Source organism: Peromyscus leucopus, chromosome 1, assembly GCF_004664715.2.
Source record: "Peromyscus leucopus breed LL Stock chromosome 1, UCI_PerLeu_2.1, whole genome shotgun sequence".
Taxonomy (NCBI): domain Eukaryota; kingdom Metazoa; phylum Chordata; class Mammalia; order Rodentia; family Cricetidae; genus Peromyscus; species Peromyscus leucopus.
The window spans coordinates 92,994,678-93,138,856 of record NC_051063.1 but is presented as its reverse complement, the minus strand read 5'-3'; the positions used below and the strand labels follow the sequence as shown (position 1 = coordinate 93,138,856).

The 144,179-nt window shown below is 40.4% G+C and overlaps 1 protein-coding gene across 2 annotated transcripts; it reads left to right on the top strand.

Annotated features, from left to right (window-relative positions):
• Positions 1 to 48,594: 48,594 nt before the first annotated feature.
• On the top strand, positions 48,595 to 139,471 carry Usp47 (ubiquitin specific peptidase 47). Of its 2 annotated transcripts, XM_028875841.2 has the most exons (29): positions 48,606 to 48,853; positions 70,350 to 70,409; positions 76,851 to 77,054; positions 79,041 to 79,154; positions 80,846 to 80,984; positions 88,877 to 88,973; positions 93,493 to 93,638; positions 95,050 to 95,129; positions 97,392 to 97,541; positions 105,583 to 105,678; positions 105,770 to 105,922; positions 109,043 to 109,210; positions 112,758 to 112,889; positions 113,433 to 113,509; positions 114,006 to 114,061; positions 116,042 to 116,154; positions 116,938 to 117,042; positions 117,970 to 118,177; positions 119,370 to 119,485; positions 121,272 to 121,391; positions 122,695 to 123,472; positions 130,244 to 130,419; positions 130,746 to 130,826; positions 132,235 to 132,350; positions 132,632 to 132,750; positions 135,097 to 135,227; positions 136,732 to 136,779; positions 136,870 to 137,000; positions 138,041 to 139,471. In XM_028875841.2, the coding sequence occupies exons 1-29, from the start codon at positions 48,815 to 48,817 to the stop codon at positions 138,213 to 138,215; spliced, it is 4,128 nt and encodes a 1,375-aa protein (XP_028731674.1). In that variant the 5' UTR covers positions 48,606 to 48,814; the 3' UTR covers positions 138,216 to 139,471. The 2 variants fall into 2 exon arrangements, with proteins under 2 accessions (XP_028731675.1, XP_028731674.1); XM_028875842.2 differs by lacking the exon at positions 70,350 to 70,409 and having other exon boundaries at positions 48,595 to 48,853.
• The last annotated feature ends 4,708 nt before the right edge of the window (positions 139,472 to 144,179 follow it).

The following is a 144,179-nucleotide window of genomic DNA, read 5'->3' as shown; positions in this document are numbered from 1 at the left end:
GAATGACCCCTTAGGTTGTCCTCTGACCTCCATACACATGTGCACACACTACCAAATATGCACAAATACACGTAGAAAACTTAACTGAATCATGTACAGCTCCTGGCATCTTGTCTTCCTCACAGATCACTTTTCTAGAATCTCTGGGAAGGAATGGGTTCATTTCTATACCAGAAAGTACATGAGAGGGATTGTTGGCTTGAAGTAATCTTTCCTTATTACCATGCACTTTTATAAAATCTGGGAGCATGGGCTCCCAGATTATCTTAGAGTTTTATATTTAGTTTTGTATTTTTTAATGAAGCCTTTTCCCACTGAACTATCAATTTTCTAATCTCCAATCTGATACTTAGCTAGAGTAATTCTGATATCTTCTAACATTAGTCTTTCTATCATATTTTTTTCCAGACTATCATTTGGGTGCTTATTAAGTTCATTTTGTCAAGTCTCAAAGCCAGTGAGATTCTAGTGAGAGTTGTATGAAATTTATATATTCATTTTCAAATGACTGTCATTTTTAATGTTGCACTCCCACCTGTATGAACTAAGATTCCCATTGCTGTAACCAAACACCTAACAGAAATAACCTGAGGAAAACAGGGTGGAGTCTGAGTTATGGTGTTGAGAGGGTACAGTCCCTCGATGACAGGGAAGCCATGGCAGAGTTCGTGGTAGTCGTATATGTAGCTGGGACTTGTTCCACGGTGTGGACCAGCAGACAGAAAACCTTGGTCGGAATGAGGGCCTCTGAGGCCCACTCTCCTGAAACCTGAGTCCTGCTTCCTCCAGCTTGGTCCCATTCCCTAAAGGTTTCATAGCCTTCCAAAGTAGCACCAGTGGGGACTACATTTTCAAACACATAAGTAAAGAAATATCTCGCATTTGTTAGTGTCCCGGGTTTTGGGCACCAAATGTAAGTAAACTGATGGCTGAAACTGCAAGGGCACAGTTCAGCCCTAGAGGGTGAGGTATCCCGGACACCTCAAGCTACTTAGAACAAGAGCTCTACCCTGAAGGTGTCCCGGACACCTGGAGCTGTTTAACACAGCTCTGATGGCTGGGACTGAAAAGAAGCAGCCCGACTTTGGAAAGGAAGGTTTTCTGATTTCTCGGGAGAGTCAGGCCTGGAACTGCTTCAGCAAGGAAGGGTATCCTGACTCTGGGAAAGTCAGGGTATCCTGACTCTTCGGGAAGGTCAAGATATACCTGGTATGATGGTATGATGGGGGATGGTTTCCCCGCAGGACACAGCAATCCTGCTCCTCTCCTGGAGAGCCACAATCTCTGGCTCAGTGTTACCAGCTCTCTCTTGCTCAGTCCACTATGGGACGTCCCAGCAAGGTTCTTCTGTTCACCAGTCAATGAAGGTCTTCAACCAATACTCTTTTGAGAAAGAGGTTTATTTGGGAAGGAGGAGTCCAGGAGAGTAGCTGCCTCTACCACGGTGGAGAGAACAGCTCACAACTGACCGGGCAGGACAGTTTATATAGGATGTCTAGGGGGCAGAGTCAACTGTGATTTTCTGCTCAGAGATTGGCCAGTTTTGTGGGCAAGGGGCAGAGAGCCCTGATTTCAGGGCCAAACTGTTTCTTTCACTGGCCTTTATTGGCTTTTTGACACTACCTCTAAAGCCAGGGCACATTTCTTTCACTGACTCTGATTCTAGGGTCCAAGAGTGTCATTTTGGTACTAGTTTCAGAGTCAGGGCATATTTCCTGGGTTCTGGGTTTGGGGATAAAGTGTTCATTTCTCTGGCCCAGGTCCCAAACACAGGCTGTGTTTTCTTTCCCTGGTCCTGGGCCCTAGGGCCAGGATTCTACTGTCCTGCTCTGTGATTGGTTGATTTCACAACTCAGTTGGGCAGGGTCAGAGATGGCTCTGACCTGAGCTAAACTGTGTTTCTTTCACTGGCCTTACTTAACTTTTTGACACTACCTCTAAGGCCAGGGCACATTTCTTTCACTGACTCTGATTCTAGGGTCCAAGAGTGTTTCTTTGGTACTAGTTTCAGAGTCAGGGCATATTTCCTGGGTTCTGGGTTTGGGGATAAAGTGTTCATTTCTCTGGCCCAGGTCCCAAACACAGGCTGTGTTTCTTTCCCTGGTCCTGGGCCCTAGGGCCAGGATTCTACTGTCCTGCTCTGTGATTGGTTGATTTCACAAGGCAGTTGGATAGGGGCAGAGATGGCTCTGATCTGAGCTAAACTGTGTTTCTCTCACTGGCCTTATCTAAGCCATCCTTCCCCAATTCTGGGCTCCAGGGTCAGGGTGGGTTTCTCTAGCCAGCCCCTTTTCCCTACAACATTCAAGCCATAAAACAACCCCAAAATATGGCATTGCAATTTGTTCATATCTTGTTTTTATGTCCTTTTAAAAGACATGTAGGGCTAGAGAGATGGTGTGGTGCTTAAGTGCTCAGTGCCTGAGTGTGCTTGCAGAGAAGCCAAAGTTGATTCCCAGAACCATATGGCAGCTCACAACCGTCCATAGGTTCAATTCTCCTCAGGCTCCAGATATATAGAGACATACATGTGAGCAAAGCATTCATACACATAAAATAAAATACGTATTTTAAAAAAAAATAATGACTTTGTTTTGAAAAATACATGAACTTTTAATGCATTATTTGTAGTTATTTACTTTGTGTAAGTCCTTGTCTCTGTTGTCAAATTTCTTCTGATTTTGTTTGGTGCTGCTAAATGAATACTCATTAATATCTCCTTTTTCAGCAATTTGCTTTTCTAATAGATTTTTTAATTGCTAATTTTCATCCATTTACCCTCCATCTAGACACCCAACTAAATTCTCTTGCAACTCTAAAAGTTTCAGACACTCTCTCCCTCACTCCCTTGCTTCCTCCCTCCCTCCAACCTTGAATTCATGATCTTCCTGACAGCCCCCCCCCCCCAGTGTGGGGACTGATTACAGGTATGTACCACCATACCCAGCTAGGAAGTATTGACCATAGCTTCCTGGATTCTCTCTCTCTCTCTCTTTGTGTGTGTGTGTGTGTGTGTGTGTGTGTGTGTGTGTGTGTGTGTGTGACTAAATGGTTAGAAGTGATTATTTTTTTCTCTTTTTTGGAATTTCTTATCAGTTTATTTCTTTTATTTGCAAGATAATATAAATAGAAATGGCAAGAGTCAGCATTCCTGTCTAGACTTGGTTTAAACTGAAGTAGGTTTACTGCATTACCATTTGAGATAACATGTGCTGTTCACTTTGTGTTGCTGTTTTATTAGGAATAGTTGATAAGTTTAATCAAATGTCTTTGTGATTGCTATGCTTTCTCCTTCAGTGTGTAGATTAATGATAGATCCTCTACTAGATACTATTGCCTATATTAACCTATATGTGCATTCACAGAAAGACTACCCTTATTTGCCTACTCCCACGATGTACTGCTAGAATCATGTTAGCACTGTGTTTAGAGAGTTTGCATCTGTGTTCACATCTACTGTCTATGGCTAGACTATTTTATGAACATTGGAATTGCTATTCTTAAACACAAATCTGCCTGGCCCTCTTTGTCTCTTTAATCACAGCTTTGCAATCACATTTTAACACCCAAAGTGCAAGTGGTCCATTCACAGCTTCTACTTCAGCTTATCCTTTTGAGAGGGTTACAGTTTGCTAGGAAGCCAACTGTTCTCCAGTGTTTTTCCATAGAAGTGTACACAGAATGTTCCTTAAAATTGCTCTAACCTCTATCGTTTCTAGTGTCACAGACTCTATTCTCCTTTATCGTGTAACCACTGAGCAGAATTTGAACTTCAGCATCTCCAGGTCCCAACCCATCTCTCTTGCTGCCCCCATACCGTGACCCCTCAGTGATTAAAGCTAAATTTGTAAATTATTTAGCTTGTGAACTTGGCTTGATTTCAAAGATAGGTCAATGGAGGAAAATTAATTTTCATGTAATTAAAACTATTCTTTTATTTTAAAAATAGCTGTCTTGCCATAAGTAGGATCTGCAATAATATATCTTGAGGGAATTTGGACTGTCTTCATTTAACAGACAGATCCATTGCTTCCCTCATTCTAAAACTGGTTTTTGACCAGCACCAATAACTTCTTAGAGAAAGAAAGAAAATCCTCTTTATTTGAGACTCTGGGCGTTATTTAATTCTTGAAAATGGTATTCGAACTAGCATGAGATTTCACTGAGTTTAATAAAATACTACCTAATTAGGAAGAAGCGTTCCTACTATCTCTAGAGATGTATTAATATCATTAAAAAGAACATATGCTTGAAAGTTGCATGTGCATTTATAATTTTGGTCCCTTCTGAATGTGAAAGACTGTTTAATTAAGATTATTACTATCTTTAAAGCGTTTTCTCAAAGGAAATGTTCTTCATTCTAAGCTACATATCTCCTCTGGAAAAAATATTTTAAAAGAAATCTTGAGACTGTACAAGTATATAGGTTCTGATTGTGTCCTAAGGAAGACTTCCTTCACTTCTTGTTACACCTCTGTGTTATGCTATAACCATGGCAGATTGCACATATTCCTTTTTCTTTGTGACAATTCTTTAACACTACATTTCACAAGTGACTGGGTAAACATATGAAGTTCCCAATAATTCAGACAAATTTAAAAAAAAATAAAAAGGTGCTGGGGAGATGGCCCATCTGGTATAGTGCTTGCTGTGAGGGCCTGCGGACCCCAGCACCCACATAAAAGCATGGTAGATAACACGTTCCTGTGACCCCAGCACTGGGGTGAGAGAGGTTAGCGGAAGGACAGAGACGGGGGATTGCTGGAATTCACTGGCAAAGAAGCCAAGCCCAACTGATGACTGCCAGGTTCAATGAGAAACTGTCTCATTTTTTGTTTCCTTGGTTCTGATCTGAGCTAAACTGTGAAGGTAGAAAGCAATTGAGGAAGATACTCAGTGTTGACCTGTGACCTTTGGCATGTGACCTCATTTAGAAATAGGCCAGTTTCGGTTATAATTACTGAAGATGAAGTCATAGCGGAATAGGACTGGTGACCTTGAGAAAATGAGAATTTGTACTGACACGTACATGGGGGAAATGCCAAATGACTGGAGTCACATACCAAGATGATGCAGCTGGAAGCCAAAGATTGCCAGAGATGAGCAGCAGGCTCTCATAAGCAAAGAGAATGGCATGGAGCAGATGCTGCCCCTTTCCCTTTGAGGGACACCTTAAGCCTGGATTTCTAGCTCCCAAAACTTCAGGGCAATCAATTTTCATTAAATTCATCCAGCTTGTGGTACCCTGCTATCAGCCTAGCCAGCTGGTATACACCCCTTACTAAGGTATCTCCTCCAACCTTGGCCACACCGGCTTCTTAGGGCAGAAGACAACAGGAGCTACCTGGACTCCACTGCTGCGACACCACATTCTAGAAACCTCTTCCACTGCTTCCTCCTGCCAACCCTCACTCCTCTTCTTCCACTTCCTGAAAAGGTCAGTGCCTCAAAGTTTACATCCAACGTTTTTCCATTACTAGTGGTAACGTTTTGACTAGTTTAACTAGTTTTTATGAAGCATTTATAGACGTGACATCCTTTAAATAGCATCTGATTTAACATTCACAATCTCCTTGGAACAAAATGTTATTTTCTACCCCATCTAACAGATGATAAAACTGAGGCTGAGCAGGGTTAAGGAACCTGTGCAAGGTCACACACAAAGGGTAAATGACAAGACCAGGAATCAAACTGGTCTATCGGGTTCCAAGCACCAACTCACTTTTGCATTGTCTCTGACTGCTCCTCTGTAACATGAGTTGCTAAACGGTCTTACTAACAGAAAACCTGGAGCCAGATATTGGGGTGAATGCTGAAAGATCAGAGAAACAGAACAAGCCACAGCCAACCTCACCTTACCAACTCCTCAGCCTCCAGAGCAAGACTTCCTGCTTATTCATGCCTTTATACTTTTCTGTGCCCTTCCATCTTACTTCCTTCCTAGTGCTGGGATTAAAGGCATTCGTGCTTCTCAAATACTTGGTAGCAAAGGTATAAGATCTCAAGTGTTGGAATTAAAGGCGTGTGCCACCACATCTGGCTCTGTTTCCAGTGTGGTCTTGAACTCACAGAGATCCAGACGGATCTCTGCCTCCCAAGTGATAGGATTAAGGGTGTGTGCCACCACTGTCTTGCCTCTATGTCTAATCTAGTGGCTGGTTCTGTCCTCTGATCCCCAGATAAGTTTAAGGTACACAATATATTGGGGTACATAATATATCACCACACTTCTCCACAGACAACACACTGCCCTTCTCCCTTTGAAGTCTTACCAAATTCCATTACTTTTTCTCCTCAGTATAAATGATCCTGCCAACTCTGCCTCACAACCATTTCCTCCCATAGCCTAACTCTGAACTTCTACCTAAACATGGTGTGGGGACTTCTAAGGTCTGTCTAAAGCAGAACTTCTCCTTCCAAATACGCTTTGCCTCTGTGCTCCCAAGTGATTCCTTAGTCTATCTAGCCACCCATGCTTGGAAACTTCACACATGTTTATTCATTTCTGCCCTTTGTCCCTTTTATAATCAGCTGTATTAATTCTACTCCAAGACATTTCTCTAGGTTTCCTTCCCACCAATCTTCCTGGCTAAACAGTACTAAGAGATACTGAGCATCCTGTCCTCTCTCTCATCCATCCTACAACTAGCCCTCCCTAGAACTGCTTACCTAGAATCTGCTTAGGTTGCTGAGCTCAGGTCCAGGGCCTAGGGAGAGAGCTATCATGAAGACCTGAGTTTGATCCCCAGAACCTATGTGAAAAAGCAAGGCCCATGCCATGTGCTTGTAATCCTAATGCTGGAGAGAAAGAGACAGGCAGATCCCTGGGCCTTGCTGGCCAACTAGCTTAGCCTATTTGGTGAGCTCCAGACCAGTGGGAGATCCTTTCTCAATCTCCAAAGTGGATGGCACTTGAGAAATGACATCTGAGGTTATTCTCCAGCCTCCCCCACACACATGTGCATGCACACCCACCACAGACATGAAGAATCCAGTTCAAACTCCTTACCCAGGCAAAGATCTACCCCAGTCCATCTATTAAAGAAAACTTCTCGGGCTGGAGAGATGACTCAAAGGTTAAGAGCACTGCTTGCTCTTCCAAAGGTCCTGAGTTCAATTCCCAGGCTCACAACCATCTGTAATGAGATCTGGTGCCCTCTTCTGGCCTGCAGGGATACATGCAGACAGAACACTGTATACATAATAAATAAATAAATCTAAAAAGAAAATAGAAAACTTCCAGAAGTTCTGCATACACCAAGGCTTTCTCACTGACCATACTGACCAGGCCATACTTCCAGTATCTCTAATCCTTTCAAACTTTGTTCAAATGTTTCTCTCTAAAACTTTACCTCAGGCGTTGAGTAAGTCACAGGTCTCTCCTCTGAACTTACTGCACATGATGGTCAGGTGAGTCAGTGTGGTTCTCTGCACTGATCCAGTTGTTTGTCTGTATGTGTTAATCCCCATTAGTCGGCGAGTTCCTGCCAGACCATGATTCACCTGGGCATTGCCCAAAGCACTTAACACAGAATCTAGTGTGAGACAGCTACTTCTTAGCTTAATTTTTAAAGGCTCTATTCATGTACTAGCCAATCTGACTGCCAAACTACTCAAAATTCACAGAGGTCAGAGTAACTAAACCTTTAAAGTACATTCAAATAACCAAACCCACCAGTTGACCTGGCTCACCCAGGTCCCTTGATGGTCTAGGCAAAGGTTGTCATTATACACTGCAGTCCTGTGGGGAGCACTCTAGGCTAAGCCTTCCCACTGGCACCAAACCCCATTTCTCATCTTTCCCACCACACCCTGGAAGGTAAGGACGTGCGTGCCATTATCCTTCTTCATAGTCCAGGCTACAGGATGCCAGGTGGAGGCCTGAACCTCCCTAGCGTGATAAAAAGATAACTGGCACCAAATTACTCTAAACTTATCAGATTACATTTGCCTGTGTTGCGTGGGCCACTCCTGTGCCCAGAGGCCACCATCAGGAGGCTCCAGTGTGTCCCTGAAATCTTGGTTCAGGGAAAGTTCAGGATCCTGTGGAAGATTTGGGGAAAACTGCAAAATCTTAAATCCTGAGAATGCTGGGCAATCCCCACTAATCCTGCATCCAGAGCACAGCAGAGGGGGTCTGGGAACAAGCTGCTATCTTATCCCTGTGTATTTGAGAGTCCTGGGATAGGGACAATGCCATTCTCAAGGCTTCTAGATAGCACAGAGAATAAACTAAAACAGAATGATCAACTTTTTAACCAGATCTCCTTACTTCCCACCAAAGAAAGTAGTCTGGAAACAAGCAGAAATCCATTATCTCCACCATCAACTACCCAATGAGAGTGTTATAGGTATTGACATTGCCAATAAAGTAGGTAGAATTTGTTAGGCATATATATATATATGCATATATGTGTGTGTGTGTGTGTGTGTGTATGTGTGTATATATATATGAAGCATTTGACTTTCATGCTTCCCAGTGATGATTATGATTATTAGGAAACAAGGTTCAGAAAAAATAGTAATATCCCAAGGTCATGCAGCTTCTAAATGCCAGTCTAAGACAACAGGGAAAGTAAGAGAAGAGCCAGTTTCAAGGGAAATGAGGTATTCAGAGAGGCCCACAGGCAGCTGTGCATTCCTGGATAATGAGACAAGAAGCCAGTGGAGAAGCAAGCTGCCCTGGGAGCCTATCAGGTGACCGACTTTATCTTGTAAATGACTGGGAACTTTTTTTAAAAACATTTTAAGCAGGAGGTGTCATACCACACTTGTGTTTTAGAAATGGGAATGTGATCTGGAGGGGACAGGATCAAAGGTAAAGAGAAGAGTCAGAAAATCACAGAAGTTATTGTGGAAGTGATGATGACAACCCTGTGCCATCTCCATCTCTCTGATGAAAGAGAAAGTCTTGGAATACAGAGATACTCAGGAAATACTGAGCAGATAAAATCACCAGGTGCTACACTGCATCAGGCCTTTGCTGACCACATCTCCAGTCTCTTGTCCCATGCATGCCTCAGGCTCCCATATACAATTGTCATGTGGGTGACACATGGGTGTTATTTCAAATAGTGCAGAAAATACAAGAATGAACAGAGGCCTTCTAGTTTGGAAAGATGATATCAAATCAATAAGAAAATGGAAAGATAAATGTCACTGACAATTAAGAGAAGGTGATGTAACCAGAGTTTGGGATCCTGTAGAACTGAGTGATCTGGGAAACTCTCTAGGGAGATGCTGTTTGGACTTGGCTGAAGCCACATGAAAAACAGAGACAGAAGTAGCTTGTTGAATTAGAAGAATCCAAAGCTGGCCAGGGCAGCCAGAACAAAAGAGCAAAGGAGAAATGTACGGTCAGAAAGAATGATGGACAGCTCATTTGTAATTTGTAAAGGTTAGGAATCTAGATTTTATGGGAAGCTGGTAGAAGAAGGAAGTGACTTCATCTAATTGAAGTTACTAAGCAGTCACTTGGCTGCTTCGTGGGAAATACAGGCAGAACACCTGTGAAAGCCAGGAATTGTTTGTAGGCGGTTCATCAAGAAAAGGTAGTGGGGGTCGGGAGAGATGGCTCGGAGGCTCCGAGCACTTGTTGCTCTTCCAGAGGACCTAAATGTAGTTCCCAACACCCACATCAGGCAGCTCACAACTGCTTGTAATTCTAGCTCCTGCAGATCCAACACCATCTTCTGGCCTCTGCAGGTACCAGCATACACATGGCACACAATCACATAGGCACACACATATAAATAAAAAATGTGTATTAAAAAATGTAAGTAGTAGCTTTGAGAAAAGGAACAGATTGGGGACCATTTTGCTAGAGTAAATGCAGAGGGCAAGCCAGAAAGAATCAAGGGGTGACTACACTTGGAACTTGGATAATGAGGATGGGGAAGACATAGACACGGGGAAGTTTATTACAATGTCTCTTTTCACACAAACCCAAGGCCTCCAAAGCTTCACAGCACTGTGTCCCTATACCAAAGAAAGAACTCAGTGAATTCTATAGGAGTTTGGATATTATATTACTCATGCCATCCTTGGTAGTATTTGTCCAAAAGACTAGGTACCAGCTAGTGCCTACAAGCAGCAGCTCCAGCAGTGTGTATGCATATGAAGAACAAAGAGAAACAGGCCCAGTGTTCAGGACTGCTAACTGACTTCTAATGGGCATATGTCACTCGTCTGCCAGACCTTATCATCTTTGTCTCACTGTCTTCAAAGGAGGAACCCCATCCCACATCAGCATTTACTCTCCCAACTGAAGATTCCTGCAAGGACAAGGTTGCTGTGACCACCTCAGGCACTGGAATATTTCCCTTGCTCCAGTTTCTGGTGCATGTTCCTTGAGATGAAACACCAAACACACATTGCACCTAGATGTTATAGGAACCATATGACCCACGGCACAAGTAAAGCAAGGCTAAGAGGTTATCAGAAGGGGCTGGGGAGCTCGCTCCATCAGGAGAGTACTTACTGCTTTGAGTTTGATACTCAGCATTCACATAAAAAGCCAGGTATGGTGGCACATATTTGTAAATCCAGGGGAAGCAAAGACAGAAGGATTCTTAGGACTCACCAGTCAGCTACCCTACCTGAACCAGAGAGCTCTCAGTCCCATTGAGAGACCTATCTAAAAATTAAATAAATAACTATAAACACAAGGTGGAGCCAGTGGCACATGCCTTTAATCCCAGCCTTTGGGGAGCTGAGGCAACTGGATTTCTATGAATTTGAGGCCAGCTTGGCCTACATAGTGAGTTCTAGGCTAGCCAGGGCTACATAGTGAGATCTATTTTAAAAATGAATAAATAAAAACCCGGGGGGGGGGGGACATTCTGAAGAAGAATGCCATTTCATCATATTGGCTGGATAAGTCACCATGGCAGCCCTTACAATCCCGTTGTGAAATTCCCAGTCTGGCAATCACCGACACTGTTGTAGTGGGACATTAGCCAACCATCCGCCCACCAAGGAAAAGCAACACAGGTATTTAGTGGGTACCAAAGGGAAAGATCTGTACTGTGTGGCAAGACACATACCAAGGTGCAGCACTGTGCAAGAAGTTACACTGGAAGGGTCGGCTTTCTGAGATGGGAACACCAGGCCCCTCATCAGGCAGGGACTCGGGGAAAGAGAGGCTCAAGACGCTGCAGCAAGATGAAACTACCATGGGTTTTCCCAAACATCCCTTTGGAAAGAATCCCCTCTAAGAGTCCTACTTTGGCATTGTTAGACTGTTTTCTCAACATGGTAGAAGACATAACAGTTACGTTTAGTATGTCTTCCCTCTCCCACCCTCATATTGGATAGCAATAGCTAGAAAGCTGGTGTGATGTCAGTTGATTCTGGGAGCAACAAATTACTGTCATGCCCCATGCTGGCTTGAGTATCCCATTCACTTAACAGTCTTAATGCTGGAGCCAGTTTTGAAAACCAGGGCCACTACCACAGATCAGTTGTTTTTAGTTTTCTCACTGAAACTTCTCAAAGCTTTAAGAAGATGTGTGGTCCACTCTCAGAGAGTGGGAGAGTCCATCCTTAAGATCTACCCAATAGTGAGTGAGTTTGCATGTGGCTTGTCTAACCTCCAGGTAGCCAACACCTTAATAGCAGCTTCTCGTCCACAGTGACCTGCAGCACTTTCCACAGTGAACACTAGAAACCTGTGGGTTATGTGGGACCATGTGTTCTTTGCCAGAGTCTTGATCAACACCCAGTTCATTCTACAGGATGAGTCCTATCAATTGCTACATGTCTGTATCTGTTTCATTGGATGCAAGCTTCTGCTCCCTTCCTACCCAAACTGTTGATGGAGATTCAGCATCCTACCAGTATCCCAACAGCCCCACAAAATCCTGTATTTTCTTCATTATGTAAGGAAGTAGAGGATCTTACACCTTGTCTATTACCACCTATGGCAGTATTTTCATGCTATTTAATGTCTTAGGGTTACTATTGCTGTACCATGACCTGCTGGCACAGTGGTGGCAGACACCTTTAATCCCAGCACTCAGAGGCAGGTGAATCTCTATGAGTTTGAGGCCAACCTAGTTTACAGAGTGAGTTCCAGGACAGCCAGGATGCTTCACAGAGAAAACCTGTCTTGAAAAAACAAAAAAAGAAAAGAAAAAAGAAAGGAAGGAAGGAAGGAAGGAAGGAAGGAAGGAAGGAAGAAAGAAAGAAAGAAAGAAAGAAAGAAAGAAAGAAAGAAAGAAAGAAAGAAAGAAAGAAAGAAAGAAAGAAAGAAAGACCATGACTAAAAGCAACTTGGAGAGGAAAGGGTTAATTTTACATATAACAGTTCTTCATCAAAAGCAGGAACTCAAGCAGGGCAGGATTATGGAGGCAAGAGACGATGCAGAGGCCATGGAGGAGTGTTGCTTACTGGCTTGCTCCTCATGATTTGCTCACCCTGTTTCTTGTAGAACCCAGGACTACCAGCCCAGGGGCAGCCCCACCCACAATCAATCACTAATTAAGAAAATACACTACAGGCTTGCCTACAGCTAGATCTTATGGAGGCATTTTCTCAAGTGAGGTTCCCTCCTTTTTGATGACTCTAGCTTGTGTCAAGTTGACATAAAACTAGCCAGCACACCTAACCAGAGAACCCAAGAATGCTGTCCACAAGACAGAGCCTTGGACCTTGTTTAGATTTATGGTAGGTCCCCTCTCCTTTAGGTGAGCTAGCAGTCTTTCTGAGCTAGACTATGTCTGGAAGATAGAGGTTAGCAGAATATCATTAATGTAATGGAGTATCTGAACAATTGTGGGTTTCATCCATTGTGTTAGTTTAGATAACACTATAGTAGGGCTGTTCAAACACCCCTGAGTTAACAGTGTAACAGCCCCCTGGGGACTTCTCAGGTGGAGGTTTTTTTTGCTGTTGTTTTGTTTTGTATTGTTTTGGGGGGTTATTTTACTTTTTAGCTGTTCTATCAATGCTGAATAAAGCATGGATCAAATCCAATACACAAAGGTAATGGCCCAGCTGTGTTCCTAAGCCTCTCAACATCACAGCAATGTTATACACAGCTAGCTCAGAAGGCGCTACCATATTTATTTCCCTATGATCTGCTGTTGTACATCAGGCCCCATCAGGTTGGTGGGCAGGCCATATAGTGAGTTAAGAGGACTCTACACCAGCCTGATGAAGTTTACCTTGCCTATCTCATGGACTGTTTCGGTAATTTCTGGATGACTTTGCCTCAAGATGGGCTGTGGCCACACATCTACCTTGGGAGTGATAGTGCTAGCATTTAGCTGGCTGGCTTTGAGGTATCTGCTCCTGTCTTTACCAATCAGTCCACATCTGCTTTGGGGGCCTTTCAACTGACCACTTTTTATTGAATTTTGAGTTAATGTACCTTGCCTTTGTCTCATTCTTTCAGTCTCCCCCAAATCTGCTACCATTTGACCTATTCTTTGTATTGTTGTCCCCCAACAGGGGACACTGTAAAAGCCAGCCCTCCATACTGGGGGAGCTCTGGAGGAGCTGTAGACAAGACTGTGTCTCTCATACCCACCCCAAAGTCACCATCAGGGCCAGGAAAAGGCTGAGTGAACAAGCATGTTTCATACCAAATTCCCTCAAATATGTCAGCAACTCCTCCATGATGTCCACACTCCCCTGGTTATGAGAATATCTCCAGACCTGAACCAAGCAATCAACCATACTAACAATGACAACTTACTTTTATCTGCAGTGGCCAAGTACAGCTGCTGCCATAGTACAGGATAAATTATGATTGATAGCTTTGCTTATTCTATCCCACTAAAACAGAATGCCATTGGCCCTGCATCCACAGTATCAGTAGCCAGGCAGGCACACTCTCTGCTTCCGCCAGAACTTGGCACTCTGTGGAGATGGAGGCACTCAGAAGTGTGTCTGGTGCTGCCGTATTGTTCTGATCCAGCCCTGGATCTTCAGCTTTCACACCATAATTTCTTCTCGCCCCTTACCTCAATTTCAGACTCACTCCAGCTCCCCAACAGGGTCCCACACCTGGAGAATCCCACTTCCCACTAGAAACCACAGTGCAGAGCCTCACATTAGGTGCTCTGTGGCCCTGTGGTCTGGTGTCGTAACCAGTCTCAACCTTCAGGTGTGAATCTACTAGATGTAGTTCTACGTGAGCATCCTTGTTGTCAGCCTGGGACAACCTGGCACCCGCTCCTGACTTCAGCTCTTGATGTTATCTGTTGGCTGGTGAGTGAGAAGCTACTTCCTTGTCTGCACCCTCTCTGAGGCAGCACAGCAGGGCCTCGCAAGAGTGGCAGCTCAGTTTATAACCTGCCACCCCTGATTTGCTGGCTATCTTCAATACACGTCATAGGTTAGTCCAGGATTTGCCCTGCAGAACCCACTCACTCCAATCCTCTCTAGTACCCTGCTCATTACACTAATTATTACACAAACCCAATGCCTCAAAAATCTCAGTGTATTCTTTTGAGATAAGAACTCAATGGATAAGAAATTAAGAAAAACTTAGAGGACCGCCAGCAGCAGCAGTTTATACTGATGCGGAACAAAGAGACACACAGGTCTCAGTGCTCCAGGGTGTGCTAACTGCATGCTAATGGGAACACTCTGCTAATGGGTACACACTACCTTATCTTCTGTCTCTGTTTCACTATCTCCAAAGGAGGGAAATGAACAGGAACCTCCTCCCACACCAGCACTCCCTCTTCCAATCTGCAGACCCCCTGCAAGAACAAGGTCACTCTGGAATGTTCCCCATGCCTGTACAAGGGACTATAGCAACCAAATGATGAGAATACAATTGTGGTGTTCGGGAGTGACGCTAAGGATAGAGATGAGCATTTCACAATGTCCAGCCTATAGGTGGGATTCACAGCCAAAGGAGCAGATGAGATGCTTTGTGAATAAGCCAGAGCTAAGGACAGAGTTCTGAGACACACATTTGGAAGTCAGGAAGAAAAAGAAACAAAATAGGAAACGCTAGGGAAGGACTTTGACTTAGAGCTGCGACTTGGCAGAAGATGCAAGCCTGTTCAGTAAAGAAAGTAGCAGGGAAGGTTCAGAGACCAGTTGTGACAGCTACATCTGACAGCTAACATCATAGAGGACAGATAATTGGCCACTGGGTTTCACAACATGAAGGCCATTGACCCATTTGATCTCCGGGCAACCAAGCAGACAAAGTTCGGTTACAATAAGTTGAAGAGAGAAGTGAGATAAGGAAATGGCCAGTGTTAGACTTCCACTGCTGACAAAATACAACTAACACAGCTGAAAGGGAGAGAAAAGACTTATTTTGCTCCATGTTTCAAAGCTTGTTATCCATGGTCACTTGGTCCTGTTGCTGCTGAACCCGTAGTAAAGCAGAACACCCTGGAAAAGGCATATAGCAGAAGAGAGCTGCTCACATCACACTCACGTCACCAGGGAAACAGAGCACGGGAAGTCCCTATGCACTCTGCAAGGACATGCCCTCCCTCCCAATGACCCAACTTCCCTCTACTAAGCCCCACCCCCTTATACTTCCACCACTCCCCAGCAGCACCAAGGGATTGTGAGCAAACTCCAGATTCAACGATAGCAAGGTCTAAATATCCACAGGAAGAAAGTTCACAGGCCCAAGATAAGCAGTGGGGGAGTGCGCAGGGCCTGAGGAGAGTGGTGATACTTGGGGTAGGTGGTGAGCTCTTGAAAGAAGAGCCATGCAGGAGGAGAAAGCACAGGCACTTCCCCAGCCAAACCAAGTCACCAGAGCAGTGGCTCAGTCTGGGCTTTCGTGAGTTGGCCCGGCTGCACTGACACCTCAGGGCGGGGGGCACAGAGGGCAGAAGCCACAGTGAGTGCCGGAGGGTGGTCCTGAGTCCAGCAAAAAGAAGACTGGTGTAATCTAAAGTTCTGACTAGGAAGCTGCTCGGGCAATCAAACCAAACGATGCAGGTCCTAAGAGAGAACTCCTGTGGCACTGTGTGTGTAGACTGGGACACAAAGACCGACCGTGTGAAAGGACAGGCAGAGGAGCAACAAGGTCATGGGGAGCCAATAAGAAGCTGGTCAGAAAGGAAGACTGGAGACCATGAGCTGACTGGGAAAATCAGTCCTACAACCACACTAGTCACATTCCATCCTTGTCAAAGGCATGTGGACGGCGAGACTAGTCACCAGAAAGCTGTCCTGGCCACTGCATGTGGAAGCCTGGGAAGATGCTTCAATGTGTGCTAGAGAAATTGCTTGCTGTGCAAGCACTGGCTTCTCGACACACACATTTAAAAATAAATAAATAAAGGGCGGTGGCGCACGCCTTTACGGGAGGCAGAGTCAGGCAGATCGCTGTGAGTTCGAGGCCAGCCTGGTCTACAGAGCAAGATTCAGGACAGGCACCAAAACTACACAGAGAAACCCTGTCTCAATATATATATATATATATTATATATTATATATATATATATATATATATATAGAGAGAGAGAGAGAGAGAGAGAGAAGAGAGAGAGAGAGAGAAACCCTGTCTCAATATATATGCTGTTACCATTGTGTCTATAAATCCAGAACTGGGAGTGATAAGACAAGCAAGTCCAGAGCTCACCAACCAATGACTCTAGCTGAAACAATGAGATCCAGGTTCAGTGAAAGACCCTTTCTCAAAAAATAAGGTAGAGAGCGATAGAGGAAGACACCAGACAGAGTTCTGGCCTCTATACACACAGGCAGATACACACACACACACACACAGAGGCAAGGGGAGGGAAAGTGAGAGAGATAAAGAGAGAAAGACAGAGACAGACAGAAAGACTAGCTTTGGAGAGTGAGCTGAGTTTACTGGGTCTTATGCTAGCTTCACAACAGCCTTAATGTGTGTTCATTCAAGGTAAAACTCTGCCTACTAAGGCACAGGTGATCAGTCTTCAGAAAACCATCTTGTGACACTCATCCAAAGCAGTGTCACCTTGTGTTTCCAGTGTTCTCCAGACATTCAAGCTTGGGTTGACAAATAATCCAAGAAAATTCTGAGCTCAGGAATCCTCTTTCCTTCTACAGATGTAGTTGGGATTTTTACCCAAATCCTCCCTGTTCAGAAAAGCAGCTTCTCCAATTCCTTAGTATAAATCAACAAACCATACACAGGCCTGTACCTCCATATATGGCCAGACACAACAAGTCCCTAAATGGGAAGGAAGCACCATCTCAAGGTGGGACTCTTCCACACCAGTGAACTGTGGGCTTGGGGGAGAAATATAGATAAGAGGTGTGCTATGTCCTTGGTGCAGTGAGCTCTTGGTTTGCATGTGCCCTGCAGACCCATATGCTAAGCACTCAGTACTCAGGATGGATTTGCTGGGAGGTGGTAGCACATTAGAGTCAAGCAGTTGGTAACAGCTGTGCCTTATAAGCCTGAGGACCTGAGTTTGGCCATAATTCCTGTGTAAAGGCTAAGGTTGTATTGCACTCTTGGACTCTTAATACTGGAAAGGCAGAGATAGTGTAGTCTACTTAGCTGTGCTACAGCCCAGGAAGAGAGCCTGTCTCAAAAAAAAAATGTATGCATAGCATGAGGAATACCCAAAATTGACCTCTGGCCTATATACATGCACATACATATACATTCACATACATACATGTGCACCTGCATGGAAGTATGCATACACACACACACACACACACACCGCGCATGCACAAGATGATCCTAGAGAGATTTCTGTCATTGGTGAAGTATATTTATGTGTGTGTGTGGGGGGGGGGTTATTCTTTGAATTCTCCTTTAAGAGATACTTCTTGTAAAACTCTACTGCTTCTTTTCCACAAACTAGTAGTTGTATGCAAGTTCCCACTATGAGGTACTGGTCTGTCCAGTCTCAAAAGCAACTAGCCAACTGACTATGAATTCCCCCAAACATAAGCCAAAATTAACCTTTCCTCTTTTTAAATTAAGCTTCTTGGGTATTTTATTACAGTAATGGAAAGATGGCCAGCATAATAATAAGTACTCAGTATGTAGTTTGTATTGGGATAAATAAATCAATGAGTGCACCTAAGGAAAAAAATCACAAAAGAGAAGGAAGGAAGAGACATCAAGGTCTGCGAAAGGGGCTGGAGGGATTGTTTAGCAACAAGAGCACTTGCTGTTCCTCCACAGGACCTGGGCTCAGTTCCCAGTACCCAAATCAGCAGCTCGTAAGTGTCTATAATTCCAGTTCCAGGGGATCCAATGCCCTATTCTGAACTCTGTAGGCACCTGCACACATGTGATGCACATGGACTCAGGCACACACATACACATAAAACAAAATAATTTAAAAAAAAAAACTTGGGTGGTGATAGCATGTGCCTTTAATTCTAGCACTTAGGAGGCAGAGGTAAGTGGATCTCTGAGTTCAAGACCACCTTGGTCTACAGAGCAAGTTCCAGGACAGCTAGGTCTACACAAAGAAACCTTGTCTCAGGGGTTGGGGATTTAGCTCAGTGGTAGAGCGCTTTCCTAGCAAGCCCAAGGCCCTGGGTTCAGTTCTCAGTTCCAAAAGGAAAAACAAATTTAAAAAAAAAAAGAATTAAAAACAAAAACAAAAATATTTGTCTCAAACAACAACAACAACAACAACAAAACTTAAAAAATTAAAACATGGCCACTTTTCTATCTTCCCCCAAGTCTTTTTGTGAGCCATCAATAAGCACCCAACTGTTTTCTCACCCACTTTACTCTTTCCCAGAAATACACACATACTGAGGGTGTTTCATTTTTAAAACTTTTTTTTTCAAAAACGTGGGCAGCAAGCATATCTGCTTTCTTTTTTTTTTATTTCATTCATTTGTTTTTTATTTATTAGAGAGAGTAGGAGAGAAACATCCTATTTACCTATAGGTATTGTTTATTTGAAATTAAAAGTACTTCCGTCCCGTTTCAGTGTTGGAGGCTGAACCTAGGGCATGATGGTACAGTGACCTCTTCACCCCTGAACCACATTCCAGCCTTCTTTTTAGTCCTTGCATTTTGAGGTCAGGTCTCACTAAGTTGCCCAGGCTGCTTTTGGCCTCACTGGGTAGCCCACCATGGTCCTGAACTAGCAGTCCACCAGAGGGCCTAGCACAGCAGACTCGTGCCATGAGGCCTGGCTTCCGTTTTCTACTCTGACTCAAAATAGAGTGCAGATAACCTTATCTTATCCATGTCTTCTGATAATCCAACGCTAACTCTCAAGAAGGGGCTGCTTCCTGTTTGATGATAGCTAATGTACAAAAATCTAAATATTCCATTTAAATGAATGGAAGGAGAAAACGTGGTGTGTGTACACACTGGGATACTATTTGGTCTTAAAATTGAGGGAAACTTGCCAATTGCACCAATGTGAAATAAGTGAGACAGGAAGATAAATATTGTATGATTCCACTTACAGGTAGAATCTGAAATAATCAATCTTGAATCAGATACAGTGGACATGGACCTGCAGTCTTTAGCTACTTGGGAGGCTGAGGCAGGAGAATTATTCGAGCCTGATGTCTAAAGATAGCCTGGGCAGCACAGCAAGACCACATCTCAAAAAATAAAAAGGGAAAGAAAGAAAGAAAGAAAGAAAGAAAGAAAGAAAGAAAGAAGGAAGGAAGGAAGGAAGGAAGGAAGGAAGGAAGGAAGGAAGGAAGGAAGGAAGGAGAAGGGAAGGGGAAGGGAAGGGGAAGGGAAGGGAAGGGAAGGAAGGGAAGGGAGGGGAGGGAAGGGAGGGGAGGGAGGGGAGGGGAGGGAGGGGAGGGGAGGGAGAGGAGAGGAGAGGAGAAGAGAAGAGAAGAGAAGAGAAGAGAAGAGAAGAGAAGAGAAGAGAAGAGAAGAGAAGAGAAGAGAAGAGAAGAGAAGAGAAGAGAGCTAACCTGATAGAAGCAGACAGTACAATGGTGACTGCCAGGGCTGGAGGAAGGTAGCAAACAGAGATGATGGTCACAAGGTTTCAGCTCTGAGGATGGGAAGTTCTATTCCACACAGCATGTGCTTGTAGCTAACAGTAGCACACTGCAACTGAACCCCTGAGTGCTTATATTAAACATAGTTACATTGCCATGAGAATAAAATATAACCACAACACAAGGAGGAGAGCAAGCTTGGAAAGTGATTGACATGTCTATGACCTTAATGGTGTTGTCGATTCAGTGTGGGCACTTAGTTCCAACTCATTAAGTTGTATATATTAAACATGTATAGTATTTTTTTCATGTCAATCACACTTTAACAAAGTGATTGAAAGAAAGAAACTGGTGTTGCCTCACCCAATTTCTTCCAATTTCTATCTCAAAAATACACTCTACAATTCAAAATTATTTGGGGTGTGTGTGTGTGTGTGTGTGTGTGTGTGTGTGTGTGTGTACATATCATGCTAAGACTTCTTCCTTTCCTAATACACAATGGCATTTGAACATAAAAATTGACAAAATCTGCTTTGAAATTTGGATTTACTGCTATTCCTGAGTAATGTCTATTCTTAAGCACTTTTCTTTGTGACATTTTTTTCACTAAAGACTCTTTAGGGACATTGTCTTTTTTTTTTTTAAGTTTAGGATTAATCTTGTTTGATTAATACACAAGTTTCCCTCTAGCTGGTATCATGAAGGAATGAAAATCATCATGTAAGGTCTCCATTATTGTCCTCTGTAAGACTCACAGTCTCCAAAATACTTTCAGGAGTGACACGAGTTCCATCGCCAGCATCCAGCATGTTTCAAAATACATGCTCAGTCCCTTTTAGCCGTGACCTGGTTTTTCCAGGCGGCTATTAATCCAGGTTTTCACAGGCTCTACGCATGCTCTCTGTCTCTGTCTTGCTGACAGCTGTGTGTATGTGTGTGTGTGTGTGTGTGTGTGTGTGTGTGTGTGTGTGTGTGTGTGTGTGTGTAGGAGGTAACAGCAGTAGCTGGAGAACCAGAAAAATCTTGTCTAGCTTCTTGGCTGCCTGGATGCCTGCATGCCTTCAGACTTTGTTGGAGGATCTAAAGTAGCTCTGAAGGGGATAGTTATATTCTTGAACCATTTGAGGATCTCTTTCCAACTTCTGCAAACTTGCAAAAACAGGGCTTCTCCACTTTCGACTGTAGCAGAATCTTAAAAGTTCTTATTAATAAAATCAAACCCGAGGCAAGTTATTGGGGTCCATGCTGGTAGATCAGAGAGACAGAACAAGCCACAGCTATCTCACCTCGCCGGATCCTCATCTGGTCTTGTCTCCTCAGACTGGAGGCCTCTGAGTCCTCATCCGGAATGGGTCTCAGCTGAATTACTGCTCAAAAGCCTGAATGCTTAACCAGCCAAATGCTTAACCAGTCAAAAGCCTCTAGTTTCTGGTCCTCACGCCTTATATATCTTTCTTCTTTCTACCACCACTCCCTGGGATTAAAGGCTGGCTTTCTGGGATTAAAGGCGTGTGTCACCATGCTTGGCTATTTCCAATGTGGCCTTGAACTCATAGAGATCCAGAGGGATTTCTATCTCTGGAATGCTAGGATTAAAGGTGTGAGTACCACCATTTTCTAGCCTTTGTATTTAGTGGCTGTCTGTTCTCTGACCCCAGATAAATTTATTAGAGTACACAATATTTTGGGGAACACAATACCACCACATTCGACCCTGATGTGTTTGGAAGTAGCTAGAGACAAAAAAATTATAGTGACTTCTAAGATGAATGATGGCAGGCCCCAACTCTTTTTTTTAGGCACCCGAGTCAGGAAAATCTCTTGATTATACTCAAACCCACTGCCTACTTTTTCAGGCACTCACCATTCCTGCCTAAGAAGCCTTCCCCTCTTTAAGGCTCAGCACCCAAACCTCATCTTGTGAGTTACATGTTTTCAATCTGAGCACAGATGGATAGGACAACAAAGACTGCTCTATCTATGAGGACAGCTGTTTGTTCCCGGGATGGAAACTCCTAATACAAGGCCGACAATGGTCTCCTTGTGTGTCCTTTCCTGATTCGGCAAGCTGCTGGGATCCCACCACCAGAGCTGGCGGTGGCAGTTTCCAGATCTCTGTTGCAGTTATCTCTGGAGACTGGCTACCTGGGGTGCCCTGTCTTCATGCACACAGATAAGCATCTATAAACACTCACATAGCTCCTTTGGCTTTATTTGGGATTTATTTTTCTTGAGAAATGGGAAATGGGATTCCTGTAAAACTTTGTGTGTGTCAGGGGTGGGAGTAGGTGGTTACTCAGGACCAAAGCCAGGGTCTCCTACATGCCAGGCAAGTGCTCTAACCAATGAACTACATCTTCAGTGCCGAATCTTTTATAATTTCATCTGACAATGAATCTTGATGAAGACTGACTGTGCTTCTCTCTTCTTTCCTTTCTTCTCATAATGGAGAAGAACAAAGATAAAAGAAAAAATGGACCCAAATAAATAAAATCTTTGGGGGTTTTGTTTTTTTCTACATCCTTTCTGTGGTGTTTAGTATGTTTGATTTTAGAAATTTTATTGTATTAATAAGACAAGAGGTAGAATAAAAACTTGAGATATCTTATAGAAATGTGGGGTTCCCTAAATATATCATGTCCTCATGTTTTCCTATGTAACTACGGGCTATTTATTGATCCACATGGTTTTCTGGCTTTAGTCTTCCTATTGTTGATGGCTTGCTCACGATTTTCTTTTGTGGCCATCAAGGTTCTCACAGTAGTACTCCTCTAACTGTAAGTCATAATACTTAAAATAAGACAGACAAAAGCTCTCTCCATCCATTCATATGATAAGTAAGGGACCACTGCATTCATTACCATATTAATTGTTACCTATGGTCAGATCTTAAGGAATTCAATTGAAAAAATAGTTACATAGATCCTTGGGAAAAAATAAAGCTTTTACCCACTGAACCATCTTGCTGGCCCAAATATTCTTTTCAGTAGGATTACACAGAGGAAAACAATTTGGTTGCAACACAAGCATGTTCTCCACAACCCTATGTGAGAGTTCAGCTGTAACAGCATGGCCTGAGGTGCTTTAGAAATGGCTACTCTCTTAAGCTCCTGCTCCTCAAAGCACAGTGAGGTTTTTAATCTTTAAACAGAACACCACAAAATAGTTCGTTTCCAACCTGTCAACTTAGTAACACTTTAAGAAAAAAGATTATTTCTGCTATATAGAGTTGATTAAGGCGGCATGTCATGTCTTAAGCTGGAAAACAGAAAAATCAAGGATGGCTCTTCATCTGGGACCATGTACTAAAGAAGAACCATATTAAAACTACAGATGCATCAAACCACCAAAAATTTTACAATGACAGCTGTAGCCATCTAATTGCGCACCACACACACACACACACACACACACACACACACACACACACACACAAACAAAACAAACAAACAAAAACCAGATCTGCTGGTAACTTACCAGCAAATAGCTACATAAACTTTCCCTAAGAACTATGCATTACCTATAGTAACAATTTACATTTGTATAGTTTTGTTTCTGCTTTCAAAATGCTTTCACATCCCCCATTGCAATAAGCAAAATGGGATGTTATACAGTCTGCCAGATGTGACTACAATGTAAATTGAGGCGAAGGAGGGAATATCTGGCCCATTAGGCAGTGGATGTAGTCAGGATAACTCCATCTTTGGCACATTGCATTATATGAAAAGAAAGCCCAGACTATGCAGCAGGACTCCAATCAAAACAAAATCAAATGAAGCCGACAAAACCAATTAAAGGCAAGGCAGGAGAAACACATCAGGCATTTGAATCAAACTTTCTACCACCAGCCTCAACAGGGAAGGAATAAAAATAGAACTCCAGACTGGATTCCACTGGCTAATTTCAACTGCTTTTCATTTTCTCTTCAAATCTGGCACTCAGACTCATCACAGCTGGCACTAGACACACTGAGCAGAAAGGACCTAGGAGAAAGAAGACAGAGAGAAAAGCCTTACCAGCACAGCCACTGAGACATCTGGAACCTCTCCTTGCAAAGGTAAACAGAACTATCCCAGAAAACAAACAGACTGACCAATGGACCAGCAGATCTGGGAAGTGAAGGAGCCAAGCCAACCTTCTTTTAGGGTCTTCCCTACTGCTGCAACTTCCTGCATTAGGTGATCGCTTTTGGCACTGGGAAAAGATGCCCAGAGGAAACAACCTAAGGGAGGAGGGGTTTCTTTGGGCTTGCAGCTACAGAGCTGTCAATCCATCGTGCTGGGGAGGGCGTGTTGGAGCAGACAGGAAACAGAGAAAGAGACAGGGCCATGTGGCCAAAGGGAACAGGCTGTAAAATTCACAAGCCCTCCTCTAGGTAAGTCTTACTTCTTAAAATTCCCACAGGCTCTTTAAAGAACATGGTCAGCTGATGACAAGGCGTGCAGACAAATGAACCTATGACGGGGAGGCTTCACATCCTAATCACACTGGCTCTAGCCACCTTCATCCATTCACACTCCAAACCCCTCATTCATAGGCCTTAGAAATGCATAAGATCTTCAGTGTGAGTCAGTTGAGGTCAGATGTTCTTAACCAGAATTTAATGCATAGAATTAGATGTCTGGAAGTGACCTTAGAATTTTCCCCCTAATTTTCCACTTTCTGCATCAATTATACTATGATAAAGTCCCCCGCCCACCTCATATGTATCCACAGGAAATATGAACTTTGACTCAACATCTCTGCTGATTATAAATCAAGGGCCCCTGGGGCAGCTTCCTCCATTTCTGGATTGTTCTAATCAATAAAATGTTCTGTCATGCTAGCCAAAATTAGCCCCCTGTAGCTTCTCCTCGTGTGAGAAATATCAAGCAAGCCTTTCTCCTGGCAGCCTTTCACTTTGTTTGAAGCCAGCTGTCACCCCCCTACAGGGTACTATGTCCATGCACTAATATGCCCAACTGCTCAGATGACATGATTTATAGGCTCCTTGGTCATCCCCTCTTGGACACATTGCAGTCCCTCTTCAAAAGTGTCATCTAGACAAATGGACTGAAATGCTGTAAGGAGAAGCCTAATCATGGAGCAGAAGACTCTGTCTACTGCCAGAAGAACCAAGGCACCAAGAGCCACATCCACAAGAAACACAGCCTTGTTATCAGAGCAATATTTTCCCCTGAAGAGGGAGAGAGAAGAGAGGTTGCCCATGCTTTAATTCTCTTATTCTAGAATTAAATTTCAAACACAATTGTGAATGTGTGTGCACGTGGGGGGGGGGGGTTTGGCTAAGTGCAGGTCTCTCTGCTAAGGAAATTGTTGTGGGGAGGGGAGTTTTGGGACAGGGTTTCTTTGTGTAGCCTTGGCTGTCCTGGAACTCAATCTGTAGACCAGGCTGGCCTCAAATTCACAGAGATCCACCTGCCTCTGCCTCCCACAGGAAGCAGAGAGCAAACTGGAAGTGAGGTGAGCCTATAAACCCTTGAAGCCCATCCTACAAGTGAGTACTTCCTCCAGCAAGGCTGCGTCTCCTAAAAGTTCTACAGTGTCCCCAAATAATTCTGCCAACTGGGGACCAAGTGTTCAACTATCCGAGCCTGTGGGGGACATTGCTCATTCAAACTACTTTAGAAAGTGAGCTTAATGTAGCCCCCACAGATCAGCAAGTGCATTCCCTGGGGCCACAGGAATATTTCATACTCCAGCACTTCTATGTCTAGTGACCCCCATACTTCTCACCATAGTTCTCAAATCCTCACCCTATCTCCCTAGTCTGAAAGTTCTTCCAATTTCTCAGAACTACTGCTAATTCCTTTTATGCCCAGGTATCTACTTTTACGCACTCAGAATTCCTTCTTTTGATTTCTTCTTTCCAGCTCCCTAACAGGTCCTAGGCACAGAGACGTTCTGGTCCACCAGAAAAATCTCCAACACCTTTTATTCATTCACCTTGCCCCCATAACTCTCCTTCTAGAGAACCAACAAATCTGGAGCCACAAACCTATGAATGAAGATATACACACCATGGCTGAGGATGTAGCTCAGAACACTTGTTTAGCATACACAAGGCCCTGTGCTCAATCCCTATCACAAATAGGGATAAGGGGATGCACAAACAGAGGCTGTCCATCTCCACTAGTAAGCCGTTTTTTTTTTTCAGTCTCAGAATCCAAGTTTCAGAAATTATTGCCTTTTAGGTGACTGAGTGAGGGACTTCAGGAAGCAAACTGACCCTGAGGTTATAGAAGAAATGTAGTGCCAGAAGTAGACCATGTGGATTTTTGGATCAGTGTCTCTAATGCCCAAACTGTCTGTGCATAGTTGTATTTATTAATTTTCTCATCACTGTGACAAACACCTGACAGAAAACACTTAAGAAGGAAGGATTCACTTTGTCTCAGAGCTTCAGAGGGTTTGGTCCATGGTATCTTAGCCCCATTTTACTTGAACAGAGCAGCATGGTGATCAAAGAATTTTTTACTCTATGTCATATTGAAGCTGAAAAAAGAGATACAGAAAGGGACCAGGGCAAGATATAGCCTTCAAGGATATACCTCTAATTACCTACTGTTGTGGGATATTTGTTTACACTGTGAAGATGTGTCACTGTGATTGGTTTAATAGAGAGTTGAATGGTCAATAGCTAGGCAGAAGAGAATAGGTGTGACTTCCAGGGAAAGAGAGGAACTCAGGAAGAATCTATACATGCAGGAGACACCAGCAAGATGTGGAACAAGTTGGAGGTACAGAATGGGAGCAAGGTAAAAGCCATGTGGCAGATTATAGATTAATACAAACAGGTTAATTCAAGTTATAAGAGCTAGTTGGGAACAAGCCTAAGTTAAAGGCCAAGTTTTCATAATTAATAATAAATCCCTGTTTCATTATTTGTGGGCTAGTGGTCCAAAGAAAGTCCAATGAGAAAGCCTACTATATTTGGTGTCCAATGTGGGACACATAACTCCACATAGGGTCTGAGAGAACTGGCAAAAAAAGTGTTCTAAACATGGAGTAGAACACAGCTTCCTGGAGACAGCAGTCTCTCTGGTTGGTACCCTGTTCGTGGCATACAGAGTCATAGTTCCTTTAAAGGCCCTGATGTGCAAGCAGAGCACCAGTAGCCAACGCCATGTACTAAGCAGCAGGTGGTCTAGCTGTTTAAGGCTTGGCTCACACGGTCAGAGAACACTGCAGGCACTTAGTAAAGCCAGGTCCAAACCAAAAGACCTCTATACACATACAATATGCTTAAAAATATGCTTAGGTGAGTATAGGCAGTCATATAAATAAATAAATAAATAAATAAATAAATAAATAAATAAATAAATAAATAAATAAAGTCTTTAAAGAAAGAGTAAAGTAATATAAAAAGAATAAGCCATGAAAGGACAGGAAATACACAGGGTGTCAGGATCCTGTATGTTGCCTTGTTAACTTTGAATTTTTTAAATGCTGATGAGTTAAGGGCAAGCACTGCTAAGAGACATTTTGGATTTAAAAAAAAACTACTAAATTAAACAAGCCTATATATTTTAAGGATGTCTTAACTTTAACATGAAAGTCAAAAAATATGTTGTGTTGCAGGAGAGGTTATGCTTTTGCTTCCATAGGTAACAAAAAGGCATGGGTTCCTTAAAAATTAATAAAGACCAGATTTGATCAGGGGAGACCTCCTGAAAATCTTGGCTACAGCCATGAAGGAAGAAGCCAAGAAAAGCTACAAGAAAGGTGATATATATGCTGATCCCTCTACTATGGGAACATCTCTGAGACTGGATGAGACATGATGAATATTGTTAGTTACAGAGTCCTAATGACTTATTACATGCTATCCTTTCATATGACATGGATGGAGATTTATATTAGAGTTTGGCTATGCAATCCAAATGGACTTAGAAAGTTGACAGATGTCTTTTATCTACTCAAATATAAAACAGAAAATTATCATTAGCTGACTTGTGCACACTGCACATTCCATACTTGTGTTAATACAGATATGTATGTTACCTTTAAAAGCTTGTGTGTTTTCAGAGAAAAAAAAAAAAGGACCAGACATCAATGAGTAAGACAAGTAGCCCAGGTAATACAGCCTCACGGATGCCTCTGTTACAGTTTCCTCAAAAATCTACATCCAGGAAAACTTCAAAGCTACTAACTAAGATGGTCCAGCCTCAAAGACTACTCTTGCCAGGACTTCGGATAAACCCTGCACTTTCCCATCACACAGAGACTGAACAATAAATGATACAGCTAGCTCTCCCAGGACTTGACCATTATCTCAATTTTCTCAGAGTCCCTTAAAAATACCATTAACCCTACACTGCAGGAAATAAATTGAAGAATATGATGCCCATATTCTCAAGAGGTGGGGTAGGTGGTTTTTGGTCAGTTGGTGAGTTACAGATATTTATAATCATTTAGAGGGGTTGGTTGCAAGTTGTTATTGGTCATGGTCAGGGAGGAAACTAAGGAAAGGAGATTAGATTAAGGCTCTCATTCTGAAAAGAAAAAAGGGAGGAATATAGGAATGATAGAAAAAAAGTGTAGATTATTGAATCTATTTTTAAATGAAAAAAGTAACTACTGGTCTCGAATATTTGAAATTGGTATGATTTTTGTATACTGATACAAATTTAAGGTTATTTTGTTAGAACATACTATAGATGTATGTGTGTGTTTCTACTCTTGTTTAAGGTATTGTACATATGTAGCTCATTTAAAAATATAATGTAAAGTTCTAGTCTTTCAAAGCTATTTAGAATAATAAAGAAATGCAGGTTAGTAGTCAGTCATCTGTGACAATCAAACTTAGGTATATTTTCAAGGTCACATAGAGATATACTTTAGATAGATAGATGGTCTTCAAACACTTCAGAGATCTACAGACTATGGCATTTAAGATGTTTTAATAACATAAGGCTTTTCATGGCAGTAAGACATGTCTGCTTCTGGAAACACCAATCTAATTAAGAGAAGATGATGTGCACGGAAGAACCTCCATATTGAATTTGCTTTCATTGTGACAAATTTAGCCACTGGACAAGAAACTGTCTTTGCCTCAACTGCTGACAGTATGCTGTCCAAATTGGACAAGCAGGACACAACAAGAGATGATTGCCAAACTTTGCCAAGACAAGGTAAGATAGTTCTTCAAAAATTCCTATTTCACAAAAAAAGTCTGCCAGATATTCTAGACCTGTAGGTCAAAGATGGATTTTCTACCTCCTAAAGGCTCCATAACCTCAAACAGTTCGACCAGCTGGGAACCGAGTGTTCAAATACAGGAGCCTATAGAAGACATGTCATATTAGGACCAGAGGTAGTTATCAACAAGATGAAACAAAAAAAAGGGAGTATTTTGCTCATTTCTGATTCTATAATTTGTACCTTTCAAATTATCCAAAATTCCTTCGATAGGGTTGGTTTAAATGAAAATACTTTAAGATATTTGTTATAAGCTGGGTGGTGGTTGTGCACGACTTTAATCCCAGCACTCAGGAGGCAGAGCCAGGAGGATCTCTGTGAGTTTGAGGCCAGCCTGATCTACAGAGTGAGATCCAGGACAGGCACCAAAACTGCATAGAGAAACTCTGTCTCGAAAAAAAAAAAAAGATACTTGTTATTATAGTAAGTAATAGCTCACAGAAGAGTTTATGATACTCTGTTCCATACATGGATCATTTGAGATAAAGGCTTAAGGCCATAGGACAATCACTCTTTGCAGGGTAGAGTATCTGGAGCTAGTTTGCGCTTAGATGATGAAGTGTGCTGTGTTATTTGGGGAAGCTGACGTGCCATGCACACATTCCAGATTTCATGCTCTGGCCTAGTGGACCTGAGTCATGGTGACTGATGGAAGAGAATGCTGGCCTCAAGTTAAGGGCTAGTAGGTTGATTAATAGCTGCTGTGTGAGCTTTGAGTATCTAACAGATACATCATTAGCTCCCAGCAAACATCCAACCTTTGGAGGTCATGGTTATGATTATAGACCACTAAATACACAAACACCATAAAACAGATCAAATGGACTTTTATGTGCTGGGGATATTTAAAAATTGAGCTGTGTGGTCCATGAATACAGATTCTGTTAAGTAGTCTAAGATTTTGCTGAGCTTTCAGAAGCAAGTGCAGAAACCGTTAGCTGCGGTGTCTTAGTTATAGTTCTATTGCTGCAACCATGACCATAAAGCAAGTTTATTTGGCTTACACTTCCACATTGCTGCTCACATTGAAGGAACTCAGGACAGGAACTCAAGCAGGGCAGGATCTTGGAGGCAGGAGATGAAGCAGAGGCTATGGAAGGGTACTTGCTTCCCCTGGCTTGCTCAACCTGCTTCCTTAAAGAACTCAGGACCACCAGCCAAGGAATGGCACCACTCACCATGGGCTGAGCTCTCCTCTATTGATCACTAATTGAGAAAACACCTTATGGCTGGATCTCATGAAGGCATTTCCTCAACTGAGGCTCCTTCCTAGCTGATGACTCTAGCTAATGTCAAGTTGGCACACTAAACCAGCCAGTACATGCAGCATACCTCACCATCAATGTTGCATTAAAATTTAACCATTCAGTCATGTCTAGGAGAAATCTTTATTATAATCCAGTATTTTCAGGACTTCACAATTTAATTTGGTTCAACATTATCTTTTGGCAAATTAATTATTTTCATTTCAATCTCTTATTCAAGGAATATTTTTAAAACTCAGTCTTTAAAATTATTTAAATGTTCGAAAAGATAAAGCCATCACTCACATGGTACTCTTTCTTATGTGGAGAATATATCCAGTCCCTTATAGGAAGGCAACAATTTTGTTTCTTGGTTACTAAGTACCATGAGGTCCAGTGAAAATCATTCTAAACTTACAATATGTGAGAATGCCCCTGAAGTGGATAACTACCAGGATTATTTAAAAAAAAATTTTTTAATTTCTACTTTAGCTCTTCTCCAGGCTGAGGGGAAAGGAGGAAGAGAAGAGAGAAATGACAGACAGAGAAGAGTTGACTGACAAATCAGGCAAGTACAGTAATAACAACTGAGGGGGAAGGAGCAGGTTACAGTTCTTCCCAAGCTCGTTAGAAACTGGACCTGGGATGGTTTGAGCTGTGAGGACATAAGTCTGTGTTGTTTAAACCACTCAGGCTGGGGTATTTGGCCAGCAGCAAATACAACAAACCAATACACTTGAACAAAACCCGTGGAGTCACTTTTAACACACGAGGGCTTAGAGTATGATTAAGTATCAGGAAAACTGTGAGGACACCAGCTTTACATTTCCTTCCAGGTCTTGTCAACACAGAAGACAGTAGAATCTAATTATTTGTATATATTTTTTGCTTTGTTTTAGTTAGGTTTTTTGTTACTGTTGTTTGGGGACAGAGTCTCACTATGTAGCTTTGGTTGGCTTGAACCTATTATATAGTAGACCAAGCTGGCCTCGAACTCACAGTAATCCACCTGCCTGTGACAAATATTGGAATTAAAGGTATGCACCACCATGTCTGGCTTGTACATCTCTTATAAGCCACAAAATAATAAAAAATAAATAAGACTTTCAATATCATGCAATAAAGTCAAGTTTTCTTTAATAAACTGTATTTGAATCTAAATGTAAAACAATAGGAGTCTGATAAACGTTGATGCTTTGTCTACATAACCATGGATTGTTGCTTTGGGAAACTGCAAAAAGTATTTGTTTTCTTAAATAACAAATTAAAGTGACAAAAATTTAAAGAGTAATGTAAATTGAAAGCAATTATAATAGATGGCTGGAATATGAATCACTTTCCTGGCATTTTTATTTTCTGAATGTTGTAAGATATTCTTCTTATAAATTTTTAAAATGAATTCAAAGCACCTTTGGATCTCTTTCGTAGAGAGCTGTCTTTCACCAGTTAACAGTGTCTTTTATTTGTTATTAAAGATTCCAATTTGGAATTGTTTCATTTAACTGCTAGTACTGTTGTTTTAAATATTCAGAGTCAAAGATGACTAAATAAAACCAATAAAATGTTTCAACTTTGATGAAATTTGAAAGCTCTAATTTAACACATAACCACATACTATTCAAGAAGAGTACTGTGGCACCTGGATATACTCACCTGTCTATAAACATCAAGGTTTGTATCAGGGGCTACAGATGCTTGCTGCTGTAGCAGAGGACCCTTCTTCAGATCCCAGCACCCATGTCAGGGGCTCACAATCCACCTGTAGCTCCATGCCCAGAAAGATCTAATGCTTCTGGTCTCCATTGGTAACTTCACTCACCCATGTGTACATACCCATACATAGACACACATATACATAATTAAGAATAATATTATAGGCCGGGCGGTGGTGGCGCACGCCTTTAATCCCAGCACTCGGGAGGCAGAGGCAGGCGGATCTTTGTGAGTTCAAGGCCAGCTTGGGCTACCAAGTGAGTTCCAGGAAAGGCACAAATCTACACAGAGAACCCCTGTCTTGAAAAACCAAAAAAAAAAAAAAAAAAGAATAATATTATAATACATCTTTTTAAAAGTTAAGACTATCAATGCTTCAGGTGAGAATGAAATGATATTCTTAGAAACAGAAATATATTTGCCCCTCACCAGAGCTGGGTCTAGATGATTAAGTATGAGTTGGCACATGGGCCTCAGCTGTTTATCATTCCCATAAACTCTCAACATTGACAAATCATTTCTAAGGTAGAGTTAAGGCATTGGCTTTTCATCCAAACTGTCTGAATTTGAATATTTATACCATCCCACTAGCTTTCTGACCCTGTGTGAGTTAGGAAGTGTTAGATGAGTTAGGATGGCTATGGCAATGCCGAAGCATGCAGGTTTACTTCTTATTCATGCTCATTTCCATCATGATGGAAGATGGAATTTTACTCCACATAGTTATTCAGGAATCCAGGGTGAGGAAGACTCGAGCATGTGGTGGCCATAGATACACTTCATCTGTTTTAAGCACCAGAGAAGCACATAGTAGCAATTAAATGCTCCAGCAGAGAGGTGACCCACCACACAGAAATGACCATCCCATACCTACTCACACCTCACTGTCCATCACTAGTCACAAGACCACCTAACTGTGAGAGGGTAGGAAAGTGAATCCCCCAGCATACCTATGAAGAAAAGACCCAGGGGAAGATGAACACCTTGAAGACATCGCAGAATCATCACTTGATCCTTGTGGCTCCATCTCTCTATCTGTAGGATAAAGAAAATGATCATGACTGTCTGCTGAAGTTACTGTAGGCACTATGTTATTATGCACAGAATATTTTGAACTGTACCAAACAGAGGGTACAGATGAGATGAGATGGCTCTCTCCACCCCAAAAGTCCACACATTAGTATAGAACAGGGTTATGTACGTGATAATTCATCAGGAAATCCGATTAACCTAACTTTGGGAAATGGTGCTCATTCTGTCTACTCAGTTACTTAAAGGGGTGGCAGCATGGGAGCATGGAATTGGCTATGGGGGTGGCGGTTGCCGGTTTGGCTCTTGGCTCTACCATGTATTTGCTGTGACTTAGTGACTTAAGCGCTCCTAAGCCTTAGGTTATCATTTGCTGTAAGACACTGAACTTAAAAACACCCACCTGGGATTAGTTCAACGAAAAACAGCATAACATGTAATGTTCAGTTCAATTAGTTGGAGCTATTATTCTAAATACATTCTTAAACATTTTAGACAGAAAGGTCACACTGACAAATATGCATAGAGATCTTGTAAGCCTTCCCATGATTAGTGAGAAGTAGAATTTAGCTAGCTTATCCCTATGGGGTTATTTCAGTTTAAAATGGAAAATAAATAATAAAAACATGGCTGGAGAGATGATTCAGTCTTTAAGAGCATTGCCTGCTCTTCCAGAGGACCTGTGTGCCGATTTCAGCACCCACACTGGGTGGCTCACAACTGCCTGTAACTCTACCTCCAAGGAACCCAATGCTTCTATATTCAAAAAGACACATATATGCAAACAAATAAAAAGTAAATTATTCAATAGAAAAAAGAAAACGAAACCTGCATAGCCCAGAAGGATATAGGTCTTGATCTAGTCTTCTTCTTTTGTACTAGCTGTGTCAGCAAAATCCTTACAAGTTTGCAACATCCCAAAGGTCATCTCCTTTTGACTTCTCCTTCCTCTAGTCCACTTCCATCTTCTTCTACCTTCCGGTACTGAGCCCCTAGGGAGGGCCTAGCAGGTCCCTGCTCCCAGCAGCTCCACACTTTGCTGCCTCCATGCGTGAACTCTATAAAATGGTCAGGAGAGGAGAATAAAGCATGCTCAGGGTAAATCAACTGAGAGGAACGTCTTTGGGTGGTCTTTTAATTCACACTCAATGAGTTTTCAAGCCACTTTGAATACTTGTCTTTGGCCAAGCATCTTTTCTGTCGTCCATCTTTTCCGGTATGTGATTGTTCAGACAGCGCAGCAGCATCAGGATGAGTATTCACTGTCAACCAAAGCTCATTTCTGAATAAGACCATCATATGGCTCCCATTTCTACTAGGTTTGAAAGAAATGGCTTTAAGCCCACAATATAATAGAGAGTTGGTATTTTGTTAAATGTGAATTTGTAATAGTTGTCCATATGCTTTTGTACTGTGTAATTTGTAATATCTCTAGGCAATCAATTTCAATATATAATGAAAGCTTACAACACAGCAATAAATTAACAGATTAACCTTTCATGAAATCATTTGTACTCCCCTAGAATCAGAATAAGCTTCACAATGCACCACCCTGGGTGTGGCACTGTAAACATCAGGAATCTAAGAGTATGAGAAGGGTTTGATCCTAGGCCTTTCCCATTCAACCATCTACTTGGTGAACTACAGAGAACTCAAGAAGCAGGGCTCATTCCCTCCCTTGCTCTATCCCCAGACACCAAACACCGGAGCATCCTATGTGCTGTTCTCATCTGCAGTCCGTGGACTCCTTCCTCCATGGCACAGTGCTGCCAACCTTGCCTCCAGACGCTCATCTTTCTTCTTCCAGCCCTGCCCCGTGCATGCCCACAGCCTCTCTTACTCCTCTCTCCCTGCCAGGCAATGGAGAGGACCCCACAAGGGAGAAGCCAGTGTTCCTGACTGGGATGAGACTGTGTCTCCTTCAGTTGATAGCTAGGCTCCTCAAGTGCCCCAATTACCTTTTCTAAAGCTTCCTTTCTTCCTATCATTGCAGCTGCACATTTCTTCTACCTTTTTGTGAGAAGTCCAAACTAAATGATGTGTGTATGCTTCATTTGGGAGCAATGTTTAGTCCTGTTTCACAGTATATATTATGTTCCTTTGTATGTTCAAGTATTCCTTTTCATGAATTAATACTTTTTTGTAACATAACTTTTTATTTTAAAATTATTCTTTTTAAATATTTATTTTACTTAAAATTTAATGTATAAATGTTTGTATCTATCTCTGTGTGGTTATGTAGATGTGAGTGTAGTGCTCCTGGAGGCCAGAGGAAGGCGTCAGATCCCCTGGAGTTACAGATAGTTGTGAGTCACCCAAAATGGATGCTAGGATCTGAACCACAAAGTCATCTCTTCAGCCCCTAAAAATTATCCTTTGGACCTAGTGAGATGGCTCAGTAAGTAAAGGAGCTTGGTGCAAGCCAGATGACCTAAGTTAGATTTCCCAGTGCCTATATGGTAGAAGCAGAAAAGCAGCTCTCACAAACTGTCCCAGTCTGACCTCTACATGTGCACCATAGCACTCATGAACGCACACGAGTGTGGAAATACACACACATACACACGTGTACACATTAAATAAATAAATCTTGTTTTAAATTTAAAAAAACTTACTTTCTTATTTATTCACTGAACAAGTATTTTTTCCTGCTACTGCAGCAATGGGGATGAATAAGACCTTTCTCATAGCACTCTCATTCTGTTGGGGCAAACAGACATTGAACAATAAATAACATAGGTATTTAATTACAGTCATGTTACGTGTTTAGAAGGAGAAAAACAGGTTCATAAGAGAGTATGCAACAAGGCCTTTGACCTCATCTAAAGTGGGAGAAAGGCCTTCTTGAGGACACGTAGACTGAGCCGAGAAGGAATTTGCTGGGAAGAAGATGAGGGCCAACAGGTGGGAAGGAACAGGGACCAGAGATGATAATGGGGGGTGGAAGTGGTGGCGGTGGTGAATACAATCAAACTACAAGTTAGGTGTTTCTGAAAATGCCCTCATGGAACCATTATAATATAGTTCCTATATACTATTTTTTTTTTTTTTTTTTGGTTTTTCGAGACAGGGTTTCTCTGTGTAGCTTTGCGCCTTTCCTGGAACTCACTTGGTAGCCCAGGCTGACCTCGAACTCACAGAGATCCACCTGGCTCTGCCTCCCGAGTGCTGGGATTAAAGGCGTGTGCCACCACCGCCGGGCCATACTATTTTAAAATAAAGAAAATTGTGGAAAGGAGATGGGTGGAGCAGGGGCAAGTGCCACAGAAGAAACGTCCCAGAAAGAGAAACACGTGCAGAAGCCCTGGTGAAGGCAGAAGGCAGCTTCTCTGGAGAACTAAAGAATAGAGCTGAAATGTAACTATGAAAGTGGTGGGTACCCTTGAGGAAACTGAAAAGCACGGAGGGAACAGGGCATGCAGAGACTTGCTGGCCATGCTAGAGGCTTTGGTCTTTACCAGATGAGGCATAGAAAAATTTGAAAGATGGTAATAGGATGTGACTTGGTAGAATATAAAATGCCCCCACGGGTGCAAGTGTTCCAACATTTGGTCCCCAGGCGGTGGCACTGTTTTGGGAGGTTGTGTAACCTTTGTAAGAGAGGTTGATGGAGGAAGTGGGTTGTTAGGTGCAAGCCTTGGGGTTATAGGTCAGCCCTGCTTCCTGTGCTCTAGCCACTTCCTGACTGTAGCTGTGACAGCTGCCTCATTCTCTGTTGCCATGGCTTCTCCACCACGACCGATTGTATTCCTTCAAAGTGTAATCCCAAAGAAGCCCTCCCCCTGCTTAAGTATTTATTATGAGAAAGGTAACTAATACATGGTTTTTCTTTCTTTCTTTCCTTGGTTCTTTTTTTTTATAGTTAAAAAAAGTCTGTGTGTGTGTCTTTATGAGGTTATTGCATGTGAGTGCAAGTGCCTGAAGAGACCAGAGGTGTTGGGTTCCCCAGGAGCTGGAGTGACAAGTGGTTGTGAACCACCCATTGTGGGTACTGGGCTCCAAAATTTGGTTCTCATAGTAGTATACAGTCCTGCCCAAAATATTTTCTTTAAAAAAAAAAAAAGCATTCTAACTGCCATGTAGATAGTTCTTAGAGGACAGGAAACTGCTTCTTAGTTTTAATGAGAGATGGCAGAAGGCTGGCAGATAAAACTGAAAAAGTGGGCTTTTCTAAGGTAAGTTTAGTAGGTCAGATTGCCAAACTACGGCTTGAAAATTCAGTGTTAAATATGAATTTAAGTCTAAAAGGTGGAAATAACTCGGTAAACTCAAGAAATTCTCTATTTTAAATGGGTGACAGAGTAATTTTCTTTGAGACAATGATATTTATGCAGAGACTAAATGGGGTTAAGGAAAGGCCTGGTTTATGCATAAATGTAACCATAGAATTCAAAGCTCTTGAGCCTCACACAGCTTTATATAAAATGCAATGGTTGAGAGAATATACATTAACTTCATGTATATTTACATTGAATTTAATACATGTCCAACATGCATTTATTATGATTATTCAGAGCATGACCTTCAGAACTATGGCTTCTGGGAGTGGAAGCAGAGGCCCCTATCTAATTCTAGCTACTAGGGGACTGAGGCAAGAGTTAGAGGCTCACACGGGTTACAGAGCAAATTCAAGGTCAGTTTAGGCAATTTGAGAGAGATCCTCTCTCAAAATAAAAATAAATACCCGAGATGGAGCTGTAACTCAGCCATGGAGTGTACAAGGCACCAGGTTTAATCCTCATCCTCAGGGTGCACTGGGGAGGTGGGGAAGAGGGAGGGAGGGAGAGAGGAAGGGAGGGAGGGAGAGAGGAAGGGAGGGAGGGAGAGGGAGAGGGAAAGAAAGAAAGCAGACAAACTCTGAGATGTTCAAGTCACATTTCTGTCAAATGCTGGCCTGAAACTGGGCTATGCTCATCCTGGCTGGTTTCCTTGGAAGTGAAGTGGTTAGAGCTCGTGTTTATATTGCGTAAGTTATGTGGCACCTGAGGATATAATGCTGCTTTGTTCTTCCTCGCTCCAAAGAAAAGGGGGACTCAGAGCAACTGGAACCGCTGGTTTCAAGTGAAGCCAAACACAGCACAGACGGCAGCTGGACTGAAGAATCGCTAGCTGTCTTTGTTTCCTGCAGCCTTCTGGAGTCAGATGCATTTCTGGCTCTCGAGAAGGTCTGAATACCGAGGATGGACTGTGGCCATCTGGTATTTTTGAGGAGGTGCCATTGGATGATGACGACAGTACTGGGCTAGGAATCAGGAAACAAGAGCCCCATGGCAGTTCTAGCCTGGATTACGGACTGCCTCCAGTTGGCTACTTGGTCTCTTTGGGCCTTGGTTTTTCATCTCTGGAAGTGGCACTAGATTAAGCTCAGTGTCACCATAATGCTCACTCTGACTCAAAAGGAAAATATGAAGACTCCCACCTAACATTACACATGCAGTCTGTTTAATCACTCTATGTTAAGAAATGTGAACTCACTATGTAACAATTATTATTGTAGGCATCAGGCACATGGCAGTAAACAAGAACCCACAAAAATCCTCATGGAATTTACATATTCATGTCTGCAGTGGCTCCATTTACATTTATAACATCTTAACAAACACTTTAAGAAAGGCTTTTGTTTATTTAATATTCAACTAAGCAAACAATTTTTCTTTTCAATACTTCTCTCAAGTACTGCCTCATTTGTCCAGGAAACCTTTCCCCTGAAGACTTCTGTATTTGGAGTAATGCTACTTATTCATTAATTGTATGTATATTTATATTTTGACACATATAAAAATAATTCTAACTGAATGAATTTGTTGGTGTTAGTCATTTCTATCTGAACATAAACTCCTTGAACAAATGACCATCTAGTGCCAACATCCTTAGCACAGTGCTGGGTAGAGTGATGGCCAGTAAATACATCCTTGCCAAGTGGATCTGTACTTTTGAAACACACTGTATCTGAAACTCGGGCCCTCACTGACTTGTGTAGGAAGAGCCCTCACAGCAAGATTCTGCCTGCAGCTATCTGAGTCTTGGTCTCTGGCCAGATTCCCTTTGCTCTGCCTGCCCTTTCCTGCCCCTAGGTTTCTCTCTCACCCAAGGCTTAGGCAGACTGGAAATTTCACCAGGAGATTTCTGAGCACAGGGCCCTCCAAAGTGATCAAGCACATCAGCCAGTTGTTGTGGCACACTCCTTAAGTTCCAGCACTGGAAGTCAGAGACAGGTGGATCTCTGCAACTGGCCAGCCAAGACTACATGGTAAAACTGAGCCACAAAATGAAACAAAAGTGATTGAGCACATCACAAGAAATACAGAAAACCCAATGAAGGGTAAGAAGGTATTAGTGTACTCGAATTCTATAATCTACATATACACATATAAACCTTGTGCATATTTATCTGTATACAAAATACATAGATATGCCAGTATGTACAGGTATACAAATAAATACAAGTGTATATACACACAGATATATGGGTGTGTGTGTGTGTGTGTGTGTGTGTACATATCTAGATTCATTAAAATCTATGCATGCAATACACTTAGACAAGTGGGTATATATCCAAAAATACATACTTGTGTGCCTATAAATGTATGTGCATGTTCATACGTATGTACCTACATATACATGCATACTTATATGTACAAACATACATATTAGCATAAGCTCATACACTTATGTGTACGTGCATGCATGCATATGCATATATATGCACACACATACATTTACTTTTTATAAAAAAGAAGAAACATTAAGATTTGCTGACATGGAAGCACACTCACTTGGCACACCTGTCTAGTGGCCCTTGGCATGTATTGTACCTAGGTCCAATACATGAGGGAAGTAGAGAATGACTCTTCTTCAGCAAAAGAGTCACTGAGAGTTCAGTGAGGTAGATTTACAGATTACATTATCTGGTTTTAACTAGTTTGCCCTCACAAGTAAGAAAACAACTTTTAAAGATTCTTACCTGGAGAACCAATTTGGAAATAATCCCGCCGGTGTCAAGGACTTGTGTGGTGCTCAGTGGATGACAAGCACTATCTAAGTGCCCATCTCTGTCCACCCAGCTCACCATCCTGAACACCACACTTTCATTCCCACTGAGCCATGACAAAAATTGACAGCAGTTTAAGTTAGTGGCAGAGCAGCGGTTGAGCTGGGATGGTCTGTCCTCACTCAATGCCTGGCACCACAACACTCTGCTGCCTGTGAACAAAAAGAAACCAAAAAAAAAAAAAAAAAAAAATGCTAAGCAAATGTTTCTCTTTCTTGATTCACTGTCTCTCTCAGACATCTTAGGAAACTAGGAAGCCGAAGCTTGGAACATGTACTGAGTTTACTAATAATCAAACTAACGTATATGGATGCTTTCCCAAATACTCAACAGGTCAAATAAATTTGGAGACTGCTGCCCGAGACATGAACAAGTAGTTAGCTGACTTTCTGTGAGGGCTCAGCAATCTTATGCTTCAAAATTTTGGTTGTCATTTCTTCCTGGGAAATGAGAGTCTGTGTGGTAACAGTTTTATTATAAAATTACCACTTTCTACCTGTAGACAATGTTAGAATTTCCTAAACTACTAAAAAAACATATTCTAATAGGTTAAAAATCAAACAGTGAAGACTTTGGGTAACATTTATGATCTTCTCAGGCTCTCCCGAACAGCTTCCACCTCCAGGACTATCTCCTCACTGTGTATCTATTGGAGCTGTCAGCATTCAGTTTAATCTTAGCCATTGCATCACACATGTGACCCAGACTGAGTCAATCACAGGTAAAGAGGCCCCCTTTTCTCACTAAAAAAGTTCTACCAATCATCTGGGGCCATGATCTGACAGATGCTGTTTCCCTATCCTCAGGATTTCATGTTTACATCCACAACTATACCTTTTCATTATAGTGATTTTTAGTTACAGGTAGGGCTGTTATGTGGCCATGTTAGTTATGCTATGTATGTGGTGGTTTGGCTATGAACAAATAGAAGCCCCCGTTAGGACCAGGCTCTGCTCATCCAGCTCTGAGTCCTGATGTGGTTTTCCAGATTTACACATTGTCTAGTGCTAAGGTAGTTGGAGCTACCTGAGAGTAGAGAACATTATTAGTCACTCATCTCCACAGACCCTGGTGGCATGCCTCATCAGAAAACTCTCAACAAATATCTGTTGAATTGTATTTCAGACATACAATTCTGACATCCTTCATTATTTTTCATCTACTTTATTCAATGATGCAGAAAATCAGTCAGTCCTCTCCCTTTATACTTTAAGCCTGTATCAGAATGGCCAATGCCTTAGAGACACTTAGTAGGAACTGACCATAATGAATGAATTTAATGAATTCTCTCTCTCTCTCTCTCTCTCTGTCTCTCTCTCTCAGATAGTGTTTCCTGTAAGCCACACTGGCCTCAAGCTCACTGTGTAGCTGTGGGTGACCTTGAACTTTGGGTTCTCTTATACCTCCTAAGTGGTGAGATTATGGGTGTGTGCTGCAGTGCCAGGGATTCATGCATGCTTGGTAGGCACTCTGCCAGGTGAGCTCTCAAGACACTCCACATTGTCTAATCTACCTCAAGATCAACATTCTTTCAGAGACTGCAGAATGCTCAGCCCTAAATAGGACATTGACATCTCACCCCCTCCCAAGGCTCAGGGTTCATCTCAGGGTAGAGAGTGAAAGAGTGCAAGAGCCAGAGGCAGTGGATGACTACAAGGAAGCAGTGCTTCTGGACACAGCACGCAGCTGCACGTAGGAACGCACAGCAGTTGGGACAGCATGCTCCACACCTGATTTTATTTTACAGGGGGTTGCAATGAAAGAGATTGCCTTGGTTCTCAGAAGAAACTTTGGACTTTTAAATTGTATTTAGATCATGAAAGACCATGGGGATTTTTGAAGCTGGACTAAGTACATTTTAAATTATGATACAGCCAAGAGCGTATGGGGCCAGGGAGTGGAATGTGATAGTTTGAATGAGAATGGCTCCACAGGCTCATGTGTATGAATAGCTGATTTCCAGTTGATGGAAATGTTTGGGAAGGATTAGGAGGTGTGACCTTGTTGGAGGTGTGTCACTGGGGTTAAGCTTTGAGGTTTCAAAATGGTCATATAATTTCCAGTGACCTCTTTCTGCCTCGTGGCTGTGGATCAGGATATACACAGGCTCTCAGCTGTTCCCTCACTCTGCCATCATAGACTCTAACCTTCTGAAACCATAAGCCATTTTAAACTCTTTCTTTTAGAAGCTGACTTGGTCATGTTGTTTTATCACAGCAATAGAAAAGTAGCTAAGAAAGCTACCATAGAGATATTTATACTCTATGTTTGTTATTGTTTTATTCAGTAAGTAAGGAAATAGAACCAACCTGGCTGTCCATCAACAGATGACAGTTGATAATAAAAATCTGAAACACATATAAAATGAAATACTATTCAGCTCTAAATAAAAGTGAAGTCACAAAGCTTTCAGGAAAATGGTTATACTTAGAATGTATAATATTAAATGAGGTCACACAACCTCAAAAAGAAAGATTCCAATGTCCTCCTTCACAGGAGGCCCCTATATATATCTATTATATATAATATATATAAACAAATGTACATGTGAGTATAGTATAACAAGTAGAAAGGATAGCAAGGAAAGGTAAATATTAGGTGATGAGGAAGGACAGAATGCAAGTAAAGAACATACATATCAGGAAAGAGAGCATAAAGCTAATTATTTTTTAGTTTTAACTCTGTTGTGGAGTGTGTGTGTGTATGTGTGTGTGTGTGTGTTAGATAAGTGCATAAAAATATAATTTATAGTGAATGTGCAGAACCCACTGTGAAGCCCCAGCTTCAGAACAGCTGTTCTAGCATTCCCAAAGTCCTGTGAGATGTGGAGACTTTGGTTCTGCTTAATCCTGCTGTGTGATGTTTTTCATTTGCAAGTTCATTACAATAAAGTTTTAATTACTAAAAAAAAAAGTAAAGAAAAATAAAACCAGAAAATGAAAAAAATTACTGCTAAGGAATAATCCTTCTGTACACTGTGTGATTGGTTTAATTAAACAAGCTGACTGGCCAATAGCTGAACAAGATAAAGTTAGGTGGGAAAGTTAAAATGAGAATGATGGAATGAGGTAGGGCAGTCAGAGGGGTCACCAGCCAGACATAGAGGGAGGAGATGAACATGCCATGCTAATAATGGTATCACCATGTGGCAGAGTGCAAATAAAGAATATGGGTTAACTCAAAATGTAAGAGCTAGTTAGTAATAAGCCTGAGCTATTGACAGAGCATTTCAAATTAATATAAGCCTCTGGGTGGTAATAATAAATAATTTAATTTAAAATATTAGTAAGCTATATTTTTATACTTATTTCATTTTTCATTCCATACTATTACTATAAAATATTCATCTTTCATTGAGGATTACTATAATCCTCAGAATGCTATAAAGCAATTATTATACCTCCTCCTTTAATATCCTCAAGCAATACTGAGATCTCTTCAAATGCCAAACTTATGACTATTATTCTATCACCAAGATCTTATGAAATCATTTCAGAAAGATTAGCACCATGCCACCAACTTTATTAGATGCCTCCTTATTCTTTCACCTTGAAATCTGAGTGCTTGCAAAACCCTAGGCTTGTCCCACACAGAATACTTTAATCATTTTCATGGAGATAGCATGTAAGTGCAGAATAGTCAACAATATGACACAAAGAAAGTACAGCTGTTGGCTAATTGGAAAGATTGGTTTTCTAGCTAAGTGACTGTTTTATCAATTAATTCAACAAACACCCAAGTCAGTGGTTCTGAAGCTATGTGTGGGTCATCAGATGTCCTGCATATCAGATATTTACATTACCATTAGCAAAGTTACAATTATGAAGCAGCACTGAAAATAATTTTGTGGTTGGGGGTCACCACAACATGAGGAACTGTATTAAAGGGTCACAGCATTAGGAAGGTTGAGAACCACTGCTCTAAGGCCACCTACTCTAACACAGTGTCAAAGCTGCATATTCCCTTATGGAGCTGTCCAGTGCAGACATAACTGTGTCTAGCACATGCTGATTGCTTTCTATATACCAGACAGTATATCAAACTCTGCCTACACCTTATGTCAACTTTCTTACTTTTAGGATGGGATGACAGTATACCCGTGGATATAATTATTGAAATAATTAAGTGAAAAAATAACATATGTGAAACTCCTAGAATGAGGTCTGATGGATATTTTTTATATAATCTTAACTATAGTAGCTTTGGGATTATTATTCTATTGTTTACTACAGCCTTGTAAAATAGGGGTATTACTTTTTCCACATTACAGATAGGATGCTTAGTGGATTTAAAATCATCCAAGGAGAAAAAATAAATTTATCCAGGCAAAGTCTATGTGATAGTTTGAATGTAATTGGTTCACATAAGCTCACAGGGAGTATTAGGTGGTGTGACCTTGTTGAATTGTGGCCTTGTTGGAGGAAGTTGTATCACTGTGGGGTGGGCTTTGAGGTCATCTATGCTCAAGCTATGCCTACTTCAGTTCACTTCCTGTTGTTTTCTAATCAAGATGTAGCTCCTTCTCCACTCTCAGCTCCTTCTCCAGCACCATGTCTGCCTGCACACCACCATGTCCCACCACAATGATAATAGACTAAACCTCTGAAACTACAAGCCACCTAATTAAATGTTTTATTTTCTGAGAGTTGCCATGGTCATGATGTCTCTTCACAGCAATAGAATTCCCATTAGTCTAACCCTGACAGTCTATTTTTTTTTTCATGAATGTCCCCTTTTTGTTGCAGGATCCACACTACAGTACTGTAGTACATCTAGTTGTCAAATATCCTCTTCTCTGGTGTGTAACCAGCATTTTTTCTTTTCTCCCAAAGAGTCCCCCTCCAAAAAATTTCATCCAATGGAAGGAAATAAGACAGAGGGTTTCTCTATGTAGTCCTAGCATCTCACTATTCTTAAGTAAAAAGTATGTACTCTGCAATGTGGATAATAATTCAGGAGGTTCCTCACTATTGCTTCTTGGTATATTAGGATTTATTCCAGTGTATATGCGCTACATAGATTTACTCACTGTACTGGCTAGTTTTATGTCAACTTGACACAAGCTACAGTCATCTGAAACGAGGCAACCTCAATTGAGAAAATGCCTCCATAATGTCAGACTGTAATTGTGATCAGGATCTATCCCTGGTGCATGTGCTGGCTTTCAGGATCCCATTATCTGTGGTGGGATGCCTTGCTTACTCTTGAGGAAGAGGGAAGGGGGCTGGGTCCTGCCTCAATTCAATGTACCAGGCTTTGCTGTCCCCCCATGGAAGAACCTACCCTTTTGGAGGAGGGGATAAGGGATGTAACAGGGGTTAGGTGGGGATGTAGGGAACAGGAGGAGGGATGAGAGGGGGATCTGTGGTTGGTATGTAAAATGAATAAAAAAATTTTAATAAAAGAAAATTTAAAGTAAAAAAAAGAGCACTGAAAACAGCTTTATTGTAGGAATTTCTTCTAGATACATTTTGATCTTGGTATGGAATAAACAGATTATTTAAATCTCAGAAAAAAAAGAAGACAGGCTGTAAGACATTTTCTTAATTAGTGATTGATAGGAGAGGGCCCAGCCCACGGTGGGTGGTGCCATCCCTGGGCTGGTGGTCCTGGTTCTATGAAAGCAAGCCAGTAAGCAGCTCTCCTCCAGGGGCTCTGCATCAAACCCTGCTTCAGGGTTCCTGCTCTGTTTGAGTTTTGCCCAGGCTTCCTTCAGTGAAGGACTACGATGTAGATGTGTAAGCCAAATAGGAAAAACAAAAACAAAAAAAAAGTTTCCTCCCCAAGTTGCTTTTGGTGATGGTGTTTTGTATACAAGCTTTCTTTTCTGCCACCAGCCCCAAATAACGACACAGAGTTATTATTAATATTGAAAGCTGGGCCTTAGCATAAGCTTGTCCCATTAGCTCTTATAACTTAAATTAACCCATTTATATTAATCTATGTTTTGCCTCGTGTTTTTTTTTATCTTTCTTTCATCTTGCACTCCTGTTTCTTCTTCATTTTCTGGTGACTCTGCCCTTCTTTCCTGAGTCCTCTCTGTCCCTGGTAGTCCTACCTAACCTCTTTCTAGCTATTGGCCATTCAGCTTTTATTACACCAATCACAGCAATATATTTTCACAGTGTACCAATATCCCACAGCAGTGTTTCATCACAGTAATAGTAACCCTGACTAAGATACTCATATTTCACTAAGTCAGCTCTTAGCAAGATGAAAGAATGCAGAAAGGATTTCAAGAAAGAGGTTATGAGTTGGAGATAACAGTGTACGCATGAATGCAAAAGGGGACGACCGAGCTGGCACCTCACTTCCAGCTCACTAAAGTCACAGGAGTGACATGCTTGAAACAGATTTGGAAACACTTCCATTTTGTCTTTTGATCCACAATGATACATGCACTAGCCAGGGACACTATAGGTGGCAAGCTGAGTTCTTTCCTTCAGATCAAATTTATAGAGGCATCAACATTTCACTAGTCAAAAGAATCTTTTTGTTTGGTTGATTGGTTGTTTTGTTTCTCGAGACGGGGTTTCCCTGTGTAGCCCTAGCTGTCCTGGAACTCTCTCTCTCTCTCTGTAGACCAGCCTGTCAAGAGAATCTCATTGCAGTATTTCTTAAAATTCATCATGGATGAAGCTTCAAAAGTTAAAATCTTGGGGCTGAAGGGATGGCTCAGTGGTTAAGAGTACTTGCTGCTCTTGCAGAGGATCTAGGTGGCTCACAAGTGTCCATAACACCAGTTCCGGAGGGCCCAGTTCCTCTTCCAACCTCTGCAAGCTGCACGAAGGTGGTGCACATATACTCAGATACACATAAAATAAAAAATACTTTTTGAAAAATGTTTAAACTCTTCCCAAACTCATCATATGTACACTTATACATGAAGACATAATTTTTCAACATTCTTAGAAATCTGAGCAGTATATTTAAAGAATTTTTAGCCCATCTGGATTTTTGTTTTTATTTTGTTATATGTTTTGGGAGGAGGTATTTGACTGTTTTGGAAGAAGGTACAAGAGATTGAATCCAGAGCCCACAGAATGCTAGGAAAGTTCTCTACCACTGAGCCATGACCATAACCCAAACCTGCTAAAACATAAAAATTCTGGTTGACATTAGGAAAGATGGAAAATTAGTAGCTGAATTTCAACAAAACCCTTTGTATGGCTGGAGAATGAAGCAGATAAAAATGAATATTGTATTAGTGAGAGAGTTGAAAATGCACTTCTTCCATTAGGATCGAAATCTTTGTGGGCTACCTTTTCCAACTTACAACAGCTATTAAAACCAACTACAGAAATAACCTGAACACTGAATCAGATTTTTAATAAGTGTTTCATAAAGAATTAAAGCTTTTAAAATTAATGAAATCTAGTCAATCATAGTGAGTTCACTAAATATTTTCAGTGGGGTTAATGGATTTTTTTTTTATACCATTACTATTTAGAAACTCATTTATTTTAAAAGTTTGTCTTTGCTATACTTTTTACATTTTATAGACGTCTTACAATCATAAATAGCAGCATTCTCATATAGCTTACATAACGTACGGAGAGCTTTTCGGGGGTGGGGGTACAATAGAAACAAGTTTGGAGAGCCAAGAACACAGGTAAGGGAGTTGGCACTGTGGGTGTTGGGAACGTGGCAGGATGGAATTAGCCCAGCAGGCTGTAAAATCAAGAGTTTGCTACAAGTCTTCATGAAGGACGCCTCGCTGGGTCTTCATAATGGAAGGAGTGGGATTAAGGAAAATGACTAATACGAAATTTGTTTAGTAAAACACACGGTACTCACTGTCAGAAGAGATTAACATTCTCAAAAGGAAAAAAAAAAAAACCCCACACAGGTTGAAGCACATTTCAGCTCTGCTCTCAGAGGCTCCCTCAGACCTGACCCTGTAGGATGATGATAGCAAGTTACCCAGAAGGATGCAGAGGGGAGCACCTCTCAGAGGAAGGACTCCTCTTTAAGGGACTTGAGGGGCTAGCTGATGGGGCACCGAGGTCCCTAAGGAGAGTGAGGCTGGAGGAGCTGAGTGACTGGGGGCCAAGGAAACACTCCTGACAAGAAGGGCTGGAGCCCTGAGGGCGAAGGCCAGAAAGGTGATTTCTCTGCAAGGCGCGCGCGCAGCCTGTCAGTAAGCGGCCAAAGGTCCCCGCAGAGGGGCTGCAGACTGTAGGGTCGGAAAGGGGACTTTGAACTGGAGCCCGTCCATGGCTCTGGGGCCCGGTCCCTCCATCCGCCAACAGAGGGAGCCGGAGGCTGGGAGGACCGGACCCCCGGTTGTGAAAAAGCGTTTGCACCGGCCCTCAACCAGCCTTGCGTACCCCGGCACCGAGAAAGAGGTGAGAGGATTCCGGGCTCGCGGCGGCCGCCCGCGCACCTCAGGCGCCCGGCGCCCGGCCGCGCGCCCACCGCAGCCGGATTCTCGCGAGAACGGCCGCCGCCATTTTTCCATTGATTGCCGCGGGCCGGGGGAGGGGCGGCGGCGGAGGCGACGGCGGCGGCGGCGGCAGCGGCGGCGCCCTGGGTCGGTGTCTGCGCGCTGGTGTCTAAGGCCTGAGCTGAGGCCTCCGCAGTTGCCGGAGCTCAGGCGGCTGGGAGGATGACTGCCACTGCCATTCTCTCCTGAGACACAGAGCCGCCGCCACCTCCACCCGTCCCCCGCAGGCAGGGCGGAGACGAGCGGTCGGAGTCTGAGCGATGGTGCCCGGCGAGGAGAACCAACTGGTCCCGAAGGAGGTGAGGGGCCGGGGAGCCAGGCTAGGCCCGAAGCCTGCGGAGCTCTCGGAGTCGCGCAGGCCCAGGGCGGGAGGCTGGCAGGGAAGAGCAGGCGTGTGGCCGGGTGGACGGTGGGCGCGGCGGGCAGTTGGAGACCGCGGGCTCCGGGGGCCACGTAGCTGGGGGAGACCCTAGGCTGTGAGGGGCGAACGCACCGAAGACTGGACCGGAGGAGTCGGGTCCTGCTCCGGGCGGGGGTTGGGGGAGAGAAAGTGGCTTTGGAAGTCCAGATTTCACGCGTCGAGTCGAGAGAGTTAGGGATCATCTCAAAGAAAACATTCTGGAACAGTTGCCCGTGGGCAGGACCGGGTGACCGTGCCGCTTCTGGGTTTTGACAGTGTATAGCTTACAGGGCTTGTGAAATTTACACCCAAGTTGAGATCTGGGGGAAGGCAGACTTAACTGTTAAAGAGTTTTGTTTTGGTTTTTTTTTCCCCCCCAACTCCTGTTACTTCGTAGTACTATTGGCCTGCCTAAACGGGGCCTACCCATGATCGTTGAAAAAGTAGTGAAGTGAGACTTGAACGGGAAGGTAGGAGATAGCCGAGTTAATTTTACCATATGGAGAGATGAAATGTTGTTTTATTTGAATTTTTGGTCGTTCTCTGGTGTTGCCAATTTGGGTTACTTAAATTCTTAAAAGCGAGTGACATGAGACTCCCGGACTTCTTGGCTTCCCTTGAACAGTAAGTAGTAGAAGATTAAAGGTGGAATCCTGCACTGGCCAGTGGATTTCGACATATTAATAGGCTGTTGGCTTTATAAATATCCCCAGCATTTTCAAACATGTATTTTTAACTGCAGATCGTCAGGCTTAATGCTTTGGATTTTTATGTCTCATATACCTTAAATAGATGCCAAGTGTTAAGTTGAAATTAGCAAGGTAGGATCTTGATATTCATGCATGATCATTTCAGATTCCTAAATGTTTTGGGCTTTTTTATATTGTAGCAACTCTTTGCTACACAGACAACCCGGGGCGCAGTGCAAAAGTGACTTTATTAGTGTTTTGTACCTATCCAGTTAAATTCCCAGCTTTCCTCAAATGAACAATAAGTTGATTTAATATAGTTTTGTTTTGCTCTTTGAGGTAGGATCTTGCTATGTAGCCTTAGAACTCACTATATAGACAAGGCTGGCCTGAAACTCAGAGGTTTGCCTGCATCTGCCTCCCCAGTGCTAGGATTAAAAGTGTCGTTTTTTAAGGCCGAGTTATGTGTCAGTATTTATCAGGCATCACTAACTCTGTATAGCAGATAAACATGAATTAGAGATCTTGTCTCTGGAACAGTTTCAACAACTAAGGGATGGCAGGTGGGGTAACTTGAGTCCAGTCAGGGTCTTTGTACTTTGTACTAAATAACAAGGAAGGAAGTAATAGGTTTTAAGAGAAAGGTAACTTTCATTTCGTTTGGTGCTGGTTTCCATTCTAAGAGACAAAATTAATCCTGAATTTCCAACTGTTAGAAAATAGAACATAGGTGAGCCCAGCATAAGATTATAGTAGTAATTTGGTTTGTATAAGTCTTGATAGAGATATGCACATATCCTGCTTTGCAGGAACTTATCTGTTGTCTTAAAAACTGATATTGCAGTGCTTTTTTTTTTTTTTTTAACCTCTTGGAAGTTTGAAATCTCCCTTATCTGATGAGGTTAACTTTTTTTTTTCCTTCTGGATTTTATGCTTTATTTCCTGTTCCTTGGTTTTCAGTATTTTATCCATGGTTCTTGCTTCCTGGGATCATGCTCTTGAGATGCAAACTTTTTTTTTTAGCTAGCCAGGTAGTGTTTTCTTATTTGAAGGCCGTATTCATTCTTCATCCGAGAGGTTATTCAACTTCCATATTTGCTTCTGAACTACCAGGACTGTGTTCCAAAATAAGCCAAGTGATCTCTTAAACCAAATACACGGGCTTTCAAACTCTTCTTCCTTGAATTTTGTATCATTGGAGACTCTAAACAAAACAAACATCCTATCTGCCCATTAATTTACCCAGAGTTTTATTTTCTTTGTTATTTAAATAGTAGTTAAATCATACATTGCTAAATCTGAGAGAAAATGGTGGTGATGAGCTAGTCATTTAGACTTCACTTTTCCCAGGGGTGAGAAGTACAGCTGTCAGGTTGAAAGTGACTTGTTCAAATAAGGACTCGGTGGCAGGTAGAACACTCGGTTTGGGTCTTGATCATTTCTTGCTTGTCCTCTTAAGTTTACTCCATGTTACTTTGGCAATAAAAACAGTTTCTAATTCTTCAGGTACTTGTATTTAGTGAGAAGATATTGCAGAATTTCCTGCATTATTCCAGTGGTCTATATTAAAAATCCTAGAAAAATTTGTTTTGCTTCAGAGAAGCTCTGGCCCTTATGGATGTGGCTTATGGATTCAGTGTGTGAATTCATACAGTTGTTAAGTGAGTTAAATTATTTTGGTCCCTGAAACTCTGGGACAAATGTCCCTTAGGGAACTACTAGAGACGGCATCTTAGTATACAGAGACTGACAAACTGTAGCCCAGCTCCTATCCTGTTTTTGTTTGAGTTATGGGTGATTTTTTTAAATTGTTGAATTAAAAAAAATCAAAAGACTAGTTTTCTTCAATACATGAACATGGTTGACATGGGGATTTCATTATTAGGCCACAGCTTTCAGTGGTTGCTGTATATATAGGCCGTGTGCAACGTGGTATTCAAGGCTCAGTACACTTGCTTCTGGCCACAGCCTGCCTTTTCCGAGCTTATCATCTCTTCCCATGGAACAAGCTTTTAATGTAGACAAACAGGTTTCCCTCCAGTTTGCTTTATACTTCTGTTTGTGCTGTCCCTCTTTCCTACTGACTTCACCTGTTCAAAACCTCTGTACACACTCCATAAACCTCCTTTATTCTGAAAAGTCTGGAGTATTTTAACCTTAGGAATTTCTCCTTAGTAGACTTCTGCATATGAGTAGAGGTTACTTAGCGGTTCATAAAGAGTGCTTTGGAACATCAATTGTAGTCCCTAAATTTTATGTTGCTCCGTGGCATTCCTTGACAGCAGAAGTGACATTCTTCTCCCTTTTGTTTTTTTATATATATATTACAAGTCTAGGGGAGTGTCTTTGCTGGAGTATAGACTAGTAAATATTCATTTGTATGGTTATAAGGATGTAAGGAGGCTTCACATTCTAACTGGCTATCCTCCACTTGGAGATTTTCCACAGCATAATTGGCAAGCTGTTTCCACATCCATGACTTATCCCCATAACATCTTTTTCTTCTTAAGAGAGCTCTGTTATTTTCAGTTTTTGCATTGAGAGAAATGTAGATCTCCAGTGTCATCTTTTGATAGTGGTCACTGGTCAACATTTCCATAGAGAGTTTTCTCATGGCTAAAGATGGAGGAGGAGGACAGCAGAGCTCACCCTTCCTATCTGGAGTCTACATTCCTCAGCTCTCTACTGCTTCTTGCTTGTTCATTTGGATATGAGCCAGCATTTTAGTACTCCTAAATTGTACCCCAAAAAGAGCAAAAGGAGAGGGTGGTGTTCATTGAGGAGAACATCCCTGTTTTACTCTACCGTGTGTCTTTTCATTGTGGGCTATTGATTTTGGTGTTGAGATTGCTTGCTTTTAGTATCTCCTGTTTTAATTATTGCCTGGTTGTTGTTTCATTCTGTTTCCTTAAAAGGGTTTGGGACATAGCATGTATGAGTAGCCACGTAGGAGAAAGTTAGAATAGATAACCTTGAGTATCATAGAGTATAAACAGTAAGGTACATATTTATTAGTTTATGTGTGTGTGTGTGTGTGTGTGTATACACATTTTTTTTTTTCTTTTTTTTGAGGCAGGGTCAATGTAGTCCTGGCTGGCCTGGAGTTTACTATGTAGACCAGGCTGGCCTTCAACTCACAGAGCTCCTCCTGCCTCTGCCTCTTGAGTGCTGGGATTAAAGCTGTGTACCGATACATCTGGCACTAAAGTTTTAAAAATGATTCTTTTAGCACATGGAGCATATAAATATAGGAAAGAAGTGAAAAAAATAAGTGTAAATGTAAATTGCATGCTTCAGTGTTTTGGTTTGGTTTTTTTTATCTTTAGGGTTTTTTGTTTGTTTGTTTTTGTTTTGTTTTTTTGAGACAGGGTTTCTCTGTGTAGCTTTGTGCCTTTCCTGGAACTCACTCTGTAGCTCAGGCTGGCCTCGAACTCATACAGATCCACCTGGCTCTGCCTCCCAAGTGCTGGGATTAAAGGCGTGTGCCACCACTGCCCAGCCTGTTTTTTTTTTCCCCCATGCTGTGACTACTTACATTTGGAACTGGGTTTGGGCATCTAGTGATGATAGTAATAACCAACATTTATTGAGATACCAGATACTGTCACATATGCATTGTGTATATTAACTTATTTGAGGGCAGCAGCTTCACAACTGTATAGGAGAGATCGTCAATGCCTGTCTGTTTTCTGTTGTCTTAAAATTTCTTATAGAATAAATCTTTTCATCACTATCTAATAAAGGCCATCTCAAATGAGTAGTCTCTTAATTTTATTTCTCTTGATTAAATTACTTGAAATTGTTGCAGTGCCACATTCACTTTTTTTTTTTTGTTGATTCTTTTTTTGAGACAAGGTTTCTCTGTGTAATAGTCCTGGCTGTCCTGGAACTCATTCTATAGACCAGGCTGGTCTCAAACTCACAGAGTCCTGCCTGCCTCTGCCTTCTGAGTGCTGGGATTAAAGGTGTGCGCCGCCGCGGCGCCGCCGCCGCCGCCGCTTCCCAGCTAGTTTGTTTGTATCATTCTTACAAAACATTGGTTCTTGCGTGTGAGAGGCTTCTCAGTGTCTTAAATGGAAGTATTAATAGAGGTCCGGCACTTCCTGAAAATTATCATTTAAAGCAATGAAAGGAGACCGAATTCAGACTATGTCTGAGTCCAATTCTGTTGAGAAAACTGTGAGCATCTAAGTTCTCTCCAGTGAAGTAGTGGGAGAATGATTGGACTGTCTGACTGCAGCTTTGCATGCTTGTTGTTTTTAGGTCATTATTGATATTATACTGATCATTACTATTGATGTATCATTGTTTTTATTTCTTCTGCTTTCCTGCTGTATTTGAGTATTTGTCTTGAGTAAGCATAATAGTCACTTGTATGACTTCAGCTTTTGATTGTGATTTACACATTTGTAGGTGTCTCATCTACATTGTATACTTGCAATTCATCTATTTATTTGCTTAAGCTAGAACATGGTGTTGATTTCCCCTTTTCCTTTTTTCTCATGTAGTCTTCACTTAGAGATTACAAAATGTCTCTTGAACCTTTACCATTTTGCAGCTCTGCATCTGTAATTATTTTATTACTCAAATATCCTTCTAAGTGATTGTTCTGCTTCCAGCTGGCTAGCCCTAGCCATCATAGATATACCTTACTAGGGTTACTTTGTTAAGCAGATGAGAGTTGCCTTAGGTGCTTTAAAGTTTCTATTTACTACCTCTGATGGCAGATACTTACCTCCATATTTTAAACTAGGATTTAGTAGTAATCTGTAGAGACTTTAGCTGTAGAGCCCCTCTTTTGCCTCCCAAGTGCTGACATTAAAGGTGTCCTTCACCACAACCAATTTGAGTTCATATTTTTCAATTTTTTTTCTTATTTTTCTATATATTAATTTAGCCAAGTTGTCCTTAATGGGTGGCAGGGGATGTGTTTGACAATATTGGGGTGTACAGAAAAGGGGAGGTGCTGCTGGCACCTAGTGGATAGAAACCAGGTATGCTGCCAAAGGGCTTTCTAGGACCAGAACAGCCTCCTTAACAAAGAACTGTAAATCAGGCATGGTAGCACACTCCTTTAATACCAGTACTCTGGGAGACGGAGTCAGGTGGATTTCTGTGAGTTCGAGGCCAGTTTGGTCTATGTAAAGGGTTCTAGGACAGCCAGGGGTCCATAGAGAGACCCTGTCTTTGAAAGAAAGAAAGAAGAAGAAAAAACCCAATAGGGCCTCTGTTGAGAAGCCATATTATATTGTAAAGCCTCTCCTCTTATGTTCAAACCTGCCCTTTTTTGTCATTGTAAGAAACTGCTAAGGCCTTCTTACCTGCTCCAGCTGTACCTGTTTACTTCAGCTTCTCTGAGCTGGAGGCCACCCTGATTTACATAGACAGCAATTCCAGGTCAGCCTTGGCCAAGGTGAGAGCCTTTCTCAAAAACAAACAAAAACCAAACTTTAGTAGAAGAAAGTTTCTCTAAGAAAGGAGAAAAGAAAAAATAGAAAATAGATGAGAACAACCCCCCTCCCACATTAAGACAAGTTAATAGACCAAAGGCCTACATAGTTAGAACTCAAGAGAGAACAGAGAAAATAAAGGAAATCAAAGAAATTAAAGTTACTTAAGCGAAGTTTCCAGGACAGTGAGATAAATTACAAAGTATGCAGGACTGGCCAGAACCTAGCACTGCAGATAAAATAACCTCAACTAAGGAGGTCTATGCTAACTTCAGAAGGGTCCTTAAGGCAGAATGGAAACACTGCCAGCCAGTGTTTATGCTTCCCTGTATGTTTTCTCTGTATTCACAGTAACATGTCTGGATCATTTCCTAACAAAGTCCCAATAGCTTAGTCTGTTTGGACTGCTGCAGCAAAGTACAGTAAGCTGAGTGGTTTGTAAATAACAGAAATTTGCTTCTCAAAGTTTTGGGGGCAAGGAAGTCCATGATCAGGGTTTTCCTTGTTCAAAACCAGCATCTCTTCCTGTGTCTTATAGTGGAAGAGAGTGAGTCAGGTCTCTGGGACATCTTTTACAGAGACATGTGCCGCTTTGAGCTAATAAACTCCTAAAGGCCTCACCTCCAGACATCATATTGAGGATTAGGGCTCAGTGTCTGCATGGGTGGTATGTGAGGGTGTAGGTGGGGAAACCTTTAGACCATAGCGTCTAGAACACATCAGTTTCTTTTGTGTTAGGTGAGTTGTACAGAAAACACTTTTTTTTTCCAGGAGGGGGCAAATTTATGAGTAGGTATAAGGAGGTCCTAGAAGTCTTATCACAGAGTATGCAGATGATATTTCATTCACTTTCCCAGTTTTTCAAAATCCTTCATATATACCTGGTTATGCTTTTCAAAGATTGTTCAGTGTTTTGTCAGGAAGAGTTAAGGAGAAGAGGGAACCTGGGGTTCAAATTGCTGCTTAGATTTCAGTCAGTTCTCCTAGGAGATCTGAAATGGCCAGTTCCCAAGGCTTCTCTTTTTTTTAAAAAATACCTTTGGAAGAATTGTGGAAAGAATACAAGGCTCATGTGTACCTTTCCTCTAGCTTCTTGATCTTAGCATTTCCATGATTGTAAAACAGTTCTCAAGTCAGAATCAACCTTATCACAAATGAGTAACGACAGTAGAGAAATTAGTCATGTTTTTTTTTTGTTTTTTTGGTTTTTAGATAGGGTTTCTCTATGTAACCCTGGCTATCCTGGAGCTTGCTTTATAGACCAGGCTGGACGGAACTCACAGAGACCTACTGCCTGCCTCTGTCTCCTGAGTGCTGGAATTAAAGGCATGTGCCACCACTGCCTGGCTAAGAAATTACTCAGATTTTTACTAACAGTTATCTGTTTTGCTGATTAAACTGTTCCAGTTTGGACCAAGGGGAGCCCTTTCTGTTCAGTGTCCTTACTCTCCAAGTGCTGCCTAATTCTCTGGTACCATACAATGCTGCTCTGTTCATTTTACATTCTCCCTGCCCCAGCCCTGGACTTCACCATTTCTTGAAGGACCTTTCTTTGCTAAAATATAAATAAGGTGCCTGGCTTGCTGCTAAGCAGTTTCTCAGTTGCCTGCCATAGTAGCTACCACTTGCCTTGCTCTATAATTCCTCAACTCATGTTTCTGTTTTATATGGGTTTATACTCTTCAAATTTTTTCTACTCTCTTGTTTTAAACATAGTTTAAATATAGTTGGAGAAGCATGAAGTAATTGCATGCATCCAGTCTATACTCTTTAACCCGAAGTTCCTAACTTAGTGTTTGGTCCTCTGCAATAGTCCCATTTTGTTTGAATCGCATTCTAGTCCCCTACTTGCTGTTCCCAGGTGCCCCATGCATTTGTGTCACTCTGTGCCCAGTCCTGAGGGAACATTATGAAGTATTTCTTTTTGTTATTCAGTTTTAAGGAACTTTAAGTGGGTGAAATTGGATGTTTCATGAAAGTCAGTATTTTCAGTGTTTTCTGAGAATTCCTGAATTTTCCTTTGTTTTAATTTTATTTTCTTCCCTGAGGTTCAAACATTTCCAGATCGGTAGAGCTAAATGGTTACCACATTAGAAAGACAGATTCTTTTGAAAATAATTGCCAAAGCAAGCATACATTAAAAACAGCATTAATATGGTTAAATACTTAGAAGAAACTAAAGTTCCAAAAACCATCTTCCATGTGAAAAATTCCTTATTATTAAGGATCTTCAGTCAGCAAGCTTAGGTGTCATGTGCAGAGGCATTGTTCTTCTATGAGGTTCATTACACAGTGGAGTGTTTGTGGGGATTGGTGGCTTAAAATCTGAGGTGGTTCTCTGTTGTAAAAGAAAATTTCACCAAATGGTGAAAAATGATGTGATCATTCTCATCCAGATTCTTCTTCTTCTTTTTTTTTTTTTCTTTTGAGACAGGGTTTCTCTGTGTAGTCTTCGATGTCCAGGAACTCCCTCTGTAGACCAGGTTGGCCTCAAACTTGTAGAGATCTACCTGCTTCTGCCTCCCAAATGCCAGAATTAATGGCACACACCACCACTGCCCTTCATCAAGATTCTTAAAGACACTCGTTGCTTGGTTTTCTATTGGTATAGTGTAGAAGGAAATTTCTTCTGTCTCAACCTGATTGTGTTTGCCAGCTCTGAAGTCCCAGCATCGTATCTTTTAAAATTTCAAATTGTGTACCTTTAGAGTAAGTTGTTACTTGTGTTCATACTATTTTCCTCAGACAGGAGAGAATTCTAGTTCAAAATACCAAGGGCAGAATACCTTGGGCAAGTTACTTAAACTTGTGCAAGGATAAGAGTAATGACCTGCTGGTGTGGGAAAAAGTTACTCTACTGAGTGTCATGCATTTATTACCTTTTGTTATCACCTCCATCCTTACTTCCATGTACCAGCATCTTGTGCTGTGCAAATAAATATTTGTTGATTAGATTTAAAAATAGAGTTTTGATTATGACTCAAGGTAAATATCTATATCCATAGTGCTAATTTTATATAATTTTTAGATTTGACAGATTCTCTTGTATGATCAGTTCAAACCTATTTTCATTGCTTCAGTTGAGAGTTGGAATGTGTAACAGAGAACAGATAATAAAAATTAGAGAAAATGTGTTTATTAAGCTATGAAATCCTGATATAATGTGGTCTGATATATTTTAAGTTGTTGTTAAGTAATTTACTTGATTAGCAGGTGTCTGAGTAACTTTTTTATTGCCATGACAAAACACCATGTCCCAAACAATTTATAAAAGAAGACATTTAATTTTGAGGCTCAGGGTTCAGGATAAGAGTCCATTTCCATCATGGTGTGAAGCATGGTAGCTGAGAGCTTACATCTGCAAGAAGCAGAGAGAGCTAGCTGGGAATGGCATGGGTTTTTGAAACCTCAGAGCCCACCCCCAGTGACATTCCTCCGAAAAGGTCACACCTCCTAATCTTTCTCAAACAATTCCACCAACTGAAGACCAGGTATTCAGACACTTGAGCCTCTGGGGTCCATTCTCATTTCAACCACCACATAGGTTGCTTGCTTTTAAGGATTGGTGTGGAATGCCATTGCTAATCACAATCCATGTTGAGAACTTAATGTTGATGCTCTGATCTTCTTTAACTCTGGGGTAAAATTATTTCCATCAACGGAAGACACTGTCTCTATCAGTTGTATTGTTATGTTTTAGATTTAGACTGGATAATTTTACCTGATTGTTGTAAGACCAATAACCTGTCAGTTAGGGAACTGTGCCTTCACTATTACATGTAGTGTTTATTATAGAGAAAATTAAATAAAGGCTGTTAGGTGATATAACTTTTAAAAAAGGCATAGTGATACAATTAAGAAAAGAATTTAAGGGCTTTTAGGAGAAATCTTTCTAAAGACAATCTGATACCTTTGGTAAGATGATAGGTTTACCTTTAGGGAGACCATGAGTCCCCAGCTTCCATTGCTGAAATAATATGCCTGGCATAAACAAAAGGAGGAAACATTTATTTTGGCTTATGGTTTCAGTCCATGGTTCTCAGTCAAATTAAGAAGTAGCATCGAAAATAATTTTATGGTTGGGATCATCACAACATGAGGAACTGTATTAAAGGGTCACAGCATTGGGGAGGTTGAGAACCACTGTTCTAGAGTGTGTCTCCAAGATGGCATGCTGGGATACACCTATAATTATAGAATTGGAAGTTAGTAGCGGGAGGATCAGGAGTTCATGGTCATCCTTAGTTACATAGAGAGTTTGTGGACACCCTGGGCTATATGAGAGACAATGTCACAAAACAAATAGAAATGCTTCCCATCTTCCAATAAGCCCTACTTCCTGGTTTCTACCACTTGGCAGTACTAAAAATCCATCCACTGATGAACCCGTTGATGGGGAAAGAGCCCTCATGATCCAATTATCTGACCAGTGCTGCTTTGGGCACCAAACCTTTGACTCATGTACCTTCAGGGGATAGTTCAGATCCAGAATGTAACAGTCATGTTAATGACTTAAGAAATTTTTAGTATAACCAAAAAATTATAGTTTGACTTACAAATTTCTTTGTCTCAGGTGATACTTGTTTAATTATACTCTAATTTTTCTTAGTGAAGATCTTTTTTACTCTTAATTTTGAGGAATTCATTCAGTTCAAACCTGGAGCTTACACCTGTCAAGAACCAGAATTGCAAAGATAAGAAATGGCCTCATTCTAGAGGCTAGTCTAGCCTAAAGGAGAGACTGACGTGTTCAGACAAATGTGCACTCCAGAGATACCGTGGGGCTGTAAAAGGGAGCAGCTGGCTTTGCTGAGGGGATTCTCTGAGAATATAACATTAGAGCTGGACCTCAGGGGTGGTTGATGAGTGTACAGAGACAGAAGAGCTTTCAGTTGCAGGGTACAACAACATTTACAACAGATTTTAGGAAATAGACAATGGCACTATGGTCAAGGCTTGGGCCAATTGAGTGTAGGTGCATGGTTCTGGTGGGCTGTGTCTAAAAGTTCCAGAGGCTTTGTATCTCTAGAAAGATTTGACATTTTTATTGTGCAAACATCAAGGACCAAGAAATGTTTGTTTTTGTTTGTTTTCTAGAAGTTCACAGAATGCTTAATTTTTATCAGTTTCTTTTTACCCAAATATTTTGTCATTCACATCAGTGTTAAAATTTGCACATAAATGAAAATGAGAGGAATACTTACTAATAATGTCTCACCTTTTACATTTGAAATAAGGTAATTAGATACTTTTTTGTTTCTTAATGAAATGTTCCCCATAATAGTGCATTTTAGTGTATTTCTGCATGTGAGTTATTTGCTAGAATATCCTTGGACATAATTACTTGATGAATATAGATAACACACGCATAGCATTTTGAGTAGAGACCCAGGTAGGTCTCTCTTGCTTCTAGAAAATGCCACCAGCTGTAGTCTGGTGGTGGGGTTGTATCTAGATCTGTATACGGAAATCCTCAGCATTTTCTTACCTACTGCTGTAAGGAAATTTTACAAGTGAGAAGTTAGTGTTCTAAGAATAACTTCTGATTTTCACTGCAAGCCACACACAGACCAGGATGATGTGGTTCTTTCTTAACCTTCTGTGTTGGAGCATGCTGGTGAACTTTTCTACAGCTGCTGATTCCTGAGTGCTCTCCTTGAATCTCTTTGTGAGCCTTGGGCTTGATAAGAGCCCTAATATATAAGATAGGGAAATCAGGGCTGGAGAGGTGGCTCTGAATTAGGAGCAGGTACTGTTCTTTCAGAGGACTTGAGTTTTCTTCACAGCACCCATGTAGGCCCTCAACATCCTGTACATCCAGCTCCAAGAGATCCAACACCCTAACATAGAGTACTCCCTATTAACTCTATTATCCACTTTTTTTCTGGACTAGAGAGTGACTTTAATGTGGCAACAGCAGAGTGATTACTGGGAACCCCCTCAGGAATGTTTTTAATTGGGGATGAATGAATTATTCCTCAGGATATCTCAGAAAACCTTAGTACCTTAGAAAAGTTGTCGCCTTTTCAACCTCTTGTCTCAGCCAGACCTAGCTAGCTGCCTCCAGTCTGGTTGCTGTCTTTAGATTTTGCTGTTTCCCTAATATATCATTTAAGTGGACTCACACAGTGTGTGAAGCTTTGGAGATTAGTCTGTTGTTGCTTGTCTCAGTTTCTGGTTCCTGGATGCTACAATTTGTTTATATATTTACCACCTGATAGACATTTGGGTTATTTCTGTGTTGATGTGTGGTTGTTTTGTTTTGTTTTTTGAGACAGAGTGTCACTTTATAGCCTTGGCTGACCTGGAATTTACTATATAGATCATGCTGCCCTTGAATTCACGGAGATCAGCCTACCTTGCCTCTCTGAGTGCTGCTGGGTTACAGGCATGCACGCACCACCATACCGGCCAAACTGTTATTACGGTTTTGATGATTCTGAATAAAACTTCCACATTGTGATCTAGGGGGTGGGAAAATGAGGTTGAATAGGACATATTTTTTGTTTGGAAAGTTTCTGTTTAACTTTGTTAGAAACTACCAAACCCATCTGAAATACACGTACCATGTTGCTAGTCAAGAAATTTCGAGAATTCCGGGTACTCTGCATACTTTTGCTACTTGGCAGCCTCAGAGCCTTGTTGTTTGTTGCTTGTTTTGTTAAGACCATATTTTAGCTCTTAGTATGAAGTAGTAAGTATCTCTGTGATTTTGATTTTATCTCTCTAATGACGAATGACACAGTGCAACTTTGCCTGAGCTTGATTTGGTTTAGTGGTAAACCTAATCCTGCATGCTTTGTGCAGGTAATGTGTTTGGTAATACCAGGAGAGAGGGGAGCAAAATGCTATTCTCAAAAAGTCGGTGCAACTGTTGATAGCACTAGTATAATTTTACTAGTCTCTTTGAGAAAGGAGTTTGCATAGTACCTGCTGGCCTGGAACTCACAGAAATCCTCCTGCTTCTGCCTCCTAAGTGCTGGGATTAAAAGTATGCCTCACCATGCCCCACTGGGCTTCTTTTTCAACTGTGTCATGAGAGAGTGTGACCACATAAGCTATAAAGGTTGTCTCTTAATTAAATTACATGTCTATACAAATTTTGCTTGCCAGATTGATTTTTAGCCCTTGTGAGTAGTTCAAACAGATGAAAACAAAAGACTTTTTTACATTTCCTCCAATGTGATAAAATTCCTACTTTCTCCTCACAGATAATCCTTTGCATTTTGAGATAGTATAAATTGTATTATAAATTGTATTATAGTCAAGGATTAGGTGTTTCTTAAACCTGTTCTCAGGAGGATAACTGGTAGTTCTGTAATGATATCTGACTCTCATGTTATTATGGTGCACTATTATGTATATGGATTTTTCTTTGGGCTGCCAGCTCACAAAAAAATGATACAGAGTTTTATTATTAATTATGAAAGCTCAGCCTTACGTTAGGCTTGTTCCTAACTAGTTCTTATAACTTAAATTAACCCATATTTTTTAATCTACCTTTTTTTACGTGGCTCGGTACCTTTACTCTGTACTCCCCATCCTGCTTCCCTTCCATCTGGCTGGCCACTGGCCTTTCTTCCTCCCAGAGCGCTCTCTGTCCAGAAGTCCCACCTATATCTCCTGCCTAGCTATTGGTCGTTTGGCTTTTTATTAAACCAATCACAGTGACACATCTTCACACAGTGTAGAGAATATTCTACAACATTATTAGAATCTATATGACTATCCAAGGTCATATTTCTGATACCTTGACCCTGAAGACCCTGAGCCAGAGCTGAGTAGAATTGTGTAAGGATTACCCAATCAAAAGCAGTAATCACCCTGAGAACCCAGGCAGGTGCTCTGACCTTAGCATGGTGCTCTCATGCCAAAGGCCAGTCATAGGGTTGGACAGCTTTTAATTTTAAAAACCTTAACATTTCTGAAATGGAATATCTTCATAATCAGAGCATTCTAAGATTCTTGTATTAAAGTTATTATCTATGCTTTTTAAAGTAAAATGCATGGTGGGTTGAGGTGTAGCTTAGAGTGCTTGCTTCGCATGCACAAGGGCCTGAGTTCAATCCCCAGCACCACAAAATAAGTATGTATGGTATAATAGACAGTAGGTAGATAGACAAGCTTTAGAATACAGAACATTGAAAACCTGTAAACAAGTCAGTTGTGTCACAAGCTGGGTCACTTTTGTCAGCAACAGCCTACTAACAGAAGAATCTAAGCTGAAATCAGAAGCACGGATAACAGGAATAGTAAAGGACTTAGTGTTTCACCTTTTGAAAACAATGTTAGTTGCTAAGTTTAATACTTGTTAGTGTATTTTTAGTAGGTAACAATGACCAGCACTAGAACTATTAGCAGGCAGCAGTGGGAAGACCACGAGCAGAGGAGAAATGATGTTTGCTGTAGTTTTCAGTCAGCAGACAGATTGATGTTAGGAGTCATCTGAGGGCCTCTTGCTCCTCTGTTATTGTAAAATAATGCACCTGGTCTGACGACCCAAACATCAACCAGCTTTGGATATTATTTATGTCATGTATGTTGAGCCATTTGGTAGTTTGGATTTTAGTTGTCAAAAGATGTCATCATAGTTAAATAGTTTGCATACTAGTACTGGCTAGTTTTATGTCAACTTGACACAAGGTATAGTCAGCCAGAGAGGAGGGAGCCTCAACTGAGAAAATGTATCCTTTAAGAGTGGACTGTAAGTAAGTCTGTGGAACATTTTCTTAATTAGTGATTGATGGGGGGAGGTCCAGTCCATTTTAAGTGGTGCTGTCCCTGGACTGGTGGTCCTGAGTTCTATCAGAAAGCAGGCTGAGTAAGCCATGAGGAGCAAGCCTGTAAGCAACATTCCTTCATGGCCTCTGCGTCAGCTCCTGCCTCCAGGTTCCTACTCCATTTGAGTTTGTCTCAGTTTGGGTTTTTAATTGCTGTGAGGAGACACCATGACTATGGCAACTCTTATAAAGAAAATATTTAATTGAGGTGGCTTACTTACAGTTTCAGAGGTTCAGTCAGTCATGGCAGGGAGCATGACAGTGTGCAGGCAGACATGGTGCTAGAGCTGAAAGTCCTGCATCTTGACTGTGAGGCAACAGGAAGTCAACTGACTGTCACACTGAGTGAAGCTTGAGAACAGAGACCTCAAAGCCTGCCCCCACAGTGACACATTTCCTTCAGCAAGGCTACACCTCCTATAGTGCCATTCCCTTTGGGAGCCATTTTCTTTCAAAACACCACAGAGTCCATGTCCTGACTTCCTTTGGTGATGAGCAGTGATATGGAAGCATAAATCAAATGCACTCTTTCCTCCCTAAGGTGCTTTGGTCATGGTGTTTCATCGCAGCACTAGAAACCCTAAGACACTAGTCTTTAAAGTTCTGAAACTCCTACAAGTTGAATAATTTGTTGCAGCAACTAAAAATAAGCTGCATAAGATTGAAAGCATTTCTGATTTTAATATGAGTTCTGGAAGTTTATGTTAAAAATATTTTCAAAGACAGTGCAATGTAATTGCTTGAGGGATGCAAACAGTACAGAGAACAGTATAAAAGTATTTATAAGCATACTTTATCCAAGTCAGCCTGTATTTTATTACTTGAGTGTTTTTATGCTATATAATTTGGAAATAAATGCCATATATTAACATAATTTACAACATGTTTATTAGTTTAAATTCAGAAAATCTGAACCATGGTGCATTGAACAAAAAATTAATGAAGTTCATTTATCACAGACTTTACCCACAATTTCTTTACACTTTGAACAAACTTTAGAATAGGCACAAAGTGGGTTTTGTTTGTTTTTTAAGAAAATTCTATATATGAGGATTTGTATTTAGAAAGCAAATTAAAGCAGGGGAATGGTTACCATTCAACTTAACCAAAATAGTAATTTCAAAATTGGCTTTAAAAACTTCCAGTACTTTTTTTCTCTTTTTTTGAGACAGGGTTTCTCTGTGTAGCCCTGGCTACCCTAGGACTATGTGTGGACCAGGCTGGCCTCAGAACTCAGAGATCCGCCTGTCTCTGCCTCCCAAGTACTAAGATTAAAGGCATGTGCCACTACACCTGGCAGTTGAAAACAATTCTTTTTCTAAAGGGTTTTCAAGGAATACTAAGCCAATAATAACTGCTCTATAATTCTTACTGCTGATCATCAGTCAGTCATTTTAATATAATTTGGATGTGCCCCGTTTGTTTAGATTTTCAGGATATATTAACAAATACATTCTTACCTGTTTGTTTGCCTTTCTGTATCATAATGCGGTCTTTTTAATGTTAACTTTTAAATTAAGTGAATCATTTGCTTATGTTGGAATTATCCAGATTTGGCCATGAGAACAACCTATCAAGGAGTTTTTATATTACTCTCTTGAATACTTCTTTGAGTACTTAGGTTGGGTTGTTTTTGTTGTTGTTGTTTTCTTTTAAACTTTCTCAGACATTTCTACCAAGTCTTCTGGATCTTGATTTTTGTTGTGGAAAATAGTACCTAGAAACCAAAACCATAGACACTGACATGTCTGCTGTTAATATGTCATTACTCCTAAGTCCTCAGTGGAAGCCGCTAAATAAATACATGCATGTGAGCATTTATAAGAGTGGAATGTATATTTTATGTCCCCAAGATTTCATAATAAACAGATTGTCATATTTTTAACATTTTTTTTTAAATTTATTACGTATACAGTGTTCTACCTGCATGCCTGAAGAGGGCACCAGATCTCATTATAGATGGTTGTGAGCCACCATGTGGTTGCTGGGAATTGAACTCAGGACCTCTGGAAGAACAACAGCCAGTGCTCTTAACCTCTGAGCCATCTCTCCAGCCTTTTCCCCTTTTAACATCTTTTGAAAAATTTGTTTATTTGTATGCGTGTGTGTGGGCCATAGTATTCACGTGGAAATCAGAGGACAGCATGTGTTCTCCTTACACTGTGCAGATTTCAGGGACAAACTCAGGCATTCGTTAGGCTTGACAACAAGCTCCTTTACCCACTAAGTCATCTCACTGATGGTCAGTTAGGCTTCTTCCACTTTGGGGTTTATTAATATGTGGTTGTGAACATGAGTGTACAGATATCTACTGGTTAGCTCTCTTCAGTTTTTGTTGTTGCTATTACTAGAATTAGAACTTCCAGATCTGTAGGCAGGTTTGTTTAAACTAACCCATTTACTGTAGGCTTAGGTATGTCTACTGGCCTTTGAATTCCTTCAGTCTTCTAACAGCAGACTTTACTGTGAACACAAGTGGTGTTTCAGGTCCAGACCTGGCCAGGTATTGTTTTCATGGGAACCATAGTGCCAGATACCAGAGGCCCATCTCTTCATTTTAGTTTTGTCACAGAAGAAGAAATAGTACTTGGAGTGCTGGTAGATTGCAGTTTTCTTTCCATTTCCAAAGCGTGACACCACAGTGGGTTCCAGATTTACTGATGATCCCTACGTTCTTGGTGTATTCAGCCACGCCACCATGACCTAGGCTAAGCCCAGGGAGTCTATAGGCAGGTTTCATTAACTATAGGATATTACATTTTTGGAAAACTTACCATAAACTTCAGCTGTTGGTCAAGTACCTTGTTACTGTTGGGTGCTGATTAAGTTCAGCCCTTACCGAGCTGACACTTGCCTAGAAGGGAAAGACAGGCATACTTGGTTCCTTCCCATGTGGTTTCTGTAATACAGAAGTGAAGAGGGTGCTCCAGTCTGCCCACACTGTCTTTTTGGACATCTCCCTTATTAGGGGCTGGGGACTCCTTATTATAGCCAAGTGAGTGACCCTCTTGGCAGCTGGTGGGGGTAGAGCAGGGTCAGCTTTGTTCTTTGGTGATTGGCTGTGGTAGTGTGGTCATTAAAGGTTTCTTGTTTAGTGGGACTGTTCCTTTCCAGATCTGTTCTGAGTTTTTAGTCTGTACTCACTCAAATAAGTTGACAGCCACAGTCCCAGGGATTGTACCACCATCGTTCCCCTCTGCTTCCTCCCTGCCTTTCTTTCCTTCTTTCTTCTTCTTTTTTTAAATCTGTAAAATTTTCACTTGTTTGATTTGAAAGTATTATATATTTGATATATATATATGTATATATGTATATATGTATATATGTATATATAGATCAGTTAAATTTACCAAGTTTTTTCTTAAGATTTAAATTATAAGAAGAAGTAAGTACATAATACAATGCCAAAAATACATAGCTTGGTTCATATTTTAATGATACCTACTCTTAATTAGTTTATCCATCAAATCACATTTGGGATGTTTGCAGTTTTTGTGCTATTTTAAGCAGTAGTAATTGCACATTTCCATGTATGTCTGCTGTAACTCAGACAGGAGCTTCTCTAGGAGATGATCAGTAGATAGGTGGATGGATGAATGGATGAGTCCATAGACAGGCAAGCAGGAAGGCAGATGGATATTTCTAAGGGTGAGAGTGGTAGGTTGTACAAATAAGCATTTTCTGTTTTATAGATAATGTAATGTCAAAGTTTCCTGAAAGTGGTGTCAGTTTACATTCACACTAAGACTGGGAAATCTTGAAGTGTGATTTTTTTTTTTCAAGTGTCTTTTGGTTGATTACTACTTTTACACATTTCAGCATTTCTTAGGGAGCTATCCTTTTCTAAGGAGCTGTTCCTGTCCTCAGGAAGCAGGCTTTTTAGTTGCATTTTTGTGAACATTCTTTCCCAAGTCTTCTTAACTTTTTGCCCTTTTCTATTTTGTTAATTTTACATGTCTTCAATTTTAATTAACTTAATGTTCATCTTTGAACTTTTTAACATACTTAAAACTCTTCCAAGCTTAATATTTTAAAGATACTCTGTAAAATTTCTTAAAGGATTTATAACTTTGGTTTTGCTGTTTAGGTCTTTAATGTACCTGAAATGGTTTGCATGTAGGACATAAGAAATTCTATAAATTTTGATGTATTCTCCCCATCTATGAATGGCTACTTACTGGAACCATTTGCTAAAAAGGCCCTAGTTGACCTGAAACTCTATGTAGACCAGACTGGCCTAGAACTTAGAGGTCTGCCTGCCTCTAGAGGTCCTCAGCTTCCCTCAGGTGCTGAGATTAAAGGCTCTACCATACTTGGCTAAAAAGTTTATCTTCTACCTAACCAAATTCCCAGATATATTTGGTTCTAGAGAGACTATAGTTTTAGCTCTTATATTTAGGTCTTCTATCTATTGAGTTAATTTAAAAAAAAAAAAAGTTTTTTGTTTTGTTTTATTTTTTCCAGAGCTGAGGACCAAACCCAGGGCCTTGTGCTTGCTAGGCAAGCGCTCTACCACTGAGCTAAATCCCCAACCCCTTGTTTTGTTCTTTTTAAGATAGAGTGGTCTCATATAGTCTAAGCTGGCCTGGAACTCATTATGTAAATTAGACTGGCTTTGGATTTGCTGCCATGTGCATCGCTTAATTTTTATAGTTATTTGACTTGTATTTTATTCCTTATAAAGAACTTTCCGACTAAGATTAAGTGTGAGTAACAATTTTAATGGAACATCTAGTTTTTTTGTTAAGTGGGAGGAAAAGTCCTGTCTGTTTTGTCTTGTCTCACAGTAGATTATTTTTGGAAATGAAGACAATAGGGGAAGTATTCACTGCTGATCAGGTGGCTACAGGAACTGGGGAGAAGTTTGAGGGGAAAGAAGATGAGTGACAGCAAGAAGATTATGATGGTAAAATGGCGAGAGTTGAGCTGTTCTGATTACCTTCAGCTGTGTAACCACTGTCTCTAAACTACTTCTTTCTCACAGAATAGCAGCCCAGGCAAGACAGGTGACACTAACTTACTTTTCTGCTGTGTGGCATCAACCAGGCAAGGATAGGGCTGGAAGCATCTGAAAGAGTTCTTGGACTGTGTACTGTTAATGCTGGTTGTCAGCTGGGATCTCATTGTAAGGGCATGGATCTGAGAGCAAGCCAGGAGTCTAAAGTCCTTTTTAACCCAGCCTTGGAAGTCATGTTATAGCATGGGAGTCACCAGGCCCACCTCAAAGGACGTGACGTTAGATTCCTACTTTTGCTAAGAGTCATGTCACAGAATTGGGTGCACATGTTTTGAAACTGCCACAATGAAACTTGAGCTAAAGAGGAGGTGGGAATGGGGGGTAGGCTGGGGGGAAGGAGAGGGGGCAGGAAGGGGGAGAACAAGGGAATCCGTGGCTGTTATATAGAACTGAATGGTATTGTAAAATAAAATAAAAGGGGGAAAAAAAAGAGGTAAGGCTGTCAAGGGAAAAGCAATCTGGGTACCATGGACAGAAATGCTAAGACTGAGAGTGGCAGTACCTGCCTGCTCGGATTTGTTAATGGCCTGCTGCTTCTTACTATGTAAAGACTCCTCCAGGGAATAAGAGCTTTGTTCAGTTACACTCTAGGTAACTAAAGCAGCTTTAACAGATGATTTCAGGTCAGTATGTGTGAAAGATACAGTCAACATTCTCTACTAAACTTCAGTTTTTAAACTAACAGTTCTGGCACAGAAAAGTGAGTAGTAAAGGACAAGAAGCAGGATTCAAATTGTGTCAAACAGAATGATCCTTTTGGTTAGAACCTGAGTCACTGTAAAATAGAAAAGATTTTGGTAGGAAATATATTGAATTGCTAATGATTGCTATTTTAGATTGCTTTTTTTTTTTTTTAAAACCTTGTCTCCTGTAGTCCAGGCTGCCCTTGAACACAGTATATAGCTGAGGAGACCATGAACTTCTGGTCCTCCTGATACATCCCCAACCCTGGAGTCACTGTTTGAAAAATGATTACTGCTATTAGAATTATATTTCTACTGTAAAGGCAAAATGACCTTTAATTCAGTATGTTCTCCTTATTAAGCAAAGGAAGGGGCAAAAGATAAATGTGTATAGAAGAAGTGGGGATATTGTAGACTTGGGGTTTCAAGAAATTGCTTCTTGATTATTGGTAACTTTTATTTCTTTTTGCAACAAGTGTGTGTCTATTTTCTTAGTTGTTAAAAAATAGGACCTATAGTAAGAAGCTTATCTTAAAGGTGCCTGTCATTAAAATGTGCCAGTTTCCATGTCAGCCTTACCATCACTGTACCATAGGTTTTCAGTATGCATAGAAGACTGATACCCAGCATTACAGTTGCAACATAAATGATGAATGAATCCTAGATGATGTGTAATATTGTAATGATATGTATTTTATCACAAAATATCGTTTTCTTTCATTTCACTAATGCCTTTATTTTATGGGAATAATTCATTTTGTTCTTGTATGCCATAGGATGTGTTTTGGAGATGCAGACAAAATATCTTTGATGAAATGAAGAAGAAATTTTTACAGGTAGCCTGCTGGTGTCATTGCTTTAGTGTGATAGTCAGCAGAGCAATAACAGCATGCTCGTGTTTTTGTTTAATAACAAAGCATGTCTTAAGTTTTCTACTTGTTTGGCTATTTTATTCCCATCCAATTTTAGTAGCATAGATGTCATCTTATATGATTTTACTTCTGGACAGTCCTTTGTAACAAGTGAATACAGAGGAAGGACTGAAAGAAAACGGCAGAGCCCTTTTTCACATTTGGATATTGTATTTGCTTGTTGTTTCAGATATATGTATTTTCTGCACTACTGATAAATAATAGAAAATAAATATATCTGCATTAATAGTACTAGGGATTGCATAACTTAATACCTTACAAAGTTACTGCCTAGAAATTTTTGATAAGATTTATTTATTTGGGAGAGGAACGCTTACTGCTCCTGCATGTGAAGGTCAAAGGACAACTTGTTAGGAAGTCCATTCTCTGCTTCCATCATGTGAATTCCAGGAGTTAAGTTCAGGTCTTCAGCTTGACGGCAAGTGTCTTTACACACTGAGCCATCTTGCAGGCCCTCTACCTAGAAGAAGTCTTACTGAAGAATTAGATACAAATGTTAGCTTCTGGAGCGCCTGTGTTCCTAATAAGCCCAACTTCCCTGTGCATTCCACTCTAACCTTTTGTTCAGACTTCACTTTCCATGGATTCATCTATATCTGTTTTCCCCGGGACCCAAGGGTTGCAGGAGACCACTTAGGAAATGATGACACAGATAACTTGAGTAGGTTAGAGCTTTGATACAGTACAAAGAGAATCTTAAAAATAAAATCATCTCTTTAATGTAATTTAGGATTTTCATCAATCAGCAGACCAAGAATTATTACTTAAAATTGAATGATGTAAATGGGGCTGAGAAATTATATAAATTTCAGTTGCAAAAATATTTATACTCAATTCTCTTTTATCATCTGTAGCAGTGTAGTAATTATGAACAGTGACTAGACAAAGCAAATACCCAAGACTGCATTTCTTACCTCATAGCAGCTTCTGTACCCAGAAGTAGAGAAATGGACTGTACATGCCAGCCTGAAGAGAAAATGGGTTGACTGTGGAATGTAGAAGTAAAGAAGACCCTTCACAACATTTTAATTCTTTAACAATTTTCTCTCATAAAAATCAAATGTTGGTAGCTCTTTTTGTTATTTACTACATCAATAACTGAACATATACCATCAGCTATATACCTTACTTTGTGTTTTTAAATACGAAACATCTAAGAACTGTTTTGTTGATTGGGTTTTGTGTCATTTTTGAGGTACTTGGGATTGAATCTAAGGCCTCACACCTCACACCTACTAGGCAAACCTGCCACTAAGCTATGTCTCCAGCCCCTTTTTAAATTTTTTATTCTGAATCGGTCTCACTAAGTTGCCTGACAGGCCTTGATCTTGGAATCTTCCCACCTCAACCTCTTGAGTTGCTAGAATTACAGAACTGTAGGCTCTGGCCCAGCTTAGGAACTATTTGTTGTTTTTCTTCTGTTGTTTTTAATGACAAAAAAGCTCAATGTTGACACCGGTAATCTCCAAGTTTGATGGTTAAGAATGTCAAGAAGTAAAGACAAGACGATTTGAGAGAATTATACATTCAGGGTGTCCTTAGGATTGCCCTTGTCAGCTACTTACTTCTGTGTTCTCTTAGTAGCAAAGCTGTCTCTGGAAGAAAACAGTATTTACTCTGCAATCTGTATCCTAACGTACTTTCTGCACCAAGATTCTATCTTGATTTTACTTTTTGAGGGTTCCTTTCCAGCCGTGCTGGGAAATTAACTGCTTATGCAGTGAGTTAGATACAAGCAACAAGCTTCCAATGCAGTTCTTAGGTTGACTGTCAGATGTGTGTGTCAAATAAGTAAATTCAATTGTGACTGTACCTTCCTTCTTGGCTAGGCCTTCTATGTAGGGGACTTTGCCCTTTCAAAATCTCATCCTAAGCTCATTTGTCTTCCTAAATGGAATCTTCTGTAGGCTTTTAGAACTTGTAGTTTTCTTTCACCTTGAATTCTTAGAACTCTTTGAACTAAAGATTTTTGCTCCGTCCCTAAAGCATAATCTATGCTCAAGTGTGTTCCCACTCCCACCCCACCTCCACCTACCATTGACACATCTTTTTATAATAGTTTGCATGTACCTGACTGTATCTTGCCATGTTTTTGTTACCTGTTGCTGGTAGCAGCTTACCCTAACATTTAGTGGCTTAAAAGAACAATTCATTTATTTATTCAGGATTCTGTGAGATGAAGTTTGAGCAAGGACTCAGCTATCGAGCTCTGTTCCTTGAGGCATCATTACTTGGCTCCATTCATCTGGTAGTTGGCTTTGGATGGAATGTCCAAGAATGCTATTCTCATGTATCACACCTCAGTGATTGCATTCAGCGGCCACTTTGCCTATGTAGACTGCTAGGGCTTCCACATAGTGTGCTAATGCCAAGGTAATCAGATCTCTTACATTAGGACTGCTTAATAAAGGGGAAGTTCCAAGATGCAGAGTGAAGGCTGATGGTTTCTTAAGGCCCAGCTTTAAGTGGCACAGTGTCACACATTCTGATGGTCTTAAACATAGTTACATAGCCAACTCAAATTCGTGAGAAGGGGGAAAATGGAAAAAGAATAGCAAAGAGTCAACATTTTGAAATTCACCTGAATTTTTCTTTGGCCATAAGTACCATCATTCTAAGGTATAGCCTTAAAATAGGTAGCTGCTCCAGTTGTCTCCAATCTGTGAAATATATTTTTACATTTGAATGTTTTAGAAAACGATTAAATTGATACTGTAGAGGGATTTTGCTCTTGAAAAGCTATTTATTATAAAATTACAATATCTTATTTATGATACTTTCCAATGGAGAATTTTTTTTTTTTTTAAACAGGGATTCCAACGTTAGGTGAAATGTATGGTAGGTAGCCACATGTTAGGTTTAATTATAGGTGAAATAAAGAACAAACCAGGTAATTGGGTATAAATAAAGTAATGGTTTACAAAGGGCTAGTCTAGACCTTTAAAGAACATTATATTTGCTTAAATTATACTAGAATTGGCCAGGCATTGGTGGCACACCTTTGATCCAAGCACTTGGGAGACAGAGTCAGGTGGATCTCTGTGAGTTCAAGACCAGCCTGGTCTACAGAGCGAGCTCCAGGACAGGCACCAAAACGACACAGAGAAGCCCTGTCTCAACCCCCCCCCCCAAAAAAAAAACCAAAAAACAAAAAAATTATATTAGAGTTGAATTCAAGAGTAATATATGATGGGCCTGGAAATTTTAGAAAACAGAATGGGTGCAAAGCTTTACCACATAGTTATTTTTAAAAGTTTGTGGGCTGGGGTTGTAGCTCAGTAGTCTAGCACTTGACTAGCATGCCCAATGCTCTGGCTCAATCCTCAATACTGACCATCCCCCCCCCCAAAAAAAAAGCGTAGTCAAATCTGGCCTAGAATCAGTAAAATAGATAAATTTTATTTTTAAAATAAATTTTAAAATAAAATTAATCCATGCATTAAATAATACTTTTCAGCTGAAAGTGATAAATTATAGCCTGACAGAAAAAGAATTGCATGATGTATTTATAAATCAAGAAATGTAAAATAGCTTGTCTACTCTGAAACAGTGACTGTGTCTAAGAAGCCTGAGTGAATGCATAGGAAAAATATTAGAAAGTTGCTCAGTAAAACATTACTGGATGTCTCTTGAGATATAGAATTATAGATCATTTCTGTGTCTTTATTTATACTCTTAACATTTATTTATGTATTTGTTCATTTTATTTATAGACAGAGTTCAGCTCTGTTGGTATGGAACTCACTATGTGGACCAGGCTGGCCTTAAACTCAATAGAGATCTTCCTGCTTCTGCCTGTTTATTGTTGGGATTAAAGGCAGGCACCACCATACCCAGCCCTTAATGTTTTTTTAAAGGGCAGCATAATTGTATGTATAAAAAATAATTATTGACATTAAAGGAAGTAAAAGGAACACATAAGATTAAATTTTATGTTTACTATTGCACAGTGCTCTTCACGTAGGTTCCATTGTGGTAACTTCCCTGTGTGTTCAGGTGGGAGGAAAAGAATCTAGAGTTCTTGTACTTTACTCTCACACATTTTGAGGAAGTTGGCAGCTGAGGATGCATAGGGCTGTGATATTGCCATAGCACCATGGTTAGTATATTACTCTGCAGCATTTTCCATATCCAGGGTCTTCTAAGGTATGTTAGAATTATAAAGGCAGATATTTTCTGGGTGTGGTAGGGCATGCCTTTAATACCAGCACTTGTAAGGCTGAGTCAGGAAAAGTTCAAAGCCAGCCTGGTCTAGGATATGTTTCCAGGCTCTATCTCAAAACAAACAAATAAAAAACATAAACCAACCCCCCCCCAAAAAAAAATGTTTAGTAGTTGAAATTATTTTGAGTTCATCCTTTTACTCTAGACCAGATTTTTTAAATTTTATTTATTTTAATTTTATGTGCATTGATATTTTGTCTGCATGTATGTCTGTGAAGGTATTGGATCCCCTGGAACTGTTACAGTGTGAGCTGCCATGTGGGTGCTGGGAATTGAACCTGGGTCCTCTGGAAGAGCAATCAGTTCTCTTAACCGCTGAGCCATCTCTCCAGGCCCCAATTTTTTTAAAGGGTCTGGTTTATGTTTCTTAATTTTGATTTCAAGTGTATGATATAATTCATTCTGTGTGTTAATGTCTACTTTAAATACACAGTTGAAGGCTTTTCCTCCTTTTCAGAGGCATGTTAATAATACCCTCTTTTACAGTTTTAGTTTTTATAGAGAGGGTATTTCTCATTTTCATTTTTAAGTATGTTATTGTTAGTAATTAAATTTTTTACTTGTCTAAAATGTGGTGCTAGCCGATCTGTTTTAAATGTTACACTTTTATAGCAATGTATTTCTGTTCTTAATAGGATTAACCTTAATTTATACAATCCTTTCCAAGTCCAAAATTGACATTGCAGAAACAGATTACAATGATTTTACTTTATTTCACCTAACATAAACCTTGTGGCTGTCCTGTTTGTCAGTATTAGTCAGTGATATTATTAGTTCTTATTTTAAAGTAGATGATATGGACATAAGCAAAAGGTTGAAGTTATCCTGTTAAAGACAAAGAAGGAATTCTTGGAGCTGGGATTAATCACAGAGTGGTAGAGTATTGGCTAGCATGCAAGAGACTCTAAATTCAGTGCAGCACCACAAAGTAGGAGAAGTGAGAAAGGGAGAAGAGAGGAGACAAGATATTTGGGTAGAGCACCAGAATGTGACGATTGTGTTTCTGAATAGCCTTTTGTAGGGATGGCCAGAGGCCCTCTAGGGAATGCAAGCTAGTATTAGAATGGAGCTAGTATTAGAAATACTATTTTGGATTGAAGGAATATGAGATTGAAAGATGCAGACTTCTCAGAAAGCTGTTGCCATAATTTTGATAGGAGATAATCTTGATTATAGTCGGGAACAGCAGCAAGGGATACCTGAAAGTAGACTAGACTAGATACAGTTTGGTGCTAGTGGCAGGTAAAGAGGAGAGCTGAAACTGGAAGACACTTAGCTTGGCTCTGGTTTCAGAAACTTGGTAGGTGTAGGTGGCTCTTGTTGATCTGGCCATTTAGATGAGGAGAAAGGAATTTCTTCCACTCAAGCATCCGGGGTGTTCAGATACAATTGATGTAACTGCTAGCACCATGGGAAATGGAAGATAAAAATCAGTATTTTCAAGAGCTTAAGGGGGAGTGTACGGCATATTTTGGGTTTTGTTTTGCTTTGAGAATGATTTTTTTTTTTAATTTTTGTCTTAATAATTACTGATGGAAGGAGAATTTATAATAGAAGGAAGAAGAATTTAAAGTCTAATTTCCAGATTGATAGTTGAAAAGACTTGGTATTGACACATTTTTTAAAGATCAAACTTGGTAATTAAAAAAATTATGTATATGATTTGCTTGCATATATGTCTAGACCTATATGCCTGGTGCCCAGGGAGGCCAGAAGAGAGCACTGGGTCTCCTGGAGCTGAGTTACAGGTGGTTGTGAACTGCTCAGCATGAATACTGGAAAACAAATTCAGGTCCTGTAGAAGCTCTCTTAACATCTGAGCCATTGCTCCAGCCCCAAATTTTGTAATTTTTAACTTAAAATTTTCATGGCTTCTTGGCTCTATTGCTTTATAACCTTAAAGGTAAAAGCAGATATCCACGAGAATAACTACTTTTCCAAAGCAACATGGTGCTTACATTTGACATGATCTATTAGGAGTGTGTTTCAGACAGAGTAAAACAGTACAGAGGATATACTGTCTATGGGTCATTTACAATGATCATAAAATTTATAGTTATTTATAATTGTGTTTCCCTTTAAGAATATTAATTGAAAATAACTATTTTTTTTATATTTCAGATAGAAAATGCTGCTGAAGAGCCAAGAGTCTTATGTATAATACAAGATACTACTAACTCAAAGACAGTGAATGAACGGATCACTTTAAATTTACCAGCATCTACCCCAGTCAGAAAGCTCTTTGAAGATGTGGCCAACAAAGTAGGCTACATAAATGGAACCTTTGATTTGGCGTGGGGAAATGGAGTCAATACTGCTGATACGGTAACCCTCAGACCTAAAGCATCTGCTTAAGCTGCTAATAATAATGTCATAGCTATGATTACTGCAGTTGTTAGTGGTGATTAAGTGAAAGCCTGGACATTACAGTGCCATTTATATGGTTATCAAAAGTGTAGTGCTGAGTGAGATGCTGTGACTGGTCCCTCTTCCCTTGTGGAGTCAACAGTTGACCTGAAGTTTGCATAATATCAGGTCATCAGTTTTGTATTCATAAAAAGGTGGTTATCATACATATCAACTGAAGAAATTTTCCATGTTTACTGAGATAGTCATTTGATGTTTTTAATAAAAATTATTAATAAGATCACTTATTTTTCCTTTTATTTGTATACTTATGTGTATTTCTGGGCATTTTTTTCTGTGTACATTTGTAATGTGTTACCATGTAAAACTCTTTAACTACCAAACTCCAAAGTTTCTAATGTATGCAGTCTCAGGTGTGAACGTTTTTTTTATGTCTCTGTCCTGTTAACTGCTTGCTTCCTTTGTGATCTGTTTCTATTTCTTTGTTGCATTGCCTCATTTCTTTCATATTGTAGCATCTCCTCAAAAGCTGAGTGATTCTTGTTTTGTTCATCTTTATATTCAAGAATCTCCACAGAAGCTGATAAAATTTGCAGTATTCAGTTTCCATTTTCTTCTAGAAGGGATGGAGCATCCTGATGTCAGTTCCATTTGACTGTGGGGTTGAGAGGTGCCCAGCATCTCCCTGCATGGCTCTGCTCTGCCTTAGTGACTGTAGTGCCCATGCTTTTGCTTTGGCAGGGAGAAAATAAGTTCCATTGCCCACTGCTTAGTCTGAAGAGGAAAAGGAGAGGCCAGAATGACAGAATGCCTTTTCCCATTTGTTCAGCTCGGTTCCCTGGCCTCAGCTCTTGACCTTTGCCTAGTGTTTCCTATCACCCTTATGTGTTTCCTTCCACAGCAGTCTCCGGTAGGCACTTTGAGCCCTGGGTTTCCTATAGGTTTGTTTTTTTTCTATAAATCATAACTGTTTTCTATTTTTTAATTTCTCAGAATTTCTGGTATGTTCATGATACTCTTTTCCTGTGCTGTTGTGAAATTTTTCTTTAAAAGTTTTTGTTGGCATTCATGGAGTTTAGAGGATTATTTGGCAGACACGTGATTAGGTCACCATATGATCCAATCCTGTATTTGTTTTTACTACAGTAGTAAATGAGTTAGGTGAAGATTATTGAAGAAGTGATCATTTCCATCCCCCACCCCCATACCCTCTTGAGTCCTGACAGTAAAGTGGAAATAGATAGCATTTCCTAGTTCAGCCTTCTCCTTAAAGGGTTATATTAGCGCACGCACCACGCACACACACACACACACACACACACACACACACTCACACTCACACACACACACACTCACACTCACACACACACACACAGTTATGCTGTATATTTTGTGATTTGGGGTGAGACAAGGTTTCACTCTGTAGCCCCAGTAGGATTTGAACTTGACTGTGATCCTCCTGCTTCAGCTTCCCAAGTGCTGAGATTACAAGTGCTAGCTACCATCCCTGCTTTGGTTTGGATATTCAGTATATTGCTTATCTGAGAATTCTTATACTCAAATATCAAATATTTTGTAGTTTTAGTTATACAAGCTTTTTAAAAGATTTTTATGAAAATCTATTGCATTGCATATATTTTAGAAAAAGAACCAATGTATATATACAAAGTGTATTGAATTTGATGAGTATTATATATAACATCAATCCCTTAGCCTTTTCTTTAGGATTTTAGATGTTGGAGGATGTGAGCCTCTGGGATAGCCCACAGCATATGTACTATTAATTGGGTTTAGTGTGTGATAGATGAGTTCATTCAAAACCTGGCTGAAAAGAAATTTATCCAAGTCGTTACTGAAAAATGCTACTTTCATGAAAATGTGTAGGTATTTGGTGTTTTATTATCACAATTAATTTTCTTATAGTCTAACATTTTTTACCCATAGGCACCACTGGATCACACCAGTGACAAGTCTCTTCTTGATGCTAATTTTGAGCCAGGAAAGAAGAACTTTCTGCATTTGACAGATAAAGATGGTGAACAGCCTCAGATGATGTTGGTGAGCTATTTAAGAAGACTTAATATCCATAATTTTTGTGCTCTGGGAATGTAGTTTTCCAGAGGAAGAAGAGATGTACAATTGTATGATAAATGATTCCTTTTCCTTTTATGTTGATTTGCTATAGTTATATGTGATGGCATGGGTGCATCAGGTATCCACAGCACGATTATGCTTAGTCTGTTGCCATATTGAGACTACTGCTATACAGGGATAGGAAAGGCCCAGATTAGAATACCATAAAGGCCTGTATTTCCATGGCCTTTCCTTTAGTTAAGTATAAAACTCATCAGCTCTTTTGTTATTTGATGGGAGACCATTTCCATTCCCACTCCCTGACACACTCATCTTTTTTGAGTTGACTAATATGTCAGTTATATGCTTCTGTTGATTTAATATTCACTTCATTTCAGACTTACTTGAACGGGCATTTCTGTTTAGCCTAGTAGCTTTACAGATTAGCCCAGGGACTCCCAATTAGAAGAACATTTTCCCAGAGTTTTGACTTTTGGAGAGGTATACATATATAAGTTATAAACACTGTATATTCAAGATACTATTTCTTTAACTAAAAACTATGGTGGGGGCTGGAGAGATGGCTCTGAGGTCAAGAACAAAGGTCAAGGCTGCTCTTCTAGAGGACCCAGGTTCGATTCCTGCCTAGCTCCCACATGGCAGCTCACAATTGTGACTCTAGTCCCAGGGAATCTAATGCCCTCTTCTGGCCTTCTCAGGCACTGCATTCATGTGGTGCCCAGACATATATGCAGCTGTACTCATACACATAAAATTAAAAAATGAAATCATTTAAAAAAAAAAAAAACTATGGTGAGTAAATATTGTTTGATGGTTACAAATTCCAGAGGATGTAGGTTTAAAAATTAAGAAAACCTGTCTGATTTTCCTAGCTGTTTTACAGACTGAAGAAACTAAGGCTCAGAGAATATGGACTTTTTCAGAGCCCTTCTCTTTACTAAAACTTGCTCAGGACAAAATGTTCTTTTTGATGGCCTTCCGTTAGAGATCTATTGTGAGTAAAGACGTCCCTTTGAGCAGGAGATGGTAATAAGCAGTATGTCTGTGCCAAAACAGCACTCGAATGTGCCACTTGAGCACCCTGAAGCTCATTTTTCGTTTTGTGGTATCACAGGATTTTGATTGGTCTTAGGTGACTCCGAAAGCATAATTAGCTGTTATTGTAGAGCTCTGGCTTCACAGTTTTAGAGTTGTGGTTTCAGTTCTTGCTCTGTCTTAATTGCTTATGTTGGTTTTATGCCCTTTAATCCTTTTCAATATATTACACATTAACAGGAAGTTTCTCATTAGAGACTGAGCAGCTCTCCATCTAAGCCAGCAATTCTCTAACGTCCCTCAACTGTTGGGCCTAACTTATGACGTAGAAATGAATGTTTAGGTGCTCACTCAGGACTTCATAGTGACACATCTCATTTCTTCATGTACATAAAACATTTTAAAGAGAACTTTTTTAAAAAAAATCTACAAAGTTAAATTATTTGAAAAGGGTCAGGAGCATTGGTTGGTGTTGGTGCTCTGAGTGAGACATCTTTCAGAGTTGCCTGCAAGAAACCCAGAGCACACACTCCTTAGGTGTCTGGTAGGATCAGTCACAGCATAATTTAACTTTTTCTCACTGTTGCTAGTCAGTAAATACTGGTTATGCTGCATTTTAGGAGGACTCCAGTAACGTGGACGACAGCATGCATGACAGATTTATAGGTCCACTTCCAAGAGAAGGTTCTGTGGCCTCTACCAGTGATTATGTCAGCCAAAGCTACTCCTATTCATCAATTTTGAACAAGTCAGAAACTGGTAAGACTCATTTATTGTTGTGTAACATAAAATCATAATCTCAGCAAGTTCAGGCCTAATTGAATTTCTTCATTTCATCAGTACAAAACTGAAACCTAGAGCAAAATGACAGCCCAGCAGCAGCAGAGTCAGCACTGTCAGGCTGTGTGCTCTTTCTTCCCTCGTCCCCTTGCTGTCTTTACTGTACTGTTACTACCTTTATTTATCCACAAACTAGAAGATCCTGGATATTGTGTTTTGAAGAAAATTGTTTTGGGAACATTCTTTCCCTTTAAAGTGTAATCTGACATTTTTGAAGTCAGCTTCTCTGGAAATGAAATCTTCTTTTCACCTTTTAGATTAAGATGGGCTGTGAGGAATGTGCTTCATTGAAGCAGACGGAACACATTAATTTTATTGGGTCTGCTGTATCTTTTAGTTTGTTATGTTTCAAATAAATTAGATCATTTAAATTTTTCTGTTAGGGCTAGAGAGATGGCTTAGTGATTGACAGTACTTGCTCTGGAAGAGGACCTGGGTCTAGTTCCTAGCACCTATATGGGGCTCACAGCCATCTGTAACTCCGTCCAGGAGATCTGATGCCCTCAATTGACCTCGACAGGTACACATCTGGTACACATAAACATACATGTACATTCAGACAAAACACACATATATATAAAATAAAAAGAAATCTTTTAAAAAATGTTAGCTTTTTTTCTGAAATATGATTGAGCCTAGATTATTTTTGTTTTGTTTTGTTTTTTTGTTTTTTGAGACAGGGTTTCTCTGTAGCTTTGCGCCTTTCCTGGAGCTCACTTGGTAGCCCAGGCTGGCCTCGAACTCACAGAGATCCGCCTGGCTCTGCCTCCCAAGTGCTGGGATTAAAGGCGTGAGCCACCACCGCCAGGCCAAGCCTAGATTATTTTTAAGTTGTTGGGTTTTTTTTTTTATTATTATTATTTATTGTAATGTATATAGGTGTTTGACTTGCATGTGTGCATCACATGTGTGCATTACCTGCTGAGGGCAGAAAAGGGTGTCTGATCCCCTAGGACTAAAGTTACAAACAATTGTGAGCTGCCACATGGGTCCTCAGGAAGAACAACCAGTGCTCTTAATCTCTGAGCCCTCTCTCCAGCCCTAGGTTATTAAAATTTTATTTCAATTTACTGGGCTAGCTTTATATGAAGGTTTCATTCATTCATATATATGTGTGTATATGTATACATATATATATAAGATTGGTTATTACCTTATGAATGTATTCTAGATACTTGTCATGTATTTCATCTTAGACCACACCTTTTCCCTTAGGAAGTATTTTTCATGTTGAAAGAAATAGAAACAAGTACAGAGAAGTCTTTTGTGCAGCTAGTTAATGCTAAGCATGGCTTTAGAATCTTTCCTTTTAAAAATTCAAGAAAGATTTTAAATATTACATTAAACATCTCTCTTAAATAACAGGAAAGCCATAGAGTTACATTCCAGGCTTTGTTTTAATATGATCTGTAATATTACATTTATTATATTTTGTAATTAGAACTTAGAATTATTTTCTCATAGCTAATCATTGTGAAGTTTATTTGCTCTGGTAATAGCAATAGGGTCTATGGTGTTTGATTTATAACTTCTATTAGTAGATATTGGCTGCATACCTCCCAGGGTAAAAAAGAATGTGGAATTATTTCAAATTATAGCACATAGTAAAACTACTTGTAAAGTCACAAGAATTTATCTCTTCAAAAGTCATGTAGAGGTGATTGTTTAAAATGTAGCTTCCAGGGTCTCAAAATGCGAGTGTAACTGAACTGAATCAAGCTAGAGAGCTTTAAATTTTGCTTTAAAAAAGTACTGTGTAAGATTGTTCTGAGATTGTTGGGATACTTTGACAAAGTTCCAGATTTAACAAATCTGAAACAAGATTCTTGAAATAATTTGCTCTTCAGTCTGACAATTGATTCAGTCTTTTAAATGAGACATTTATAGAATGCTGTGTATTAGATCCAACTTCCTATTCAGTGAATTTATTGAAGTTAAGAAAATGGTTTTTAGAAGTGTTTGTTACTTCTTTGTGCAAATAAAGCATGCCATTTGTCACACTGTGTAATTAAGAATCACTACAGTACTCCATATAGTAACCACTTTATTTTGCTATTTTGCTCATGGGTGATGGGGATTGGAGAGATTTCTCAATTTGTAAATTACTTGCTGCATGAGCATGAGGACCTGAGTTAACTCCCCATGTTATTATTTCTTGACGTAATTTGATTCTCGGGGCTGATGACTGGAACATTTGATTTAGTTCAGTCTTCCTGTATTATATATGATGTTTAAAGTGAAAATGCTTATATATTTTCATCTTAATTTAAATTTAGGGAATAAGATTATTTGCACTCTAATAAGATATACTATAGTAAATGTGTTACTCTTGATATCTTCTTAAATACCATGTAATATCCTTTTATATCTTGGTACCAAAGTATCCTGACTTTATCTGAGAAACAAAGTTCACCTCATAGATACTACAGAAGAGAACTTTTTAGGTGGCATTGAAAAAAAAAAAGAAAGAATTTCCAACTAAGCAATCTTGCCCTCTATTATGTATTTTTGTTGTTTTTATTTTGCCTTTTTTAACGGAGAGAAACTCAACGCAATTTCACTAAAATCGGGAGCAAGACAGGCTGCCCACTTTTTCCATATCTATTCAATATGGTACTTGAAGTTCCAGCTACAGCAATAAGGCAACTAAAGGAGATCAGGGGGATAAATGTTGGAAAGGAAGAACTATTGCTAATCACAGATGATATGATAGTATATATTAGTGACCCCAAAAATTCTATCAGGGAACTCCTAACAGTTGATAAACACCTTCAGCAAAGTGTCTGGATAAAAGATTAATTTAAAAAAAAAAATCAGTAGCCCTCCTATATACAAATGACAAATGGGCTGAGAAAGAAACCAGGAAAACAACACCCTTCACAATAGCCATAAATAATACAAACTGTGTTGGAGTAACTCTAACCAAGCAAGTGAAAGACTTGTATGACAATAACTTTAAAGAAAGTTAAAGACTTTAAAGAAAGAAATTTGAAGAAAATATCAGAAGATAGGAAGATCTCCCATGCCCATGGATCAGTAGAATTAACATAGTAAAAATGGCCATCTTACTAAAAGCAATCTAAAGATTCCATGTAATCCCTTTCAAAACTCCAACACAATTATTTACAGACCTTGAAAGAACAATACTTAACTTCATGTGGAAACCAAAAAGACCAGGATAGCTAAGTACAATAAAAGAACTTTCAGGGGTATCACCATCCCTGACTTCAAGCTCTACTCAAAGCCATAGTAATAAAAACTATAATATTAGCATAAAGACAGATAGGTTGATCACTGGAATTGAATCAAAGACCCAGATGTAAATCCACACACCATCAAAGACTTCAACATAAAACCAGAAATACTGAACCTGATAGAAAAGAAAGTGGGGAACAGCCTTGAACGCATTGGCACAGAAGACAACTTCCTGAACAGAACACTGATAGCACAGGCACTAAGGTCAATTAATACATAGAACTTGATGAAACTGAAATGCTTATATAAGGCAAAGGACACCATCAATGGGACAAAATGACAGCCTACAGAATGGGAAAAGATTTTCACCAACTCCACATCTGACTGAGGGCTAATAACCAAAATATATAAAGAAATCAAGAAACTAGACATCAACAAACCAAATAATCCAATTTTTAGAAAATGGGGTACAGATCTAAACAAAGAATTCTCAACAGAGGAATCTCAAATGGCCAAGAAACACTTAAAGAAATGTTCAACACCCTTAGCTATCAGGGAAATGCAAATCAAAACAACTCTGAGATTCCATCTTATACCTGTCAGAATGGCTAAGATCAAACACACAAGTGATAGCTCATGCTGGCGAGGATGTCGAGGAAAGGAAACACTCCTCCATTGCTGATGGAAGTGCAACATGTACAGCCACTTTGGAAATCAGTATGACTGTTTCTCAAAAAATTGGGAATTGATCGATATACCTCAGCCCAGTTATAAAACTCCTCAGCATAGACCCAAAGAACACTCTGTCCTACTACAAGGATACTTGTTAACTATGTTGCTCATAATACAGAAATTGGGAGCAACCTAGGTGTCACTCAACTGAAGAATGATGTCTTAGTTAGGGTTTCTGTTGCTGTGAAAAGACACATGACCACAGTGACTCTAATAGAATGAAAATATTTAATGGAGACTGGCTTACAGTTTTATTTACAGTCCATTATCATCATGGCAAGAAGCATGGTGGTGTGCAGATAGACCTGGTGCTGAGGAAGGAGCTGAGAGTTCTACATCTTGATCCATTGTCAGCAGAAGACTGTATCCCACACTGGGCATAGCTTGAACATATGAGACCTCAAAGCCCATCTCCCCACAGTGACACACTTCTTCCAACAAGATCACACCTACTCCACCAGTGCCACACCTCCTAATAGTGCCACTCCCTATGGGCCAAGCATTCAAACACACGAGTTTGTGGGGGCCATACCCATTCAAACTAACACATTCCACTCCCTGGCCCCATAGAATTGTAGCTATAACATAATACAAAATGCATTTATTCTAACTTCTATCACAGTATTAACGATGTTTAAAAGTTCAAAGCCTCTTCTAAGATTCATGCAGTCCATTAACTGTAATCCCCTATAAAATCAAAATAAAAAAACGGATCACATATTTTCAACATGTTAATGATACAGGATGTACATTACTGTTCCAAAATGGAAGAAAGTGAAGATAGTGAAGAAATACTGGATCAAAGCAAGACTGAAAACCGGCGAGGCAAACTCCAAACTCTGCATCTCTATGTTTGATGTCAAAACGCTCTACAGATTTTCAATTCCTTTCAGCTTTTTGACTGTAACATACTTCTTTCTTTTGGACTGTTTCCACCTCCTGTTAGCAATTCTCCTCAGTAGATCCCACAACTCTGGCATCTCCAACATTTTGGTGTATCCAAGGCAAGCCAGGTTTTACCTGCACAGCTTCACACAGTCGCCTCTATAGGCCTCCGTGAAGGGACACACCTGATACACACCTAACCTCAGTGGCTTTCCTTAGTCACAGAGGGAGACTATATAATCCCTTTCTTCTGTTCTTGTCTCTAAAACCAGTACCATGTAGCTGAAGCTGCCAAGTTCTGCTGCTTGCTGGGTTTGGAACATGCCCCCCTCATTGAATTACATCTTTACCAGCTTTCTGTGTTTGATGGTTGCCTTCATTGCCTAAGCTTGGATATGCTGGAACTCGCTCTGTAGATAAAGGTGGCCTAAAAGTCATAAATCTGCCAGCCTCTGTCTTCTGAGTGCTGGGATAAAAGGTGTGCACCACCACACCTAGCCCTAAGCTTTTCTTTAATTCCTCTTCACTTTTAATTCCTTTTCACAAGTTGGAAGCTTAGCTGAGTGGGATCTTGTCTTGAGGTCACAACTCCTTTTATTCCATTTCTTAATCTGTTTATCTCCTTGAACACAGGATTTAGCTCCATTCCACTTCCTGGTGCCCCTTTTCTCATCAAATTGTACATTTTGTATTTTCCCTTTCTCAGCTTGTTCCTTTAGATCTGTATAAGAGTGACCACTAATAACCACACAACATAGTCAATACTAGACTGTTTTGAGATTTCCTCTGCCAACAAAATTAATCCAAAACTCTTCACTTTAGCCTCAGGCTGACTTTTCAGACAAGGGCCAAAGCAGCCATATCCTTTGCCAAAATACCACAAAACTGTCTCTAGGTCACATGCTAACATACTGAAACATCTTGAGCCAGGCCCCCACAGTTCAAGTCAACCTCAGCACCACTGTCTTACATGTCCCTTCTAGGATGGCCCATTAAGCCTCATTTAAAGCGTTCAACTGCTTTTCTAATCCAAAGTCCCAAAGTACTTTTCCTCCAAATAAAAACATGGTTAGGCCTATCCCAGCAATACCTCAGTCCTTGATACCAACTTCTGTCTTAGTTAGGGTTTCTATTGCTATGAAAAGACACTATGACCACAACTCTTAGAAAAGAAAACATTTAATGGAGGCTGGCTTTCAGTTTCAGAGGCTTAGTCCGTTACCTTCAGGGCAAGAAGCATGGCAGTATGCAGGCAGACATGGTGCTAGAGAAGGAGCTGAGAGTTCTACATCTTGAACCACAGGCAGCAGGAGACTATGTGCATACCTTGAGCATATAAGACCTCAAAGTCACCCCCACAGTGACATACTTCCTCCATTAAGACCACACCTACTCCACCAAGGCCACACCTCCTAATAGTACCACTCCCTATAGGCCAAGCATTCAGACACAATGAGTCTGTGGGGACCATACCTATTCAAACCACTATAAATGGATAAAGAAAATGTGATGCATTTACCCAATGGAGTGTTGCTTAGCTGTTAAGAACAATGACATCATGAAATTGGCAGACAAATAGATGGAACTAGAAAAAAAAATCATCCTAAGTGAAGTAACCCAGACCCAGAAAAACAAACATGGTATGTACTCACTTCATTAAATGGATTTTAGCTCTAAAGTAAGGGATAATCATGCTACAGTCCACAGACACAGAGAAGTTAAGTAACAAAGATGACTCAAGGGGGGAATGCATGAATTTCCGTGGGAAGGGGAAATAGAATAGATTTTTATGGGTGGACTAGGGACAGGTGGGAATGTGAATAGGAAAAATCAAGTAGGCAGGAGGGAAAGAATACTGGAAGAGACAACTGGAATTGGTGGACATTTCGGGGACAAGCTAGAAACAGTGCAATGGAAATTCCCTGGAGTCTATAAGGGTGACCCTAGCAAAGACTCCTAGCCATCTTCTGTAACCAGGTAGGGGTTCCAGTGGAAGGACCAGGACACCAACCCAGCCACAAAACCTTTGACCTACAATTTGTCCTGCCTGCAAAATAGGCTGGAGTAAAGATGGTACAGAGTAAAGATGGTACAGAACTTGTAGGAGTAGCCAACCAATGACTGGTCCAACTTAGACCCACACCATGAAGAAGGAACCCACACACCTGACACTGCCTAGGGGGCCAGGAACTAGAGGCTGCATAGGCCAGAGACACAGGAGAGAACCAAACACTACTGGAAAAAAAGTCAATGAAATGACTCCTGATGATATTCTCCTATACTCCTTTACCCGAACCTAGCATAATCATCACCAGAGAGGCTTCATCCAGCAACTGATAGTAGCAGATGCAGAGACCCACAGCCAAACATTTAGGTAGAGCTTGGAGAATGCTGCAGAAGAGGGGAAGGAAGGGGAAAGTAGGAGCCAGAGGGGTGTAGGACACCACAGGATCAGCTAAGACTCACAGGGGCTCACAGAAACTAAAGCAACAATCAGGGAGCCTGGATGGGTCTGATCTAGGTCCTCTACATAGACGTAATAGTTGTGTAGCTTGGTGTTCTTGTGGGACTCCTAACAGTGAGAGCAGGGCTATCTTGCTCTTTTGCCTGCTTTTGGGACCCTTTTCCTCCTACTGGGTTGCTTTGCCCAGCATTGGTATGAAGGTATGTAACTTAGTGTAACTTGTTATGTCATGTTTGCTTTAAACCCCTGGGAGGCCTTCTCTTTTCTGAAGGGAAATGGCAGAGGAGTAGATCTAGGGAGAGGAGAGGGGGTACTAGGAGCAGAGGTGGGAGGGGAAACTATAGTTGGGATGTAATACATGAAAAAAGAGTAATTTAAAAAAAAAAAAATTTAATTTACTCAAAAAAACAAAAACCAATAATTTCCAACTAAGCAGTGTTGCCCTCTGTCTTTTCTTCGTTCTTTTCCTTTTTTTTTTTTGATAGTGTTTTTGCCTAAGTGCTGATTTGTCTATATTTATGTTTTCTCTTTAAAGGTTATGTGGGATTAGTAAACCAGGCGATGACATGCTACCTGAATAGCCTTTTGCAAACACTTTTTATGACTCCTGAATTTAGGAATGCACTATATAAGTGAGTATTTGAATAAATGTTCTAAGAATAAAAGTATAAGTTTTAAATAATAAAATTGAATTTACCTTCTTAGACTTACTTATAACATTTGAGGTATTTCTTACTTTATAAGCTGACTTCTTGAATTTTTTTTTTTTAAACTGGAGCTGAGGACCGAACCCAGGGCCTTGCTAGGCAAGTGTTCTTCTACCACTGAGCTAAATCTCCAACCCGACTTCTTGAATATTATATATGAACAAAAATCTTCTGAAAGACTGACATATGAAAGCCATAGAGAGGGAGAATTAGAAATGACTGGATAGAAAAGAATCAAACTGATGAATGTCCCCATCCATAGCTTCACTGCTTTCATAGGGAAAGGCGTGTCTGATTTTGAGAGAATGTACATGTAACCTGTACATTCATTTTCTTCCCTCTTTCAATTTAAGAATTCAGTGTTATTTTTTAAACTTATAAGATCTCTAATTAAAATACAACGTGGCTTGTTTGTTTAAATGTGTATGCATGTTTCTAAGATTACATAAGATACTTTATTATGCTTTATAGATGCATTTACCATGTCTGGTAAACTCCAAATTAGCCATTAATTTTTGTTGAGTATTTTCTTATAATACAGTTTATGTGCTTTTGCTTAGCATACTTAAGGTATGTGTTACTTAGAATTTTTTTTTTTTTTTTCGTTTTTTTGAGACGGGGTCTCACTATGTTGCTTTGGCTGTCCTGGTACTCACTATGTAGACTAGGCTGGCTTCAAACTCACAGAAATTCACCTGACTTTGCCTCCCAAGTGCTGGAATTAAAGGTGGGTGCCACGCCACCCGACAATTTAGATTCTTAAAGTATGAGTAAACAAATTGTTTTTCTTTCTCCTGTTCCTTTTGAGTGGCACCTTTGAAATCATATAAGTATGTATTTAAATTCTTTATAAAGTTGTAATGTTATTGGTTGTGTTGCTCACTCATGATCTCATGATCTCCCTCTACACTCATTTGTAATTTTGTTCTCTGAATTTGCTTGTAGAAGCAGAAATGTTTTCATTCATTCTTATTTGTTGCCTGATAATAATTATATTCTAGGCTCTTGGGGGGATAAAGAAGGAGTAAAAATAAGATCTCTGTTTTCAAGTAATTTGCAGATCTATCTATAATAACCATCTGTGTGTTGTGAAATAATTTATTTAAGTAATATTTAGGGTCAACTAAATGCCACAAGAGCTGAGAATGGAGGGATATTAATGAAACATGGAGAAATAAATGGCTTAGTGAAATGGATAGGTCACAAAGTAGGTATGTTTTGGCCAGGTTGACAAAAAAAGAGGACATTGTAGACAAGGAAACTTTTTAGAAGTCATAGTGAATAGTAGTTAGTGCTCCCTAAATAATGTGTTAGGACTGTTGGGAGCGCTTTTATATACCCACCCAGTTCTTGGAATAGCTGTGAATTATCTGCTTTTGTTATCCCCATTTTATAAAAGCAGTTCCTAAAGACACTGATACTGCTGAGGCCACACTTTAGATGCTGGGACCCAATCTCTGTTGCTCCTGTACTGTAGCCGGTGGCCATAAATAGAGTGGGTTGCCGAGGCCCCTAAATAACCACAACTGTCAGCACACTGGAAGGCAAGGTTAAGGATAGGCTAGAGCCTGCTGGGAAGGTTTAAGTAGTCCAAGATGATTGCCTGCTACAGCAAATTTTGCCTGGGGCTATGCATCCCAGGTATTTGTTTAACTGTGGGTTCTAATACTTTGAAGGTGGCCTACAAGTTTACATCTCTGTAGAGAAAAGAGTACCCCAGGGCTATTGAGGCCGCAAGTATTCCTTGGACACTGACTGCATGCCATGAGTTCTATTAGATACCAAGTTCACAGTGTTAATAAGACGAAGTCCCTCCTGCAGAGCTTTCATTGAGAACCCGTATAAATAAATTCATTTTACAAGCCCAGTATGTCAGGAAGGTAATAAAGCGAAGTGGAGAGAGTAACTTCAGGAGGAAGGATTGAGCTGGGTTACAGCTTTAGACAGTGAGGAAGGGAAACAGCCACAAGAGCAGCTTTCATGGGAGCCTGAGAGCTGTAAATACAGAAGCCTTTGGGAGCCAGTGAAATCCACTGTGAGGAGGGATGAAGGTTACAACATGGGTTCAAAGAGAAGGACTGGATCTTTTGAGATTGAAACTGTAGATGGAAGTTTACAACCCAAGTCTGAGAGAACTGACGTCTAAGTATAAACCTAGGGGGCTTGCACTGGACTGCTCAGAACAGCGCCACAGTGAAGGATGAAGTTGTACTTTCATTCCTTGTGCCCACATAGACTTTGTTGTTGACTTGGAGGCTTGTGATACATTATATGAATTGTTAGAGAAGCTTATGTTGTGCAGTTTGAAAGAGTGTTGTGAAAGAGATCCTTGGGAGGTTCTGTCATTAAACCAAGCCTGGATGTATGAGGTCAGCATGGTGATTGTGGGTGGGAGTGAAAACTGTGAGGACATAGCAGCAACTTTTTTTATAGTAGTAAAAGAAAGGGAAGAATTGAATGTGCCAACAAAGTGTCTAACTGTAGGTTGGTGAAATTGCAAGTCCTAACGAGATTTACAACCTCTTCAGATTGTAATAGAATTTGAGATCCTGTAATATCAATTCTAAGAACCTTCTATGAAGAAAGCTACAGGAGAGCTGGTGACTGAGTATAGAGGAGGGGGAGGGTTAAAGCACTTGTGATCTCAGAGATGGCTAGAGAAGTAGATTAGAGGCTGAAGGACTTGCCCATGGGTAAAGGAGGCAGGGCCATAGAAGTACGACCTCGGTCCTGAGATAAGAAAAAATATTGAACATTTAACAGAGGAATGTAATCAAAACCATTTGTAAACTGGAAATAGGAAAATTTATAGTCTATCTTCCTTTTGAAACTAAAAAGGAAGTTGGAAGCAGTAGAGTAATCTTAACATTGCTAGTATCAGACAGGATACCATCAATAATGTTCTTGATGTTTGGGGCTTGGTATTTTGTTTTATTAAATGCAGCCTCCCTTAAGAACTCCTGAGTGTATTAACTAACAGTGGGTTACCCAGTCTTTCTCTGCCATGTGATCCTAAGTTTTTCATCTGGGGAATTCACTTGCTGAGGCAGTCCTTGTAGCTAGAGCTAAATGATCATATATAAATATGTGAGAATAAAAATTCTACTGGGATTATTATATTTACTTAATAACCTTTAAAAAATGTTTTATGGTTGAATATTTGAATTTCAAAAGTGAGAAAGTAGTATCTTTGAGTCCATCTGCTCTCATTACCCAGCTTTGAATAGCACTAATTGGTAATCTAGGCTTTCTGCATCAACAGTTCTCAACCAGTGGGTCGTGACCCCTTTGGGTGTCAAAGTGACCTTTTCACAGGGGTCGCATATCAGAAATCCTGCATATCAGATATTTATGATTAATAACAGCAAAATTACATTTACGAAGTAGCAATGAAAATAATTTTATGGTTGGGGGGTCACCGCACATGAAGAACTGTATTGACGGGCCACAGCATTAGGAAGGTTGAGAACTATATGTAAATTTCCATCCCAATGACTTGGCAGGCGCAGCTCCATTTCATTAGTGTTAGAGTTCCTGTGATGGCCACATAACTTTTGGAACCATTTGTTTAGTCAGATCCAAACAAGACTCATCCATTGTAATTGATCAATATGATGCTTAACTGATTTAATCTGTGGTTTGTTGTTGTTTTCATAAGATATTTATTTATTATGTATACAGTGTTCTGCATGCATGCATGCCGGAAGAGGGCGCCAGATCTCATTACAGATGAGCCACCACATGGTTGCTGGGAATTGAACTCAGGACCTCTGGAAGAACAGCCAGTGCTCTTAAACACTGAGCCATCTCTCCAGCCCTTTTTTTTTTTTTTTTTTTTTTTTTTTTTTTTTTTTTTTTTTTTTTTTTGGTTTGGTTTGGTTTTTTGAGACAGGTTTTCTCTGTGTAGCTTTGGAGCCTTTCCTGGAACTCACTCTGTAGCCCAGGCTGACCTTGAACTCACAGAGCCTGCCTCTGCCTGCCAGGTACTGGGATTAAAGGCGTGCACCACCACTACCCGACTTTGATTTAATCTGTTTTTAACTCTGTCTATTCTCCTTTGTAATTCCCTGAAAAATGTATATATTGAAAGCTGGTATTATTTGTCTTATGGTTTTTTTTTCTATTCTTAATTTTAGCATTTTCTTGTCGAATACTTTGCATTTTTTCGTGAATTACTTATTAGGACAAAGTTTGGTCAGGTTCAGATTTGGCTCCATACCTTTAAGTGAGCTTTGTCTTTTATTCTCCAGACTGGAGCCGCCGTGGGTGTTTTTAGTTTTGAGTTTATAAATTAAAGAAAGACTGATTACATAATGCTAGTTTTAGTTAATATCCAAGCTTTGTGTATTACCTAGAATTAAGATCTTATATGATGATTTTGATATTAATTATGTTTTAAAGAATGAAATCATTTGATGTAGTTAACATGATCTCATCCTCCTAGGTGGGAATTTGAAGAATCTGAAGAAGATCCCGTGACGAGCATCCCATACCAGCTGCAGAGGCTTTTTGTTCTGTTACAAACCAGCAAAAAGAGAGCAATTGAGACCACAGACGTTACAAGGAGCTTTGGATGGGATAGCAGTGAGGGTAATAACACTCTTAATGATAACTTCTAGTGTTCAGAGACTTCTGGACAATGGCATTGCCCATCTGCAGCACATCAAGAACTTAATGATCTTTACCTGAAACATCTCCTTGCTTTTTGCTTGAATGTTAAAGTAATTTATTTGTAACTATTTAAACTCTGAGATAAATTTTAACCAATTAAGGTACTTGTACAGTTAAGTTTTGTATGTTCTATTTTTGTGGGGTTTTGTTGTTGTTTAGTTTGGGGGTTTGTTTGTTTGTTTTGTTTTTCAGGACAGGGTTTCTCTGTGTAGTTTTGGTGCCTGTCCTGGATCTCACTCTGTAGACCAGGCTGGCCTCAAACTCACTGAGATCTGCCTGCCTCTGCCTCCCAAGTGCTGGGATTAAAGGTGTGCACTACCACTGCCTGGCTTGTATTTTCTATTTTTAATGAGCTTAAAGTTAAAAAAAAAAAAAAATGTTACAGGTTTTTTTCTTTAGTTTTTTTTCCTAACATGTTTTTTATTTTTTTCAATATGATAAAATAAAGATACTGAAAAGGGGCAACTTTTTTAAATTTGTAACTTTAAAAATATTACTTCTTTTATTTTTCAATATTATAATGTAATTTCATCATTTCTCTATTTGCTTTCCTCCCTCTAAACCCTCCAGTATACCTCTGCTTGCTCTCTTTAAAATTTGTGGCCTCTTTTCTCATTCATTGATATTACAAACGTGTTATAGATACATCCATTAGGACTGGACTCCATAGCTCTGCATTTTGGTTGGTTGTGGTTTTCTGTCTGATGCAGAGAGGAGTGTCCTTAATGTAGGATGTCTAACATATTTCTTTTTTTTTTTTTTTTGGTTTTTCGAGACAGGGGTTCTCTGTGTAGCTTTGCGCCTTTCCTGGAACTCACTTGGTAGCCCAGGCTGGCCTCGAACTCACAGAGATCCGCCTGCCTCTGCCTCCCGAGTGCTGGGATTAAAGGCATGCGCCACCACCGCCCGGCCAACATATTTCTTTACAGTAAAAACTAACAAGTATTCCAGCACTACTTAGACAGCACTGGTTTGATGGTTTTCCTCTGACTGTCCTTTCATGGCTGGAATATGTCTTCCTATGTTTTTTTTTTTTTTTTTTTTTTTTTTTTTTTTTTTTTTTCCGAGACAAGGTTTCTCTGTGTAGTTGGTGCTTGTCCTGGAACTCACTGTAGCCCAGGCTGGCCTCAAACTCAGAGATCTGCCTGGCTCTGCCTCCCAAGTGCTGGGATTAAAGGCATGCACCACCACCACCCAATTCTTCCTGTTCTTAAGAAGCTTTCAGTTGTTTAAAGTAGACTTGTCCATGTTCCTATTTATGTTGAAACAGTAATGCAATGTTCTGTTATGCTATTTGATACTGTTTTTAATTAAATTTTATATTTAATAGCTTGGCAACAGCATGATGTACAAGAACTATGCCGCGTTATGTTTGATGCTTTGGAACAGAAATGGAAGCAAACAGAACAGGTAACTTCTCTCTCTTAAGCTGAGGGGACTGACTGTGTGTTAAGGCAGTTGGTATCTTACAGTGGCTTTTATTCTATTGGAATTTTTAAGACTTGGACATCAGCCTGCTACATTTGGAAATGAAATTACTAGACTCCCACCTGCTTAGGACTAAGTCCTAAGCATCTTCATTAAACTACTCCAGACCTCAGCTTCCTCATTGTCTCAGTAGGGTTTCTATTGTTGAGATGAAACACCATAAACAAAAGCAACTTGGGGAGGAAAGCATTTATTTGGCTTACACTTCCACATTGTAGTCCATCAAACAGGGCAGGAACTTAGAGGCAGGAGCTGATACAGAGGCCTTGGAGTAGTGCTGCTGCTACTGGCTTGCTCCCCATGGCTTGCTTTCTTATAGAACCCAGGACCACCAGACCAAGGATGGCACCACCCACAATGAGATGGGCATCAATCACCAATTAAGAAATGCCCTACATTGGGCTGGCCTACAAGTTAGACTGCATTTTCTCAATTGAGTCTCTCTCCTCTCTGATAACTTGCTTGTGTCAAGTTGATATAAAACTAGCCAGCACATTCATCATCAAAATAAGGAAATTGGTCTATATGAGCGAGAAGGTTTTTTTGCACTCAATACATCTGTTGTTAGGGGGGAGAATTTTAAGTATTGTTTTCATTTTTTTTAAATAAGTGATAATCTTTACCACATTATAAAGTGTATTTATCAAGTTTTATCTTCATTTTGACCAGTCAAGTGTAGTCATGTGCTTTGACCTTTAGAGTCCTTATTTATATGACTTAACTCACTGAGTGGCTTGGCTTTATGGGATTCGATGTGGATGAATATAGACTGGGTATAATAGAGTATCCTGGAGATAAAAGAGGAGGAGGTCAAGGTAGCACAAGGACCTGACCTCTGATTGGAGTGATGTGGTTGCTTGGAAGAGAGTCTTTTAAACAGTAGGTGGGAATCCATTTGTACAATATGAAATCAAGTTTAAGGAGTCTGTAACTCAACTTTCAAAAGATGAATAAAAAACTGTAAGTGAATTTATAAATATGAATAAGAATTGTTTGGTAATAATGCTTATCTGCATAAATTATTTTGGGGGTAGGGGGAGAAAATCCAGAATTTTTTTTTTTTAAGGACACTGGTTTTGAGCTATTTTGAAAAGTCCTAGATGCAAGAAGACCTAAGTGGGGCAGGAAAATGAAGATGGGTCCATCAAGTCAGTTGTATTAGAGTAGGCATTGGTGGGTCCAGTCTGAAGGTGTGAAGATCCACCCTGGACATTTCAGCAGATGTGAATTTATGAGGAAGAAAACTGTTAGTATATTTTCTCTTAGACTTATTTTTTATTTGAGAGATGATGAAAACCACTTAAACAGCTGGTGATTTCTCTGCATACTCTTATGGGACTCAAGTGATTTTATATAGATGGTATTGGGGCTGTTTCTTCATAGGTCAGAAGTTATCCTCCTCCTTGTTCACATCCCTCTCTGAGTCAGCACTTCATTAAGATCAGCTGGGGCATTCCTACTGACTTCCTAAAATTTGGTACAAGAATCTTAAGGCAAGACACTCCTATGAAGGGTCGTTACTTAGGGAATTAACCTGCCTACTCTGAGTCAAAAGAGCCCCAGTTGGCTGTTTGGGAAATAGGTGAGAGATGTATTCTTTTAGATGAGGATATTTTGAGGGAGGTGAATTTTAAGATATTGTTTGAATTCTTATATCTTAAACTCTTTACATTGTTTTATGTTTATTAATATTTAATCTTTGTTTGCCCAGATTAGCAGTGGAATTGAATAAGTAAGAATATACTGTGAGACTAGTGAAGTTTGTGTAAAGTAGCGAAAGCACAACAGCTCCTTGGCTCTGTAACAACACACCTGAAGTGTGGATTAGGATACATACAGTCTAAGGAGAAGAACGTAGCTACGTGCGTGCGTTGATAACTCAGGTCATCACCATCGATTTGACTACTTTAGAGTTTTATTGGTTTGGGTTATTGAAATAGTTAATTGTATACATTCTGTTTTAAATTAATGATAACCTAATTTTATTTTTTTTCAGGTGATTTTTTTTTCAAGTGTCAATTTTGTCCTCTAAAATTTTAGATATATCTTAATTGGCTTTCTAAAACTTTAATACTAAAAAATCACTATCATTTTGTATCTCTTCTAAAAGGCATTGGTTGCATTAGATATAACTTAAAATTGCTCGTAAGGAACATTTTTTTAAAATGTGAATGTTATTTTTAGGCTGATCTTATAAATGAGCTGTATCAAGGCAAGCTGAAAGACTACGTGAGGTGTCTGGAATGCGGTTATGAGGGCTGGAGAATTGACACGTATCTTGATATTCCGCTGGTCATCCGACCTTATGGGTCCAGCCAAGCATTTGCTAGTGTGGTATGTACCTTCCAGCTGACTGCTTGGTAATTTTACAGAGTGCACAGTAGCACAGTAGTGTAACCTCTTATCTGGTGATATCATCCTAAGATATACCTTCATGGGTTGTTAGTCATTCCTGCACTTTACGTAGCAAAATCTAGAACTAGAGTTTTGATGCTTCAGTGACTCCTAATGGTGCCTGTAGAAGAGGAAAAGTGAATAGGAGGAATGCAGATGTCTTCCCTATAGGTGATGGAATTATTTCACCTTTTCTTTTTTTTCACCCTTATTTTTTTTAAACATCTAGCTATTTTATAAATGATATTTTAGCCTCTTTGGGGGGGGCATAGTAAAGTCATTTGTTCTATACTTTTTTAAATTGCGAAAATAACCTCTAGGTCTTATGATAAAGGCCTTTTTATTTATTTATTTATTTATTTTTTTAAGAATAGATCAGCCCTATTCTGAGTACTTAATTACAAAGTACATTGATATGAGCCTGTAATCTCAGCACTCACCAGGCTGAGGCAGGATGATCGTGTGTGTGTGTGTGTGTGTGTGTGTGTGTGTGTGTGTGTGTGTGTGTGTGTGTGTAAGACTGGCCTGGACACATAGAAGACCCTCCGTGTCCCTTGAAATCAACCAAGCATTATATAAGCATAGGTAACTTGAAAGTCAGAAATGATGTTCTATTTTCATATGCTGAGTGTCTTAATTGGGAGCTTGTCTAAAGTTTTCCTAGCTTTCTCCTCTAGTTATGGCATCATCATATGTATATATCTATATAATTATATGTGTGTGTTTACTTAGACAAAAGAAAGTCATGGAAAGAATTGTTGCTGTTTAAAATTAGTGATCAAAAACATTTATTCAAGATTTTTATGTGCCAGGGGAGCCTTTAGAGATAATTAGAACATCTTTAGTTATTAGTAATTAGTTAGTTAGACTTTAAGATTGAGTCTCATATAGCCCAGGCTGGCTTTGAATTCACAATATAACCAGAGATAACCCAGATTTTATTGTTTGTTTGTTTTATTTGTTTTAATTTTTAAGCAGTCTCTCAGTGAACCTGGAGCTCACTGATTTGGCTAAGCTGGCTGGCTAACAATCTTAGCCCAGGATCATCCTCTCTGTCCTTCTTCAGGGATGGGATCTAAGTATGTACCACTATAGCCAGCATTTACCTGGGTCTGGGGACCCAAATCAGGTTCTCATGGTTACCTGGCAAGCATTTTATTGGGAAAGCTGTCACTCCATCCAAAAATAGCTTTAAAAAGCAGAATTTTGTCATTTTATTGCTCAAGCCTATTAGAACTTTTGTGACTGAATGAAAATGAAATTATAAAATCAAATTTGAGACACAGGTGACACAATTTTGAAAGGAAATTTACAACTTACAACATTGAATGGTTCGTTTAAAAAGTGTCAAGTCAGTAATTTTAAGGATTCACCTAACCCGGAAAAAGGAAAGCAAAAGAAACTCCGTAAAGGTAATTATATAATAATAATTTCTTCTAAATAGAGCAGAGATCAGTGAAGAAAGTGGAGGGAGTAGTAGTCAATAAAGCATTTGTTTTTTTAAAAACAGTGGGTTTTAAAACCCCTATAGCAAGACTAACAGAAAAAGAGACAACAAAAATTGCCAGCATTGGGATGAAAAAGATGTCACTCATCAGTTACTTAAGCACGAACTGCAACCAAGTACAAAACTGGATGACTTCAATAGGCCTATGACTAGTGAGCTACTGAACTTCAGAACTGAAAAATTTTGGAAAAAGAAATTTTCAAGTCTGAATTGTTTCAGAGGACACTTGTACTAAAAATTTTAAGAAAAATATATGAATTCAATATAATCTCTTTTTTAAAAAAAAGGAAGAGGAGTCCTTCCAAGGTTCCTTTCATATTCAGATTGTCTAAGCAAGGATGTTTGTTCTTGCTACTTTGTTCAGTGTGGCTCAATCAAGTGGGAGGAACAAGGACTAAGCTGACCTCCTCCTGTTTTTAATATACACAATTGTGTAGAAAAGCCTAAGGGGGATTTAAAACAAGGAGATAATAACAAAGCAAACTAAAGTAACTTTACAAGGCTATAAGATAAACATGCAAAAGTCACTGTATTTCAGGGTACTAGCAATGAATATGTGAAAATGAAATTAAAAATAATAGTATTGCTTTCAGTCCTAGGGGAAAAAAAGTCCAAGTGTGAATGAAAAAACAATGACAACAACAATAACAAAAACCCACATATATTGGACTCCTGTACTGAAAACCAGAAAAACTTTATAAAAGATGTTTAAATAGAGAAACATTGATTGAAGATTCAGCATAGTAAAGATATCCGTTCATCTAAAATTACATGGTTGTAATACAGTTCTTATTGAAGGCCACCAAGACTTTTAATAGCATATATTAATATGAAATACAATAACCAAAATATTTATTTTAAAAAGAGTAAAGTGGAAGGAACAGATCTACCTAAATTGGAATGAATGCTACTTAGCAATAAAAAGCCTTCCCATATTCCTGCAATCGTCAGAATGCTGTGATACTGGCAAAGGGATAATTGAACAGAAAGCCCAGAAATAGATCCATATACATATGCCCAACTGAGTTTTTGACAGACAGCGAAATAATTTAGGAAAGGTAGGATGGAATATTCAAGTAATGGTGCCAACTGGGTACCATTAACATCCATCTCACACAGATGAACCTTGCTAGCCCTATAAGTGTGAAGATCTGATTTTTGATCCCAGAGTTCACATAGAAGTTGAACATGTTGACACACACCAGTACTTAAAGTGTCAGGGAGATGGAGAAAGGAAGATATCCGAGGTTTAATAAGAAGATACCCAAGGTTTGCTAGGAGGATACCCGAGGTTTACTAGGAAAACACCTGAGGTTTGCTAGGAAGATACCTGAGGTTTGCTAGGAAGATACCTGAAGTTTGCTATAGCTGGCCAGTCTAGTCATGTTCAATAAGAGACCCTGTCTCTAAAAATAAGGTGAAAAACAATTGAGGAAGACACCCAACATTGACTTCTGACTTTAGTATGCAGACACGCACCTATACACATATACACACAAAATAATTACGGCATTTAAAGCTGCTGACAATGCAGAGAAACTGGATTGTGTTACTGGTATAAATGTAAACATTACAGGCTATCTTTATGAAACTGAATATAAAATTGACACAAGTCCCAGTAATTGTATTCTGGACCATTTATCCAAAAGAAGTAAATTCATGTTCATATAAAAATGTGTACATTAATATTGGTTGCATTTTTATTTTTAATAATATTCAAAAGCTGAAGTAAGCTGAGATTTGCTTTAACAAGTAAATGAGTGAACAAATTGCAATGTATAAGCTATGGATACTGATGAAAAGTAAAAAGGATCAAATGGCTAATACAATCACTAATTTGAATGAATGTGCAGGAAATGATGTCGTATTGAAGAAAGACAGTTGCAAAAGTTGGCATACTGTCTGATTTCATTTACATGAACTTGGTCATGTAAATATTTTTATGATTACATTTTAGAACTGCTTGTTTCTGGAATATCTCCACATATCCTTCCTAAAGCCCAAACACTGGATGTAATGGAAGTAAAATCCATGTAACACAGCATCTGCATTGCTGGGAGATGGAGGGTAATACACTATTTATAAGTATCAAACTAGACATGAACTTTAAACAGATTTTCCATTGCTGCTGCTAGCCTGTGTGTCTGAAGCATATAAGTAGGGTATGTAAGAAACCAAAAAAATAAAGCGGAGAAGCACACTCAAGAAGTCCACGTGCCCAGGGAGTGAGCATAGACTGAGCTTGGTAATCTATGGTGCTAGCTGTAGGGAAGGAAGGGGTTTTATGGTGCTCAGGATTCGAAATAGTAGCCTTGAAAGTGAATAAAGAAGACTGATGCTTCAGGATCAGCAGTGAGAAGAAAACAAGAAAAAAGGGAGGAAACCACCTACAAAAATGGAAGTAGACCATACTCTCCCTTGAATCCATCCAAGAAACCAATCTATAGTAAACAGATAAGGAAGATGTGCTCAAACTAAACAGTGCTGTACCCAAATGATCAGGAGGACCAGATTTTGGCTTCTCTTGTTATAAAGCCATGAGTATTTTGTAGTGCTTATCCGCTCCCCTCCTGTCTCAGGCTGTCTGATGTTCTCTATTCAAGAATCACTCCACACACTACCCAGTACAAGCTGAAGGAAGTAATGTCAGTAGGAGCAAACCATAACAGTTCTTAAACCAGCAACATAAAACTTGGAACCTCCACTGTCAGGAAAACTGAATTCATTAAACTAAAAATTTATCTATCAAATGAAGACTAGATCAGAATGGTCAAGAAAGGATGAAATCCTCTGGGCACCAAACAAAAATGAGAGCTAAAGATGTGAAAAAGATCTTTGGGGAAGCAATTAGAAGAGCTGTGGGAAGGTGCTTCAGTATCAGAATGTGAAGGGAAACGTGCACCAAACTGGCAGCTAAATTACAAGCCAGAAAAACGTTCTGAGAAGAACAATGGTGAGTCTCTCTTTGAAGTACTTCTGTAAGTTAGAAAGGTATTTTAGTAAATTCTCAAACTTGATAAGGATGAGTTGTGCTGTCCTCACCCCTCCAAAGAATAGATTGCGGTGGTAGAGTGACAGTCTCAAGAAACTTAAACAGTGATACAAGCTAATATTTGATATCCAAGCCAATTTCTTTTCAGTTGTGACAGCAATGAACAGAGCCTGATCCAACCATGAGACAGGACAAAACAAAGTGGGAGTGTGGGTTGCACAATGACATGACGTGTTGCTGTGCTTAAAGTACAAAGAATACCCACTTTACAACCAAGGAAAGGGAAAGGGCCAGAACAAGATCACAGACTGTTGTGATGGCGAATAACAACCAAAGGAAGTAATCAAGTAAATATACACAGCAGTTGTATGGTAGTGCTCAAGATAAAGCCAAGCATGTCTGTCATGCCAAACATGGATTCAAATACGAATGTGTTGCCTGTTGAAGACTTACAAGATAATCAAGAGACTGCTAGTGATGCTCAAACCAGAGATAGGTTGATAAGGCCTGGGATTTTAGTATGTTCTCCATGAATATTCCTACAGATTGCTTGTGAGCTTCAGGGGGAAGATACAGACTCTGTATTGGAGAAATGAACAACATCTTGACTGGGCAATTAAAGAGGTTAAGGACTGCACACAGCCTGTGACCAGGATACCCTTAAAAGGTGTCATCATTACTTACCTAGTAATCTACTAGCAAGTGATGTGGAAAGTGATTCTGAACATAGAGAACACCAGACTGCCCAGGATGCCGAAAGTATCGTGAGATAGCTAGTCTCTGAGAAAAGGCTATGTGGGTTAGAGATTTAAACATACATAGAGCCTAGTGTATCCTTTGAACATAAACAGCCAAAAATACTTAATTGGTATAAGTTTCTTTCTTATATACAGAGTTCCTCTCAAGTATTAAATTATAAAGTATGCTGTGTGAACTTAAACTCATGGTTTGGGCAAAGTGCAAAATACCAGAGATAGCAAAACATTAAAACAAAAAAAACCTAAGTTTAAATTTATTTTATAAAAAACATTTGTTGAAACAAATGCATCGGAGCATACCTTTAATCCTGGCACTTAGGAATCAGGGGCCAGCCTGCTCTATATAAGTTCCCAGACAGCCAGAGCTACATACATAATAGAGAGATCCTGTCCCAAAACAATCTCTGCTAAGAACTGTCAGAGATCAAGACAGTTTAATAAAATCTAATTTTTTTAAGTTGTTTAGTGTTGCTCCCTCTTATTTTATTTACTATTTATCTATCTATCTATCTATCTATCTATCTATCTATTTATTTATTTATTTATTTATTTGAAGCAGGGTTTCTTTGTCTTTGTGTAGGCTTGGCTGTCCTGGAACTAGCTCTGTAGACCAGGCTGGCCTCAAACTCACAGGGATCCACCTGCTTCTGTCTCCTGAGTGCTGGGATTAAAAGTGTGGACTACTGGACCCCCCCTCCTTTTTTAAAAACATAACATAATAAAAATAAACATGTTTTATTGATTCTTTGGGAATTTCACATCATGCTCCCCAATCCCGCTCATTTCCCAGTCCCTCTGTATTTACTCCATACCCCTGTAGCGTCCCCCTCAAAAAGAAAATTTAAAAAAATATTAATTCAAAACAAAGCTAACAAACAAAAAGACCACTTGCTCCTCTGTCTTTCCCACCCTCCAACACCTCTTCATTTGTCTTAGTGGCATTGGGAGCTACAGTGTGTCATGCAGTATACCCTTTTGTCCACTCAGCTTTATTTGGAAATGTTCGTTATGTAATGTATTGATGGTCAGGTTCAAGAACTCTGACTTCTGGTACACCATCAATGCTGGACCCTCACCAAGACTCCTCTCCGATATCCTGCTATTGCCCCAGTCATAAAGATCCTGCAGCTATGGTTCTATAGGGCCAGTCTTTTCATGTGCTCCTATAGATCATAGATGGGGTAGATGTTGGGGTGGGCCAACTCAAAGCCCTGGGTGTGGGTCTGGGTGGTAGCTCATATGGTCAGTTCAAGCCACTGGTACCACTTTCCTCAAGTGAGGGCAGAACCATCTCCTCTATGCTATGGTGAGGAGTATGGCCAGCTCTTCTACAGTAGCTGAGTGGCCTGTGCTGCCACAAGGGGCCATGGTTGGGCCCAGGCTGCTGCTGAGGACTGTCTGGACCCATGATCCTACCACAGCAGACAAGATCTGTGTTGATGCCTTATTTTATTTTTTGAGACAGGGTCTCGCTATGTAGCCCTCTGGCTGGCCTGGAACTCAGAGATATCCTCCTGCCTCTGCCTTCCCGGTGCTGGGATTAAAGGTGTGAGCCACCACTCCCAGCATACTCCCTCTTATTTCAGATACTGCTTTACCTGTTCAAATTCTGTTTGGAAGCCTTCTAAACTTGGATTCAGTCAGTGTTAAGCCACGGCTGTATTTTTGTTTGTTTGGTTTTGGATTTTTCGAGACAGGATTTCTCTGTGTAACAGCCCTGGTTGTCCTGGAACTCACTCTGTTGACCAGCCTGACTTCAAACTCACAGAGATCTGCCCATCTCTGCCTCCTGAGTGCTAGGATTAAAGGCGTCCGCCACCACCAGTGGCTGTAATTTTTTTTAAGCTTCTTCTTTGTTTTAAAAGGAATTTTTCATTCTTAGAATATGCTTCAGAGAGAAAAAGAAATGTTTTCTAAGTGTGTTTTTGCCTGTGATTGCCAGTGAAACACTTGGTTGTGTGTTAAAAACAACCTTGCTACTGTTTCTCCCTTCTTCGTGCTTCCTTGTGAGATGAGAAAAAGTAGGAGATAGGATGAGTTGACAAGCACTTGGTTATCTTGTCAGTCTCTTATTTTGTCCCAGAGTAAGCTGTGTCAAACGGTATGTGCAGAGTTGTTCTCTGAGCCTCGTCAACCATTTTACAATGAAGTCCATTTAGCAAGCTTGAGCTTCTTTCTTTGGGGGAACAATGTGTTCTGTTTCAACAGAAAGACTATTGAAGATGCTTTGCCTTAGTGATTTTTATCCTTTTCTTGGCATGTGATATGTTGTCAGTAGTTCTGCTTGGCACGTGTGTGTAGAAAAGATATCATCAGTTTGTCGTGTTGAGTACTGTGAGTTTTAAAGACGGATCACGGGAGGACAGTTGGAAGTGCCGGTAAAGAAAGTTGAACTGATACAGACACATCTCTAAGATGCGTGCAAGTACTTCCTAAAGATCAAGACTTTACTCTCTGTATCATTCAGTCAGACACCCCGGTGTAAAAGTCAGTAAGAAATTAGATATGCAATAATGACCAAAGCAATTTTTATGAAGTAAAATAAGTTTAACGTAACTTTTAATAATTACAATATTTTGCTGTTAATTTTATTACATTTTAAGATTAGTTTTCTAGCCATTCCATTCATAACAGTTTTGATGATTTCAGTGTTTCATATTTAAGGCTTTGTCATTAAATAGTATTTTTAAGTAATTATAAGACAGTTACTTTTTTTCTAACTAGGAAGAAGCACTGCATGCATTTATTCAGCCAGAGATCTTAGATGGCCCAAATCAATATTTTTGTGAACGTTGTAAGAAGAAGTGTGATGCTCGTAAGGTAGGAGGCATATAAATACTATTATGTAATTGTCTGAGATGGATATCGTATCAATCCATTTGTACCCCTAACCACACATGCTTCTTTTTAGGGCCTTCGGTTTTTGCATTTCCCCTATCTGCTGACCTTACAATTGAAAAGATTTGATTTTGATTATACAACCATGCATAGAATTAAACTAAATGATCGAATGTCATTTCCAGAGGAGCTAGATATGAGCACATTTATTGACATTGAAGATGAGGTAAATACTTATTACATTTTCTTGTAATATTTTTCATTGTACACTTTTTGTTTTAATTTTTAATTGCTTTATGTATATGGGTGTTTTGCCTGGATGTATGTCTGTGTGTGCCTAGTGCCCTCGGAGACCCGAAGAAGGTGTTGTAACCTTTGATGCTAGAGTTAGAGACAGTTGTGAGCCACCGTGTGGAGCCTGGGAATCAAACTGGTGTCCGTCCTCTGGGAAAGCAGCCAGTGATCTTACCACTGGCTCTCTCTCCAGACCTACTTTATGAGTTAAGACTGATACACTTGAAGTGTCCCTTGACAGAAGCTTTCTCTTTCGTCGCTTTTCCAATGGTGTATTGCATGAGAAGACTATTGTTGTGGCTAGAAGGCTTTTCCTGGCACTGTGCGTTACATTTCAAGTATTATTTGGTTGGAATAGCATAAGCTCTTCAAGAGACAAGAGTTTCACCTTTGGGATTCTCTCTTGAATTTAGGTAATCTTGTTTCATAATTTCTTTATTACTGAAACTGTGCTGTAGCTGGATTTCTGATCTTTACTACACATAGGGCAAATATATGTGAGTGAATAAACAAAGTATATGATCTTAATGTCTTGTGTTTGCACTAATACCCTTTTCAAGAATTAAGGTTACTCCAGCATGAGGTTTGCTAACTCTTAAGTTACCTAAGTTAGACAAACTTACAAAGGCTTTATCTTTTTCCCTTTTTGCTTTGTTTAAATGGTTTGAACATGAGATTTTGATGAAAACAGGAAAGATTCATCAATTTCTTTCTATTTGTTGACCTCCCAGGGTTTTCTAGCTTTATTTAATTTTTTTATTTAAATGTGTGCTAGCCTGCTTGATTCTTTACGGTGTTCTCCTGATTGCATTGTATAAAGCACTTATAGTCAGGAAGGGTAGTTGTTACAGGGTGATAAACCCTTGCTGCTTCTAAGAGTTTTGGGTGCTTGTTTGTTTTGCCAATTGCAACTAATTACCAATTGTAAAATCTACCTCCTTCCAGGAACTCAAAATTAATTGTAAATGATCATCCAGTTTCATTTAGTATTTGTCTTAATTAGAGTTACTAATACTGTGATGAAACACCAAAAGCAAGTTTGGAAGGAAAGGACTTATTTGGCTTATGCTTTGACATCATTATTCATCACTAAAGTCAGGACAGGAACTCAATTAGGGCAGGAACCTGGAGGCAGGAGCTAATGCAGAGGCCATGGAGGGTGCTGCTTACTGGCTTGTTCCCCATGGCTTGTTCAGCCTGCTTTCTTATAGAACCCAGGACCTCCAGCCCTGGTTCTGCCCTTCCTACATCAGTCACTAATTAAGAAAATGCCCTACTGGGGCCTGGAGAGATGGCTCAGTGGTTAAGAGCACTGACTGCTCTTCCAGAGGACCCAGGTTTAATTCCCAACACCCACATGGCAGCTCACAATTGTCTGTAACTCCGGGTCTGACACCCTCACACAGGCAAAACACCAATGTAAATAAAATAAAAATAAATAAATAATTTTTTAAAAAGAAAGAAAGAAAATGCCCTACAAACTTAGCTGCTGCCTGATCTTATGGAGGCTTTTTCTCAATTGAGGGTCCCTCCTCTCAGATGACTATAGTATTTGTCAACTTGACATAAAACTAGCCAACACAATATTTGTGTGGGTGTGTTGAAAACAGTGAGTTTATTCAACAAGAAAACAGATTTTTTTTTTTTCTACACCTCATCTGTGATGCGCCAGTCTTGGTTGGGAGGGGACACCAGTCTGTGTGCCCAGTGGCTTTCATACGTGTTGGTGTGAACTGCTTCACTCACTCTCTATCCTCATTCCCTGCACCATCCTTTATGTAGTGCTAGTAAGCACCAGAGACAGGATGTGTTGATACTTGGTAGCATCCTAGGTGAATCACTAAACTCCAACCCTCATTTTCCTGTCTAGCTATTTTAAGAAGCTGCTGTAGCTTCAATGAATGTTGAGTGAATGGTAACTGCAACCATTGAACATTTGCAGAGAACCGATAGAGTAGCAGGTCAGGCTGGATGTGTACACCTGTAAGGAGAAAGATGGAGAAGGAGTAACAGAGTGAATTGTGCTTAATTAGAGTTAGGAAATCTACCCAAAGTCTGTTAAAATTCATCAAATTCCTACTTACAAGTAGCTAAATATATAATCAGGATTTTGTGTATTCCTGACATATTTGTTGGAATATCCCAGGGGAAGGAAATGCAAATTTTATTTCCTTACTTGCTTGTTTGCTTGGAGTTTGGGGCCTTTTTTTTTTTTTCCATCTGTTTGTTTTGTTTGGGTTTGCTTTTGCTTTTGCTTTTTTGAGACAGTCTTGTTATACAGTCACGGCTAGCCTGCAGTTAGCAATCCTTACGTCTCTGCATCCCAAAAGCTGGGATCATAGGTGTGTCCCATCATGCTCAGCTTACAGTTCTGGAGGTGATGTTCACCTTTATTTTGTCTTGAATCAAATTTCTTTGAAGGAAGAAGACTGTACTGCATACTGGATGCTGTACTTATAAAAAAGTTAGTAACAACTACAAAAATTATTCTTGCTGTGTATCACTTGGATTCAAGAACTTAAATACAATGCCTTATGCACATCGGGGGCTTTCATCTTAGAGAAATCTTAACCTGTGTCAATAAAAACATTGTAGGTATGTGTATAAAAGGAAAGGAGGAGAGAGTGTTGCTTGGGATTTCTAACAAGTAGAATTCTTCAGCTTAAGTCTGGGTGGCTGTGAATTGAAAGCAGTCAAGCATGGAAGTATAACGTCCATGCCCTGAGTACACCAGACTAAAGTTCTCATGGACAGATAGACGGCTTAGTTCTCTATTTTGACACCTTACACAGTAATTAAAGAGAACATTTTGTTGGGATTGGGAACAGAAGATGTAGTCTGGAGCTTAGGATAGTTGCTGTCAGAAATGCTGCTGCAGAAAATGGTAATTTTGTGCCTAAGAACTGAGTTTAAGAGAAAACAGACATACTTAAATGTTTCTCTTAAACAGAACAATGTTGAACTATTTGAACATGGTAGAAGCTATAGGTAAAAGTTTGAATATCTTTTCCTTTATTTGGCATAAGATTTTAAGATAATTGTGTCTTATTAGAAATCTCCTCAAACTGAAAGTTGCACTGATAGTGGAGCAGAAAATGAAGGCAGTTGCCACAGCGACCAGATGAGCAATGATTTCTCCACGGATGATGCTGTGGATGAAGGCATATGCCTGGAGAGCAGTAGTGGGACTGAGAAGATTTCAAAACCTGGCCTGGAAAAGGTACCTTTTATTAAGTTTATTGAGTGCTGAGCATGCACCAGAGAGTTGTACTCCCATTTCCCTGCATGTTTTAATTAAATAGAGAATATAGTAATTTCTGAACTTCTGTATTATTTTGTGCTTCATTTTTTAAAATGAAGGCTTCTTAGGCCGGGTGGTGGTGGCGCACACCTTTAATCCCAGCACTCGGGAGGCAGAGGCAGGCGGATCTCTGTGAGTTTGAGGCCAGCCTGGACTACCAAGTGAGTCCCAGGAAAGGCGCAAAGCTACACAGAGAAACCCTGTCTTGAAGAACCAAAAAAAAAAAAAAAAAAAAAAAAAAGAAGGCTTCTTAAGAAATGTTCTCGTGGTGGGTGTGATTATAATTGTATTTTGGGAAACACTGCGTACAGATGAGATACCGATTCCTAGGAGACTGTACTGTGTTGAAAGTTGGATTGTGTTAGAATGGCTGCTGCCTCTGCCCTTAGTGTTTATTAACTCTCCAAAGCCTTTGTCTTCACCAAGTTTGCTCATAAAGAAAAAGAGTGTTGGACTTGATTTATTGCATTTTAAGAATTCTGAAAATGGTGCATTTCTCAAACAGTTAATAACCATAATTATCTAGAACTTGCAACCTCGGAATTTTCTAGAAACATAATGGGGGTGGGGAGAGGTTGCTAATTACAATGAAACTTTAAAATGTTACTACTAACAGGCTGATACATGCCTGGAATACCAGCACATAGGTAGCAGAGGCAGGAGGTTCCAACCAGCAGGGAATACAGAGTGAGCCCTGTTTAAAGAAAATAATTTCTCAGCACAAATTCTAGATTGCAGGTAAATTTTGAAACCTACCTATCATTTACTTTGATTAATCTTAGTTTTGGCAATACAACTTGAACTACATAAGTTTTCAGAATTTGTTCTGGAAGTTTCACTTTGTAATAATTATAATCAGTTTAATATTATTTAAGACAAACTGAAATGTGCTGAAACCGTTTTGGAAGGTCCAAGTACTTTTTAAGCAAAGAATAAAGAGGAGAGGACAATGGAAGTGTGTGCTTACCTAGCATTCCTGGGGTCCTGATTTGATCCCTAGTGCTGCAAATGAAAGAGACAGAAGAGCTCCTGCAGAAAAGTGAATGAGATCTAACAGGCCTGTACAGTAGTGCACCTGTGATCCCAAAATACAGGATAAAAGGCAGAGAATTGGCTGCAAGTTTGAGTCTAGCATGGTCTAACATAGCTTGTTCCAGTTCAGAAAGGATTGCAAAGCAAGCCCCTCTCTCAAAACAAACTTTAATAAAAACCTTGCTTGTCCATTTGGAGAATCTGCTTAGGATAAATGGTCTTTCTTTTTGTGTCGTAACCCTTCCTGGAGACTCTATTTTAAAATTATTTTATGTGTTATGGGTATTTTGCTTGCATGTCTGTACACCATTTGTGTACCTGGTACCCTCAGAGGCTAGAAGAGGATGTCTAGAGTTGCAAATGATTGTGAGTGCTAGGAACTGAACCGGGGTCCTCTGGAAAAGCAGCCAATGCTCTTAACCTCTAAGCCATCTCTCCAGCCTTGGGAACTCTATTTTTATTCACTCCAGGTAGAGATGGCGATGACAGACCAGAGAAAGGGTTCCCTCCAAGTCCAGCTTGGTGAACCAGTGAGTTTATTGGACTTCTTTAATGGAGCATGATGACTCTTAGGCAGCTCTATCACCAAAAAGCCCACTCCAAGCATGGGTAACTACTTATAAGAGTCTCCCTTCGAAGCCCCTTGTTACTGCTGCTTATATAACCTGAGCCTCTGAGCTGATAAAATTCTTATGTTTTTAGGTGGTTGTGGAGTTTTTAAGATTAAATACATATCTTATAAATGTATGTATGTGTGTGTACCATGTGCATACCTGATACCTGTGGAGCCCAGAAAAGGGTGGTTGTGAGCTACAATTCGGGTACAGAGAACCAAACCTAGATCCTCTGCAAGAGCAGCAAGTGCTCTTTAACCTCTGAACTGTCTCTGTAGCCCCCTTGTGAATTTCATATAAGCTTTTTGTGCTATTATATCTTCCTTTCTATTGTGTCTGGGTTTTGTTTTAGTTTGATTTTTTGAGACAGGGTTTCTTTGTGTAACAGTCCTGGCTGTCTTGGAACTCACTACACAGACCAGGCTGGCCTTGAGCTCAGAGATCCTCCTGCCTCTGCCTCTCACGTGCTGGGATTAAAGGAATGCACCACCACCACCTGGCTTGTTTTGGGTTTTTGAAACAGTCTCACTTTATAGTCTAGACTGGCTCCAAACTCACTGTGTAGCCCAAGCTGGCCTTGAATTCACAGCTGTTGCCCTTCTTTAGCCTCTCAAGTGCTAAGATTACAGGCCTGAACTACTGTGTCTGGATGCTCCCTGTTTTTGGAGATGAAAATACTGGTAGCCAGGATGTCTAGTAGTGCTAATTGTTTTAGGGGTGTGAAGTACCAAAGCTTCTAAGGAAAAAATACTTCAGGCTAATGTCCTGGCACATGGCTTGTAAATCCTAGCACTTGGAATGCTAGTCTAAGAGAGTCTTAAGTTTGAGGCATACCCTGGGCAACATAATAGGTTCAAAACCACCTGGGCAACTTAGACCCTATCTCAAAATGAAAAGTAGCAAAGAGGGGCAGGCATATACCCAGATGCTGGAGTACTTGCCTAACATCTATGAGTACACTTTCTACTACCAACAAAAGAACCAAGAAAAAGAGAAAAGTTTCTTAGTTTATTATAGACAACATCAGGCATGTTCAGAGTGGAATAGCCATAAACTGATTTATTACAGAAATTATTTATTCTCTCTCTCTCTCTCTCTCTCTCTCTCTCTCTCTCTCACTCTCACTCTCACTCTCACTCTCACTCTGTGTGTGTGTGTGTGTGTGTGTGTGTGTGTGTGTGTGTGTGCGTGTGCGTGTGCGTGTGCGTGTGTGTTGAGACAAAGTCTCTTCTGTGGAACCATGGTTGTCCTAAAACTTACTATGTAAACAGGCTGGCCTTAAACTCAGGAGTTCTGGCTGCCTCTGCCCCCCAGGTGCTATAATTTAAAGTATAAGCCACCATTCCTGGCTTGGATTCATTATTAATATAAATAATAAATACCACATTAATATATTGCTTATCAAAAATACTATATGAGTACATTAGGAGATACTTCAAATTACTGTAAAAATAGAATTTTATTTAAAGGAAAAAGCAATGTGTTGGTAATTTTTTGATCTTGACTATGCAAATTAAAACAGCCTTCTATTTAGTACCTACTTCACAATTTTAGTCTTTTATTTTTTCATAAATAATCAAGCATATGTTTATATGCTTACATAGTTCCAAAGATCACAAGACAGCATAATAAAAATGTGAAGAAATATACCAAATGAAACCTGTTGCATAGTGAGTTTTTTGGTGACTTGCTATTTTAACGTTACCTGAAGGACAAGTTAGCCTACCATAGTATGGTTGTCACATTACTTAATTCTGCATCCATAGGAAATAAGGGTTGTGTAGCCTTCTCTTCCAATCTTCTTTTTCTTCTCTCCTTAGAACTCCCTGATGTATGAGCTTTTCTCGGTGATGGTGCATTCAGGGAGTGCTGCTGGAGGTCACTATTATGCTTGCATAAAGTCGTTCAGTGATGAGCAGTGGTACAGTTTCAATGACCAGCATGTGAGCAGGGTAAGTCTCCTGGTATGGAGAAGTTACTCAGTGGCAGGGTGTTAAATGAGAGCAGAGATGCCTGTGATGGTATCTCTCATGTCCTCGTCAAACCAGTCTTTCATTGTTAGCAGTGTCCTTGTTCTGCTTCGTTAGAGCTTGTTACATGTTTCCAATTTAGAGTATACCTTTCCCCTAGCCCCCACCCTTCTTATGTACTCCTTGTGCGTGATGTGGGACCAGAATCCCTTGAACCTGACTCACCAGCCACTGGTAAACTGAATTATCTGTGTGGTACTTCTTGACAATATCATGATACATGTAATTCAGAAACTAAAGGGTTGGATTAGAGTTGGGCTTGGTAGTTCACCAACAGTTTCTAGCACTGGGGAGGCTGAGACAGAGGATTGCCCAGTGTTGAAGCCCAGCCTGGGCTACAGATTAAGAACCTAACTCAAGAAGGAAAAATAAAACAACCCTAGAGTATTGGGTTACATATTTACATGTTGGCATTAATGTGATGGTGTCATTGGCTTTTACAAGAGTAACATTACAACTTTTTAGATAACTCAAGAAGACATTAAGAAGACACACGGTGGGTCTTCAGGAAGCAGAGGCTACTACTCCAGTGCTTTTGCAAGGTAAGCAATAGCATGTTGATGCACTGAAGTGAGTTGTAGCTTCTCCACAGATCTTACTAAGAAAGCCTTCCCCAAGGGTCAGCAGACTACAAGCCATGGACCTCTGTTCATAAGTGCTGGCTAATGTGTTCCCACTATCACAGACCATCTGGCTACAAAGTCTGAGATTTTTTTCCCTTGACTCTTTCTAACAAAGCAGTTTGCCCAGCCCTGACTTAGCTGTAGTAGGCACTGTGGTACACAGCCTTCTTGATGACCTCACTGTGTTACCAAAAGAAGATATTTTAACCTTTTCATAAGTGCACCATTAACAACAAGGAAGAATTTTCCTTTCTTTCTGGAATGTTTTAATTTTAATGTGTCTGTGAATGGTGATAAGATTTTCTGATTATTTGAAAGAAAAAAATACTAATATTTCAAATGAAGATTTGATGCTTATAAATGGAATCTACCATCTATTTGAAGAACCTGTTAATTTTTTTTATATTTCTCCTAGCTCAACAAATGCATATATGCTGATATACAGACTGAAGGATCCAACAAGAAATGCAAGTATGTTAGCCCATCGTAAAGTCATTTCCTTGGCATGTCTTGTAAACCTAGACAACTGCTTTTAGGTGATGGACAGTTAACAGCTAGGACTTTCTATGCCTGGGAGAGGGAATTATTAACACTGTTAAGAAGTAATACCAAGTGATAAAAATATTTGGCAAGAATCTGTAGAGCTGAGCACAGTGATATGTGCTCAGTGATATGTAACTCTAGTTACTTAGTAGGCTGAGTGAGGCAAGAGGATTACAAGTCTGAGACCTACAATCAATTTAGCAGGACCTTATCTCAAAATAGTAATTTTAAATGAGCAAATCACTTGACCTTTCTGAGTCTTTGCAGATGTGTAGACTGGAAATAATGACCCCTTGTAGAGTTGTTGTACATGAATGAAGCAACACTTTAGAGGCTTGCAGCATAGCTAGTATGCAGTGAAAGCTCAAATTAGCTACTGTTTGTTTCAGTTTCAAGCTTTTTGGATTTGTTAATATCTGCAGAGTTTGAAAGAGGACTCCACGTAGTCTGAAATACTTCAGAAATCTTTTGATATAGTATCTGTTTATTTGATTAAAGAACAAATAAAATTTTGTGAATCTAGTACAAATTTTTATTATATTTTAATTTTATTAAGAATCCCGGGGGCCAGCAAGATGGCTCAACTGGTAAAAAACACTTGCTGCCAAGCTGATGGCCTGATTTCAATGCCAGAACCTTCAAAGCTGCCCTCTGACCTCCCAGAAACAATCTTGAGTATAAAGTGTGTTTGTCCTTTTTATTTATATTTTTGATTGATATTACTTTAAATTCTTTAGTTGTTAGGGTTTTGTTTTCTTGCTAATTCTTACTCATTGACAGTGTTGGAAACATGTTAAGGTGTGTATATGTTTGACTATAGACGCATACACAGATGATGACTTTGCTTATATTCTTTTCATAATTTAAAGTCATCACTAGCTTTGATCTCAACATTTATTTTTAGTAGCTGATGTGCTCTTAGTATATCTGTTTCAACTATTATATTTTTTGTTCACATTTTTGTGAACAAAAGTTAGTTTGTGGACTCAGTCAATGCAAAGTTTAAAACATAGTCATCATTTCAATAAATGTATATTTCAAGACCTATAGATTGACTGGACGCAAAGCCAGGGTTGAAATCCATGCATCCTGTGTGCCTCGCTGTGGACAGTGCAGTGCTTCAGCCCTTGGCTAACTCCCCGACTCTAGTTCTGTGGCATTGTGTCATCTGGTTGAGAATGCTTGTAGCTAGTTGATTGCAGGAAGGTGTCCTATACAGCCAGCAAGGGAAGAATTTTTTTTCTTTTTCTTCTCTCCTTTTTTTTAGACTAGAGCTGATTTCTAGAAACATTGCATTTTCACTCTTTATAGGGCCTATTGATACTCATTGTTCTCCTTAAAGTCAAATATTCATTGGCTTTATTCAGGTGTCTTAATTTCACTTTGTTTCTTATATGCTTTTAAGTCACATGTTACTGTGGAGTTACCAGTTTGGTGCCTCTGCCTTCTTTGGTTAGAAGGTAGCTGAAGGACTCTTGAGCAGGAAGGGAAGGTAGGAATGCTATCAGAGTGTTGTAGCAATCACGTATGTAGCAACAGTACCTTTTATTCATTTGCATTAGATTCTAACCAATAACTTTTGGGCCAGGCGCTTTTAGTAAGCTAAAGGAGCCAAGGTCTGGAGAAGTAAAGTTGCCCACGGCCAGAGGGTTCCATGGTAATAGCAGAAGTTTAAATAAAAAGTGGTTTTCCCTTTCCAAAGCTTTTGAAATTTTGAAATCTCATTGAATTCTGCTAGGAATTGAGCCATTTACTAGGTCTGCATATGGTTTCACTATCAATACCTCTCACTATTGCCTGGAAGAAGCTTGTTTCACGCTGAAAGGAGGACACGTGTTTCCATGGCAGCACAGGAGAGCAAAAAGAGCACAAGATACTGCTCTGAGTGACACTGTTTTATGTTCCTAGAATTTCTAGAAGTGGATGAGTACCCAGAACACATTAAGAACCTGGTGCAGAAAGAGAGAGAATTGGAAGAACAGGAAAAGAGGCAACGAGAAATTGAACGCAACACATGCAAGGTTCGATTCCATGATTGTGATTGACAAGTGCTATTGAAGTCTGCTCTTCTGACTGCTGTCATTCTCATGATAACCCAGAGTCAGTTCTATGGACAGTTCTGCCCATGTGGTCATTGGGTAGTATGGCTTTACCACAGGATGAGCATAATTTGGTGCTGAAGTGTGGTGATGTGTAGGATGGTGTTCAGTGCTTGTGCAGCTGTGTGAGGCAGGCATTCCCATGTCCTCAGGAACAAAGGACTGGGAAAGGCACAGAAATGAAGGCCACACTTCAGTCACTCTCCCACTGCCCTTACTGTTCTCCTTCAAAATCCTTAAACAGATGGGAGGTGGTGGCGCATGCCTTTAATCCCAGTGCTTGGGAGGCAGAGGCAGGCAGAACTGTGAGTTCAAGGCCAGCCTGGTCTACAGAGTGAGTTCCAGGATAGCTGGGTCTACACAGAGAAACCCTGTCTAAAAAAAAAAAAAAACAAAAGAAAGAATAGTCCCAACTATGTTTTTTGTTTTTTAATTACATTGTTTTGACAATGAAGAAAAGTACTATCTGTTGCTGGGCAAGATGGGAGCACACCTTTGATCCAAGCACTTGGGAGGCAGAGGCAGGTGGGTCTCTGTGAATTCAAGGCCAGCCTGGTCTACAGAGCAAGTTCCAGAACAGCCAGGACTGTTAAACAAAGAAACCCTGTCACAAAAAAAAAAAAAAAAAAAACACCACTATCTGCCAAAGAATTCAGCTGTGACACTTGACCTAGTGAGTTGATGATGGTATTTTCTGTTTTGTAGATAAAATTATTCTGTTTACATCCCGTGAAACAAGTAATGATGGAAAATAAGTTGGAGGTTCATAAGGATAAGACATTAAAGGAAGCAGTAGAAATGGCTTATAAGGTATGTCTAATGCACAGTTGGATTTTAATTTTGATAGCTCCCAAGTTTTATAGTTGAAATAGATGATGATTTAAGTACTTTGAATGGATTTGATAGCCTGTTAATCTCCCTCCATCCACCAGTTTCTTCATCTGAAAGCCATTTAACCTTTCTGAATCCTGGAATTAGAATTAGAAACACATTTATTTGTGCTTTCTGTTTACTTAGAAGATATCTATTGTGTGCCTTCTGTATGAGCCATTAGAGATATCAGGGGGAAGACATGGTCTTGGCCTCATGGAATTTATAATCCAATGGGAAAAAGTTTTTCTTTGACAATTTGCAATTATTTTGTTTAGATGTCATAAAGTAGTACATTAGTATATTGAGTAATAGTATATTGAGATAATTTATCCTGCAATAGTAACCATGATAAGAACACAACTATGTCATTGTATGGTTTGTGTTATTTTAGGAATAATGAAAGGTGGTTATTAAATAAAGCTAGGCATGGATGCTCATACCCTGTAATCTCAGCATTTGAGAGATGGAGGCAATAAGATCAAGTGTTCAGAACCGGGTATTGGTAGCACACACCTTTAATCCCAACACTCAGGAGGCGGAGCCAGGTGGATCTCTGTGAGTTCGAGGCCAGCCTGGTCTACAGAGTGAGATCCAGGACAGGCACCAAAACTACACAGAGAAACCCTCTCTCAAAGAAAAAGAAAAAAATAAAATAAAGTGTTCACAATCATCCTCTTTTGCATAGTGAATTCAGGGTCAGCCTGGGTTACACGTGGCTCTTTCTCAAAATGAAAGGTATCTGTTACTCCAATAAAAATCATAATTGTATATATTTTATTGTTTATATGAATCTATTAGTAGGATTACTGCACACGAAACTAAAGCACTCTTTGTTTATACTTGTGGGGGATTGTGTTTTGTTAGATGATGGACTTAGAAGAGGTGATTCCGCTGGACTGCTGTCGCCTGGTAAAATATGATGAGTTTCATGATTACCTGGAACGATCATATGAGGGAGAAGAAGACACACCAATGGGGCTGCTCCTGGGAGGAGTCAAGTCCACGTACATGTTTGATCTGCTGTTGGAGACTAGAAAGCCTGATCAAGTTTTCCAGTCTTACAAACCTGGAGGTAAGCAATTTTATACTCCTTTGAGTTACAGTGGGCTTTAAATTACTGTGATCAAATGTTTTCTTCATAGAAGTGAATGAGATAAAAAACGTTTTTAATATGTTCTTAAAGTGCACATAATTTTGACAAGTTGAGAAGTAGTCAGCACTGAGTTTGAAGTTAAGTTTTAGCTTATGCTGGCACATGCTGTGATTCCAACAGTGGGGAGACTGAGATGGGCATTTCACAAGTTCAGGTGGGCACATTTGCTAGACCTTGTCTATACACAGAATTTAAATAATGAGCAGCAGCAACAAGAAAACACTTCTCGGTCTTCAGTAGGATTTTCTTCTTTAATGTGGAGTGCTAAATGATGTAGTATCTGCCTGATAATAAGAAATGCCGTAGTTATCGGCTCAACTCCTAAGGGTATCTCTGTCGACATCTTTCTCTCTCATCCTCTTCTCCCGCTTTCCCTCTCCTATTCATTATGGAAGCAATACACTTCCTTGCTTTGTGTGGCTCTGCTGTCCAAAGTTTATTTATCATTTAAGTAAACACTATAAGGGGAAAATTGAGAATTAACATTAAAACAAAACAACTGCTAGATGTAGTTCTTGATGGCTATTTCTTTTTCAAGTGACTAAAATTTAGTTATAATCTAAAAACAAAAAAGAAACTGATATACCACACCAGTTTGTGCATAGAATTTTCTGTGGGATTTGAAGTACATTGTTTGAGGAGAGCAACAAGGTCATGAATGGCTTAATGGAGGTTGTTTATAAGCAGGGTTATATCTGCTCCCTTAGTATTTATTTTTGCAGTCTCTACACCATGTATACTTTCAGTGCTGTAGCTTTCTTTCTATTTGGATCATTTTGCATATGTATTTTACATTTGATCCTAAGACCAAGAAGCAACTGGATTGTATTTTTAATTTGCTTAATAAATTTGAAAGTGATGTTACATTTTAAAAAGAAATAAAAATTTTTTTTTAAAAAATTATATTTGGATTTTTTACAATGCATAGATCTAAAATAATGCTTTTTAATGAACATTAGATGGATGTAATATAAACCCATTATATTCAATAATGAGAGCATACTCTCTTTGCCATCATCTATTAGAAACATATTTAGAATGCACTGCTCATGTAAAATACAGTTTAAGAAAATAACCTTCAGCTATGTTTTCATGTTTTCCAATGCGATAGAAGTGATGGTGAAAGTGCACGTTGTGGATCTGAAGGCAGAGACTGTCGCTGCTCCTATAACAGTCCGTGCTTATTTAAATCAAACAGTTACAGAGTTCAAACAGCTGATCTCAAAGGTAAGTGGTAAAATTAGACCATGAATGTTTTTGAGTTCTTACTGTGTGTACAGCTCACTGTAGTAATTCCAAGTTGTAGATTCTTCTGTAAAGGGGCAATATTTATAAGCAGAACACAATTGAAATACAAAGGGATACTTCAGGTAGAAGAAACAGACTGAGCAACTTTGGGGCATGAGGCAGTAGCACTGACCCAGACTATAGTTTGAGCTGGGTGAAACACATGCTAGGGATATGAATTCAATTTAGGTCTTAGTTAGGGTTTCTATAGCTGTGAAGAGACACCATGACCACCACAGCAACTCTTATAAAGAAAACATTTAATTGGATAGCTTACAGTTGAAAGTTTTAGTCCGTTATCATCATGGTGGGACATGGTGGCATATAGGCAGACATAGTGCTGGAGAGGTAGCTGAGAGTTCTACATCTTCCACAGGCAGCAGACAGAAGTGGTCTGTCTCACTGGGCATGGCTTGAGCATATATGAGACCTCAAAGCCTGCCTCCACAGTGACACACTTCCTCCAACAAGGCCACACCTACTCCAGCAAGGCCATCCCTCCTAATAGTGCCTGGCTGGCCTGGAACTCATTATGTAAACCAGGCTAGTCTTGAACTCATAACTATCTTCCTGCCTCTGCCTTCTGGGTGCTGGGATTAAAGATGTGCACCACCACACCCAGTCTTTAATATTTTTATTACATTTATTTTGTGGTTTGTATGCATGCACTCAGGCTTAGTGACGAGACTTTATCCACTGAGTCATCTCAGTTCTGAATGAAAGGTGGTGACATATTAATAGCAACAGTGAAGTGGAGGAGCAGACTTGACAAGAACGGTGATGGATTAAATAGTGGCTCAGAACATAGGCCTATTCTGAATGTTTGAGCAGGAATGAGATGATGAAAACATTTGGATCTCTTTGGATAAATGGACTGGACCATGTGTGACAAATGACTGTTCTCTTTCAAGGGTTCCGTACTGTGTACCTTGAGCACACAAACAGGTAGAGTTTTGCAGCCTTCCTTACTGTCCATTGAATGCAAGTTAAAAAAAAAAAGTTTGAAGTACAGTTTTCAGGTCTTATATTATAGCTCAATGTCTGAGGACTTACTGACCATCAGTAAATAAGTGTTCTGGTTGTGAGGGATTTTGTCAGTTCTGTCAGGTTTGGTGACTGTCACTGTGTTTAAGCAGTAACAGCTAAGAGATTTCAACAACTGTTGGCAGGTACATCAGAGGACAAATCATACTATATGGTGGCCTGCCTGATGGCTAACTTGACCACACATGCATACCACGTGATCAGATGGCTCTATGCATTTAAAATAAGTGCCATATGCAAACATTTTCAATCCAGTGCAAAATATAAGCCCTGAGGTTGGATTTAAAGAGAAAAAAGAGGACAATACAATATGTTAGCCCACTCTGATGAAGCTAATAACCTCATTGAGGAAAGAAATGTTTAAAGAACAAATGTAATCACAGAGTTTTGTCATAAACAAAAGCCTTGAAAGTTAGAAAGTGTTACTTTGCTCAGTTTACAGCTTAAGTGATAGGGAGATGACTAAGAATTTTTCCTTTGAGTCACCAAAAACTGTTAAATCTCCACTTAAAAGTATCTTTCTCTGACACTTCTTTTGAGGGGTGAGGGTTGGCCCTAGAATTGGCACCCAGGTCCCTGCTCTCATCAGCTTTGAGGAACTCACCAGTTTTCTCTTTCGTGTGTCTAAAGCCAGCCAGAATTCCTTTGGATAGCACACTCTGTACTGACACTCTCATTACAGGCCACGCACTTAGCTGCAGAATCCATGCGGATAGTGCTGGAACGCTGCTACAATGACCTGCGCCTTCTCAGCGTGCCCAGCAAGACCCTGAAGGCCGAGGGCTTCTTTAGAAGTAACAAGGTATTCCTTTACCTTTTCATTGTGTCTTCACTGCTAACAAATGGAGTGAAGTTGAGTATTTATTGTAAGCCTGGCTGCGAGCTACCAGCACTTTCCCCATCTGTCTGTGCAAGTAGCCTTCCAGTGAACACAGCTGCCCCAGATTTTCTTCCTTTGTCATCCAGTCGGGCTTCTTTCTCTGCTGACTCCTCCTTGCTGCTGCTCCTTTTCCCTCTGCCCTGTGCCCTCTGCCCTCTGCCTAGGAGCACTTTTTCCTGTTTCCCTGCCCTCCTTCAGTTTTCAAGCTTTGAGATTTTTGCGATTGAGTCTCCTTCCTTGGTGACTGTCTTCCTAGTTTCCATCCTTGAGTTCCCTGGTAACCAAGTTAGAGATGGGCCTCGTAGACTCTCCCATGCTTGTCCCCTTTGCCTGCTCGTGTCTCAGTTGGGGAGGAGACAAGTTGTCCAGCTTGTTTTAGGACTCGCCACCTTCAGTGTGCCATTGATACCATGGCTTGCCCCGTGTCCTGGTGCATCCAGACTTGTTCACTACCTTCTGCTCAGCACATTTGCCAGTCTTTCGTCTTAGTACATACTTCCGTGTAACCTTTTTAATAGCATTTTATTCTGTGTCTTCTTCTGATACGTGTGTGATATTAAAATGTAATCTATGAGCTGGTGAGAGCATTCATCAGGTACAAGATGCTTGTGACCAAGCCTGACAACCTAAATTTGATCCCATGAACACATAAAGTAGAGAGAATTGACTACCTCAATTTTTTTCTGAACTCTGTACGTGTGCTACACACCCATACACCATATACACACTCATGTGTGTACAAGTTTTTTAAATATAATTTCATTTTTTAATGTTTAAACTATAATAATGTTAATTTATGATAAAGAGTGCCAGAGCAATCCTTTTAGTCCCCATTTTTTTTCTTACATGGTTAACTAATAGTCTTAAAATATAACGTTTATTAAATAGTAATAGGTTTTACCTTTTTATGAAAAGCTCAACATAATGTTAATTATTGCCAAATTTATGGTTAAGTTTTGTTTTGTTTTTTGGAGACAGGGTCTTATATTTACCTTAGCTGGCCTTGAACTCACTACGTAGACCAGGCTAACCTGTGACAGTCATCCTGCCTCTATCCTACAAGTACTGAGATTGGGTATATGCTACCATGCCTGGTCAAATTTATGTATAATGTCGCAAGTTTTATAGCATATTATGTACTAACTTGTATTTATACGATGCTCTTATGAAGAATAAGAATACCACTAATGTTGTATGGAGTGTAACTCTCTCACTCACTGTTTAGGTGTTTGTTGAAAGCTCTGAGACTCTGGATCACCAAGCAGCCTTCACAGACTCCCACTTGTGGAAACTTCTGGATCGACATGCAAACACAATCCGATTATTTGTTTTGCTGCCTGAACAATCACCAGGATCTTATTCCAAAAGGACAGCGTACCAGAAAGCTGGAGGCGATTCTAGTAATGTGGAGGATGATTGTGAAAGAGTCAAGGGACCTGCAGGGAACTTCAAGTCTGTGGATGCTATTCTAGAAGAAAGCACTGAGAAACTCAAAAGCTTGTCATTGCAGCAGCAGCAGGATGGAGACAATGGAGACAGCAGCAAAAGCACCGAGACAAGCGACTTTGAGAATATTGAGTCCCCTCTCAATGAGAGGGGCTCTTCCACCTCTGTGGATAATCGAGAGCTTGAACAGCACATTCAGACTTCTGACCCAGAAAACTTTCAGTCTGAAGAACGCTCAGACTCGGATGTGAATAATGACCGGAGTACAAGTTCAGTAGACAGTGACATTCTTAGCTCCAGTCACAGCAGTGACACTTTGTGCAATGCAGACAGTGCTCAGATTCCTCTGGCCAATGGACTCGACTCTCACAGTATCACAAGTAGTCGAAGAACTAAGGCAAACGAAGGGAAAAAGGAGACGTGGGACACGGCTGAAGAAGACTCGGGGACTGACAGTGAATATGACGAGAGTGGCAAGAGCAGGGGGGAAATGCAGTACATGTACTTCAAAGCCGACCCCTACGCCGCAGACGAAGGCTCTGGGGAAGGACACAAATGTATGTACTTGAGAGGAAGGCTCTGGAAGGGCACCAGGGTGTTCCTCACTAACGTTTGATTAGGCTTCCCTTGCTTAGCTCTAAGACTGCCTTGCGGTAACTTCATGGGCTGTGAGATAGTTCAGCTTTCTTTCATTGGCAGTGCAGTACTTTAGGCAGTAATTGTGTTGAGTTAAGTAGAAGAGTAACCAATAGTAGGAAAGTCTATGGTAAGAATACCAAGGAATACTTTAAAGGTAACATACACCCTCACTGCTAAAGAAGCCAGATGCTTTCAAGAGTTTATTTTTGTTTGAGAAGTTTATATATGCATAGTAATGTGTTTGGATCAAATCCACCCGTTTCCTCTCCTCCAGTACATTCTCTATTCCCCACTACTGCCACTTTTCCCTCCCAGCTTCATGTGCTGTCTGTAAACTCATTGAGTCCACTTAGTGCTGTCTCTATGTGCATTGGTATAGGGCCATCTACTGGAACATGAGTAGCCTCTCAGGGGCCACACCCCTGAGGAAAACTTGATCTTCTTTCTCCAGCAGACATCAGTTGCCAGAAGCTTCTCACCTAGGTTGGTACTATGAACCCTGCCCATCGGTGTTGGAACTTCGACTGTGTTGATTTCTGCAGGGCTTGTGCATGCATTCACTAGCACTTTGAGTTCGTGTGTGCAGCAGCCTTGCCACATCTGGCAAATACTGTTGCTACAGATGTCCACTACCTCTGGCTCTTAAATTTTTTTTTTTTTTTTTTTTTTGGTTTTTCGAGACAGGGTTTTTCTGCGCAGCTTTGCGCCTTTCCTGGAACTCACTCGGTAGCCCAGGCTGGCCTCAAACTCACAGAGATCCGCCTGGCTCTGCCTCCCGAGTGCTGAGATTAAAGGCGTGCGCCACCACCGCCTGGCCTGGCTCTTAAATTTTTAACACCCCCTGTTCCGAAATGTTCCTGAGCCTTGGAGGGTAGGGTGTGTGTATGAGATAGCTGTCCCATTTAAGGCTGAGTACTCCATAGTCCTTTGTTCTCATACAGTAACCAGTTGGGTCGCTCTATTAATTGCCATCTACTGCAAAAAGAATCTTCTCTGATGAGGGTTGAGAGATGTACTACTCTATAAGTATAACATCGTAAGTACTTAAGGGACACTTAATGTCCATTTAGCAGAATGATAGTACTAAGTTCTCCCTTAGGGCCTGTGACCTAGCCAGCCACTGGGCTTTGACCCAGTTAATGGTCCTGTCTTGTGGAGCAGGCCTTAAGTCCAATCAGAAAGTGGTTAGTTATTCCCATTAACATATTTGCTACTATTGCAGCAGTGGGCAAATCATATTGGGCCTGTCCTTATTGTAGCTCTCCAGATTCACAACTGGGTAAGACAACTGGTTATTTTTCAACCCCAGTAGCGTGCATAGAACCTCCCAGCATTTTGAAAGTTAGCCAACAGAGATGAAACTTTCAGGTCAGTACCAGCTTGATTTCTCCATGCCCTATGACTCAATATGTGGTGTCTTCAGCGGTAGGGTCTTAACATCAAGCTATAGAGGATAACCGAGAGCTATGGCAATAGGCTTGGATTGTTTGGATGGCTTCAAAAAGTTGTTACTCAGTTTGCAGGAAAAAAAAAATTTTATACCTCTTTTCTATGTCCCAAAGGAACAACTTCATTCCCATATCCTTTAAAAAATCTATATTCAGTGGCAAAAGAAAGGGAGTTTGGGAGTGAGGGTTCATTTATTACCTGAGTCTTATTTTTATTTTATGTGCTTCTGGGGATGGAACTTGGTACTTTACCACTGAGCCACATCCCAACCCTTTTAATTTGTTAATTTAATTGTGTTAATTTGATAGTGGGCAAGAGATAAACTAGAGTTCTGAATGTTACAGATCTCAAAGGACAAAAAAAGGGAGAGATTTGTCAGCATAAGCATTTGAGAAAGGCAATAACAGCAGGCATACCCACAGTGTAGGCCTGTATGAGTTGTAAAAAGAACTTTTGGGAAGGACTTTTACATATCCACAGGTTAGAGCTAGTCACAAGTTAACAAGAACCAGAGTCAAGATATATTTCTTTGTCTGGGTGGTGGTGGCTCATGACTTTAATCCCAGACCTTGGGGGCAGAGGCAGGTGAGTCTCTGAGTTCAAGGACAGCCAGGGTTACACAAAGAAACTCTGTCTTGAAAAGACCAAAAATAAATAAATAAATAAATAAATAAATAAATAAATAAATAAATAAATAAATAAAGCATATATTTCTTTTCCCAAGTATGAAAAGGAAGTAGCTTTCTGAAAAGTTAAATACTTAGTAGTATTACTCTTTAACAAAACATGTATTAGCCTGGCTTGGTGAAATGTGCCTTTAATTGTACCGAGTGAGGGGCAGAGGCAGGATGATCTCTGTGAGTTCTAGTCCATCCTTGGCTACATAGTGGGACTCTGTCTCAAAAAACACAAACGAAGCATTTATTAATACTCCCCCTGTGTTTTTTAGTTTTCAGAATGTTTATTTCTCCAAGTGTCTCTGAATTATTAAAGCAAGTCCTGGTGTCCTCCATTGACATATTAGAAAACTGCAACTCGCAGAAGATGGAGGCCTGGCAAAAGAGCACACATGTATAACATCTGTACAGTGAGCAGCAGGACTGCTACAACATATATATACGGCTTTTTTAAGAGTTTGTTTTTGCTTATGTTGGGGGGGAAGAGTATATGTATGGGGATGTTTAAGGAGACCAGAGAGGAAATCAGATCACCTGGAACTAGAATTGCGGGTGGCTGTGAGCTGCCCTGCATGGGTGCTGGGAACTGAACTCTGGTCCTCTACAAGAACACCAGGCAGTCATAACTACTGAGCCAGCTTTCCAGTCCCTGTAAGGCTTCTAATTGAATGTGCATGCTTCCTTTACCTTTGGAAGAGAACCCCTAGGTGTCAGACCCCATATAGCAAGAAGTAGAAATGAAAGACAGCTCCGTCAGTAAAGTGCTTGCCTTGCAAACATGAAGATGTAATTCAGTACCCAAAGCCCATGTAAAAACAAACAGGTGGGGTGGTGCACACTTGTACTTGTAGTCCCAGCTCTGGGAAGGCAGAACAAATAAGCAGATCCCTAGGGCTCTCAGGCCAGACAGACTGACTCCTTAGCAAGCTCCAGGCCAATGAGAAGCTCTGTCTCAAAAAACAAGGTTGATAGCTCCAAAGGAAGCAATACCTGATAGTGCTCCCTGGCCTCCACAAGCAGGCAGCATGTATGTGTGTGCAGACATAGACACATGTGTACACAAACAAAGAAGAGACTTGGCCCAGGAGATAGCACATCAGATAAACATGCTTCCTGCTAAGTCTTGATGACCTGAGTTTGATCCCTGGAACCCACATGGTGGAAGGAAAGAACCAAGTTGTCCTCTGACCTCCACATGCACTCTGTGTTCCCCTACATATACATAGACAAGTTAATAAATGTGAAAATGCTTTCTAAAAAGAAAGAAATGAGATGACTTATAGACTGACAGGTCTATCTTTTAAATGAAGGTAAAGAAATCAGTAATAAAAGTGCATAGTAACCAATAAGATCTAACTAACACCAGAATCCTTTGACATCCGTATATGTCCTGTAGAAACTCAAGTGTAAAAATGTAGATTGCTGGCCAAAATGGTGACAGAGGAACAATATTGTACTAGTGCTTCTTCAGTTTCCATCCAGGGGCTGCACCTCCAAAGGCTCATTAGCATGCATGGTTTCATGTATTCTGCTCAGCAGCTGTGTGAAGCCTGTTTTCCCTGGTGAAATATCTGGTTCAAACAGGTTCAGTTGTCTGGGGTTGTATTCCTAGTAAGGTATGCTGCCAGGATTCCACTCTGGTATTCTGATTGTAAGCCACCACCTAGATGCCACTGTCACTTTTCCTGAGAAGAAAACTAGCAAATAGCAACTGCTGCCTGGTTACAGTCAGCCAATAAAGGTGCTGAGAAAGAGGAGAACTACTCTCTGGAGGAAGAGTTTGGACATTTCTGTTTGACAGGGAACAATAATTAAAATCAGTTGGCTAGTAGTCTCTACCTCAGCATGGATTGATTCAGCAGGAACACTTGGAGTTAAAGTCTAAAGTCTCATTTCTCTGTTTGCAGATTTGATAAATTCTTTAAAAGGTAGGTTACTGGCCAGTTTAATCTTTCTGGAAATGTGTAGTAGGCTAGTCTTACTGCTCACTGAAATAATAGATAGGGCTGGGAGGGGAAACCACTTTTCCCATCTGTTTAGGCTACTAGAGACCATATAGAAGACTTGTTTGCAAAGAAAAGTTCTACATTGATCTTGATGTTTAGAAAAGGCTTGGAGATGGGGCCAGTGGGGGTGACGGGGAGATGCTGGCCAGCTGCCAAGGTTCCCAACTGTCTCTGCTGTGACTGAGTCACTGCAGTCCTCAGTGACTTGAAAGTGAGTGCTGGGACACAGTGGGCTATGAGCGATGGCCTGTTCACAGTGGTCTAGCAGACAAAGAATTCCAAATCCCAAGAATGATCTATCATGCATAGCATCATAACATTGGCAGCTGACTTAGGCAGTAACTGAATTGCATCTAAGATGCTCATCCGTAAGCCACACGGTGTGCTCAGGAATTCTTTAAGGGAGTAATTACCTCTCTGTGAAAAACATGCCCTGGTGTGATCAAGTTGTGCTAGTGCTAAGTCTATAGCACTTAGGTATGAACAAGAAAACCAAATAATGGATATAGTGCATGGACTTTGAAATGTCTTCATATAATTTTGGTATCCTAAAAATACTTGAAGTTGTATTATGAGAAGGCTGGATCCTGTGGTTTTTAGAGGCAGAAGGGAAAAGAGATGTGGTGGTCATCTCTAACACAGTTAGAGCTGCTACAGGAAGGGAGTGTTTGCTGAGGCTGTAAGTACAGAGAATTCTAATCACAGGCTCCATAAAGGAGCCAGGAGTTCATTGAAACCAGGCCTGCTTGGTGCTTGACTCCAGATTAGACTAGATCAGTAACCCAACGCCTGTGTCTCCCCATGACACGGCATTACCAGAAGCTAGGAGAGGAACCAGATGGCCTTGCATTTAAGTGTTGTGTTGGGCTCATAGAATCTTATGGGAGAACTGAGGTTCACATTGGATCCCTGCCTATAAGCCCTCAGCTTTTGATTTCCAGTCACTTTCCATTACGCACCTCCTTCAGAATCTCCAATGTCTTGTTGAACAGTGCAAATGTAAGCTTGTTTGCCATATGATTAACATTTGGGGACATTCCTTAAAGTTTAGAAGTTAGGAATCTAGCAATTAAAAGAAAAAAGCTTCTTCAAGCTCAAGCTAATGGCTGTCTGTATTTTCTCCTCATTTACACTCCTTACATCTACTGATACCTGTTTTATTACCAGGCAAGTAGTCAGTGAAGATTAACATACTCAGAATGTTTCATCCATTCAGGAGTTGAGCTGGCCTGAGAATGTAAACCAGAAGTGTTTATGGCCTTTTGTAAAGTTGAAAAGAAAGGGGGTCCTACTGACAAGGTAGCCAGCCTTAGGGCTGTTGAGGACAGCCTGGAAGCATGGCTGCTGTTGGGTTTCATACCTGCCTTACTACAAGAGAAAAAGAGTTAGGCCTGCAACCGTGTTTGCTAGAATGTAAAGACCAGGATAGCTAGATGCATTCTTACAAGTATCTAATAAGGTGCAGAAGGCTGAACGGGGTAGGGGTAGGTATTAGGAAAGAATAGAGAAATATAGCTTATTGGCCAGGCATGGTGGTGCACACCTTTGATCCCAGCATGGAAGCAGAGGCAGGTAGATCTCTGAGTTCTAAGCCAGCCAGGGCTACATAGTGAGACCTGTCTCAAAAAAAAAAAAAAAGAGAGAGAGAAAAAAAACCAGAAAAACAAAAGTAGTTTATGAGAAGTAATCTTGTCATAATGCCAAGAGAGTTTCAGTTTAAGCCTAGGGGAAGTGAGAACAATAGATCATTTACATACAATCCTGCTATAGTTCAACCACATGATAAACATGCATTTCAATATGCTAGTCCTTTTTTTCCTAATAAAAATCCCAGAATTATTATTCCAGATAATATTGCTGCCGGATTTTGAGATAGCTGCCATAGATTTTGCACTGTGTTAAAAAGCTTCATAAATGTGAGCTCATTGAATTCACACACAGCATTGTAACACTATGCTTTCATCTCCATTTTCCCTAGACAGAAACAGGGGCGTGGAAGCCAGTGGTACTCTGTGTCTCATGGCTAGTAAGCAGAGGAGCAATGGTGTGACCCAGCCAGATGGCCAGAACTAGTACTGTGACACTAGAAACATTTGTGTTTTAAGAGACTCCCTAGAGCAGCAGTTCTTAACCTATGGTCATGACCCTTTGAGTTGCTGGGGGGGGGGGGGGGAGTCGCTTAAGTCATTGGAAAACATAGATATTTACATTATGATTCATAACAGTAGCAAAATTACTGTTAGGAAGTAGCAGTGAAAATAATTTTATGGTTGGGGTCACCACAACAGGAAGAACTGTATTAAAGAGTCTCAACATTAGGGAGGTTGCAGACCACTGGCCTAGAGGTTTGATAGATTACACTTATCAAGTCCTTAGTCTTCATCTGGGTTGTTTATATGTTGTCTTGTTTTTTTATTTAGTGTTATTACCTAAAAATCTAGCCCAAAAAAAGATACTTTTTCCTATTGACGGTATGATAAGAAATGTGCTCTGTTTTACAATATTCAAAGGCTGCTTTCACATTTTTGTTCCTGTTTTGTTTGGTTTTTATACTTAGGGTTGATGGTGCATGTTGATAAGAGAATCACCCTGGCAGCTTTCAAACAGCATTTAGAGCCATTTGTTGGAGTCCTCTCCTCTCACTTCAAGGTTTTTCGAGTATACACCAGCAACCAAGAGTTTGAGAGCGTCCGACTGAATGAGACCCTTTCGTCATTTTCAGATGACACTAAGGTTGATTCCGATAATCCTTGTAGAATTAGTCCATTTTAAGTAATGGGTTTGAGCGCAGCTTGCAGACCTTCCAATGAAGGTGAAGTAGGTAGCCCCCAGGATAGGTGGTTGGCGGCTCCTGGGTGTTTGGATTGTTCTTTGCTTGTTCACCCAACAGGCCGAGTGTTAACTGTCAGTTAGAGCTCTAGTGGTGGGGAGTCCGAGGTGAAGGTGCACCTGTTCCCTGGGAGTCCATGAGATAGGGGTGGGGAAACCAGAAGCTAACAACAGAGTGAGCCTCGGCTGCTGCTGAGGCAGTTCATCTAAAGAATGTTCTTGATCCATAGATCACAATCCGGCTGGGGAGAGCGCTGAAGAAGGGAGAGTACAGAGTTAAAGTGTGCCAGCTCTTAGTCAACGAGCAAGAGGTGAGTGACACTTATGACAACAGGAGAGTACCAACCGCTGTGGGTCGAGATAGATGACTTGTAGTCATCTCATCTCTTCTGCAGTAGTCAGTTCTGCTGTGACAGTACACAAGTAGCCTGTATCCCAGTGAGGTCAGATTTACAATACAGGCATGGTGTATTGTCACACACGGGAGTAAGCAGGCTTTTCCTGCATTGAGGAGATAGATGTGTTTATGGTTGCCTTCTGGGAAGGATGGTGCTGTTGTACAAGAGGATGGCAGCTGGCCTGCCTATGTGGGTACCTTCTGTGTCCAAGGTAATCATGGTTTTAGAGGTATCCCTGTAGTGTGTTGTATGATATCAGTTCCTGCAAAGACTCATTTAAACTCCATCAGTTAGCTCTGTGGTCTAAGTCCTGTTTAGTATTCCCAGTCTGTAGTTGAAGAAGTTAGGTAATCTGCTAAAGGTCATAGTTTGAATGCTGTATAAAGGCTCTCCACAGACTGGTTTAAGAAGGAATCAGACTATTTCAGTTTATCTCATACATAAGACTTAGGCCTAAATTACCCAAACGATGAAGAATGTCTCCAAGATGCTCATCATATAGTCATCTAGACAAACATGAAGCTGGAACTTTGTATACAATGCCTTTATTAACTGAACAATGTTTTATCAATCATCTTATCCTATTTTCATTCATATGCTTCTTCTGAGTCCTTTGTTATTTGTTGAAGACTGAATATACATTCCTTCATTGAAATCCATGGAACTATGCCTTTACCTTTCAAAAATTGTCATATTTGGCCGGGCGGTGGTGGCACACGCTTTTAATCCCAGCACTCGGGAGGCAGAGGCAGGCGGATCTCTGTGAGTTCGAGGCCAGCCTGGGCTATCAAGTGAGTTCCAGGAAAGGCGCAAAGCTACACAAGAGAAACCCTGTCTCAAAAAAACCAAAAAAAGGGCTGGAGAGATGGCTCAGAGGTTAAGAGCACTGCTTGCTCTTCCAAAGGTCCTGAGTTCAATTCCCAGCAACCACATGGTGGCTCACAACCATCTGTAATGAGATCTGGTGCCTTCTTCTGGCCTGTGGGGATATGTATAGACAGAACAATGTATACATAATAAATAAATAGATCAAAAAAAAAAAAACAAAAAAAAAAATTGTCATATTTGATGACAAATAGGGAAATATGAATACATTATCCTAGTTAATCATCATGATAACTCTGAAAGGAAGCTGTTGTCCCCACTTTACAAGTGAAAAAACTGCTGAGCCTATAAGTTATGGAGCTAACAAGAACAAGGAGACAGATTCTTAAACTCCATCTGGCCCTTCCTTGTCACGCTGCCCAGCACAAATAAAATGCCTTCTTAACCCTTGCTTCATGGTGACACATGAACTCTAACTGTGTGTTTATATTCCTAGCCATGCAAATTCCTGCTAGACGCTGTGTTTGCTAAAGGCATGACTGTGCGGCAGTCAAAGGAGGAGCTGATTCCTCAACTCAGGGAGCAGTGTGGCTTAGACCTCAGCATCGACAGGTAAGTGAGGCCCCCGTGCTGGCTGTTCATGCCACCTTCCCTCCAGAATGTAGTGCCCAGCAGTAGGAGTAGTAAGCCGAAGTGCTAGACTGCTCGAATTTCCCTGGAGAATACAGGATGTGATGTACTAGAGGCATTACCTCTGCATCACCCCTAAATTTTAATGAGTAACCATTTGTCTTGTACTTTGAACCCAGTTCAGTTTTGGTGTCTAATTAGTGTACTTTTTTAATTAAATATGTCAAATTATAGCATTTTTAAATGTATTACTGTATTTTTAGGTTTCGTCTAAGGAAGAAAACATGGAAGAACCCTGGCACTGTCTTTTTGGATTATCATATTTATGAAGAAGATATTAATATTTCCAGCAACTGGGAAGTTTTCCTGGAAGTTCTTGATGGTATTATCATTGTTTTTTGGAGAAATAAGTATCAATTAGAAAGAACCATAGAGCTAATGGAAGCCTAATCGCTTAGTGCCTGATCTCAAATTGAGTTGTGAGAAGTGTGCTGTATAGTGCAGTACTGTCCTTTATCGGCATCCGGCCGTGGCTTTGTGCCTGCTCCATTCCTGAGATTCTTCTTTCTTTCCTTGTACCTAACATAGCTGCTTGCATTCTTTTTAGAAGATATCACTTGTCTTTTGCCTTCTAATATTTCTTCTTTTTTCTCATTTTCTGGTACATAAAAATTATAATTTAAAAGTTTGATATGTTTTTGGTTCATTGTGCAGAAAATTCTGTTGATATTACCTTAGTCATGCTTGTTATTTCTTTATCATTGTCCCATATTTTATGTTGAGAATATGCTATTATAAGTGTGTCAAAGACGTTGAAAATAGCTGTTAGTGGCCTAGGCTACTGCTACTTCAGAGTGCTACCAACAGGACAGTTAAATGGCAGAAGCTTAGTCTTTTACTGAGGTCAGAGGTCAAGGCATTAGTGGAACTGTTTCTTTTTTTCTTGCTCTTATTTGGGAGGTGTGTCTTCCAGAGCTAGGGTGGTCTACATTGGGCTTGTAAATAGTTAATGTACCCCATCTTTGTTTTCAACTTCACATGGTAGTCTCCACGTGGGCTTGTCTGTACCCAAACTTCCCATTTTTAGAGTACACTAGTCAGCTTGAATGGAGGTCTACCCACTTATTTAATTTGATTCCATAACTGTAATTAGGTTACATTCTGGGTTATTTGGGCACTTGGACTCCATGTTTGTTAAAACAAGCAACGGGGCCCATGACAGTGACCTGGAGCAGCACTTGTGTCTGCCACAATTCCCACTTTAACTTTTAGTACTGGGATTGACTAAATACTCCTCTCAGAAGAGTGGGGGAGAGTGGCTCCGGGGAGATGACATTGAGGTGAACAGTTAGCTTCGTCTTATATGTTTTGATGCCACTTCTGTCCACAATTTAGACAATATGATCATAGTTCTTAGGGAGTTCAATAGCCCTTCTTACTAGTTGTTTCTAATCTAAATCAGCACCACTTGAGCTAGGTACTTGACAACTGGGGAGGCAAAGAACTCCCAGGGCAGCAGACACATGCTGCATGCAGGTGTCCTTCTCGAATGTCTGGAATCTGAGAGAACAATAGCCTTGTCTGAGCAGACTGAGATAGGATCATGAAGGTCACATAAATAGGCCAGTGCCACAGAAAGTGGCACTTTCATTGTATCATGTCAATATACATTTTTAACATCAAAATAGATGGATAAAAAATGAGTCATGTGATTAAATCCCAGCAACATTTATTCAGCCGTAGTGTACCAGATGCTGCTTATCTCTGGTGTTATATGAATAAGCTAGAGATTGCCCACCACATGCACAGTCTGAGAGGAATAGAGCAGCAGGTGTATCACTCTTAAGTTGCTAGTTGCTGAGACTGGCTAACCACAATAGAAATTGTGTGTATGTCTACCAGAGAGCTAAGTGACAGGTGAGCTGAATTTTGACAAGCCACTGAGTTTTGGCTTCAATGAAAGAGGGATAAAATGAAGGTAGCTTGATGGTAGTTTAGATTGAAGTCAGAGCTACTGGCATTGGAGGAGACTGAAGACCTAAAAGGAGAGTGACTGGAAGAGCGGTGTCAGACAGGAGTTGAGAGGAAGCAGTGTCGGTTAGGACACTGATGGCTAGATGGAAGCTGAGAGTGGAAGGTTGTGTGTGCACATGCTTTTAAAGAAAACAGGAGCTGGAGGCCTGGCTCAGCAGCTAAGTGTACTGGCTTCCTTTGCAGAGGACCCAAGTTCCATTTATTCCCAGCACCCACATAGTACCTCTCAACCATCTGTAACTCCAGTTCCAGGGGATCTAATGCTCTCTTCTGACCTCCAAGGGCAGCAGGCATGCATATAGGCAGATATACATATAGGCAAAATATACACAGATATACATATACCAAAATTCCCATACACATAAAATAAATACATAATTTTTAAAGGGGGCTGAAGAGTTGCCTCAGTGGTTAAAAGATCTTGCTGCTACTTCAGAGGACTTGAGTTTGATTCCTAGCACTCACATCAGGCAGCTCACTACCTTCTGCAATTTCAGCTTCAAGGGATCTGACACTTTCTGGCCTCCATGAGCACCAGCACTTACATACACATATCCATACAGAGACACACATAAATAAAATCTTTTTTAAAAAAATAGATCTTTGTGTTTAGTTAGGAACTACAGGAAAAGTAAGATTATAAACAAGCCTTTTGAGAAAATAGAATGTTGGGTGTAATCCTGCATGTCCTTAGGCGTAGAGAAGATGAAGTCCATGTCACAGCTTGCCATTTTATCAAAACGGTGGAGGCCTTCAGAGATGAAGTTGGATCCCTTCCAGGAGCTTGTGTTGGAGAGCAATAGTGTTGATGAACTTCGAGAGAAGGTAAGTTCATTTAAATAAAATTAGCTAATACACATTTTCCTGTGTTATGTAGGAAGTGACTACCAGTCACTGTTGTCAGGAGTTTTATTAGTCTCTGTCATACTTTGTATCACTATTGTCCCTTAGAGCTCCTTATGTTTTGAAATTACCTTGTTTTCATTGGTCTAGAGGAGGATCTTCACTTTTCATTACTTGGCCAACTTTGTCCTAAGTTTTTAAGATTAGTTAGAAGTTACTAAACTGCTGTATGGCTAAATGAACAAAGGAAAGAGAATTGAATGGAGGTCCTAGGCCATACTACTGTGAATATACCTGGTGGCATCTGGTCACAGAAGCTAAACAGACTTGGGCATGGTTGGTACTTGAAAGGGAGAATTGAATAGAGTGAAGATACGCCTTGCATTTTACTGTAATTCGGGTGTCATGAGGAAGTGGGAATTGCCCTCTCTATTGGTGGTACTACTTCAGTGGGTATTTTTAAAACATCTAATGTCCACAGTGCATGCCTGCAGTCCCCACACTTGGGAAGTAACTCAGTTACAGTTGCCTGGCATGTAATCCCCAAATAATTTAATTATATTATATTTACATAAGAAGTAAAGGAAAATGACAGATGTGCTTCTTAAATATTGGGAGAACAGTACTTCTGATCTAGTGCTCAAAACCAGAAAAAGAAAGGCATGCTACACAAAAGCTTAAATGTTCTGTATGACCCCAAATACTAATTCAGAAAAACAGCTTACAGACAAAGCTAGAAGACAAGAAAGGAGGAAACTATTTGAAACCTTCATGGGACTGGTTGGTTTGTTTTATTTTAGTCAGAGTCTCACTCTGTAGACCTGACTGGCCTTAAACTCCCAGCACTGAGATCACAGGCCTGCACCACACTCACTGATGCCCTAGTGTAAATGCAACCACGGTCTTAGCAAAGAGAACATAAGCAGCTCAGTCTTAAGGTGAGCAAAGAACATGAGCAGGCAACTTGTAGAAGAACCACAAAGGCAAAGAATAACATCCTTTTTGAGCTCTTCTCAGTGAAGAGTTAGAAAATTAAAAGAATATCTAAACTTGTCCAGCTTTGCAGCTGATGGGCAAGATCATATCACTCTGATAGATTTCAGAGTGGCAGATGTTGTCAACATGCTGTCAGTACTTGAGATGAGCAGAGCTCTACATCCAGCAATGTGATCAGGAAGTTGCTCTGGATTCTGTGTTTCTACAATGGTTGTGTAATAAGAGTGTAGAGATAGCTCAGAATAGAACTTTATGCTTTTAGAAATGTGTAAATGTGATGTGTGTAGAGTCAAGTCTGGAAGGAGTATGCTAGCATGTTCCAGGGACATGGGATTTACATCGTGGGCAGAGATGCAAATTTCACTATCTTCTAATTTTTTTAAATCAAATATATGTTTTTAAATCCTGCTAATTTTGTAGAAGAAAAGGAAAATAACTTCTCGAGAAAAATTGCTTTTAAATAAACTTACACAAGACTTTTCTTTTCTAGCTGAGTGAAATCAGTGGGATTCCTTTGGAAGACATTGAATTTGCCAAGGTAAAACCTGAGAACATTTGCATCCTAGTGCTGGTATGCCACAGATGTGGTTCATGGTGTAACTCATCTAGTCATTCTTTTTCTTCTTAGGGTAGGGGAACCTTCCCCTGTGACATTTCTGTCCTTGATATTCATCAAGATTTGGACTGGAATCCTAAAGTCTCTACCCTGAATGTTTGGCCTCTTTATATCTGTGATGATGGTGCCGTCATATTTTATAGGTAAAGTGCAATGATTTTGTTGCTGCTAGTGTTGATGTGTTTGTGGCGTTGGACCTTTACAGTGGCTTTGACATAGCGCCACTGAACAGTAGCAATGCATTGAGTGCTGCACAGCGCAGCATGAGGTTTAGAGTACTGTAGTTAAGATAGGAGACAGAACACTACTGCCACGGACCTGTGACCCCAGCAACAGAGAAGTAGATGTAGGAGGAGCAAGGATCAGGCCCAGTTTCTGCTATATAATGGGGTTGATACCAGCTTCAGCTATGTGATACCCTGTCTTAGTACTCGCCCCTAAAAATAACATCAGTAAGAAGTGAGGGAGGGCAGACAAGATTGCCCGGGTAGGTAAAGGCACTTGCCACCAAATATGATGATGTGAGAGTTCAGTCCCCAGAACTCACATAATTTAAGGAGAAAACCGATTCTCCCAAGTTGTCCTCTGATCTTAACATACATGCTGTGACATGCTAGGACATGCCCATTCACGCTAGGACACAACAAATAAATATGAAAAGGAAACCAGTGAGATTAATTATAATTGCAAAAAAAATTTTTTTTAATCCAGTACATACAAAATGTTACTATAGCATGTCACTGACATTTTGGGGTAGCTTACATTCTTTCATTTATAGATGTCTAAGACTACTGTGTACCACACTTCCAGCATGGCTCAATGTGGTCAAGACATACTTCAGGTGCTCTTTAGCTACCATGTTGGACAGCACACATACAAAGGAAAACAGTCTTTGGAACCTGGAAGTCAAATCTAACTTGTTTGTTTTCCTAGCTCTTACCTGTAAAGTGGTGACAATGCTGTCTTTCCTGAGAATCCAGGCTATTTCATAGAGCTATCATCTGTTATAAGTAAATGTTCAGTAATGCAGATTGTTCTACTTTTAATACTCACGTGAGACGATTCTGTGCACATGTGATTAAGCAACCTAGTCCATCCTGGTGTGTGAGAGCGGGAAGAGGAACACAATAGCAGTCAGACATAAGTGACCAACTGGTCTAATGCATTTGTATTTTACATAAAGGGATAAAACCGAAGAAGTAATGGAGTTGACAGAGGAACAAAGAAATGAACTGATGAAAAAGGAAAGCAGCCGACTGCAGAAGACTGGACATCGTGTAACGTACTCCCCTCGAAAAGAGAAAGCACTCAAGATCTACCTGGATGGGGCGCCCAATAAGGAAGTGGCTCAAGACTGACTGCCGGTGTAGCCTGTTCCCTGAGGGTTGGTTTAAGTAGATGGTTCACTACTGCTGGATAGTGCCATTTTGGCCGGACATGGTTGGGGTAATCCCATGACACCAGCACTGATTGGACCGCCCTTCACCAATCAGAAGCTCAGTGCCCAGTGGGCCACTGTCTTGACTTGGAATCATGTTGTGCACTATGGTCAGATGTACTGTAAAGCCAAGGATGTGCAAAGAGAAACAAGCAAAGCCTGCTACTATGAAAGGGGAGGGGGACGAGTAGATCCATTGATTGCGGACAAATGTGCACATAGCCGCTAGTAAAACTAGCCTCAAACAGGATGCTCATAGCTTAATAATAAAAGCTGTGCAAAGGCCATGAATGAATGAATCTTCTGTTTATTTCATTGATACACACATTACCTCATTGACAGTTCTGAAGCAAATGCAACTGTGTTGACTCTTGGTAAGCAGCAAAGAGGAGCTGAGGAATTCTTAGAACCAGCATAGCCCACAGAGGAATCAGGAAGATGTTTTTTACTTTGTTTCACTTTTTACAAAGTATTAAGAACCTTAGCAAAACAGCCCAATATCTGTTTCCCTTAGGCCACTCCCAGTAGGTGCACTGTGGCTGCTACAGGTTTGTTATTAGAACCAACTGTATTTTAAGCTCTGGATGTAGAGAATGTCTCACTCCTTCACTCGGCATGTAAATAAAGGGGTCCTGTTGAGTTCTCCCGGCTGCAGTTCTGCTGTTTGCCATGGTTCTTTGCCTCTCATTCGTCATGTACATTTGTGTACACTGAAGCTCAGCAGTCTGCCCATGTACTCCTCAGTGAGGCTCCATAGGATGTATTTGCTCGTTAATGAGGGTTCTCTGTTCAGTAGCTTCAGTCTTTTCTCTGTACATTTATTTTCAATGAATTCAAGTTTGAGTCTTCTAGAATGCTTGTAAAGTCCCGTTTTAATTTTTAAGAGTCGATTTGTAGTTCTGTAGTGTAACTTTGGGGAACCATCTGCCCATCATATGGAATAAAGTTTCTCGGGGGCCTTGGTGTAGACTTGGTGCCACATGATTCATTGCAGAGTGTGCTAGAATCAGCAGGCTTCTTCTGCTCTGCTAAATACAACTTCAAAGAACACAATTCTACATAAACTTTGAAATACTATCTAATTTATAAAAGTCAATAAAAAGGTTTTGGTAAAACTTTTTCATGCAAGATGCTGTTTACAACAATGAACACGCCAATAAAACATTTGTTCATGTTGCTGTGTTATTTTTGTCATTAAACCCCTGGGAACATGAATCTGAGTACAGAATGAATTTGTTGTCTTTAAATATGGCACTTTGTTACCTGTATGGGATAAGTATCTCATTCTCTGAAGTATATTTATAGTAAAGTTCTTCAGAGGATCCTGACAGAACTTCAGAATCAGATTTTTACCTTTTTTTTTTCCTTTTAAGAAATACTTAATATTAGCAAATGTTGACTCTGGTTTGAGTATAATTAAGATATTCTATAATATCTTAAAAGTCTCTTGGGTCTGGTCTAGGCCTGCTTACCTGGGACCTGGGCGTCAGTCTGCTCCCCAGGACCGGCTTTCTGGCAATCAGTGGAAGTTGGTAGAGTGGGCTTACTTGTCTTCCATCTGGTTTGGCATAGTATACTCAGTGGCTGGCACAATTCTTCCCATTTGTCGGCCCCTTGGTGTGTGCCTTCTGCTCTGGGTCTGTTGCTGCTGTGTGTGAGTCATTGCGGGCATATTGCACATACCAAGAATAGAAGAAATGCTTTGTGGGGGAAAAAAAGCTCAAAAGTTAGCTTCTCAGTGCATGGGAGTGAGTGAAAGCAAGGTGTGGAGAGCTTTGCACAGTGGAGTCAGAAGTGGGAGGCAGCCCCTTTGGGCTTCAGAGAATTGGTAGCACCTGGAGCCTGTAGCAGGCCAAATGCATTGAAACGTGACCATTCTCTAGGGGTCACAGAAGTTTTGAAGGGCTTTTATTAAGGCAGATGACTTGTGTCAGCCAGGTACATGTGGCCATAATTCTGAGCCCTGTTGAAGGTAAAGAGCATTCTAGTCAAGAACCCCACAGCTTTGGTTTCATGGCTGTGTCCCATTTAGCAGGCCTACAGAGGGAATAGATGTAAGGGACAGTAATTGTGACAAAGTGAGGGAGCCTACTCTAAAATACTAATGTCTTGTAATGGAAAGTGTGCTACAGTTAGAAAGATGGATGATCCCAGGCCCTAGCTAGAAAATAAACAGGAGAAGCACTGTTTGCCAGCCATGCTGTGGGGGTATGGCGGCACATCCCTAGTTGGAAACAGGAGGCAGTGCAATGATGTGGTTAGTAAATCTTTGCATGACCTGTGACTTTGCTGGGTTGTTCTAAGATTTTCTTTGCCCTTGAATTGTCAGTCTCCCTCTGGACTCATCTCTGCTCAGCATCAAAGACCTCACAATTCTCAAACCTATGACTTGCAAGTTATAGTCTAGTGTCCAGTAGTGTGGATCATTATTCCACCCAAGCAATTCTACACAATTTTTGAAAAATAAAACTATACATTGGTCACTAACAGTCTTATAAAAAATGCCATGAATCCTGGAATCAAATGCAAAATGGTATGCATTAAGTTTCCTATGGGGCTAGAAGGTGGCCTGTGTCCAGTTTGCAAAGGAGTTCGTGGCTCAAAAGAGGCCTTTAGACACCTCAGCTGAGTGTACATGGAATTTGAAGATGCTTCAGGGTAGCCAACGTGGGAGGAGTTGTATTCCTAGACCTGTGTTGGTTTTCATAAGTTGGCTTTTGGAAGCTACCAAAAGCATTGGATTAACTAATAATTCATTGACATCTGTGATCACTAGAGAGTGAAGGTATCAGTAGGGTCAAGGTAGGAGGGCAAAGGGACGTTGAGAGAGGTATATCACCCCTGTTCCCCACTGCTGCTAACCACTCCAGAGAAGATCATGATTGGAACTGGGAATTCATTAGCACCCCCCTCCCAAATTACTCAAAGATAGCACCCCTTTCTGCTTTTGAGTACCCCCAACTTCTCCATACTGTGAGCACAGATTGCAAGCTCACACTGCTTGGGTAGCATGCTTAGAGCCAGTTTGTGGAGATACAAGAAATGGTGGTTTTTCTAGTAACTAGACTGCTCTCTTGGATATTCCCAATGGGAAGCCTGTTCTCAGTGTAGTCTGTAACTTGGATTTTTTTGCATATTGCAACAATCTGATCTTAAATTTGTGTCATTCAAAATAGTGTGCTTCCTCAGCACACACTATGGTCTATTAGTTACACTGCTGGATGCAGAATGTGTGAGAGGTATGGTCACCTACCATTGTCCATTCTTCCTGTACCACTACTGATGGCAGGTGGGAAAGATGACTATGTTCAAAGCAGCCATCTGCTGTGAGGTCACTGTCCCCTCTTATAGACTTAATGGTAGATGTCCATAGGTCCCATCCCCAAAGGACTTAGCTATTCAAACTTGACTCATCTTTTGTCTCCACATGTGTACACATACATGCACACATTCGTGAGTACTTGCATGCATACACACACACTAGCCAGAGATAGTTGTGCCCAGGAATGCTTTTGTTCTCAACTTGTAGGCCTCAAACTCAAACTTCTGTGCTAGACAGTATAACTCTCCCTGAGATATCCAGGGCCCCAAACAATCCCAGGAACCTTATGCAGCACAGAGACTGGGGATGTGATAATACTCCTCAGGGTAAAGATGACCCTGTTTATGTGGGCTCCATCTACTCACATAAGCTCTTGAGAGTGAAGAATTTTCACTGCAGAAAACCAGAGGGGCCCATTATTGCTGGTTTTGAAGAAGGGAGCTCTTGTAGTTTGAGTGTGAAATGCCCCCTGCATTTGTTACTCTTCTGTTGCTGTGATAAACCACCAGGGCCAAAGGCAACTTAAGAGTTTATTTTGACCTACAGTTTGAGTCTATGATGGTAGAGTGCCATAGCAGCAGGAACAGGAAGCTGAGAGCTCACATCTTGAACCCAAACGTGAAGCAGCAAAAGCAACGTAGACAAAACTATAAAATCTCAAAGCCTGCCCCCGTGACATACTTCCTCCAGCAAGGCTGCATCACCTAAACCTCCCCAAGTAGGAACCAAATGTTCAAATGTCTAAGACTACAGGGGACAGTTCTCATTCAAACAACCACCCACCACCACCACCCACTTGTCTTTGAACACTTGGTCCTCAGCTTGCAGCACTGTCTCCGAAGGTTGTGGAACATCAGGGAAGTGGAGTCTTGCTGGCAGAGGTGGGTCACTGGAAGTGGACCTTGAGGTTTGCCCCACTTCCTATGCACTCTACTTCCTGATAGGAAAGTCACATGACCAGTCATCTCCACTCCTGTAACCATCATGGACAATTCCTTCAAACTCTAAACTTTTCCTCCCTTAAATTGCTCTAGTCAGGTATTTATAGTCACAAAAAATAATAAAAGTCATACAGGAGTCATGAGTCAAGGAATACCAAGCTAACAGAAGCTAAGAAGTGAGTGCTAGCTGACGGGGGGGGGGGGGGGGGGGGGGAGGCAGCCTGGCAGCTCTCAGCTTCCCCAGAGGGCCTTGAAGCCAAATGCCTCATCTTGAGTACCTGTCCTGGAAAGCCAGGAACAAGGGGAGGGCTCTTCATGTTCTGCTTTCCTTGTCAGGCAAAGGGGAAAATCCCTCCTTAGCAGCTTGGTCCTTTGCTGGGATCACCATTAAGGAGCCAATCCTTCAGCTCCTGCTGCTGCTTCCCTGGCAGAACGGGATCCAAGAAAAGAGCAGGCAGCTAGTTAAGAGTGGTACTCCGCTCAGCTCTTCCCATGGCTCATTAACAACAGTGAGGTGTGGTCTCAGCTGGGCATTTCGGGCCTTTCACAGGGTGGTTAGCTCTGGGAAGGGGACTCGAGTTTTCCCTCATTCCCGACTGAGGCAGGGCCTGATACACGGTGGGTGTTTTTGATGAGACAATTTTCAGCCCCATTTCTAAGCATCTCCTCATGTTTGCCTGGGCTTCCAGTCACCCTAACCATTGAGAATCCTGTCTCCCCACCCCTCCACCCTCACCACCTTCCCAGGAACCCTGTCATCCCACCTCCATGCCAGCCTTCCAAGCTAAGCACTGTGCTGGGGCTCCTCTATACTATGGGGTTGACTGGTTTTGTCACCTCTTGGTCTAGCTGTGTCACACCTTCTACTGTGATGATTTCAGAGCGGGGACTCTCATCTGGGAACCCCCAGGGCACATCCCAACCCCTGGCTCTGAGCAAGCCCTCCACACATAGCTGCCAGGTGATCCATGAGCTAAAGTGGCCCTGGTAAGTTTTGACACTGAATGAAGAACACCTCCATGTTGGATAGTAAAATAATCAATGTACCCTAGATGCCATTTCATCCGACTTTTACCTCTATCCCTCTTTCTGAAGCCCCATTTCTTCACCTGTTAATACCTCATGGAATTCAGAGAGTCGGTGCCTGATGCCCTGTTGACCTAAATATACAGTGACCTCATTAATGTAGTCCTTAAAGAGCTTAATGTGTCACAAGCCTGTTATGGACCAGGTAAAGTATCCCCCTGCCCGAAGACCTGTTGTTAAAGACATGTTCCCCATGGCACTACTGGGAGGCTACAATGATCTTCTTTGTCAACCTGAGCATTTTTTGAAAATATGTTGTTAATTTATTCTGAATCTTAACATTTAGAGCTAAAACCACAGAATTTCAGCGTTATCAGATGAAATATAGCAAATCCTAACCAATACAGGTTTTAGAGACAAATGGGTCCAAACCACAGACATGGGTGACTTCATCCGGTACTTACATCTATTGTTTTTCTAAAGGTTTACATTGCTTTACTGTGATATCTTCAGATTAGAGCTCTAAAGGCTTTTAAATGGCACACGGTGCTATATGGAAGAGTTATTATATACCACTTCCATGTCTTGGAACCAA

Coding starts and splice junctions, on each gene's coding strand:
- Usp47 (XM_028875841.2), top strand. CDS start 48,815: ATGGTGCCCGGCGAGGAGAACCAACTGGTCCCGAAGGAG. Junction 80,985..88,876: donor TTTGAACAAGTCAGAAACTG/GTAAGACTCATT, acceptor TTCTCTTTAAAG/GTTATGTGGGATTAGTAAAC. Junction 130,827..132,234: donor TCTTAGTCAACGAGCAAGAG/GTGAGTGACACT, acceptor TTATATTCCTAG/CCATGCAAATTCCTGCTAGA.